The 144,179-nt window shown below is 38.0% G+C and overlaps 1 protein-coding gene across 1 annotated transcript; it reads right to left on the reverse strand.

The window, feature by feature from the left end:
* Positions 1-9,894: 9,894 nt before the first annotated feature.
* LOC149848923 (portal protein) lies at positions 9,895-102,860 on the reverse strand. The gene is made up of 25 exons (XM_090005831.1): positions 102,550-102,860; positions 101,950-102,461; positions 101,506-101,572; positions 62,834-62,966; positions 62,177-62,734; positions 61,566-61,843; positions 61,390-61,470; positions 26,657-26,791; positions 26,456-26,577; positions 25,611-25,784; positions 25,055-25,160; positions 24,798-24,903; positions 24,602-24,712; positions 13,930-14,093; positions 13,714-13,831; positions 12,676-12,903; positions 12,226-12,416; positions 11,946-12,113; positions 11,748-11,853; positions 11,173-11,310; positions 10,922-11,080; positions 10,630-10,836; positions 10,336-10,530; positions 10,189-10,260; positions 9,895-10,053 (listed from the first exon to the last, which is right to left on the reverse strand). Exons 1-25 carry the CDS (start codon positions 102,858-102,860, stop codon positions 9,895-9,897), a joined length of 4,599 nt encoding a protein of 1,532 aa, XP_089861957.1.
* Positions 102,861-144,179: the final 41,319 nt, after the last annotated feature.

A 144,179-nucleotide genomic window follows, 5' to 3' on the forward strand; every position in this document is an offset into this window, starting at 1 on the left:
TCGTGCTTGGTATGACAGACTCAAAACCTTTTTATTAAAAACTGGTTTTTCTGTAGGCAAAGCAGACTCGACATTATTTGTGAAAATAGTGTATAATCATACCCTAATTGTTCAAATATATGTAGACGATATCATCTTTGAATCTACTAAGAGCACTCTCTGTGAAGAATTTTCTAAGTCCATGCAGAAGGAATTCGAAATGAGTATGATGGGAGAACTCAACTACTTTCTTGGACTGCATATTAAGCAAACCAATGATGGAGTTTTCATCAATCAATCTAAGTATGCTCGTGAACTTCTGAAGAGGTTCAACATGAACTCAACTGCTTCAAAAACCACTCCTATGAGCACTACTACTGTTTTGGACAAATATGAAGATGGTAAGTCTGTGGATACAAAGGTATACCGAGGTATGATAGGATCACTACTATATTTAACTGCTAGCCGTCCAGATATTATGTTCAGTGTTTGCTTGTGTGCTAGATTTCAGTCAAATCCAAAAGAATCACATCTTAAAGCTGTAAAAAGAATAATGAGATATTTAAAAGACACAGTTGATTTTGGATTATTCTATTCAAAATCCTCTACATTTGATTTAATCTCATACAGCGATGCTGACTTTGCTGGAAGTAAATCTGACAGAAAAAGCACAAGTGGAACATGTCATATGCTAGGGCACTCACTTGTATCATGGTTCAGTAAGAAACAAAATTGTGTATCCTTATCAACTACTGAAGCCGAATACATTGCTGCTAGCCTAGCATGTACACAAGTTATCTGGATGAAACAAACCTTTAAAGATTTTGGTTTAAATTTTGAAAATACAACTATTTTCTGTGATAATACTAGTGCTATAAACTTATCTAAGAATCCTATTTTACACTCACGAACTAAGCACATTCAAATAAGACACTACTTCTTAAGAGAACAAGTCTTAAACAACATAATTAAACTCGAATTCATACCCACCAATCAACAGTTAGCAGACATATTCACTAAACCATTGAAACATGAAGACTTTACACGAATTAGAAGAGAACTAAGAATATGCAAACTAAGTGACTTATAAATTAATCACACTTATTATAATACTTCTTATAAGTTTTGTTAAAATCTTATTTTAAAAGCTTTTTTCTTCTTATCGATTTTTGTTAGTCAAACTAGGTTTCCATATTCACGTATACTCTAAACTCTCATAAGACACAATCTTTATGTCTTTCAACTTGTCATCTTTCAAGTACACATCCATAATGACTCCTTGTCCTATCTCCTTTTACTCATATCCATAAGAACTAATTATATTAAAAGCTATCATGACATTGTTCACATCACTCATCTCATAACTCCTTTATTATTTTTGTCCTTTTGTGAAAACTTCTCTTACGATAAGTTGATTCACCTTCAACATGATAACATATTATTTTATGAGAAATCTTGCTTTTCAAATTTTAGTCAAAATCGAATGATTATTTTTTTTGGTTCTTTTTACCTTCGTTTAAAGATCTAGTTGCTATGTTTTTACGTATAATTTTTACTATAGCATTTGCTATATCATATATTACGTACACTCTATTTCTATCATGTCTTCCTTTTTCTCCTATCGAGACACTTCACTAAAATATTAATGCCTTTCATGAAAAATTCAATTGATTATCCTCTCGTACCACCTTTTAAGTTTCACGTAAATTTTTTACTATATCATCTTTTATATCATAGCCTAAGAACAATCTATTATCATCTCTTCATGCTTTACATCTTTTACGAAAAAGTGTTGTAAAATTCTCTTTTCAAAAACTTGTACTCCACTCATAAGTACGATTTGTATCACCTTTTTTATCTCTCTCTCTACATTATACGAAGTTCCTTTTCATCCGTGACCATGACTCTCTCATATATTTTATATCTATCTCCAATCGAGATTCATTAAAACCTTGTCCTTCACTCCACTTTATGTCATACATCTCCTATCCAACTTCAAGTGATTGGTGTCCTTTATGACCACTCTCATTTTTTCACATATCCGTATCACCCTCCTTTATATCTATTCACACTCCTTTCACGTATATCAAAATATACACTTCTTAAATAAGAAATTATTGCATTTCCTCATACTCTCATGTTTGTCTTATTCCAAACTCCCTCTTCACGATTTTGGAATGCTTTTACATAAAGTAAACTCTTGAAAAAGTTGTTTGTTCTTATTAGGCCATTATTCACTCTCTATCCTTCATGATCTTCACGAAAATCTTTAAAAACTCTTGAATCATTCTTTCTCTTACGTTTAATATGACACTCCATACTCAATTCATGACTCTTCTCACTATCCAACAAGATTGCCCATAGTAAATTTGTTACATATATAGAAAAATTATTTCGAAACTATGTCCTTGTTAATATCTATACTAATATAATACACTTTCTTCCAAAATTGATTTGATTTGTCATTCACAAGTCTCTTATTTTACAACTCACGCATTTCCTCTTTCCACTAAAATCTAAAAATCCTTCACTTCCAATGTCATTCATTTCTTATCACCATTATTTTTCTTCTTCTATTTATTAGATTGATTCATATCTCATTCCCACGATTTTCTCTATTCTCTTACTCCTTCCAAGTCTTTTTCTCTTGCTCGTTCTTTCTAAGCTCTTGCCATGGCTTCCTCCTCCAACACTGCAATCACTGCCGCCGACCTAAGGTATCCCGATCTATTTCACTTCTACAACTCCCTTTGCTCTTGACCAATTCATGAAGGTAAATTGGTTAACTACGACGACTTCGTATTATTTGACCTAGAAAGATCTTTCCCCGAACTTAAACACTTACTAGGATCTTCATCCCAAGCTGCTTACTATCCCGAACTCCTCCGACTCTTCTACACAAATTTTTCCTCTCATCATGAACAAACTACCATCACCACCAAAGTACGCGGACGCCTGATGTTCTTTCATGCTTCCTCATTAGGCAAAATTCTTAACCTTCCTTCCACCGACATAAATCTAGACAACATAGTACCACTCGAACGGTCGGTACTTCGAAAAATTCTTCTCTGCACCAACTGCTCACAACTTCCCTGGCACATGAGGAATCTCCAACCTCATGCTCAACTGTTTGCCCAGATTCTTCTCCACAATATCTATTCCAAGCCTCCACGCAAGGGATTAGTACCAAGAAAAATCTCTATCCTTCTCTACGCAATTTTTTCTTCTACTTCGATAAACTGGTCCAACATTCTTTTCGACCTTTTTATTCGTTATAAAAAATTCCAGCCTCTTCTTTTCGGGTGTTTTATAACTTCCATTTTAAAATACTTCAAAGTACCCCTTCAAAACGAAGTTATCCTCTACCCCTCTCAGGTCCTCGATGCTACTTCCTTCAATCTCAGGTCCCTGCACCTGCCCGGCTCTGATGAAAATGCTCCAACATCCAACAACTTATCTTTTAGACTGTACTAGCTATACTTTATTCGGTCTGTAATAACTTTTAATTAATTCTGGTCTGTAATAACTTTACATTATTTTTTGGTCTGTAATAACTCTCTTACTCTGATCCCTTCCTTTTAGTCCATGACAAAGGGGGAGAAATCCTGTCTCCATTATTGGATAAAAATACTCGTATTTAACATTTTTTCAATATCATTATGATAAGTATTATTTCTATGCATAATGTCTTTTTGACACAGGAACATATTTTGTCATCATCAAAAAGGGGGAGAATGTTGAGAAACTCTGTTTTGATGTCACATAATATGATACACTGTCTTATTTGATTTCATATGATATGATAATATGTCTTCTTGAAAATGTTATATAATGACTATATATGTTTTTGCCATATATCTAACGAGTATTTGATGCAAGGATATCTCACTCAAAAATGATGGAGACCTCCTGTTCAAGTACAACTATGATGCAATCATACTCCTTGAAGAAAAAACTTGTTGAGCCATGCACTCCTAAAGACCATCTAAAGAGATCGGCTTCCTCAAGTTGAAGATTTTTTCTTCTTTAGAGTCATATGTAACAGAACCTTCAGAAACATGCATATTGCATATTACATACTCACTCATAAAAGCTATTTCATAAAAGTATACGATAGTTTCAAAAAGCTCCTTTTTTAAAATAAATAATTGTACCTTATATCATATACAAGACAACTTGAAAAGTAATGATTTTAAATATAGGAAAAAGACAAAACATGAAATCGGCTACACAAAGAAAACAAATATAATATGTTTAAGGTGAAAAGACTCTAGTTGCCTTCTTTAAATAAATGATTTCAAATATAGGAAAAAGACAAAACATGAAATCGGCTACACAAAGAAAACAAATATAATATGTTTAAGGTGAAAAGACTCTAGTTGCCTTCTTTAAAGAAATGATTTCAAATATAGGAAAAAGACAAAACATGAAATCGGCTACACAAAGAAAACAAATATAATATTGGTTTTGAAAAGACTCTAGTTACCTTTTATAAACTCATAAAATGTCGACTTACTTAAAGTCATCATTCTCTTTGTATAACATTAAATACCTCCTGTAAGAAATCCTTGTTAAATATCCTTCTCAAGAATGTCGACTTACTTGTAGTCTTCATTCTCTCTGTAGACTTTGAAAAACACAATATAAAGAAAACACTTGACATGACTATGTACAAATAAATATCTCAAAGCACTCATTGTACTTACACTCATTTAAAGTAAAGAAGTACTTATGTACCTCAAATCATTAATTAGAATAAAGACAAAATTACATAATAGCCTACAATCCAACGTTCAATGTACTATTGTAAGAAATAGACTTTTTACATAAAATATGTATTACCTAAAATATTACAATGACTAGTGTACCTTATATTTTACTTTTATGGAAAGAAGACTTTCTCGAATTTCTCTAAAGATGTTTTTTGAAATGACATGACATTTCACATCTCAAAAAGGCTACGATTTCAAAAAGCCAACGACTATTTTTTTAAGCTATAAAAACACACTCATATGAACTATTCAAAACAGAAGGGAATGGAATAGACAAGTGAGCTTACAACGAGAAAAATACCTATTCGATATTTGAAAGAGAGCCTAGAAAAAGAAAGAGAAAAGAAAGAGAAAAAGTCAAAAATAACTTTTTGACAAAGAGTATCTTCTGAGTGACAAACAAAACATTATGAGAATCCTTCATTCGTGCATTCATATCATCCTGAAGGTTCTATAGGAAGTATTGTAACTTTCTGTTATTCACTGTATTCCTTATTTATTGAAAGAAGTAGACCTCTGAGAAAGAGGGTGTTGCCCTTCTCTGTTGAGAGAAGAAGACCTCTGTGTAAGAGGGTGTTGTCCTTCTCTGTTGAGAGAAGAAGACCTATGTGGAAGAGGGTGTGCCCCTTCTCTGTTGAGAGAAGAAAACCTCTGAGGAAGAGGGTGTTGTACTATTTATCCGGTGACTCGGATGTTAAAGTGGAAAGCTCAAGTGGTTTGCTTGGGGACTGGATGTAGGTCAGGGTTTTGACTGAACCAATATAAATCCTGTGTTTATTGTGTTGTGCCTTATTGCTTTATTTTTTATTATATCAACTTGCATCGTATTTCACTATTCACCCCCCCTCTAGTAGAATTTCATATATATATATATATATATTATGTATAATATGAATATAATTTATAAAAAAATCATAAATACATATATATACAAGTAGAAAGATGCATGACGAGTATATATATAAAATATGAAATATTAAGTGTAATATATAAAAAATATATTTGTAAGTATAATATATACAATATATATTCTCTGTATAAATAACATAGAATGTTTTTTTACATAAGTTTCGGCAAAATCATATTGATTCAGTGGTGCAAGCTTAATTTATGGGCATATAGTTTTCTTTTTGGAAAAATGGAAAGCAAATAGAGATGGCGGTGGGGCGGGGGACAAGGTCTCCACCCCCGCCCTGCCTCAAGATTAGAACCTCCATCCCCGGCGGGGATGGATTTTAACCTCCACCCCGGCCTTGATCCCCGTTTCATGTCCTCTATCCCCGATTCAAACGGGGATGGGGCGGGGCGGGGATATTGTGGGGAAAAGTGATGGGGACGGGACGGGATGGGGCGGGAAAAAGTGTATGTCCATCCCTACCGCCATCCCCGAACCTGGATGGATTTTAACCTTCGTCCTCGCCTCCATCCCTGTTTCATACCCTTCATCCCCCGCCCAAACGCAGTGAGGCGGGGCCCCGCTTTCCCCGGGTCCACTGCCATCCCTAAAAACAAATGAAGGGGTTGTCCACATGCTTGAAGAAAAGCAATTGAACTAGCTAATATTATGTATATGGAAGCTGATTTTTTAAAGTTTTTTCAATCTTGTGTCTAATATGGTAATTTCTTATTTCTTCTGGCCCAAGACAATCAACGTGGTCGGTTACCGGCTAGCGTTTTTCTGGTGGGCCATCCTAGCCACTTGACCTGTTTAAATAATTTAAGTGGGGGAGTTTGAGTCATTTTCAAATAAACCCACCAATGGAGAAGAGCCTTTTGGTTTCAGCCAATCGTTGTGCAACTTCGAAATTGACCAGAGATCAGGAACTCCAACGTTCCTGTTGCTAGTCTAAAAACTTCATGAACTTTGTCACGTTTTACCTGACTCCCGAATGGACACTAGACTTACCCATCTTTGGCTAAGGAACTTGACCCAAGGGCTTTCAATGGGTCGAACTCTGACCCCTTTGAATTAGAATGCACCTTTCTCAGCACAGATAACACGCATTGGGTTTGGTTTTGGATTCAGGTTTTAGTTGGGTCCAGATTAAACCCGGCACATATCTTATTTATGTTCGGGTACGAGTCAACTCCAATAATATTAGGATCGATTTTTCTATTCCCATGTTTAAAAATTCTACACTCAGGTTGGACCAGATATTCATCACGGATCCGATCCCTTGACAGCCTTAGGCCGACTTTGACTGCCATCTGACCCATCACCAAAGCCGAGCAACTTGAGAGTCCATCCATTAGTTTGCAAAGAGATCTCTACAGAGACAAAGCCTCTATTAACACAAGCACTTCCATTAACTCCTTTGCTATTGCAACTTGCAATGAAGTTGGTGGGATCTAGTTCACGAATTACAAAGTTTCTGCTGTTTTGTAGCAGACATTGTAGCTCGTGAATAGTTGGAATGTTTTAGTTCATGAACTTGGCCATGTTTTCAATGATGTCCAAACTTAACCAATAACATTTTCATGTGATTAGCTAAAAAAATTAAACCTTTATTTATGGCCGTGTAGGTCCATAGTTATGACACACGTCCACGCATGTTGACAGGCATGTTTGAAAATCATTCAAAGGATTTATCATAAAAAGAAAAGAGAAAATTGCTCAATGAAAAAAAAAACTATTTATTGCTGGAACAATGGATAGCTGATCCATGGAGTGTGTACAGTGTGATGCAAACTTTTCAAAGTAATATAAGGAGAAATTTTTTCCCTCAAAAAAACCCAAGAAGAACATGGGAGAGAAATATACGTATTGGTGCTTAGATGCACCCCCATATGCTAGAAAAATTAGGATAAGGTGGGATATTGCTCCCGCACACAATTCATTTCCCTAACTTATGTCACTTATTATGGATTTGTGGGTGCACGCAAAACTCTGTTTAAAATGTGTTCCTTTCTTTAAAACTTTGAAAACAAAAAAAGAAAAGAACTAAAATTCGATCTTTTTTCAAAAAATTAGCAAAAAATGTTTTCTTTTGTGAGGAGTTTAGAACACGAAAATTTATATTTAAACAAAATACTTTTCAAGAAAACTCAATTATGTGTCCAATTGGATTGGATCTGAGATTCATTTCATAGTAATTTTTGAATCTGAATCTCATAGTTCTTGTACCACAATTTATTTTTCATGGAAACATCTCATCTATATGTCCATTTTTTTACTCTGTTTTATAAAATTAAAACCAAATTAAACTCATATATATTGTCTGCTGATTTTTTGCAACTCATTTTTTTATACAGTTTTTTCAGTTATTTTTTATGTGACCTTTCAAATAATGGGGTTGCTGGAATATGTTAATTGGAAATATGTGAACTAGAATGTGACCTAGGCATTTTGACACATTTTTTTGCAAATCCTACTTTGCAGATGTGTTCGGCATGGTCTATTTGTTAGGAATCAAATGTTGGATTGTGTCTTTTCAACGAAAAAAACATGAATTTGGATGCTTGAATATTTATGAAATTTTTGAGTCATTGATTTTCAAGCCTTAAAAAGTCTTGCTTATGAATTATAATCAGATTATCCAATAGCCTGTTCTTATAAAACCAAACAATTAGATTACATGCATACGGAGAAATTTAACAAAAAAAAAAACTCATAAAAAACTCAGTTCACACTCTAATTCAAATATTTATAGTTAACATATTCTAGTGGCCCTCAAATAATGTATTCAGTTTTAATGATTTTTTGGTGTTTCATGTATTGCTAACTATGCGCCCATCTAGTGACACAAACAAGTCAAGCTTCAACCATACAATGTTCTAACTTTTTATGGCAATTATGGTTTTTGATCAAAATTCAATTTGTATTGCATAATAAAAACCATGTCTTGATTTTGTTTGAGATTCATTGTTATTGGATTCATTGAAAATGGGTAAATTCTATCGGTTTTTATATGAAAATTTAACCTGGATTGAATTTGTGTTTTGAAGAAAACTGGATTCTTATATATGCTGTATGTATCTAATAATATTATGATTGGGATTTAGTCTAAAATTGTGTTAATTATTTCTATACAATCATCGTTGAGGCAGCGAAAGTGTTGGATATTGTAGATGCCGTTCATATAAAACTTGGATGGCTCTTCAAAAATTTGTGGGACCCATCTAAGAAACAACGTATCCATCTACGGTATTCAGGCTGCTGTTCATCAAATGGATGAACGGCATCCAAGGCATGATCTGATGCGCTCCCATTTAGATATGGAGACAAGTAAAAAAGAGAAGAAATTACATATATGATTTCCAGCTAGATAGATATACGTTACAGACTTGGTTGGAATAAAAGGATGACGGGCCACAAGTAGAAAGATCGACGAAAAGAGTAACTCCACTTTAGACTTGGAGTAGATTATGAACAGGACGAAGGATCTGACGTTTTTTCAGTTATAGAAAGGACGGAACTAAGTAACAAGACCTTATTGCTCATTCTTGTGTGGCAAACGCTTGCTGTTGTTGTTGATGTTGATTGCAATGATTGAAGTTGAACATCATTTACAATTTTAAAATATAATGAAATCCCTTTGAAAAAAAACACCACCATCATCATTATCTTGCCTTGTACCACCTACAGGGAGTCAACTTCATGATCTCGTTTAGTTGTTATTCATCCCTTAAATGATTGCTTTGTAACTATTATAACTGAATATATTTATTCATTTCTATGGCACACTAACGCATTGTTTGGTGATTGTCATTCTAATGTAGTTGCAGGGTCTCATGCAAAGCATCATGGGTGGTGTTTTATGACTACAAAAATGCTAAAAAACAATTAAGAAAGAACTTTCTTCTGTTAATGCAAATGCTAAAAGATAGCTGAATTTACACATGAAAAAGATCACAAAAGAATATATCAAAATCTCATTACAGGGAAGTATAGCATGCCGAATTATTCAAGTACATCCATAGCTTTTGGCACATTGATCTCTATGTTGACACTGTTTTATCCAAAAGAATATAAGTATTTATCCATATACAATAACTTTACAACCAAAAGTTGTGGTGGACAGCTTAGGAAGATGAAGCGCTTCACTAAGGTGCTCTTCTCAGGTCCATAACTCAGAAGATCCAGGAACAACAGAAACAAAGAATAGTTGGAGTGGAGTGGAATAGACAAGAACATGGAAGCCTATTAAAAGTAGTAGTAGTTTGATTGATCTGTTGTATTTTGTGTATCTCTGCAAAGAATTGACCTTGATTCAATCACAGAACGCGGAGGATCAAGGTCCTTTTCTTGAAGAGCATTTCCTTGTAGCCTTTGCATCTGAGAAGCAAATGTATCATCCAAAATCTGCAACAAAGTAACATAGTCAGATTCATCAAAGTTTGTTAACAATTCCCTACGAAGGTTTCTCATCATGATGAGAAAGAAAAAGTTAATAAAATTAAATTCACTATCTGCAATTATAGATATCAAGATACTCACTGCTAAAGCATGGTAGCACCCCTTGTACCAGATTCTGTTTTCTTTCTTACTCTCAAGAAAGCTCAAAACACCCTAAACAAGAATATGTCATAAGTCAGAGAAAGTTGGTACACCACAGTTTGTTATCAAACAATTGAAATACATTACCTGCCCCATTCTGTCCCAGAAACCACGACAGATGGCAACAAAAATACGACTTGAAAATACGTCATGCAAATTAGAGATCATCTCTGCAAGCTGGTGGCTTAGGTCTTGCATTCTTTCATGAATCTCAGCTTCTCCCTCAGTTTCTTTTGCTTCTTCAAGAATTCTTTTAAGGCGGGTGCTTCGATTAGCCTCTGTCTGCATTGAAAAAATTATCAAACCAATCTTGTAGTATAAGAACTCGTCAGATTATTTATCTTAGAGAAACAGTAGTATTTCATAATGAAACAAGCATACATTTTTTACTAGCTTATCCACGGTTGCTTGCAAATAGTTCTTGTACTTTGTTCTCAGCATCACAGTGACTCCATTAAGCTGCTCCCCAACACCAGCCCTTTTCTCTCCAACACCAGGGAGGCAAGATGCCCATGATTTTAGAATGCTCTCAACCTTGCAGTGTAGAATGTCAAGAATCCGCTTGACAGTGTTTAGGAAAGTTCCCAGCTGCCATTTGAGATATGTTCACATATCATTAACAAATAAAATTTGTAACTACATGTTGCCACCATCAATCAGTAAGAATACTCACCTGATTAGGAACTATGTAAAGGGATACAGATTGACGCCTTGTGAACTTCTGCACATGCATACCAAGCTTTTTCTGAATGCTATCTTTCAAAGGCATCAATATTTCGCTGTACTGTTTCTCCAATGCTTTTATAGTTGCTCTTTCCACATCAGCAATAGCCTGGGAAGACCAAATTTGAGCTTATCATAATTTTAGTATCAGTTATTTAGTGCCCATCTTTTTATGAGAACATTTCAATGAAAAAAGCTTACAGTTTCCAGAAACAGGGAGTACTGAGGCCATCTATTGATCACTACTTTATATTCAATCAAAGTTTCCTTGATAAGTTCATACATATCCTCAACAAATGGTGAAGTTGAATTCTGTGTTGTTATCCCACACAGTTGTGCCTGCAGGATTAACATAAAACAGTTCAAACTCCAAAATTCTGACTGGGATAGCCTACCAAAAATTAAAGCTCCAAGATACAACACCAGCTACTGAAAATTAAAGCTTCAAAGTACAACACCACTCGAGAGTTCTTCTCATGCTAAGAACAAAAGACTTGGTTATTTAACTCAGTATGTAGCCCAAAGTAGTAAGTTATCCTTTGTCGGGACAGCCAAATCAGACCAATTTCATTGATGTTATAGGTTGAATAAAGTCTGGCCTGACTAACTTTGGTCACCAACTCTTACTCTCCCTGAGATGTTAAAATTTTCCCTACTTGAAATAACACTCTAAGCAATTTCTCAGAGATAGCAAATTGACAAGGGGGCCTGTGCAAGTTGATCCAACATGTTGGATGCTCGTTATGGTTCATAACTTCATATATCATGGCTAATACCTTATCTCCTTTGCAATAATCAACCAGGTAATCTTGCTTATCTTGAATCCATTGTACAATGTAATGATGGAACAGATTTTTGGAATCTACACCTCCGTTTATAGGGCTGGAATGCACATGAAAAAGAGTGAGTACTTGCATTAAATCTTTCAATAACATGCACTAGCAGTACTTTTACTACTTATATGACATTTGTACCTAATATTCCAAGAGAAGAGGTTTCCTTCAAAATCAGCAGCTGCAAGTAGAAGTTCTATTACATGAGCTGAGGGGCCAGATGGTGGCAAGGCCATAAGAAAGCCTTTCAATCTATTGCATAACTCGGTGCTGTAAACTGCAGCTGCTATATTTGGCAGGTCGATTGAACTGTTGGAAAGAAAAGCAAAATATGAGTATAGAAGTTGTGAATTATCCTGTATTTCCAACATGCAAGAATGTTAATAATTAATGATGAAAAGACAATGAAGTGATTTAGTACCTTGGAAAGACATGCTGATTATGAATCTTTATATCTGTCTGAATCTCATTGCTTATCTTACTACACAAGGTCTTCATTTTGTGATATGCTGTTGAAATTGTCTGAGTGTCTGTCAGAAACCCATCAGAGTTGGTGGACACATATTCATCTGTATCTAACATATGCCTCTTACATCTCTTTCTAGCAGCTGTCTGTATAATAAATATCTCAAAAAGTTCAGAAATCTGACCTTATACTGTTCTGTAACACATGCAAGAAAAAGAAAAACACCAAGTGCATGAAATGAAGAGCATAGTGCGATAAATTTTTTGGCTTAAACAATTGGTCTACTTGTGTGTGTGTGTGTGTGTGTGTGTGATCTGACAAACTTAATTTTGAAAAGAATGTAGTCCAAAGGTTTTATGTCTAAGAAAGTGGAGCTTATCCACATAGCTGTTCATTACGAATTACCTGCAAATAAGTTCTTAGCATGGTTTGTGCTTCTAAAGAAAGTATGTCATGAAGAAGCGTATAGATCTGTACAGCTGGGACTAAAGCAGGTGCAGCAGAGTCTGAAGATGGACCAAGCAGATCAGTGGCCAAACCAGTAGGAGACAAGTCGTCCAATGACTTGTAGTTCTCAAAAACATTTGTTATCAGCCGGCCAACTTGAGCTTCACAGTCAAACAAGATCCTTTTCTACAAAAAAGTAACAAGAAAACTTGATTACTTGAAGTTATGCAAAACTCGGGCCATTCTAAATGAGACATATTAGTGTCATACAGGTGTCTGATGAATATCATATATAAGTTCAATTTTAAAACACCTTGGTGTTGGTGTCCAGAACCAGAAAATTGGCATATTGAGAATCCAATCAGATCCATAGAAGATTGTCAAACACTAACCAATATCTCAATTGTAGAAATTTTATCAGTTCAAAAATATTTTCCTGTACAATCTTATGTTGTACTTTGAAAATGCAAGAAAATTTAAACATTAGAACTCACTAAGATATTTAGAAAATTGTCAAACACTGTTCACAATTGAAATTATAGAAAGATTATCCATCAGTTAAAAAATATTTTCCTGTAATCCTAATTGCACTTTGAAAATGCTAGGTTTTGATATGAAGTTGCAGGCATGAAATGAAAAAAAAAAACAGACAGACAACTTGCTATTATGATCACAATGGTGGGAAGAAGGCACATGCCTTAGGACTAGGCAAAATAGAACCTCAGGTTTCAATATTTTCTTGTAATTATTTTCTTCTTTTTGGAAACGCTAGCTTATTGAATCCCTGAGCTTATTCTCAATGTGCAAATATAATGTTTGTAAATGAAAAGTTCAGTCTTCATCATTTATAGACAAAAATTGGTGCAGGGTCTCTAAAAATTCATTGATTTTTTAGATTAACAAGGCTCTTAGATATAAAGAAAATAATATTCAAACATGTGCAGCTGCATCTCAAGCAAGATAAACTTTCTTTAAGATTAAAATGGGCGTTACTACCTCTTGTCTATTGAGATTGTTCTCATTTCTAGCTTTTATCACTGGTACAAGCAATTCGTATACAAGATCTAAACAATCTTCTGTAGGTGTGGCAACATCCATGACATATGAAAGGTACCTGTTGATAATTGAACAAATTAAGACTCAACACCAGTATTCCAATTGGTGAAAGCAAGAAATAAAATTCAAATATCATAGTACTTGATCCAAGAGTACCTTAGCTTAGTATATGAATTTGAAACTCCATAATATTCTGCAAATTCAGTTAATAGCCATTTCCACGGTCCATATAGCCTCAGGTTCCGAGAGTAGAAGTGTTGAGTTCTCATGGAAGCTTCAAGTGCTAAATCATAAGCAAGTGTTTCCGCAACAGGCCCACACTAGAGTTGGTTTAAAGTCGGAAATATAAAAAGAAAAACTTTCAGAATCTTATACAAAGGCAAGCAAGGCAACATGCTCATGAAACCGTGTCAATGAATATCATAATACAATTAGTATATGATATAAATCTGTGCACACTAACTAAGAACTTACAAATAAATCAATAGTCTTGGCTGTTAACAGAAGTTTCTTTTGGAATAAGTCTGTAAACATGCAACAGTATTGACCATCGTTACAACCCAAGGCTAAACCAGGCCAACAAGCATAGCCGGCTAACCTAGTTTGGGTGAATCGTCTAAGGTGGCTAGCATAAATGGGATCTAAGGGACTTGGGTTGGTATTATGTAAATTATAAGGGGTAAATGGGTAATTGAAAGGGATAAGTTGGTGTGGGAGGTTAGCTAGGCTAAGGTGGCATGGGTGGTTTAGATATGAGTATAAATACTCAATCTCTCCCTCTCTTTGTATCATTCTTTGGCTTGTATTTTCATTGGTCTCTTAATGAGAATTGAGTCTCTAAGCCACGTTGGCTAGAGAATTGGCTTCAACCACGTTTGGTTAGAGATTTCCTTCCTCTCACCCCCTAACCAACCTCTCCCTTATCCCTCTCTCTCCCAAAGTTGCCACCCTATTCTCTCTCTTTCCCTTGTTTCTGTTAAAATGTATCATTCAACCTATGTAATCTTATATATATATTATATATATAAAGGATAATACATATTTATATATGGTATATATGCATATGTATTATCCTAATTATATATATAAAATATATATTTTCTATTTATAGGCATAGGGGTAGTTTAGTCATATCACAGTTTTACGCATATTCCATTTGGAATATGTTTGTAATTTTTACTTTTATTTTTCTTTTTTCTTTTTCTCTTTTTTGGTGGTTTGCGCCACCTAGGGAGGCTCCCCAAAGAGCCGTTGGGGGCTCCCAACGACTCCTTTGGGAGCCCCCTAAGTGGCTCCTCTCTTGTATTATAAATAGGGGTTTTCCCCTTGTAATTCCCCCACTCCTTGGAGGAGCTTATGCTTCATTGTATAGGGTTTTTACCCTCTTCTTCCTATTTCTTCAATAATATTCAACTTATGACTTTAAGTCATATTTATCCCTTTTATGGGTTTATGTATTAGCACTTGATGTGCTTGTGTTGTTCCCTTAAGTGGGTATATTCGCACTTAATGTGCATGTGTATGGGTTCATTATCGAACCTAAAATATTCAAAGTCACTTTCTAACATGGTATCAGAGCAAGGTTGAGATCGAGTTGCTCTTTGGTGCATCGGGAAGCATGGTATTCAAAAAAGTTTTAAAGAAAAATGGTGAAGTATTCATTTCTCTCTCTTTTCTAAAAGTTATTCGATATGCATTCTATTTCTTTAAGTATTGTATGAAGAATTTAATATGTTCTTTTTTTATGTGTACTCTTTGTCATTATGTCTTTTTATAAAAATTTGAGTTACTTGATACTCTATTGAATCTTTTCATATACATACTTTTTCGTATGTTTTTCTTTGAAAAATTTTAAAATGATAACTTGTTTGGCGAAAAATTAGATATATGATTGCTCAAAACTTAATGGGTCGGTAAAGATTTATGACCATTGGAGCCTTGAATTTATATTTTAAACCTATTTTTGTTTATAAGAATACCTTTTATATATGGTAAGTCTTTAAAGAAAGGTATGTTAAGATTGAAATGTTTGTGAGATGTAGTTTTTCGAAAAATGCTTGGCATATATGAAAAATTCCTTAATAAGTTTTGATTCACTTACCTAATGTGTCCTTTTTATATGAGCAACATTTAATTAAGAAAGTTTTTTTTATATATATAATTCCGGTTGAATTAAGTCATGTTTTTTGATAAAACTTAAGAGCTTCTGAATTTTTCCTCAATAAATGTTTAATTTTATAGATTTATGCCATAGTACAATCTTACTTTATCATAAGGTTTTTTAACAAATCTATTATTCTTCTTTGTTGGGATTTCTCTCAATTTAGTGGAGTTTCCCCCTTCGTTGGGAATTTTGTGTGTTTTGAGCTCTCTTTAAGGAGCCTTTTGGTCCTTATAATCTTCTTGTGAGTATATGCTCTTTTATGAAGATTTCATGGTTATTGTGAGAAGATAGTTTGTGAGTATCTTTTTCCTTGCATAATATCCTTCAAAGATTCATTAATACTTGTAACCCTTTGTGGATCTTTTGAGATTGGTTGTGAGCATCATTTTTTAAGTTACAATAGTGGATTTCATAAGATTTTCAAACTTCACCATCTTTATGAATGCCTATATTGGCCTAAGTTTGTTATTTGCTCATTCAAGATTATTGTCATTTAAAAATCTTGCATTGCATAAAAGTGCATCTATTATCATTTGGAATGCATTTAATTGCACTTTATATCTATCATAGTTGAGGCTTGTTTTTGACTTTTTTATTATTCCAAATCGGTTCTTACTCATGATGTTGCTTAATATTTCATAATTGTGTTAGTTGCATAATAAGTCTTTTTTGTATAAATGACTTCTTTTGAAGATTAAGCATAATTCATGTTTATGCAAAATTGTTGTTATAAAACATATTATTGTGATTGATTATATTGGACCTTTGATTCAATTTTTAATCGATCCTCTTTTCTTTGAAAAATAATTCCTAAAGTGTTTATTGCCTTTTTGTGGCATTTATATTTGTCCATCACATGTTTCTTTAATGCATCATTGTTTTGGCCTTATTTTTATATTAGAGATGTTTGTTGAGGTGAGTTAAGGGCACCTTGTGTTATGTCATTTTAGATTGTCCAAATTGCCATATTATAGATGGTGGTTGAGGTGAGTTATGGGCACCTTGGGACTCTAGAATGATTTGGTATATGATCTCTACTTGTTATGTCATTTTAGATTGTCCACTTACCATATTATAGATGGTGGTTGAGGTGAGTTATGGGCACCTTGGGACTCTAGAATGATTTGGTATATGAGTGTGTCACTAGTTTGATGTTGGTCATTGATCTTATGGATGCTCTTATTTATATATAAATGTGATGGATATATGATGTTTGAAACCTTAAAATGTTTTAAGGTATATTAAAATCAAGGTTTTAGGGATTATTGCCCAACCTTTTATTGTTTATGAAAATTATGAGTGCATTTGCACATTTGTGATTTCGTGTTTTTGTGCACAAGTGTTTCATATGTTCTTGGTGTGCGTATGTTCACACATTTATTTTCAAGAATATTGTTCTATCGGTTGTTGTATCTTGTTGAAGATACTTTACATAGTTTATTCCAAAATGTTATTTTTATGGGTATTCTTTTTGAAGAATATTGTTCTATTGATTCAAGGTTTGATTTATATATATGTTTGTCATTACAAGTTTTATTACCTCAAAAGTCTTCTCATTTTATAACTCTTATCTAAGTGTCATCATATGTAGACAAGAATTTTATTACACCTTTGTGTGTTGATAGCCTTTTATTGGCTTTTATTCTTTTGTTCTTGTCGTTGATGCACTCATTTCAAATATTATTATATGTAGACAAGAGATATTTTTACACACCTTAGTGTGTGTCATTTGGCCTTTAATGGCATTATAATATTCTTGATCTAGTAGCTTATACACTTGATTTACGGGTTTCGGAAGACTAATGAGGTAGTTTCTTGTAGTCTATGTCACATGGGTGCGGGTGCGGGTGCGGGGATTCGGCACTTCCAAAAAACCCGGGTGCGGGGGTGCGGCAGGGGCAAAAATGTAATATATATATATATATATATAAAGGGGGTCACTGTTTCCCCCTAGGTTTTTCTGCTGACAGCTGCTGTCAGCAGACTTTTTTTTTTTTAAAAAAAATCGTTGTTTCCCCCCAGGTTTTTCTGCTGACAGCTGCTGTCAGCAGCTGACAGCTGCTGTCAGCAGATTTTTTTTAAAAACAAAATTCGCAGCTCTGACAGACAGCAGTTGTCAGCCCTGACAGACAGCAGCTGTCAGCCTTGACAGACAGCTGCTGTCAGCAATTTTTTTTTAAAAAAAAAATTCGCAGCCCATTTCATAGGGCAATTTTTTTAAAAAAAAAAAAGACCTAAATGATCCTGGGTGCGGTCAATGCACCCAGGATCGGGTTGACCGCACCCGGTGCCGCACCCACACCCGCGTCGAGTCGCGTCGACGCGGGTGCGGCACCCTACTAGCTGAATCCCTGTGACATAGCTTGTAGTGGATGAACTACTATTGAAAATTGCAAAATTTCATTCATAACTTGTGTTTTTAGATACAAGTGAATCATATCTATGATATGCTTTTAAATCAAATTGATATTTTAGTATTTAATCTATATATGAAGTGCTTACAGTTTTTCGGCATCTTTTGTATTTGATATGCAAAATGAGTCTTTTGTCTCAAATGATATTCATTTTTGAATCTTGGGTGGATGCTTTAATATATTTAGTCAAATCATGCTTCTTATATATGACATTTGTTTGACATAGATCTTCTCCCTAAAGATGTGAAAAACTCTATTGTTGATTTATGTGTGTTAAAGCCCCTTGAAGTTCATATTCATCATGCTTTTGAACATTTGCATCCGTGTTCATTTTGACTAAAGTATGTTTGGAGCATATTCATTAATGATTTTCTTTAAGTGTTAATTCATTTCATGATAGTACATGCATATGCTCATTATGACCTTTTAGGCCCTCATTCAATAAAGCATATATAGCTTATGCCTCTTCATAGGCTTATTGTGGTGTCCCTTAGTGGACCATTTTGTTATTCTCCATTATGGGGTTATGTTTGTCTAATGTTGGACCTTATGAATGCATTATGCATTCTTGCAATTCATTTCCGCATAATTTGCTTCCGCTCACTCTTTAACATGATGTATGATTTTGAAACTTTGGTTTTCTAAATTTACTTTTCATGCTAAATTTACTTTTCATTTCCGCATAATTTGCTTCATATTTCTATGCATAAGTTATATTTTTGCACCATTGTTTTGCGGATGTGTCATCCGATATGGTTTCAATTAAGCTTGTTAGAAATGTTCCAATTGAGTAAAGTGCAAAGATATGTTTTACTTGTTTCTTTGTTGTTGTTCCACAGGATCTTGAAGATAAGAGAAAAAGAAGTACCTTGGATAGATCATGGAAGGTGCTCATCGTTAAAGACGTTGGAGGAAGACATTTGCAATGGCATTCGTACGGAAGGCACTTGAAGCCTTGAGAGTCTTCCTCCTGCTTTCTTCAATCTTTTCGTTCCCCCACGCAAAGTTTGAGGGGGGGTGTTAAAATGTATCATTCAACCTATGTAATCTTATATATATTTTATATATATAAAGGATAATACATATTCATATATGGTATATATGCATATGTATTATCCTAATTATATATATATATATATATATATAAAATATATATTTTCTATTTATAGGCATAGGGGTAGTTTAGTCATTTCACAGTTTTACGCATATTCCATTTGGAATATGTTTGTAATTTTTACTTTTATTTTTCTTTTTTCTTTTTCTCTTTTTTAGTGGTTTGCGCCACCTAGGGAGGCTCCCCAAAGAGTCGTTGGGGAGCCCCCAACGGTCACAAATGTGACCGTTGGGGGCTCCCAACGACTCCTTTGGGAGCCCCCTAAGTGGCTCCTCTCTTGTATTATAAATAGGGGTTTTCCCCTTGTAATTCCCCCACTCCTTGGAGGAGCTTATGCTCCACTGTATAGGGTTTTTACCCTCTTCTTCCTATTTCTTCAATAATATTCAACTTATGACTTTAAGTCATATTTATCCCTTTTATGGGTTTATGTATTAGCACTTGATGTGCTTGTGTTGTTCCCTTAAGTGGGTATATTCGCACTTAATGTGCATGTGTATGGGTTCATTATCGAACCTAAAATATTTAAAGTCACTTTCTAACAGTTTCTTCCCTACTAGCCGACCCACCTTCCCTTCACCACTCCGCATTTCCCTTGTGCTTCCACCATTGTGGGACTTGGGTTGGTATTATGTAAATTATAAGGGGTAAATGGGTAATTGAAAGGGATAAGTTGGTGTGGGAGGTTAGCTAGGCTGAGGTGGCATGGGTGGTTTAGATATGAGTATAAATACTCAATCTCTCTCTCTCTTTGTATCATTCTTTGGCTTGTATTTTCATTGGTCTCTTAATGAGAATTGAGTCTCTAAGCCATGTTGGCTAGAGAATTGGCTTCAACCATGTTTGGTTACAACCCCCTAACCAACCCCTCTCCCTTATCCCTCTCTCTCCCAAAGTTGCCACCCTATTCTCTCTCTTTCCCTTGTTTCTTCCCTACTAGCCGACCCACCTTCCCTTCACCACTCCGCATTTCCCTTGTGCTTCCACCATTGTTGGACCTTCAAGGAGGGTCATAACAAATTGGTATCAGAGCTCTTGATCCCCAAAGGTTGTGGTTCATCTCAAACCATTTCAAGAAGGTGTTAAGAGCGCCATTCAGCTAGAGAGCTCAAACTGGTTCAAGATTGGACATCTCTCTCTATTCCAAGAATTGTGTGAAGAAGGAGGTGTTGTATCATATTCAATGAAGATCAAAGCATCAAGGGATGAAAATTGGTGAGTTGAAGCCTAAACTCACATTTGGTAGAAGTTTACCAATTTGTTGAGCTATTTTGTGAACACAATTGAGCTCCAAGTTAATGTTTTGGTTTTGTTCACTCGAGATCAGTGTTTTGGTTGGTGTTTCTGCTTAGTTCCTGCTATTTTTTGTGGTGTTTCTTGGAGTAAGGAGGAGTGTTGGTGGTCAAATTTTGGTGTTGGAATCTTGTTTGGAGGAATAAGACCAAGTGCTTGAACTTGTGAGCGAGCCTATTGAGTCCAGGCCAAACCAAACCAAAGCCAGAAATTTAGCCAGCTTCAAAAATTCATATATCCCAAACCCAGTGGAATCTACCCCTAAATTTTTTATTGTGCATTCCTACATGTGTCTACTTCATACCCACAATTTCAAAACAAATTGTTACCTACTCACGGAGATAAAAAAAAATTGTGGTGAACCTTGTTTTTCCAAGCCCATGACCAACTGAACCAGATCCATTCTGACTTGTTTCACTTGAGAGACATCAAAACCAGACCTAAACCAAACCAATTAACCCCAAATTTTGACTAAAGACCCACAAGATACCATAATTGAAGACCAACCCAAAGCCTTGACCTAAACTTAGCCAAAATCGAACCCATATCATCCCTACAAAAACCGGACCTGAACTTAGTTGATAGTCCAAGACTGAACATAGCCTACACTACCAATCATGACTACAAGAGCACAAGAGTTTGCAGAAGGAGTGAGATCTGACCTTAGAATTGAGCTCCAGCAAGGATTGAAGAGTCTTGAAGAAAAATGAGGAGAAATTTGCAGAAATGATTCAACTATTGCAAAGTCTCAAAGGTTCACAAGGCCATGAATCTCAAGGAAACCAAGGCCACTCACCACAAGGTCCAAGTATGCATAACAACCAAGAAGGCAGCTCATCATCCCTTAGAACTCCCTCCACTAGTTTGATCACTACAAGGCAATCAAAATTAGTCTTTCCAAAGTTTAATGGAAAGGATCCTACAAGTTGGATATTCAAAGTGGAACAATATTTCAAAATTGTGAACTTTCGAGGAAGAGAAGGTCCACTTGGCCACTATTCACTTGAAAGATGAAGCCATCAGGTGGTACTCATGGTGTGAGACTCAAGTTGGGACTCTAATCTGGGAATCATTTGCAAAAGCCATTTTATTGAGGTTTGAACCATTAGCCTTCATCAATCACAATGAAGGTCCACTTGGCCACTATTCGCTTTAAGATGAAGCCATCAGGTGGTACTCATGGTATGAGACTCAAGTTGGGACTCTAATTTGGGAATCATTTGCAAAAGCCATTTTATTGAGGTTTGAACTTTGAACCATTAGCCTTCATCAATCATAATGTCACCTTGTCACAAATCAAACAAGTTGGAAGCATCATGGACTACCAAGCAGAGTTTGAGAAGATTAGCAACCTTGTGACGGGCTGGTCACAAGCACTTATGGGCACCTCCATTGCTGGTCTTAAGGCTGATATTATGATTGAAGTGCACACCTCACCAACAAGCACGATGCAATATACATCGAACAATGTGTTGGACAGAGCCAACAGTATGCAACCACGATATATACTGTCCTTTTCTTTCCACTCTACATTCGCACTGACCGCAGCAGGATCAGGGTCAGTATCAGAAACCGAAGGGCAATCGAGTTCCAGAACAGATAACAGCCCTATCGTAGTGAACCAGATTTTCATGCGTTGCTGCCAACGCTTGAAATTCTGACCGGCAATTTTTTCCGACATACCGAACATGTCCACTTTTGGTATAAAAGCAGAAGAAGTCGACATGCCTAGAATCTTCTCTAAGACTATTGGATCGTTTTTTTCAGATCACACAGTTTCACAATCAATATCATGATATAAATCAAGAAATAAATCAACATGGAAATCATGATTAACAGTCGATCAAAACAGGAACAGGGAGCAAACATGTCGGTTTCCGCATCATACCAAAATCCAGACAAAAGCAAATCACGAAACAGTTACATAGAACACAATAAAAGCAACAGGAAGATGTTTAGATTCTGTACTAGGCTAAGGCATAAGAAAGTACTCCCCTTAGAGAAGATTCCCCCCCACATACAGTGTAAACAGGATCCGAAATCATTCCCCCAGGATACAATAGCCTTAGCGATCTGGATCGGTGCACGCCGATGGTAGATCGCCCTTCAAAAACAACCTAAGGAACTACAACTGCAGACCTCCCAGTTTTAGCAAAGCAAGAGAGAGAGAGGATAAAGTGTATATCCCTTCCTTTGAAACCTCTCTAACCACGTTTTTATAGACGTGGAAGAGATCTGTTCGAAAGGACGTGACTCTTAAAGAGTTGCCCATTTCGAATAGACATGACTCCTTGCAAAGAGTTACCAGATCTGAACAGGTGTGACTCTACAAAGGGTCACCAGTTCTGAACGGGTGTGACTCTGCCAAGGGTCACCAGTTCCAAAAGGCATGACTCTTTTCCTTTATTTAATTCAAGAAAAAACAGAAAATCGGGGCAAAAAGATATATTGGTCTTGATCAGAGTTACCAGTCGAGGAAGCAGGAGCGGGAAGCGATACAGGAAGCGGGAGCGGGAAGCGAGGCACTTTCAAAAATTTAGGAAGCGGGAAAGCGTGGGACCACTTAGAATAAAATTTTGAACCATCTCGAAAGCGACCTAGGAAGCGAACCAGAAGCGAGGGGGAAGCAAAAAAAATGAAAAAAATGGGGAAGCGAGAGGGAAACGTGGGGGAAGCGTGTTTCCCATAAAAGGGAAGCGCGCTTCCCATAAAAGGGAAGCATGCTTCCCCAAAAAGGGGGATGCTTCCCCTCAAGCTTCGGAAGCGCGACGTTTCGCGCTTCAGGGAAGCGTGCTTCACCCTTTACTTAGACACTTCCGATAACTATGGTCTTGATTGGATATGGCCCTAAAGGGCCAATTACCCAAACCCAGCCCGGCACGGCGGGCGGGCGCACGCGCGTGTGTGTGTGTGGTAGTCATCCCAACCCCTTGTTCTTTGGAACAAGTGTAAGAGTTTTCATGTAGGTTATAAAGCCTACAACAAACTCAAACCTCTTCAATATGGGACTATTCCACATCATCAAGTCCAACCTTTTTACAAAAGGAAAACAACCCACGTTTTCATATTTGAATTCTCTCATCTCCCCTTCTTACACCCAACACAAGCCTTGAGGACCATTTTGAAGAAAGGGAGAATTGTTACAACCCAAGGCCAAACCGGGCCAACAAGCATAGCCGTGAATCAGCTAAGGTGGCTAGCATAGATGGGTTCTATGGGACTTGGGCTGGGATTATGTGAATTGTAAGGGGTAAATGGGTAATTGAAAGGGCTGAGTTGGGGTGGAAGGTTAGCTAGGCTGAGGTGGCATGGGTGATTTAGCTATGGGTTTATAAATAAATACCCAAACTCTCTTTCTTTGTATCATTCTTTGGCTTGTATTTCCATTGGTCTCTTAATGAGAATTGGGTCTCCAAGCCACATTGGCTAGAGAATTGGCTCCAACCACTTTTGGTTAGAGATTCCCTTCCTCTCAACTCCCTGCCAACCCCCTAACCAAACTCTCCCTTATGCCTCTCTCTCCCAAAGTCGTCCCCCTATTCTCTCCCTTTCCCTTGTTTCTTCCCTACTAGCGCCGACCCACCTTCCCTTCACCTCTCCTTCATTTCTCTTGTGCTTCCACCATTGCTGGACCTTCAAGGAGGGTCATAACACCCATCATTTGATCTAGAAAGGAAAAAGTCACATATGCACACATACAAGCACACTCATGAACACATGTATAAGCACAAGCATGAAAAAAGAAAAGAAAAATCCCTCATAAACGCTAACATGTTCAAGCGAATGACAATGGAGATGAAAAAATAGCATTTAAGCTTGGAACAAAAAAGAAACTATGGGTACCTTCACCGTGCTTATCTCGCCAGAGGTGTTAGTACAACTAATAGCAAGTTGAATCTTCCCTATGCATTCAGAATCATCATGGAAAATTGGCCACCATCGAACTCTATCATTCTGTTTAATTTTCAAGAATGCAAGTATTAGTTACAATAAAAGCACAAAAATCTAAAAACCAGTAAAATAAAAGAAATATGCTTACAATGTTATCATTCAGAGAAGAAACTTGAATTACAGATCGACCCTGAGTGCCACCTTTTGAATCATGAACCTCCACCAAAAGAGCATCAGTCTGGCTCTCTGGAAAACTGATTAGAAAGTATAGCATGTTAGATACCGTGGAATGGAGCATAGCTTAATGCATTAGTAACTGGAGCTAATGATAATCTTTTGACACAAAATAAACACGTTATATGGTGACAGCTGAAAAACATTGGACAAAGGTGGATCGATCCTTACAGTACATAAGATTCTCCAGATCCTGGCTGCACACGAATGACTGACCCATGCTCCAATTGTGTTTCATCTGATGCACTTCTCAATTGGAGTGTGCATGAAAAAGTGTCTGCAAGACATTGAACAACAAGACGCTCCATCTTAGCAGTCAGCATTAATGTCACCAACTGTGACTGCTTGATCAATTCATTGACAATAGTAACAAGATATTTCAAGAAGATGAAACAACTAGCATTGGTGATTCATTCAGAATTTCAGACTAGAGTCCTGGACTTTCCTGTGGCTTAGGTGTCAGGCAAACCCATTGAAAGTTGCTTTTGTTTACTAAGCAGGCTTCTGCCACATCAGTAAGACATGGAGATGGACACAGGCTACTAGATTCCAAAGTCCATTTCCTATTTACCTGAACTATGATAATGTCATTTTAGTATTGATTAGACACTCAAAGTGAAACGTTATTTCACATACATGTGAATTTCAATTCCCAAATCATGGAACTCTATTTCAATTAGTACTTTGCAAGTATTGCGGAATAATAGAAGGGTCTCAGTAGTATTACCGTGTGGTATGCCAGCAAATGACACTGTCTTTAGTGAATTCATGCTTGATTTTAGCTGTGCTGAAACATGTCGAACATACTGTGCACCTGCTTGCATGTAGGCTAAGCCCCATTGGGAATTTATGGCCCGAAGTCTCTGCCGTGGGTAACATGGTATAATACGGAGCTTTTTCACTGCATCCATTTTATTTAAGTAAATGACGTTTCAGTGTGTAAGCATGTTTCCTCATTGAATAAACAACTAGCAAATGCATCCACTTGGTTGAAGCAAATAACATTTCAGTTTGTAAACATGTTTTCTCATTGAATAAACAACTAGCAAGATTCTCAGCTAGCACATGATATACCTCAATGAATGAAATGGGAAAAGAAAAAACTCTAAAATCTTCCTTCAAGGAAGATCCCCGAAACTAGCTTAGCACTAGTCATTTTTCTCCATTCGAAGCTAATGCTCTTATTGGAGAAATCCTGATGGCTTGATTGTACAAAATTCAGCCATCTGCTGCACATCAAGAATCATAGGTGCTTATTGAATGCAATCTTTTCAGTTTTCACCCACAGGCAAAGTAACCATTGGCATGTCAAGAAGAATCAAGGAATCGTCTGATGTTGATTAAATATTGTGAGGCATGCAAGGACTGAAATTGACTAAATTTTGTAGTGATTGGAATATTTATAAGCAACTAACAATGAGACCCCAAAGGCATTGAATAGCTACATTGAAGCAAGATATGCCATATTTCAAAACTGTGATTCTTCAAAAAATTAAAAAACCATAAAATTGAACGAGTACACAATATATTTAACTAAATGTTAGTGATGAAACACGAAGAAAGTGTACATACCATCCACTTTCAGTTTTGCAACAATTTTTTTTGCCTTCACTGCGCAAGTTTCTTCCACGTTAACATCAGTTCTTCCCTCCCTCAGAAGTTCATTTTGAGGTTGGAGTAGCAATTTTTGCAACCTGTCCATAAATTATATATATGGAGAAGCTTTTTCATTTTACAACATAAAGTATGCGAAAAAGTTCAATAGAGACATACCCAAAGGCATTTCGTAGAGCAATACACTCATCTCGAAGAAACTCAGGTGCCTCCATACAGCCTCTTGCCCATGCTTGCAGACACAAGCGTGTGCAAGCCTCGTAAGCTATAAGAGTTTGCCAAGCACTCTGACCGCTATAAAAGGAACAAATAAAGAGAAATAGAACATGAGCAGTAACAAGTCAAGGAATCAAATGACATTATAGATCACACCACTAATAACATAGACAAAGGAAATCCGGTAAATATTCTAGTGCAAGAATGTGCAGATGCTCCAAGATGGTTCTTTAGATCATCATGTTTTGAAGACAACTATTCTCGATATCAGTAAAATGGATGTGAATTTGAAACTTTAATGCTCCAATCCAGCATGACTTGCTATTTTTTATAGTATTATCCATCCAATAGTTTAAAAAATCATTCACAAAGCATCAAAGTTACTTTATTCATCAACCATTCCATAATGGTTTTGAAAATCTTATACCTTGAAAGAATTGTAAGAAATTGTAAAGCTCAATTTTCTCTCACTGTACACCGAGAGATTGAGCACTTGTATTTATAGATCAAAACGATAATACAGAAAAACTGGAAACCAAGAAAACGATAATGCATACAGTACACAATATGTGGGTTACCGTTTTACGATAATCATTTTCATAAAACAGTTGCAATAAGAGGAGTCCAAATTTTAGTTTTCGATAATCAGAGAACTTTGGACAGTTGAAGACTCTTGAGTTGGAACCGGACTCTCTGAGTCTAGACTTGTAAAATCCAAGGCAAAAAAAAAGTTAGTTGGAGCCGGTCGGATCCGGACCTGACCCGGATCACCCTCCTTCTCTCGCGCTTATTTAAAACAGTGAGGAGGGGAGGGGTTTCGCATTCGAAAGCCCTTTACCTCTTGCTCTCTCGTTCCTCTCTCAGTCCCCCGACCCTCTCTTTTCTATTCGTCGGAGGCCACCCCGGTGACCCTCGCCACCGCCTCCTTCCCGTTTCCTCCCTACATCTCTCCTGCTGTCGGGATCGGCGTAGGCGACTCCCTAGGTACACGCCGTCTCCTCTTCACCTTCTTTTTCTCCCCCCTTTTTCCTCTGGGTATGCCAGAGAGCCGACAGAAGGCTGATGGACCCCTGCCGTGCTTTCCCCCTCCCTCTCGGTGCTTCCTTCGTGCCGGGGAGGGGTCGAGCCCCCTCCCTGGGTCCTCTTTTTTGCAGGGAAGGGGGCGAGCCCTTCCCTGCGCTCCCTATGAAGGCAAGGGAGGGGTTGAGCCCCTCCCTGCCCCTTTTGACGGCAGGGGAGGGGTTGAGCCCCCTCCCTGCACCCTCCAGCGACAAGGAAGGGGCCGAGCCCCCTCCTTGTACCCCCTGTATGCAAGGGAGGAGTCGAGCCCCTTCCCTGTGTACCCTTTGGCAGGGATAGGGCCAAGCCCCACCTTGTGCCCTCGTTTAGCAGGGGAGGGGTCGAGCCTCTTCCTTGCACCCTCAGTTTGGCGGGGGAGGGGCCAAACCCCCTCCTTGCGGCTTCTTCTTCTAGTAGGCAGGGGCGTCGCCCCTGCCTCCACTAATTTTGGCAGGCAAGGGTGAACCCCCCCTGCCTCCCCCTTTGTGAGGCCCTTCCCTGTGTACCCTTTGGCAGGGATAGGGCCAAGCCCCACCTTGTGCCCTCGTTTAGCAGGGGAGGGGTCGAGCCTCTTCCTTGCACCCTCAGTTTGGCGGGGGAGGGGCCGAACCCCCTCCTTGCGGCTTCTTCTTCTAGTAGGCAGGGGCGTCGCCCCTGCCTCCACTAATTTTGGCAGGCAAGGGTGAACCCCCCCTGCCTCCCCCTTTGTGAGGCCCCTGCCTCTTTGCTCCTCTGACAGGCAGGGCGAAGCCCCCCCCCCCCCCTGCCTCCCTTATTGTTTTTGTTAGGTGGGGACTTTACCCCTGCCTCTCTTCCACCTTGTTAGGTAGGGGCACAACCCTTGCCTACCCTCGCTTTTGGAAGACAGGGGCGCATCTCCTGCCTTTGTCCGATCTCTCGGAAGGCAGGGGCGCAACCCCTGTCTCTGTATGAACCATCGTCAGGCAGCGGTGCAGTCCCCTGCCTCCCTATTTTTTTCGTTGACGGCAGGTCAGCAGGGGCTCGCAGCCCCTACTTCTTGCACTTACAGTAGGTCCGTAGCAGCACACTGCCCCTGCTTCTTTCATGACAGAATAGCAGCAGTGCCTCTGTCCTCCCTACTTTTCTTTTTGAGATAGCATATTGAGGTCTCACTTTTGCAGCTCGCACAATGGATCCAACTCACGCCCCGCTGCCTGAGCCGTCAATCACATACACTCGCCGATGACTGCAAGCTCGCAACTCCCCAAGGTAGGGAAAGATTGCATGGAGGACTTGAACAATTGAATTTATATGAGTACACATTTAGCTCAAGGATGCGGTTTCGCGATCCTTATCCTTTACTTTCTGTCATGTATTTTCTTTGCCGCCATGCATTGTGCCTAGGCTTTGCTTATGCATTTCTGCTTTCATTTTGTACTTTGTCGTTGCACTTTGCGCACAGGCTTTGCGTTTGCACTCCTGCTTTCAGTCTTTCCTTTGCCGCTGCGCATTGCACCTAGGCTTTGCTTACGCATTTTTGCTTTCAGTCTTTACTTTGCTATCGTGCTTTGCGCACAGGCTTTGCGTTTGCACTTCTGCTTTCAGTCTTTACTTTGTCATCGCGTTGCGCACATGCTTTGCGTTTGCATTCCTACTTTCAGTCTTTACTTTGTCATCGCGCTTTGCGCACAAGCTTTGTGTTTGCACTCCCGCTTTCAATCTTTCCTTTGTCGTCACGCATTGCACCTAGGCTTTGCTTACACACTCTTGATTTCAGTCTTTACTTTGTCGTCGCGCTTTGCGCTCAAGCTCGTGCTTTTGCAAATATGTCATTATCGCCTTGCCATTGCACATGACGCTCATGATTTCACTCATCGCATGCACTATTAGATGCATCCTCGTGGAGTATGCACATGCATTTACCACTCTGTCTCTTACGATAAGAGATGAGTCAGGGGCTTAAACAATACATCCTCGACTAAGGAGAGGGATCCCTAGCAAGAATCCCGGCTTTTCGAGTGAGCAGTCCTGCAAAGTAGACTTGAGGATTTTTGGGAGTTGCCCGAAAACATCAAAGACTATCAAAATCTATGTATTTGTAAAGGGGGTGCTTGTCTATTTCAGTTCGTGCATCCGACACATCTCGGGTAACCCCGAATTGGGGCTCAAACGAACTTCTTGGCAGGGGTTTTATTGAGAAACTCGTATCCCATTTATCAAGGCTTGTATCGAGCCATACGAGGCATGCAGATACTTCGATAACAAATGAAAGATTCTAGAAAATCGCATGCCATATGTTGGCACAAGTTGTCGACTATTTCGAAAGATAAAGAATGTCAAAAGTAAAGTTTGAGAAACATTACAACTTTGTGAAACACTTCTGTTGAGGCTCCTGTTAAGGAACTATATCCCTTTCATCATAGAATACTTGTAGACGTGCATTGCTCGTTAGTACTACGATGATCGAATGAGACGGTCATGTGACCTCGAACAGTGCTAAATGCACAATGCTGTGATCACATAAAATGGTGATGGATCGCCTTATCAGGTAAGATGCTCGAATGGTTGAAAGACCAGAGTATGTAGAATGGGTCGTCGGTTAAGCAATGCCTGATGCACCCATTCGCCTTTTGTTTCGGTCAAGGGAGATGATGGATCGGTATAAAAACTCCAATGGACAGGTTGTTAACAGCCACCCGACGGGCAAAGATCCGGCCTCCCCAGTCATTGGAGTTAGGAGAAGGGACTACCAGACATTATCTTAGAATCCCATGGACTTCTGCAGAAGTTGGATGCACCCGTTGCCAAGTATCTGCCTTTGAGGGATCCTCTCTCGGCCAAAAGTCGTCCCCTTAGGAGCAGACTTAATTTGCTATTCGGGTTATTGAAAATATATAGAATAACAGATGCCTGAACTAGTCTCAATTGTTTCTACGATTCGCGTCTACGCCTACCCGCAGGCCAGTTAATATCAAAACATAAGTCTATTCACACTAGTTGATGGGTCATAAGACTTGATAATTGCTTGGTAGTTCACAGCTTATGATTGAATGAATCATTATGCTGTTTTTGACAATTACACTGCTTATCTGCTTTAACTGGTTATTTGCTTTAACTGTTTATCTGCTTTAACTGCTTAGCATGCTGAATCAAATGTACTTAATTCAGCTTTCTGTCATCTCACTTGTGCACCTACCAGTTTTTCGCGAAACTGACCTATTTTATGGGTAGAGGTGATGAATAGGTTTTGAGACAAACGATGGCGCGATTGCAAGATGATCTCAGGATCCCGCTGTTTCTCTTAGCAACTCACGTTCTGGACTTTTGGGTTTTTGGCAAGGGTTTCCTCAGAAAATCCTAATTTTGTACTACTTGAAGTTATTTCTAATACAAATGGCTTATTAAAATGTTTGCAAGTTATATGGGTTGGAAATGTGGATTTTTACGCTAGCGCCCTCAAGGTTGTCAACTTGCCTTTCTTATTCCAAGAAAAAAAAAAACGTTTTCGTTGAGTTGTTAAAAACTCTGAAAAGAAAAGAGAAATTTCTAGTCTTTTGACCCTTTTGAAAAGGTTTATAAGTTTGAAATTTTGGGGCGTTACAAGACTCTTTCGAATTATCGTGTCGGCACTCTTTAGGTCTACCGTGTTTGCGTGATCTTTATCATCCCCCTGCAAGCTCAACGTGGGTCAACAACGTTGAGCTTGTCTCAAAGAAAAGCAAACCACGAGAATGAAAGAGGTTTAGTCAAGCTATCGGCCAGCTGGTCAGAGGAGTCGATGAACTGAACTTGAAGATGTCCCTTTTGCACATTATCTCAGACAAAGTGAAAATCAAATTCAACATGTTTTGTGTAGGCATGGAAAACTGGATTTGCAGCAAGATATAAGGCTCCAAGGTTGTCACACCATAGAATGGGTGGAGAAGTGGGCCCACAACCTAGTTCATGGAGGAGAGAATTGAGCCAAAAAAGATCCGATGCAACACATGCGAGAGACTTGTATTAAACTTCAGTGCTGGATCGAGACCAAGAGACTAAGTTAGACCCCAGAAACATGGCAAAACCACTCGTAGACTTGCGATCATCAGGACTACCAGCCCAATCAGCATTGGAGAAGGCACTAAGCTGACGAGAAGAGGACCGTGAGAGGAACAAGCCATGATGAATAGTCGCTTTGATATAGTGTATAATACGTTTAACAACAAACTAGTGGGCAACCGTGGAGTGGTGCATGGGCTGACAAACTTTATTGTCCATAAAAGAAATATAAGTCCGCGTAATGGTGAGGTAGTGAAGACCGCCCACAATGCTGCGATATAAGGTGAAATCGTGGAACAATGGTGAATCATCCTTAGATAGCCGAGCAGTGGCACTCAGAGGAGTAGAGATTGACTTTGCATAAACCATAGCGGCACGATAAAGTAAATTAAGTGCATAAGCACACTAAGAGAGAAGAAGCCCTGATGAACCATAAAGAACTTCAATGCCAAGAAAATAATCGAGACGACCTGGATCTTTAATAGAAAATGCAAGACTAAGTTGTTGAATGTGTTGCTGGATAGCAACAGTAGAGCTGCCAGTGATTATAATATCATCAAAATAAACCAATATATACAGAACCAATCCACTATCTTGAAGGATAAACAACGAGGCATCAGAGATAGAGATGTGAAACGTGCAAGACTGAAGATAAGAGCTGAGTCTTTGGTACCAGGCACGTTGTGTCGTATCTTGAGACGATACAGGGCTCGATCTAGCTTGCATACATAACGACGAAAAGCATGGTCTTGCAAACCAGGAGGTTGTGTCATATAGACCTCTTCAGAAAGAAGACTGTTTAAAAAAGCAGTATTAAAGTCCAACTGATGTATAGGCCAACCTGATGAAACTGCAAGAGCAAGAACAACACGATTGGTAGTGGGCTTCACAACGGGACTGAATGTCTCAAAAAAGTCAACACCTTCCTCTTGATGAAAGCCCTTAGCAATGAGACATGCCTTGTAACGAGCCACAGAACCATCGACATGTTATTTGATGCAAAAAAACCATTTGGAGCCAACAATATTATAATGAGGACGGGGAGGAACAAGGTGCCAAGTGTGGTTAAGGCGAAAGGCGTGATCGAGCCTATTTGAATATTAGTAGGTTTGGGGGTAAGAAGCAAGTAAGGGATAAAGGGTAGCGAGTAGTGGTCAAGGCACGAGGTTTAAGAGAGTTGGTCATAGAACAGGTGATCATGAGGTGAGTGTGAACAGGTGGACGAGTGACAAGGGATTGAGAGCGAGGAGAGGAAAATGGGGGGGCAGATGAAGGAGGAAGGGAAGAGCCAAGGGGGACGGTCAGTGGTGAGGGGTGGTCAGTGGTGAGGGGTGGGAGAAGAGAGTCGGGAGGTGGTAGAATAATAGGACGAGGAAAAACCCATGCGGGAGGGGTTGTAATATTAAAAAAAAAAAAAATTGGTTTGGGCCGGATTCGGATCCGACCCGGGCCACCGCCCCTCGATGTCATTAAAAGACAGCGAGGCAGGCGGGAGGAGGGTCACGAAACCCCCCTTACTGCCACTGGCCCTCTGTCTCTCCGTTTCTCTCTCTCGCTCGTCCACGGTCACCGACGCCGGCGACCCCCGACAGCCGCCGCCACCGACATCGGCGACCCCCCCCTTTCCTTCCAGCGAGCTCCTTTTCGGCGAGCTTCCTCCGAAAACCCCCTGGTACGCCATCGCTTCCTCTTTTCCCTCTCCGTCTCTTCTCTCTCTCCCTCACTTCTCTGTGTGGCCATAGGAGGGGTCAAACCCCCTCCCTGTGCCCCCTTTTAGCAGGGGAGGGGCACAACACCCCTCCCTGCTCTCCGTTTCGGCAGGGAAGGGGCCGAGCCCCTCCTCCTTGCCCCTTTTTTTTGTTTGCCAACAGGGGCCATCGGCCCCTGCCTTTTGTTTGTGCTAGCAGGGGCCGATGGCCCCTGCCTTTTTGTTTATCAGCAGGGGCCATCGGCCCCTGCCTTTTTATTTTGCCAGCAGGGGCCATCGGCCCCTGCCTTTTGTTTGTGCTAGCAGGGGCCGATGGCCCCTGCCTTTTTGTTTGCCAGCAGGGGCCATCAGCCCCTGCCTTTTGTTGTGCTAGCAGGGGCCGGTGGCCCTTGCCTTTTTGTTTGTCAGCAAGGGCCATCGGCCCCTGCCTTTTTATTTTGCCAGCAGGGGCCATCGACCCTTGCCTTTTTGTTGTGCCAGCAGGGGCCATCGGCCCCTGCCTTTTTATTATGCCAGCAAGGGCCGATGGCCCTTGCCTTTTTGGTTATGCCAGCAGGGGCCGATGGCCCCTGCCTTTTTGTTTGCTAGCAGGGGCCGATGGCCCCCTGCCCTTTGTGCGCGAGCCTATACCCTTGGCCGACAGGCCCGGGGAATCTTTGGAAGCGACATCATGATGGGGACAGATCATTACAATTGTTGGTCTCCAACGAGGAATTCCTAGTAGCGTGAGTCATCTGTTCGCATTTGACTACACCCCTCTTTCGGCTGCAAGGGTCATTTGACCCTGCCCCATCCTCTTTTCAAGTCAATTGGGACGGTTTGCCCCAGGCCTATGTATCGGAGAAGTTGAGTCTTTGCCTTGCTTTTGCTTTTGTCTGAGTTTGCTTGTTAATATCGCATATTTGCAGCTACGACGGATTCCACTCGCGCTCCGCAACCCGAGCCGTTAATCGTGTACGTCCGCAGACGTCAGCAAGCTCCTAACCCTCCAAGGTAGGGGAAGATTGCACGAAAGACTTGAAAAATTGAATTAAGTTCAATTAAACTAAAAGCGACCATTGAATGAATATATATATATATATATATATATATAAATATATATATATTTATACGAGTATCCACTTCACTCAAGGATGCGGTTTCGCAATCCTTGCCCTTTACCTTGCCCTCGCGCTCTGCGCCTAGGCTCTTGCTTTTGCATATGTGTTGGTATTGCCTTGCTATTGCAGATGACGTGCAGGTTCTTGCTCTTTGCGGATGCCTTAAGGGCATCCTCGTGGAGGATGCAAGGAGCATTTACCACTCTCCCTCTTGCGACAAGAGTTTAGTCGGGAACAAGCGAACTTCGTAGCGGGTGTTCTGTTGAGAAACCCGTATCCCGTCTATCGAGGCTGGTATCGAGTCATGCGAGACATGTAGATATCCCGATAGCGGATGTGATTCGAGATAATCACATGCATAATGTTGGCAAAAGGTACTGTTGTTTCAAAAGATAAAGTAAAGTAGATAAACTTTACATCTTTGTGAAACACTCCTGTTGAGGCTTGTATTGATGAGCTATACCCCCTTCATCCTAGAGTACTTGTAGTCGTGCACGATACGTCTAGTACCGCGATGATCGGATGAGACGGTCGTGCAACCTCGAACAGTGCTAAAGGCACAATGCTGTAATCACATAAATGGCCTCACATTCGCCTTCACAGGCAAGATGCTCGAGTGGGTTGAAGATCGCAGCATAGGATGGGTCGTTAGTTAAGCAACCCCTAACGCACCCATTCGCTTCTGGTTATTCTGTCAAGGGAGAGGACAGAGCGGTACAAAAACTCCAATGGACAGGTTGTTAACAACCACCCTACGGGCAATGATCCGGCTTCCCCAGTCATTGGAGTTAGGGGAAAGGGGCTATAATAGTTAGCTCAACACTTCTGCAGAAGTTGGATGCATCCGTTGCACTGCTTTTCAGCCTCTGGGGAATCCTCTCTCGGCTAAAGCCGTCCCCTTTGGAGCGGACTCAACTAGCTATTCGGGTTATTGAAAATACATAGAATAATAGACGCCCGAACTAGTCTCAGTTGTTTCTATGTTTTGCCTGCGCGTACCCGCAGGCCAGTAATATCGAAACATAAAGTCTGTTCACATTGGTTGCTGGGCCGTGAGACTCGCCTGCATTACCGACTCGCTTGCACTACTGATTCACTTGCACTACTGATTCGCTGCACTACTGCTTCGCTTGCACCACTGACTCGCTTGCACTACTGATTCGCTGCACTACTGCTTCGCTTGCACCACTGACTCGCTCGCACTACTGATTCGCTGCACTACTGATTCGCTGCACTACTGCTTCGCTTGCACCACTGACTCGCTCGCACTACTGATTCGTTGCACTACTGCTTCGCTTGCACTACTGATTCACTTGCACTACTGCTTCGCTTGCACTACTGATTCACTTGCACTACTTATTCGCTTGCACTACTTGTTCGATTGCACTACTTACGCGTTTGCACTAGTTATCTGCATGCATTGCTTACCTGTTTAACTGTATATCTGCTTTAAACTGCGTAACCTACTGAATTAAATTACATAATTCAGTTCCTTGTAGTCTCTCTTGTGCACCTACTAGTTTTCGCGAAACTAACCCATTCTATGGGTACAGGTGATGATTAGGTACACCACAGGCGATGGCGCGATGGCAAGATGGCTCCAAGACGTTCTTCTTCCTGCTCTTAGCTCGCGTCCTGTTGTTTGGGGTTTTGTAACGGATTTTCCTAGGGATATCCGAATTTTGTACTATTTGGAGAACTTCTTAAATGAAAGTGAAATTTCCAAGTGTTTGCAAGTAACATGTGTTGTGCGTTTTGGTTCTTTTAGCTAACGCGCTCAAAGTTGTCAGCTTGCCTTTTCGAAATTAATAAAAGTATTGTCTTCCGCTGATTTCGTAAACCATCTCTGAGATGAAGAAATTCCTTTTTAGTCTCTTGTCTGTTTTTTTTTTTCGAAAGGTTTGCAAGCTTGAAATTTTGGGGCGTTACAACTTGGTATCAGAGTTAAGGGAAGTAAGGATTCTTGACCATTGAGCATCCGCATCGCGCTGTGAGTATACTTTTCCTCTTGCTTAGTAGGTGCACAATGCATTGTTAAGTTAAGTGGCTTGACACGTTTTGCTTATGTACCAGCATTGCTGGGGTTACGTAAACTACTCATGTTAAACATGAATAGTACTTATGTCTTTGCTTGTTTCGAGCTTCCTAAAGTTTCTAATTATTGGTATTCCTTGTTTACTCCAAGGATGGCAAGAAACTCGAACGAACGGTCTGCTGACGAATGGTCAGATCAGCGGGGATTCGTGATGGATTCCCTAGGTTCCCTGGCAGCGGCTATGCGAGACCAGATTCGTTCCCAAAGGGAACCAGCGCCCGTTCCTGAGCCGATCCCGCATACCGCAGTGACATATGAGAAATTTCTGAAGCTTGACCCCCCGACCTTCGACGGCAAGCCCGACACAGATATGACAGATAACTGGGTGAAGGAGGTAGAACGAGTGTTCGAGGTCTTGTCAGTACCCGATGACAAGAAGACACTTTTCGGGACCTTCAGGCTGAAGGGGAATGCCCGCAGTTGGTGGGACATGGCGCGGGGTGTGCAGTTTTCGAGAATTTCGCCCATTCCTTGGGAAGCCTTCAGAAAGGCTTTCTTGGAGAACTACTTCCCGCCTCACGCAAGGGAGAAGAAGAAGGTGGAGTTCTTGGAGCTCTGCCAGGGCAATTCGAGTTTGACGAATTACATCGCCAAATTTCAGAGTTTGGAACCCTACTGCCCTAACCTGTTCGCGGATGATCGCGAGCGAGCAAGAAAGTTTGTTCGGGGGCTAAAGGAGGGACTCATGCATCGGGTCCTAACGAGCATGCCCTCGACCTTCTCTGCGGCAGTTGCTGCCGCCACCGTTCTGAGTGAAGCATGGGAGCGCACTAAGAGTGCTCAGGGTAGGAGGCCACCCGCTACGGGTGGTGAGCTGAAGACACCTTCCGGCGACCCAGGCAAACAACCGTTCCTTCCTATAAAGAGCGAAGGAGGAAGAAAACGATATCCTCCTTAGAAGCGTCAACGGCCACAGGGCAACCCTCCATCCAGGCAACAGGCTGGCAGCGTATGCCCCAGATGCCAACGATCTCACTTTGGGCAGGCGTGCCTGCTCGACATAGGCGGATGCCTGTATTGTGGCAAGATGGGCCACTACGAACGTGATTGTCGCAAAAAGGCGGCTGACGATTCCAGACAGACCAGCGGAGCACCTTTGCTCCCTCGGCCACCACTGCCGCAACAGCAGTATCAGTCACCACCACCTCAGACGAGCGGTCAAAGGAGGGCGCCGGGACGCGTCTACTCAGCCAAGGTTGAGCAGTTGACCAAGGGCGACCTAGTGCAAGGTACCCTTTTTGTCGCTAAGCAAGCGGCTTTTGTGCTTTTTGATTATGGCGCCACACACTCTTTTATTTCGGTAAATTTTGCCGAGTGTTTGCACATACCTGTAAAACCCTTACATAATACTCTTGAAGTGTATAACCCGATTGGGAAAAACACCATTTGTGCGGCCTGTGAGAAATCAGATGTGGGAGTCACCTTACTATCGTAGCAAGAGATAGAGAGAGAGGTAAGAGGGAAGAGAGAAAAAAATGTTGGGCGTAATGTCTTCTCCCCTTTCCATTGATATTTATATGTTGTACGAGTGGTACAATACAGTACAATAGTACAATACAGTACAGTATGCTGTACAATACAGTACAATAGTACAATACAGTACAGTATGTTGTACAATACAATACAATACAGTACAGTAGTACAATACAGTACAGTATGCTGTACAATACAGTACAATACAGTACAGTAGTACAATACAGTACAGTATGCTGTACAAGTGGTACAATACAGTACAGAAATATATTCATTTACATATACATATTTAACAGCCTCCCTCAAGTTGAGGATGATCTTCAATCATGCTCAACTTGCCCTTAAGTAACCAAAATTGATGACTAACCAATCCTTTGGTGAAGATGTCTGCTACTTGGTCTTCTGATCTGACATACGAAGCCTCAATTTCTTCTGTTTCAATCTTTTGTCTAACAAAATGCTGATCAATCTCAATGTGCTTCGTGCGACAATGATGAATAGGGTTAAAAGAAATATTAATGGCACTTTGATTATCACATAAAAGCAGAGAGGAAGAGATAGGTTCATTCAACTCTTGAAGAAGATGCCGTACCCAAGTGACATCAGCTGTCCCTGCTGCCATTGCCCTGTACTCTGCCTCAGTGCTGGATTTAGCAATGGCCTTTTGTTTCTTACTACTCCAAGTGACAATATTTGGGCCAATAAAAACACAATATCCTGAAACCGACCTACGCTCATCAGGGTCCCCACCCCAATCTGCATCACAATATGTAAGTAAACGGTGTCCTGTAGTGAAGCTTTCATCTTTGTGATAGAGCAATCCATCTCCAATAGTCCCTTTCAGATATCTGAGAATACGCTTAATACATTCCATATGACAATCAGTGGGAGCATGCATAAACTGAGATGCTTGATTTACAGCATAAGCAATGTCAGGTCTTGTAAATGTAAGATATTGCAACATACCAACAATGCGGCGATATAAAGTGGAATCATGATATAATTGGCCTTCTTTTGCACTAAACTTATGATTTAAGACAGATGGGGTGCTGAGAGGTTTACAATTAATCATACCAGTGGTGTGAAGAATGTCAAGAGTATACTTGTGTTGACTTAGAGTGAGTCGATCATCTTGTCTATCGACTTCAACTCCCAAGAAGTATCGCAATGGGCCTAAGTCCTTCATCTTGAATTTGGCCATGAGTAAAGACTTGACCAAGGCAATATGTGCATCATCACTCCCAGTGATAATGATGTCATCAACATATATAAGAACCCAAGTAGTAACATGATCATTCTTATACATAAATAAAGAATGATCAAGTATACTCTTAGAAAAGCCATGCTGCTGAATTTCCATGGAGAAACTCTCAAACCAAGACCGAGATGCCTGTTTTAAACCATAAAGAGACCTTCTCAATTTACAAACCCATGTAGCCGCATCATGTTCACTATATCCAGGAGGTTGCTCCATATACACCTCTTCCTTCAAGTCCCCATGTCGGAACGCATTCTTGACAGCCAACTGGCTAAGAGACCAACCATGCTGAAGTGCCAAAGTGAGGATCACACGAATGGTGCCAATTTTGACAACAGGGCTAAAAGTTTCCTCATAATCTTGCCCATATTGTTGTGTGAATCCGCGTGCAACAAGGCGAGCTTTATATCTTTCAATGCTACCATCTGGTTTACGCTTGATCTTGTAAACCCATTTGGAACCAACAATATTTCTATCAACAGGTCGAGGAACAATATCCCATGTATGACATTCATGAAGTGCTGCCATTTCTTCGTTCATAGCTTCAACCCAAGCTCGAGAATGGGCTGCCTGATGGAAAGTAGACGGCTCTTTCTCTTTGGCCACATTGGTTAGAAACAACTGAAAGTCAAGAGAAAAATTGTTGTAACTAACCCAACGATGGATAGGATGCCTTTCACGTGTGGATCGTCGAAGAGGGGGAGCCTCGTGAGATGGAGTTGAAGGGGCTCCTCGACGGGCATAAACCAAACCTGAAAACCGTGAAGGTGCATCCTGGATGATGGAGTTGTCTGCTTCAAACTGAATTGGTTCATCAACAACAGGATCTCTGATAGAGTCATATAGCAAAGTATCACAAAGCCATGGGTCATAAGTAGTTTGCTCATATACCTGAGAAGTATCACAAGTGCTGAAATGGTCATCATCAAAACCAACATTTCTAGACACCTTAATCTTACCCAAAATAGGATCATAACATCTATATCCTTTATACCCATCGGCATATCCCAGAAATCTGCACTGAACTGCTCTGTCCTGAAACTTGTTACGTAAAGAATGATCCACATGGACATAACAAATGCATCCGAAAGCATGCAAATCATCATAAGAAGGGTGAGAACCGTGAAGCAAATAATAAGGAGACTGATCTCCTAATAATTCCATAGGCAACCTGTTAATGATATGCACTGCAGTGTGAAAGGCCTCAGTCCAAAGAGAGAAAGAAATATCAATATTGTGCATCATACTTAACGCGGTTTCAACAATATGCCGATGCTTACGTTCTGCTACTCCATTCTGTTGTGGAGTGTAAGGACAAGAGGAGTTACGTGTGATGCCATGGTCCTTTAAATATTCACTAAAATCATGAGATATGTATTCTCCACCACCATCACACTGGAAATAAGTGATATTTGAATTGAAAAGGTTCTGAACAAGAGCATGGAATTGTTTGAAAAGTTTGAACACTTCAGATTTAGATTTCATAAAGTAAATCCAAGTGTAACGAGTGAAAGAGTCAAGAAATAACACATAATAACGAGAGCCAGATAGAGATGAAACAGGAGTTGGGCCCCAAACATCAGAGTGAATAATTTCAAATGGCTTGGAAGCTCTTTTATTGATACTTTGAAAGGGAAGTACATGACTCTTGCAGACATTACAACTAGGACACTTATGATCTAATTTGACTTTGGGAATAAAACCCTGAGAAGACAATTTGTCAAGGAACCCTTGACTACAATGACCTAACCGACGATGCCAAGAAACTGGCTTATTACATTGCATAACAGAAGAAGACTGACTCAAATAAGCAGGAAAAGATGGAGACACGGTAGATGACGTCTTCAAAGTCCCGGGGGCTGCTTCGAAGACGTACATGTTTCCGCGTCGTTCACCCTTAGCGAGCATCTTCTTGGTTCGAAGGTCCTTAAGACAAACAGAAGACGGAGTAAATTCCATGGATGAATTTGTTTCATCAACCAATTTAGAAACAGATAAAATGTTTTTCTCAATGGCAGGAGTGAGTAAGACATTTTTCAATGGTAGTGTAGATTGTGACAAAGAGAGAGATGCATTTCCAGTATGAGAAATAGGGTGGTGGGAACCATCTCCCGTGACAATAGTGCCAGTGCCAATATAAGGAACCATGTTGGAAAGTTTACCTGCATCAGAAGTAACATGTGCGGCTGCTCCAGAATCAATATACCAAACTCCATCATCATTCTGACGCAAATTCATGTTGTTAAATGCAGTCATCAGAATTTGTTGCACATCATGTGGCAACCCTGCACTCTGTCCCTGATCAGTACCCTGATGTGCTCGAAAATTTCCCTGCGGCTGCCCCTGAAACTGTCTAACATTCATCTGTCCAGCTCTTGGTCCTGGCCTCCCTGCCTTGTTGCGATTCTGTGGGTTGTGCCAACAATCTGCTTTCACATGGCCACGCTTGTTGCAATGGAAGCAAGTAGGGACACGGGTACCTCTAGTGGCAGGTGGAGCAGTAGGAGTAGGAAGGAGTCCTCCACGGCCCATATGAGCAGCAGGTGGACGAAATGAGGTAGACCCAGATGTAAACATGACAGGATGAGGATCATCAATAAGATGATCTTGAGTCAAACTAACTTCATACTATAGGAGTTTGGCCTGTAAATCCTCAAAGCATGGAAGTGTAGAGGCAACCTGTAATGCAGTGCAAAACATACGATATTGGGGCCCAAGGCTTCCCAATACCTGCTGAACAACATCTCTGTCAGAAACAGGATATCCAATAGCGGCCAACTGATCAATGATAATTTTGATATCCCCTAGAAATTCAGTAATGGTCTTAGTTCCCTTTCGCATAGATTGGAACTGCCATTTCAGTTGAAGTGCACGTGATTCAGAAACCTGTGAATAAGAGTGAGCAAGATGTCTCCATAGTTCTGCAGCAGTAAAATGGTCAGAGATAGTTTGTAATATACGATCAGATAACGTGGCAGTCAAATAGGCAACCACAGATTGGTCCTTCTGAAACCAAACATCATACGCAGGATTTGGAATAGCAATGCAACTCACCTTCCCATCATTACCAGTTACCTCTTGCGTAATAGTCATAGGTGGGGCGGGTGATCCCCCATCCAGATGCCCGGAAAGACCATGACTTCGGATAAACGGCAGAATTTGGCGTTTCCAAAGTAGTTATCATGAGTTAATTTGTGAGAAACAAGTTGAGAAAGAAATCCGGGGCTGATTTTAGAATCCATAAGGAAGAAGATCAAAGATGAATCAAACAGCACGACAGAAATTCGTAGGTTGTACGGACGGAACCGTACGGACAGGAATTTTTGAGTTTTGGAAATCACGATTTTTTAGTTAATCGTGCAGAATGTACGATTTATCAACTATATTGCAAGAAATAGATAAGAAATCACAAGAAGTTTGAGAAAAGAGGCACTTTTGAGAAATGAGGGTTCCCAAATTTGGGGAAAACAGAAATTAGGGTTGATAAAATTGGGGATAACAGAATATGTAAGAAGGAAAAGATGCACGATATGAGGAAATGAAGAAACGACGTCTAAATATAGTGATTCAACGGAGAAACAACAGAGAAAAGATGAAAAAAAAAACACTTTCCTTGAGAACGCCCAAAAACGCACGTCAAGGTCCTTAGGGGCCTTCCAGATGATCGTGATTACCACGCCCTTGGCTCTGATACCATGTGAGAAATCAGATGTGGGAGTCACCTTACTATCGTAGCAAGAGATAGAGAGAGAGGTAAGAGGGAAGAGAGAAAAAAAATGTCGGGCGGCAATGATGTCTTCTCCCCTTTCCATTGATATTTATATGTTGTACGAGTGGTACAATACAGTACAATAGTACAATACAGTACAATACAGTACAGTATGCTGTACAATACAGTACAGTAGTACAATACAGTACAGTATGCTGTACAATACAGTACAATACAGTACAGTAGTACAATACAGTACAGTATGTTGTACAATACAGTACAATACAGTACAGTAGTACAATACAGTACAGTATGCTGTACAAGTGGTACAATACAGTACAGAAATATATTCATTTACATATACATATTTAACACGGCCTACGTATTAGAGTTGGACGTAGTCTTAGCAGATCAGCATTTATCGGCTTGTGCTATCCTGCTAGTGATGACAGAATTTGACGTCATCCTAGGCATGGATTGGCTGCACAAGTACCATGCCAAGATTTTCTGCCGAGATAGCAGGATTGTTTTATCTCCACCAGGAATGCCCAAGTTGGAATTCAAGATCGTGAAACCCGTTCGGGCGAGCAAGTTGATTTCGTCGTTAAAGGCACAAAGCTATCTGAGGAAGGGATGCACTGCCTTTTTGGTCAGTGTCATCCAGTCCGGGCCGACGCGAGTCCCGATGGGAGACTTGGAGATTGTTCGAGATTTTCCAGACGTCTTCCTGGAGGAACTGCCAGGCCTTCCTCCACCTCGCGAGGTGCAGTTCAGCATCGAGTTGCTGCCGGGTACTGCGCCAATTTCTAAGGCTCCATATCGGATGGCGCCAGCCGAGCTCGCAGAGCTCAAGAAGCAGTTGCAGGAGTTGATGGATCAGGGATTCATTCGTCCCAGTGTCTCGCCCTGGGGAGCTCCCGTCTTGTTCGTGAAAAAGAAGGACGGATCATTGCGGTTGTGCATCGATTATCAGATGCTTAACCAGGCGACAATAAAGAATAAGTACCCGTTGCCACGCATCGAGGATCTGTTCGATCAGTTGCAGAGGGCCAGGATCTTCTCAAAGATCGACCTTAGATCTGGGTACCATCAACTCAGAATTAAGGGAGATGATATCTCCAAGACGGCCTTCCAGACCAGGTATGGGCATTACGAATTTACGGTCATGCCCTTTGGACTCACTAACGCTCCTGCAGCATTTATGGATCTCATGAATAGGGTGTTCAAGCCCTTTTTGGACACCTTCGTGATCGTGTTCATCGACGACATCTTGGTGTATTCAGATAGCTGGGAGCAACATCGTGAGCACTTGAGAGTTATTGTCGAAACCTTGCGAAAGGAGCGGTTGTTCGCTAAGTACTCTAAGTGCGAGTTTTGGCTCGAGGAGATCATGTTTTTGGGACATGTCATCTCCAAGGAAGGTGTGTCCGTGGATCCAGCGAAAGTTGAGGCTGTACTCAGTTGGCAGCAGCCGAGGAATGTTCGTGACATTCGGAGTTTTCTTGGATTAGCTGGGTATTACCGAAGATTTATCCAGGACTTTTCTAAGATCTCTCTACCCTTGACGCAACTCCTGAAGAAAGAAGCTAAGTTCGTGTGGAACGACATGTGTGAGAGCAGTTTTCAGATGTTGAAGGAACGTCTTACGACTGCTCCTATTTTGGCCTTCCCTTCGGGTCAAGGCGGCTTCGTGATTTACACAGACGCTTCCGGGACAGGTTTGGGTTGCGTCTTAATGCAGAACGATAGAGTGATCGCCTATGCATCGCGCCAACTTAAAATACATGAGAAGAATTACCCGACTCATGATTTGGAGTTAGCAGCGGTGGTCTTCGCATTGAAGATATGGCGGCACTATTTGTATGGGGAGCGGTTCGAGGCTTTTATAGATCATAAGAGCCTAAAATATTTGTTCTCGCAGAAGGAGTTGAATATGAGGCAGCGACGTTGGCTGGAATTCCTCAAGGATTACGACTTTACCTTGTCCTACCACCCAGGAAAAGCGAACGTTGTGGCCGACGCTCTGAGCCGCAAGTCTCCCAGCGTTTCCGTAAACTTGTTATTTGCGGGGTGGAAGTTGATCGAGGATCTGATATCGTGGGAACCGTTTGCGGTCACTCCAGTTTTGATCAGTCTTACCAGCATGGTAGCTCAGCCTGAGCTATTGTCAAAGATCTTTGTCAGTCAGAAGATCGATGCGCAGTACGAAAAGCTGAAGGCTCTAGCGCAGCGGGCCGATACCCCCTTCTGACTGAGTGAGGAAGGAGGTGTATGGCGTAAGGATCGTCTCTGGGTGCCAGAAGATCCTATCTTGAGAGATGAGATTCTCGCTGAGGCTCACAAGTCCAAGTACACGATTCACCCGGGCGGCACAAAGATGTTCAAAGATTTGCAGCGCAGATATTGGTGGAATGGAATGAAGCGGGACGTAGCAGAGTACGTTTCGAGGTGCTTGACTTGCCAACAGGTTAAGATCGAGCACCAGCGACCAGGCGGAGTGATGCAACAAATGGAGATTCCATAATGGAAGTGGGAGGACATCACGATGGACTTCATCGTCGGTTTGCCGAGGACGCGGAGGAAACACGATGCGATTTGGGTGATCGTGGATCGACTCACTAAATCGGTGCATTTCCTCCCTATACGGCTCAGTCAGTCACTAGACAGCTTGGCAGACCTCTATGTCAGGGAGATTGTGAGATTGCACGGTGTTCCTGTGTCAATCATCTCCGATCGTGACCCGAGGTTCACCTCCAGGTTTTGGGGGTTGCTGCAGTTGGCCTTGGGCACAAAGCTAAAATTTAGCACTGCCTTCTACCCTCAGACTGATGGACAATCTGAACGCACGATTCAGACTTTGGAGGACATGCTGCGAGCGTGCATGTTAGACTGGAAGGGAGAATGGGACTCTCATACCGGGTTGGCAGAATTCGCGTACAATAATAGTTATCATGCCAGTATCGGTATGGCCCCTTACGAAGCCTTGTACGGGAAGCCTTGTCGATCACCTGTTTATTGGGATGAGGTGGGTGAACGGATGCTAGATTCACCTATAGTGCTACAACACTATACTCAGCAAGTGCAAATGATCAGGGAACGTCTGCGTACCGCGCAAAGTCGGCAGAAGTGTTACGCCGATCATCGACGTAGAGAGCTCGTGTTCTCAACAGGTGATATGGTTTTTGTTAAGGTATCTCCTACCAAGAGCGTCTTCCGGTTTGGGAAAAAGGGAAAGCTGAGTCCGCGATTCGTCGGACCTTTTGAGATACTGGATCGGATCGGCGAGATGGCTTACCGCGTTGCGCTGCCTCCTCAGTACGCTCAGATCCACGTCTTTCACGTATCCATGCTGAGAAGATATGTTCACGACCCATCGCACATCATTCATTATGATGATGTGGATATCCAAAAGGACTTGACGTTCGAGGAAAGACCAGAGGCAATCGTTGATCGTAGAGACCAAGTGCTCAGATCGAAGACGATTTCTCTTGTAAAAGTACGTTGGCAACACCATGGAATTAGTGAATGTACATGGGAGCTTGAGTCGGATATCAAGGATAAATACCCTGACTTGTATTTTGACCAATTTATGCAATAGAAATTTCGCGGACGAAATTATTTTAAGGAGGGTAGGATGTAATACAACAACAACAACTACGCCTTCATCCCAAAACAATTGGGGTCAGCGATATGAACCAAAAAAGAAATTCATTTTGGGTCTTCCACATGAATCCTTTTCCTCCAATCATTTCTATCCAACGCCATGTCCTCGGTGAGGTTCAAAGCATTCATATCCTTTCCTATCATCTCCATCCAAGTCTTCCTAGGCCTACCCCGACCTCTTTTAACTAATATATTTTCCCATTTCTCCAACCTTCTAACTGGAGCATCATTAGGCCTTCGCCGAATATGTCCAAACCACCGTAAACGATTCTCTCGCATCTTATTTTCAATGGGTGCAACACCTACCTTCTTACGTATCTCTTCGTTCCGAATCTTATCTTTTATTGTATTTTCACACATCCATCTAAGCATCCGCATCTCAGCTACACTCATTTTTTGAATATGATGTCTCTTGGCAGCCCAACATTCCGTACCATATAGTAAAGCGGGTCTAATAGTCGTCCTATAAAACTTTCCCTTCAACCGCAATGGCATTCTACGATCGCACAGCACTCCAGTAGCACTTTTCCATTTCATCCACCCAACCTTTATCCTATGATTTACATCTCCATCAATTTCTCCATACTTTTGAATGATGGATCCCAAATATTTGAAATAATCATTCACCGGTATATCTTGCTCACCAAGCTTCACTACACTCCCATCACTACTTCGTTGCTTACTAAACCGACATTCCATATATTCAGTCTTACTCTTACTCAACTTAAAACCTCTAGCTTCCAATGTCTGTCTCCATAATTCTAACTTAGCATTAACCCCAGCTCTAGACTCATCAATCAAAACAATATCATCAGCAAACAACATACACCACGGTACATTTTCTTGAATTGATCTCGTAAGCTCATCCATCACTATAGCAAATAGGAAAGGGCTTAAAGCAGATCCTTGATGTAACCCAACCGTTATCGGGAAATTGGTTGTCACCCCTCCACAAGTGCGGACATTGGTTACTACTCCTTCATACATATCTTTAATTATACTAATGTACTTGAGAGAAACACCTTTCTTCATCATTGTCCACCAGAGAACGTCCCTAGGTACTCTATCGTATGCCTTCTCTAAATCAATAAAAACCATATGCAAATCTTTGTTCCTCTCTCTATATCTTTCAATAAGTTGTCTAAGAAGATGTATAGCTTCCATAGTTGATCTTCCAGGCATAAAACCAAATTGATTCTCCGATATCATGACAACCTTCCTCAACCTAGACTCAATCACCCTCTCCCAAAGTTTCATAGTATGACTCATGAGTTTTATACCACGATAGTTTGTGCAATCTTGTATATCACCCTTATTCTTATATAAAGGCACCAAAGTACTCTTCCTCCACTCATTAGGCATCTTATTTGTTCGCCAAATCAAGTTAAAAAGATTTGTCAACCATTCTAAACCTTTCTCTCCCAAGCATTTCCAAGCCTCGATAGGTATACCATCTGGGCCAACTGCCCTTCTTGATTTCATTTTCTTCAAAGCCTCTGCAATTTCTTTCTTTTGAATCTTGCGCATGAAGTCACGATTTATCTCATGAAAAGGAATGGAGAAGTCTCCAAGATCTTGAGCATGACTATCATTAAATAGCTTATCAAAATAATCTTTCCATCTCTCCTTAATCTCCTCATCTTTGACTAAAACCCTTTGCGTTTCATCTTTGATACATCTAACCATACCCAAATCCTTCGATTTCCTATCTCTCATCTTTGCAAGCCTATAAATATTCTTCTCGCCTTCTTTGGTATCCAACTTGTCATAAACCTCCTTATATACCTTAGCCCTCGCGTTTCGAACAACTTTTTTAGCTTCCTTCTTTGCTATCATATACTTCTCCAAATTCTCATTATCACGACTCTTACTTAGATTTCTATAACACTCTCTTTTAACCTTAATAGCTAATTTGACATCCTCGTTCCACCATGATGTATCCTTACCTAGTGGTGCACCGCCTTTAGACTCACCCAATACCTCCTTAGCTACTTTTCTCATACCACCCGCTATCTTATTCCACATTGATTCTGAATCCTCCTCGAGACACCAATCAACTTCCTTAACTACCTGCTCTACAAACATTCCTTGTTTAGCTCCTTTCAGTGCCCACCACTTAATTCTAGGATCTATCCTATGTCTATCCCTTTTGTGGCATTGTCTAATTCTAAGATCTAAAATTAAGACTCTATGTTGTGTAGCTACACTTTCTCCTGGTATAACCTTACAATCGATGCAACAACCCCTATCTCTCTTTCTAAGTAGGAAAAAATCTATCTGACTCGTATTAACCCCACTTTTAAATGTTACTAGGTGAGACTCCCTCTTCCTAAACCAAGTGTTTGCTAAGATCATATCATAGGACAAACAAAAATCTAAAATCCTTTCTCCACTTTCATTTCTTTCTCCTATACCATAGCCTCCATGGATATTCTCAAATCCATCCCTACTAATGCCTACATGTCCATTAAGGTCACCGCCGATGAAAAGCTTTTCTCCATAAGATGTCTCTTGTACTACTCCATCTAAATCTTCCCAAAATTGATGCTTAATGGAATCATGTAAACCTACTTGAGGTGCATAAACACTAATAATATTAATAATATCCGTACCTAATACTAATTTAATAAGTAAAATTCTATCACCCTTCCTACAGACCTCAACTACATTATCTATAAACTGACGACTCATAACAATCCCTACTCCATTCCTATTCCTATTTATTCCTGTATACCAAATCTTATATCCCCAAGGTTCTATCACCTTAGCTTTCTCACCTACCCATTTGGTCTCTTGAAGACATAAAATATCAATCTTTCTCCTACACATAACATCTACTAACTCTACCAACTTACCAGTTAAAGACCCTATGTTCCAAGTGGCTAACCTAATTTTATGGTCTTGGACTAACTTCTTTACCCCCACCCGTCCAACAAAGTGAGGGAACCCTTGCCTATTTGACACCACACCCGGGCGCCGGTGTGACGCGTCGCTTCTGGGCGACGACCTAGCAACCCTTGCACATTTATCACTGCCTCCGGGCCTAGAGAGTACAGCGCGTCGCTCAGTAGGGAACGCCCCAACGAAATTCTCATATTGGTTCATTTTCATAGGATATGACAAAGTTTTTATGCTGGCTGTCACAGGCCTACCGCAACCCTCCTCCTTTATCCGGGCTTGGGACCGGCAGTGTATAACTACACAGGCGGAGTTAGGGTAGGATGTAATATAAAAAAAAAAAAATTTGGTTTGGGTCGGATCCGACCCGGGCCACTGCCCCTCGCTGTCATTAAAAGACAGCGAGGCAGGCGGGAGGAGGGTCATGAAACCCCCCTCACCGCCACTCGCCCTCTGTCTCTCCGTTTCTCTCTCTCGCTCGTCCACGGTCACCGACGCCGGCGACCCCCGACAGCCGCCGCCACCGACAGCCGCCGCCACCGACATTGGCGACCCTCCCCTTTCCTTCCGGCGAGCTCCTTTTCGGCGAGCTTCCTCCGAAAACCCCCTGGTACGCCATCGCTTCCTCTTTCTCCCTCTTTTCCCTCTTCGTCTCTTCTCTCTCTCACCCTCACTTCTCTGTGTGGCCACGGGAGGGGTCAAACCCCCTCCCTGTGCCCCCTTTTAGCAGGGGAGGGGCACGACACCCCTCCCTGCTCTCCGTTTCGGCAGGGAAGGGGCCGAGCCCCTCCTCCTTGCCCCTTTTTTTTGTTTGCCAGTAGGGGCCATCGGCCCCTGCCTTTTGTTTGTGCTAGCAGGGGCCGATGGCCCCTGCCTTTTTGTTTATCAGCAGGGGCCATCGGCCCCTGCCTTTTTATTTTGTCAGCAGGGGCCATCGGCCCCTGCCTTTTGTTTGTGCTAGCAGGGGCCGATGGCCCCTGCCTTTTTGTTTGCCAGCAGGGGCCATCAGCCCCTGCCTTTTGTTGTGCTAGCAGGGGCCGGTGGCCCCTGTTAAATATGTATATGTAAATGAATATATTTCTGTACTGTATTGTACCACTTGTACAACATACTGTACTGTATTGTACTACTGTACTGTATTGTACAACATACTGTACTGTATTGTACTATTGTACTGTATTGTACCACTCGTACAACATATAAATATCAATGGAAAGGGGAGAAGACATCATTGCCGCCCAACATTTTTTTTCTCTCTTCCCTCTTACCTCTCTCTCTATCTCTTGCTACGATAGTAAGGTGACTCCCACATCTGATTTCTCACATGGTATCAGAGCCAAGGGCGTGGTAATCACGATCATCTGGAAGGCCCCTAAGGACCTTGACGTGCGTTTTTGGGCGTTCTCAAGGAAAGTGTTTTTTTTTTCATCTTTTCTCTGTTGTTTCTCCGTTGAATCACTATATTTCGACGTCGTTTCTTCATTTCCTCATATCGTGCATCTTTTCCTTCTTACATATTCTGTTATCCCCAATTTTATCAACCCTAATTTCTGTTTTCCCCAAATTTGGGAACCCTCATTTCTCAAAAGTGCCTCTTTTCTCAAACTTCTTGTGATTTCTTATCTATTTCTTGCAATATAGTTGATAAATCGTACATTCTGCACGATTAACTAAAAAATCGTGATTTCCAAAACTCAAAAATTCCTGTCCGTACGGTTCCGTCCGTACAACCTACGAATTTCTGTCGTGCTGTTTGATTCATCTTTGATCTTCTTCCTTATGGATTCTAAAATCAGCCCCGGATTTCTTTCTCAACTTGTTTCTCACAAATTAACTCATGATAACTACTTTGGAAACGCCAAATTCTGCCGTTTATCCGAAGTCGTGGTCTTTCCGGGCATCTGGATGGGGGATCACCCGCCCCACCTATGACTATTACGCAAGAGGTAACTGGTAATGATGGGAAGGTGAGTTGCATTGCTATTCCAAATCCTGCGTATGATGTTTGGTTTCAGAAGGACCAATCTGTGGTTGCCTATTTGACTGCCACGTTATCTGATCGTATATTACAAACTATCTCTGACCATTTTACTGCTGCAGAACTATGGAGACATCTTGCTCACTCTTATTCACAGGTTTCTGAATCACGTGCACTTCAACTGAAATGGCAGTTCCAATCTATGCGAAAGGGAACTAAGACCATTACTGAATTTCTAGGGGATATCAAAATTATCATTGATCAGTTGGCCGCTATTGGATATCCTGTTTCTGACAGAGATGTTGTTCAGCAGGTATTGGGAAGCCTTGGGCCCCAATATCGTATGTTTTGCACTGCATTACAGGTTGCCTCTACACTTCCATGCTTTGAGGATTTACAGGCCAAACTCCTATAGTATGAAGTTAGTTTGACTCAAGATCATCTTATTGATGATCCTCATCCTGTCATGTTTACATCTGGGTCTACCTCATTTCGTCCACCTGCTGCTCATATGGGCCGTGGAGGACTCCTTCCTACTCCTACTGCTCCACCTGCCACTAGAGGTACCCGTGTCCCTACTTGCTTCCATTGCAACAAGCGTGGCCATGTGAAAGCAGATTGTTGGCACAACCCACAGAATCGCAACAAGGCAGGGAGGCCAGGACCAAGAGCTGGACAGATGAATGTTAGACAGTTTCAGGGGCAGCCGCAGGGAAATTTTCGAGCACATCAGGGTACTGATCAGGGACAGAGTGCAGGGTTGCCACATGATGTGCAACAAATTCTGATGACTGCATTTAACAACATGAATTTGCGTCAGAATGATGATGGAGTTTGGTATATTGATTCTGGAGCAGCCGCACATGTTACTTCTGATGCAGGTAAACTTTCCAACATGGTTCCTTATATTGGCACTGGCACTATTGTCACGGGAGATGGTTCCCACCACCCTATTTCTCATACTGGAAATGCATCTCTCTCTTTGTCACAATCTACACTACCATTGAAAAATGTCTTACTCACTCCTGCCATTGAGAAAAACATTTTATCTGTTTCTAAATTGGTTGATGAAACAAATTCATCCATGGAATTTACTCCGTCTTCTGTTTGTCTTAAGGACCTTCGAACCAAGAAGATGCTCGCTAAGGGTGAACGACGCGGAAACATGTACGTCTTCGAAGCAGCCCCCGGGACTTTGAAGACGTCATCTACCGTGTCTCCATCTTTTCCTGCTTATTTGAGTCAGTCTTCTTCTGTTATGCAATGTAATAAGCCAGTTTCTTGGCATCGTCGGTTAGGTCATTGTAGTCAAGGGTTCCTTGACAAATTGTCTTCTCAGGGTTTTATTCCCAAAGTCAAATTAGATCACAAGTGTCCTAGTTGTAATGTCTGCAAGAGTCATGTACTTCCCTTTCAAAGTATCAATAAAAGAGCTTCCAAGCCATTTGAAATTATTCACTCTGATGTTTGGGGCCCAGCTCCTGTTTCATCTCTATCTGGCTCTCGTTATTATGTGTTATTTCTTGACTCTTTCACTCGTTACACTTGGATTTACTTTATGAAATCTAAATCTGAAGTGTTCAAACTTTTCAAACAATTCCATGCTCTTGTTCAGAACCTTTTCAATTCAAATATCACTTATTTCCAGTGTGATGGTGGTGGAGAATACATATCTCATGATTTTAGTGAATATTTAAAGGACCATGGCATCACACGTAACTCCTCTTGTCCTTACACTCCACAACAGAATGGAGTAGCAGAACGTAAGCATCGGCATATTGTTGAAACCGCGTTAAGTATGATGCACAATATTGATATTTCTTTCTCTCTTTGGACTGAGGCCTTTCACACTGCAGTGCATATCATTAACAGGTTGCCTATGGAATTATTAGGAGATCAGTCTCCTTATTATTTGCTTCACGGTTCTCACCCTTCTTATGATGATTTGCATGCTTTCGGATGCATTTGTTATGTCCATGTGGATCATTCTTTACGTAACAAGTTTCAAGACAGAGCAGTTCAGTGCAGATTTCTGGGATATGCCGATGGGTATAAAGGATATAGATGTTATGATCCTATTTTGGGTAAGATTAAGGTGTCTAGAAATGTTGTTTTTGATGATGATCATTTCAGCACTTGTGATACTTCTCAGGTATATGAGCAAACTACTTATGACCCATGGCTTTGTGATACTTTGCTATATGACTCTATCAGAGATCCTGTTGTTGATGAACCAATTCAGTTTGAAGCAGACAACTCCATCATCCAGGATGCACCTTCACGGTTTTCAGGTTTGGTTTATGCCCATCGAGGAGCCCCTTCAACTCCATCTCACGAGGCTCCCCCTCTTCGACGATCCACACGTGAAAGGCATCCTATCCATCGTTGGGTTAGTTACAACAATTTTTCTCTTGACTTTCAGTTGTTTCTAACCAATGTGGCCAAAGAGAAAGAGCCGTCTACTTTCCATCAGGCAACCCATTCTCGAGCTTGGGTTGAAGCTATGAACGAAGAAATGGCAGCACTTCATGAATGTCATACATGGGATATTGTTCCTCGACCTGTTGATAGAAATATTGTTGGTTCCAAATGGGTTTACAAGATCAAGCGTAAACCAGATGGTAGCATTGAAAGATATAAAGCTCGCCTTGTTGCACGCGGATTCACACAACAATATGGGCAAGATTATGAGGAAACTTTTAGCCCTGTTGTCAAAATTGGCACCATTCGTGTGATCCTCACTTTGGCACTTCAGCATGGTTGGTCTCTTAGCCAGTTGGCTGTCAAGAATGCGTTCCGACATGGGGACTTGAAGGAAGAGGTGTATATGGAGCAACCTCCTGGATATAGTGAACATGATGCGGCTACATGGGTTTGTAAATTGAGAAGGTCTCTTTATGGTTTAAAACAGGCATCTCGGTCTTGGTTTGAGAGTTTCTCCATGGAAATTCAGCAGCATGGCTTTTCTAAGAGTATACTTGATCATTCTTTATTTATGTATAAGAATGATCATGTTACTACTTGGGTTCTTATATATGTTGATGACATCATTATCACTGGGAGTGATGATGCACATATTGCCTTGGTCAAGTCTTTACTCATGGCCAAATTCAAGATGAAGGACTTAGGCCCATTGCGATACTTCTTGGGAGTTGAAGTCGATAGACAAGATGATCGACTCACTCTAAGTCAACACAAGTATACTCTTGACATTCTTCACACCACTGGTATGATTAATTGTAAACCTCTCAGCACCCCATCTGTCTTAAATCATAAGTTTAGTGCAAAAGAAGGCCAATTATATCATGATTCCACTTTATATCGCCGCATTGTTGGTATGTTGCAATATCTTACATTTACAAGACCTGACATTGCTTATGTTGTAAATCAAGCATCTCAGTTTATGCATGCTCCCACTGATTGTCATATGGAATGTATTAAGCGTATTCTCAGATATCTGAAAGGGACTATTGGAGATGGATTGCTCTATCATAAAGATGAAAGCTTCACTACAGGACACCGTTTACTTACATATTGTGATGCAGATTGGGGTGGGGACCCTGATGAGCGTAGGTCGGTTTCAGGATATTGTGTTTTTATTGGCCCAAATATTGTCACTTGGAGTAGTAAGAAACAAAAGGCCATTGCTAAATCCAGCACTGAGGCAGAGTACAGGGCAATGGCAGCAGGGACAGCTGATGTCACTTGGGTACGGCATCTTCTTCAAGAGTTGAATGAACCTATCTCTTCCTCTCTGCTTTTATGTGATAATCAAAGTGCCATTAATATTTCTTTTAACCCTATTCATCATTGTCGCACGAAGCACATTGAGATTGATCAGCATTTTGTTAGACAAAAGATTGAAACAGAAGAAATTGAGGCTTCGTATGTCAGATCAGAAGACCAAGTAGCAGACATCTTCACCAAAGGATTGGTTAGTCATCAATTTTGGTTACTTAAGGGCAAGTTGAGCATGATTGAAGATCATCCTCAACTTGAGGGAGTCTATTAAATATGTATATGTAAATGAATATATTTCTGTACTGTATTGTACCACTTGTACAGATACTGTACTGTATTGTACTACTGTACTGTATTGTATTGTACAACAGACTGTACTGTATTGTACTATTGTACTGTATTGTATTGTATTGTACAGCATATTGTATTGTATTGTACTATTGTACTGTATTGTAACACTCGTACAACATATAAATATCAATGGAAAGGGGAGAAGACATCATTGCCGCCCAACATTTTTTTTCTCTCTTCCCTCTTACCTCTCTCTCTATCTCTTGCTACGATAGTAAGGTGACTCCCACATCTGATTTCTCACAGCCCCTGCCTTTTTATTATGCCAGCAGGGGCCGATGGCCCTTGCCTTTTTGGTTATGCCAGCAGGGGCCGATGGCCCCTGCCTTTTTGTTTGCTAGCAGGGGCCGATGGCCCCCTGCCCTTTGTGCGCGAGCCTATACCCTTGGCCGACAGGCCCGGGGAATCTTTGGAAGCTACATCGTGATGGGGACAGATCATTACAATTGTTGGTCTCCAACGAGGAATTCCTAGTAGCGTGAGTCATCTGTTCGCATTTGACTACACCCCTCTTTCGGCTGCAAGGGTCATTTGACCTTGCCCCATCTTCTTTTCGAGTCAATTGGGACGGTTTGCCCCAGCCCTATGTATCGGAGAAGTTGAGTCTTTGCCTTGCTTTTGCTTTTGTCTGAGTTTGCTTGTTAATATCGTATATTTGCAGCTACGACGGATCCCACTCGCGCTCCGCGACCAGAGCCGTTAATCGTGTACGTCCGCAGACGTCAGCAAGCTCCTAACCCTCCAAGGTAGGGGAAGATTGCACGAAAGACTTGAAAAATTGAATTAAGTTCAATTAAACTAAAAGCGACCATTGAATGAATATGTATATATATATATATATATATATATATATTTATACGAGTATCCACTTCACTCAAGGATGCGGTTTCGCAATCCTTGCACTTTACCTTGCCCTCGCGCTCTGCGCCTAGGCTCTTGCTTTTGCATATGTGTTGGTATTGCCTTGCTATTGCAGATGACGTGCAGGTTCTTGCTCTTTGCGGATGCCTTAAGGGCATCCTCGTGGAGGATGCAAGGAGCATTTACCACTCTCCCTCTTGCGACAAGAGTTTAGTCGGGAGCGAGCGAACTTCGTAGCGGGTGTTCTGTTGAGAAACCCGTATCCCGTCTATAGAGGCTGGTATCGAGTCATGCGAGACATATAGATATCCCGATAGCGGATGTGATTCGAGATAATCACATGCATAATGTTGGCAAAAGGTACTGCTGTTTCAAAAGATAAAGTAAAGTAGATAAACTTTACATCTTTGTGAAACACTCCTGTTGAGGCTTGTATTGATGAGCTATACCCCCTTCATCCTAGAGTACTTGTAGTCGTGCACGATACGTCTAGTACCGCGATGATCGGATGAGACGGTCGTGCGACCTCGAACAGTGCTAAAGGCACAATGCTGTAATCACATAAATGGCCTCACATTCGCCTTCACAGGCAAGATGCTCGAGTGGGTTGAAGATCGCAGCATAGGATGGGTCGTTAGTTAAGCAACCCCTAACGCACCCATTCGCTTCTGGTTATTCTGTCAAGGGAGAGGACAGAGCGGTACAAAAACTCCAATGGACAGGTTGTTAACAACCACCCTATGGGCAATGATCCGGCTTCCCCAGTCATTGGAGTTAGGGGAAAGGGGCTATAATAGTTAGCTCAACACTTCTGCAGAAGTTGGATGCATCCGTGGCACTGCTTTTCAGCCTCTGGGGAATCCTCTCTCGGCTAAAGTCGTCCCCTTTGGAGCGGACTCAACTAGCTATTCGGGTTATTGAAAATACATAGAATAATAGACGCCTGAACTAGTCTCAGTTGTTTCTATGTTTTGCCTGCGCGTACCCGCAGGCTAGTAATATCGAAACATAAAGTCTGTTCACATTGGTTGCTGGGCCGTGAGACTCGCCTGCATTACCGACTCGCTTGCACTACTGATTCACTTGCACTACTGATTCGCTGCACTACTGACTCGCTTGCACTACTGCTTCGCTTGCACCACTGACTCGCTTGCACTACTGATTCGCTGCACTACTGCTTCGCTTGCACCACTGACTCGCTCGCAGTACTGATTCACTTGCACTACTGCTTCGCTTGCACTACTGATTCACTTGCACTACTTATTCGCTTGCACTACTTGTTCGATTGCACTACTTACGCGTTTGCACTAGTTATCTGCATGCATTGCTTACCTGTTTAACTGTATATCTGCTTTAAACTGCGTAACCTACTGAATTAAATTACATAATTCAGTTCCTTGTAGTCTCTCTTGTGCACCTACTAGTTTTTCGCGAAACTAACCCATTCTATGGATACAAGTGATGATTAGGTATATCACAGGCGATGGCGCGATGACAAGATGGCTCCAAGACGTTCTTCTTCCTACTCTTAGCTCGCGTCCTATTGTTTGGGGTTTTGTAACGGATTTTCCTTGGGATATCCGAATTTTGTACTATTTGGAGAACTTCTTAAATGAAAGTGGCTTTTCCAAGTGTTTGCAAGTAGCATGTGTTGTGCGTTTTGGTTCTTTTAGCTAACGCGCTCAAAGTTGTCAGCTTGCCGTTTCGAAATTAATAAAAGTATAGTCTTCCGCTGATTTCGTAAACCATCTCTGAGATGAAGAAATTCCTTTTTAGTCTCTTGTCTGTTTTTTTTTTTGAAAGGTTTGCAAGCTTGAAATTTTGGGGAGTTACAGGGGTGGAGGAAGAAGAACAAGAAGAGGAAGAGGGGAGTCCAAAGACGAATTCATCAAAGTAAACATGATGAGAAATATAAAGACAGGGTTGGGAAGGGTCGAAACAAAGATAGTGTTTATGACGAGAGGCATAGCCAAGGAAAATACAGGAGATAGTCTTAGGCTAGAATTTGGTGGTACGGTAGGGTGTTAACAGAGGATAACAATGGGCTCCAAAGACACGAAGATGACTATAGTCGGGGGATTTATGAAAAAGAAATTCATACGGGCTCTTGCGATTAAGGATAAGAGTTGGGATACAGTTAATAATATAGACTGTAGCGCGAAAAGCATCGACCCAAAAGGATTTAGACATGGAGGAAGTGTGTAATAGGCTCAGGATGGTTTCAACGATAGGCCGATGTTTGCTATCAACAAGACCATTCTGTTCCAGGGTATGAGGGCACAAAAAATAATAAAGAATACCATTGTTTCGCAAAAAGTTTTCAAAATCACAACTGGTGAACTCTCCTCCATTATTAGATTAAAAAGTATGAATAGCGAGTTGAAGTTGCTTTTTAGTAATATGCTTAAAAGTCTTAAAGCACTCAAAAACTTGAGACTTAGTTTGTAATGAAAAAAGTCATGTAAATCGAGAAAAAACATCTACTATAAGAAAATAAAAACGAAATCCTTCTCGTGAAGATACTGGAGCTGGCCCCCAAGACATCAGCGTGTAGAAGTTCCAGAGGAGATGATATAGAAGAGCAAGATTTACCAAAAGGAAGCTTGTGAGCTTTGCCAATAAGACAACTCTCACACTCTTTTATTTCGTCGTGCTTATTAACAGAAATAGAGTTTTTAGAATTTAAGTAAGAAACAATCTTTCATTTGCATGACCGAGGAGTTGGTGCCATATATCAAAGGATGCCGCTTTACCCGCATATGCTGCCATCAACCTTGATTAGATAAAGTCCCACACTAGATTTTGGTCCCCTGAGGCGAATCTTGCCTGTCTGTCGGTCTATTACCAATCATGATTTGTTGATCCCGTTGATATTGTGATTTTTAGGAGAACTGGTGATCATCCATGGTGAGATGATTTGTAGCACCAGTGTAAGGATACCAAAAATCATCATTATTTTGCTGGAGAGATAGCCAAAAAAGCTTAAGGGATATCCAAACACGTTTTGGACACATGTCCACATTTTCCATAATATTGACAAGTAACCACTCCTCAGCCACCCTGCGTTTGGGATGCAATATTGTTGTTGGACATGTTTGGAGATGAGTTTCTCCCTTGTCCTATGCCATGACCTCGATAGAAATTGTGGCCTCGTCCTCTGCCCTTGAACGTAGTAAATGCAATTTGTTGTTGTTCTTGAGTTTCAAGAGGCTTGGCATGAGTGAGAAGCACAAAACGTTCTTGATTGAGGAGCAAATCATACAGATCTATGAAGGTATACATGGCCGAATTGGTGGTAATGGAAGTTATAAAACTTTCATATTCAAGAGGAAGTCCGTTTAGGGTTATTTGTACTAGTTTTTCGTCATCTACATATGACATGCAACAACAAGAGAGTTGGCTAAAAATTTGATACGGTCTAGATAGGACAACATGTCCATATTCTTTTTTTTTTATAAAAGTGAGGTCTTTCTTCAGAAGCATGAGTCTCAAAGGAGATTGACACCCATATGCCTTTTTCAGAAGAAGCCAAGCTTCACGGGCCGTTTTTGTTCTTATGATTTGCCTGAGAACAATTTCAAAAATAGTTGCTTTAATCCAACTGAGGACCAACTGGTCAGAACGAATCCAAATAGGATAATTTGGATTTTTGATCTTACCTCCATCTTCGACAATAAAGGGATCTAGTTGGGGACAAGATCCGTTAATAAACTTGAGGAGATCCTGGCTGATCATAACGGATTCAAGTTGTGATCTCCACAACAGGCAATTGTCTGGATTTAATTTTATCGAGACTAGGCTGGCGATGGCATTCCATTGGGTCATGGAGGACGAGAAGGACGATGAAGCGGCCATTGATAACTCGTTGGAGGTGGATGGCTCTAATACCATGAAAGAATTGCAAGAAATTGTAAAACTCGATTTTCTATCAATGTACACCAAGAGATTGAGCACTTGTATTTATAGATCAAAACGATAATATAGAAAAACAGGAAACCAAGAAAACGATAATGCATACAATACACAATATGTGAGTTACCGTTTTCTGATAATTATCATAAAACGTTTGCACTAAGAGGAGTCCAGATTATCGTTTTCGATAATCAGAGAACTCTAGACAGTTCAAGACTCTTGAGTTGGAACTGGACTCTCTGTTAGGAAAATCGTGAGCAAGAAACAACCAAAAGGAAACAAAGAACAAGAACGATCAAACAAAACACAGGAATAACACACAAATTTACGTGGAAAAACCTCTCCTCAAATCCGAGAGAGTAAAAAACCACGGCCGCCCAGAGAGAAATCTTATTACTCTTTTTCGACTTTTACAAGAGGGAGAAAGAAAAGAGAGAATATATACAAAGCAAGGGCTACAACCCTAACCCTAACCAAACCGGGGCTGATCCATAAGAAACCGGGTCTCAAACATAAGCCACCCCCCCAAAAAAAGTTCTTCTGGGGCGCCCCCTCTCCCCCCCCCCCCCGACCCCCATGCCGGGGGGAGCCCCCGGACCCCCCTTCCTGCAAGGGCAAAAACTATGAATCAGTCTCCACAACTCATCACTCTCAACTCTGGACAGTTCAAGACTCGAGTTGGAACCGGACTCTCTGAGTCTAGACGCTTCCTAATTATCGTGTCGGCACTCTTTAGGTCTATGGTGTTTGCGTGATCTTTATCATACCTTTTATATATGAAAATCAAACATGATTGTGAGATGTGTTCGAAGGTTAAAAGTAGGAGCACATAGACCTGTAACAAAATTAAAATTAGGAGTGTAAGATTTACCTTGTGTTGTAGATTGGTGGACGATCAACTGAAATTGTCTGTCTAAATGAAGTCTGCATTTCAGCTTCAGCAGAAGCCATCCTGTTGCAGAAATCGCCAGATTATCACAAAGTACAAATAAAATGAATGGTAAAAATAGCAACCATGTGTCTTTGCATCAAAGCCCTATAAGTTACCTTGGGCGTGACTCGTCAATTTGACCTGGATGTGTAGCATTATCAACGCATCCATCTTTACTGGAATCAAAATAAACTTTTCTTTCTTTTTGTGCCTGAATACTTAACCTTAATGGCTCTGTTTGCAGATGATCATGCACTTGTTTTTCTACGCTATCGGACGGCTGCATATTCTCATTTGCTTCATATGTATTGGTTCCAGTTTCAATCATGGGCGGAGCACTGGGAGTTCCAATCTCTGGCGATCTTTCCAGATTTGATTCTTCTGCAAGATGGCCCTGAGGTTGAAAAAAAAAATAATTATACAAGGGTCTACGAAGACTACCATGCACTGCTGAACGGTAGTTTGAATGTGGCAGCACATTTGGAGAAGGCTGCACATGCAATCAGATAATTAGGACAATTTTTACTTAAAATAAGAATCCAAGAGGCCCTTTCCGGGCTTTGTTTGTTTGATCAAAAGGAGGAAGATTACTGCAATTCGTTAATCAAAGGACAAGTCGAGAAGTGTTCTTATCATAGAATTTTAATACTAAATTCATAAATTTAAAGGATAGATTTAGGAAAATCAAATAAAATAAAAACCGGGAGAAGCCAAGAGATTTTCTTACAGTAGCATCACATGTGTTTTTGGATTCTCGACTCTGGCATTCCTCGCTATCAGAAATCGATCTTCGTTCTCGAAATCTTGCTATGCCCGAATCCCCATCGATGAATCTTTGAGCTTTCTCTGCACATTCAATGAAGTTAGTGTCGGCTAAAATTAATTCAGTATTCATTATACGACGTCTGAAACCTCTTCCACGGGAGAGCTCGTCCATACCCAAATTGACACCAAAAGAATCATCGTCCTCGTGGCTCGTGGTGACCTCATTCTCCCGCAACTCAGAGTCGCTAGATCCCAAGCCTCCCTCGTCAAAAGGGTCAGAGTAGTCCAGTTCTGCGTCATCAGGCGCCGAAGCCACGCTCTCGTCATCGTCTTCAAAACCAAGTGCTGTATCACAGTGCTTCCCAAGAAGACCGGAATGAAACTTCAAGGGTGGCAGAATTGGTGAGGACAATAGAAATTCCCTCTTCTTGTTCAGCAGAAAGGATGGGTCAGTGTGCGAACCCAAACTGAATCTCTCACTAAAGATAGTATTTTCCGCCTTCTCGTTTGCGTTCAATCCCTAAGAAGAACACCCACCAAAATAATTACACAAAAAAAGAAGAAGAAATGAGTCATGGTGTCAAGAAAACTTATGAAAGTCTAGGTTTTTTCTGCTTACCTGATTGATCCAGTCGAGAGCTTTCTCGTCAAGGCCTTCAGTGAACATCATTCTGGAGTTTTGGGTAAGAACCTCGTGAGTGATCCTGCCCAACCTCGTGATCCAGGTGGTTGTTCCTCTCGCTGGGCCGATTCTGATAGGAAGTGAAAACGAGAAAGCGTCAAAAAGGAAGTGAGTTCTCTGTTATTGAGTAACGGCTATATTCGGAGAGAGGGCTTTTTGCATTTGAAAATTATTTTAATGACGAAAATACCCTTAACCCATACCAGCTATGCAACCTTGTTTTTTTTTTAAACAGAAATAAATCTCTGCCCTTTTACTCTTTCTTGGTCCTTAATTTTGTAGTACAATGTTACTTTTCAATTGGTTAAGGAATGATTTTCATGCCTTTGAGTCGAGGCCAGATTAGGATGTAAACATCACTGAATTCTACATATGTAAATATTAGATCTGAAACCAGAAGACCAGACTACCCTCACATGATTCTGCTTGTGTTTGGCTTGTAAAAAGCTCATTCAAACTCGTAAAATAGGCCAAGGCAAGCTGAATGCGAACCTATGTCACAGGGACTCTTCAACTAGGTGCCGCACTCGCATTGCACCTGCACTCGATGCGGTCAACTTGATTTTGGGTGTAGTCAGCATAGGATCATTTATGTCTAACTTGTGAATTTTATCTCTCTCTCTCTCTCTCTATATATATATATATATATATAATTTTTTATATTTTTGCCGCACCCCACAGCCAAGTTTTTTTAAAGTGCCGCACCCCCCACCCGCACCCATGTGACATAGATGCCAACAAATAAGTAATTTGGCTCAACTTAGCTTGTATAGCTATTTTTTAGAGAGAAGAAAATAGGTATACAACATACCAATTGGGATTTGAACGTGCAACGACCCAACACAAGGTGACGTGCACTAACTGCTACTGACAGACATGGGGAGACCCATTTGGTAACTAGTAATAAATATATATTATATATATATATAAATATATATTTTACAGGATATGTTTGAAGTGTTTATTTTGCAAGTAATAAGCTAAGAGTTCAAAAGGTGTTGCTTACAACTTTGAAATAACGCAGTTATTTTGTCAAAGGACCAGTTTGAACTTCAATCGATAGGTTTAATGTAAAATTCTGTTATTTTTAATTTTAAAAATACAATTTATTTGTAAATGAGCCAACTTGAGCTCGGCTCTACTTGCCACGGAAAAATGAATCAAGCTTGAGCACCCTTAGTTCGGATCATTAGCTCGTTTACCAGCCCTAAAGCAGACATGCCTTCTACATGTAATGCTGAGATTCACATTGGGATTGGAATTCATACCTAAAAGTCTAAACTATACCCAAGTCCTGTTATCAATCCGACCTTACCTTCATTCAACAATTACACATATGGGGATTCGTCTGGATTCAAAAGTCTCTCTCTTTCTCTCTCTCTCTCTCTGTGTGTGTGTACTTGAATTCTAAATCGTATTTGTGAGGTGTGGACAGAAAATGCTTTTTACCAGACCCAGATCTAATACTCTAATTATTGGACACACTTCGTATTCAGACCTATTCTCACATGTGAACCTAAAAACAAATCGGCCCTGTGTAAGTGATCGTATCCAACAGGCTTTGCCAAATTCAAAGTAATCAATTGGTCCAATGTCCAAACCAAACACGACCACCCTTTTAGGTGCATTTGCTTTTCACGGAAGAGGGTTCCGCAGCAGCACATGTCGCGGCACCTTCTTCCACAGCAGCACCTTCTTCCGCAGAAAATGAATCGGACCCCCTCCCCCCACTGGAAACGAATCTGTCGAAAGGGGAGTCCAGCGTGTAAAATGGGGGCTGCTTTCCGTAAGCTCCCACGTTTGTGTTGGATTGTGGGGCCTGTGGAAATGGCACAGGAGCCCATGCATTTCTGCGGGAAACTCTCTTTTTCCGTGACATGCAAATGGGCCCCTAAAGGTTCCTATGCTTAGACAAGCCTAGCAATGTGAGCTAGGCCCCAACCAATTTAGTCAAGTAACACGAACTTGGCTTGGCCAATTTGTCAGGGGGATTATTTTGAAACACTCATGGTCAACTTGGGTATTGTGCCATTGGTCGAAACGGTATGTCAAGGGTGTTCTAATTGGGACGGACCCAGCTGGATCTAGAGCAATTCCAAGGCAGGACAAGATCTAGGCCTGAGTTCATAAGGTATAAGATAGAGGCCTGGCTAATCGGGTAAAAAACATCAAAATTCAAACGTTTAGTATATTCTGGTTCTTAATCAGATCTGCCTTTATAAAACTTCTAAGCCTGACCTCGGTCCATCTGCTACCCAGAAAGCTGACCCAGACACTAACACAATCAGATTAGATGGGTGTTGAGCCTGGTCGAGACAAGACCTCACCCATTGGCTTCCCTGGTAGAAAGTACGTAGGGTCGGCAAAGGACTAGAAAAATGTTACCATGAGAAGTAACGGTGTAAACTGGTTGGATTCGGGCTGGATCTTGCTAGACCCAAATCTGAATTCAAAATGTAAACAGTAAATCTGAATATGGATCTGAATTTGAATCAGATCCCATGAGGTAAGGTTGAATCCATACCCAAAATACATATATGGTAATATTGGATTCAGAAAAAAAAACAGAATAAAAACATTATTTACATGTAAAAAAATGCATTCTGATCAGATTTTGTTTCGGAACAACTCCAGATCCAAATTAAAATGCTGATCCGAATCTGACCCAAATCTGAAAATAATCCAATTGAACAGATCTGAATCCGATCTGAATGCATATTCGGATTTCAGTTAAAGGATTCATATCCAGAAAAAATATGTTATCTGACTATATCCGATCCGTTTGCAGCCACTTAATTTGGCCCATGGATTTAGGCTATAATAATGGAGCTGCATCATGATCGTGTAGCAATTTTTGAAGCAGCCAAACCTCTGCCGTGCTTAATGTCAAGCATGTGGTGGAACTTGTTTCTCATATTTTAATTCCCTAACGGTCCATTTCGTATAACTGGACAGCACTATGTATGTTGGCCCCACTCCACCGAACCAAATGGTGGGGGCTACAAGCAGAATATGTGAGATACCGTCAAAATATTTAATTGTCGGTGGGTCAAAGGTTCGGCCAGTATTTGTCCTTGCCCTACCCAGGTTTAAGTAGGAACGGACACTTGAATTGTATTGTTTTGGCAAAAAAATATACTTTTTTTTTAAGAAATTAAAGTTCATTACCTTGCAGCTCGTTGCTTTTTCAACTTTTTCAAAATCCCAATATACAAAATAGAAAACATGGTCCAAGAGCCACTTTCTATTAAGCCAAACATGTAGATCATATTTGGAGGGTTATTTTTGAAGAAAAAATCATTAGAAAACATGATCTAAGTGCCATTTTTTTTTTGAGCGAAAGAAAAACACTTGATTACCATGTTAAAACTCGAAACAATACATTTAAGTCATAAAGAAGCATAACTTAATTGAATAAAAAAGAAGCGGACAACTAATAAACAAAGGTCTTAGCCAATCAAAATCCCTGACCTTACCCATTGACAACTTATAATCGAACACTCATCATTTGAAATATGATGGGTTTCATCATGCATTCAATCCTAACCATCCAATCAATGGCTAGATGGTTTTGCTGGATGGTTAGGATTGAATGCCCATACTATTTTAAAAGATGAGATCCGTTTCCCTTATAAACAAAACCCTCATTTGTGCATATTGCATTATGTTGAGATCCTGTTCATTGACAATAATCAAGCGGGCTCGAGGTAAGGGCCAGTACCCCATATGCTGTATTTTCTAAAAGGAACAATACCCGGGTTTTGGTTAAGAAGAGATAGCAGGATGCAACAAATAAGCAACTGGTGTGGTAAAGAGTCATCCCTTCATATACTATCCTGAAAGATAGACAGAGCACCGACCATGGCAGACTACCACGCCGAGGCAGGAGCACAATTAGAAAGCGTCCGAGATGCCACATCTTCAGTCAATCTATACTGGGACCTGATAAATTGTGACCATAAGCCAGCCCCTCCTGAGCTGAAAAGTGCCCAAAGCCACCTGCATAACAGTGTTGTTTTAATGGATAATAAATTCCATATTCTGCCGCCTCCCTACTCTATTGGTTGGGCAACAACCTCCCATGATATGAGATGTTATCTTCCTCTTATCACTCATCCTAGACCATAAAAAACATATAAGTACTTTTAAGATCTTTGTCACCACCTTTTTAGGTATTCGGTGGTGAGCATGTTTGATTACCATGTTCCTCATGGGAAGGGAGAGGTACCGTGATTTCCATGGTTGGTGTCGAGAATTGATGTGCTCGATAACCGAAGCAGATGCCCCCCCCCCCATGCATTGTTTGCTACAGTGCATGTTCGGGGTCCGAATGAGCCTGTGTGTGTCGGCATTACTTAGCATCAAAGTCCGGTTGTAACGCCCCCAAATATTTAACTCAATTTTTTTTGGAATAAATTTTTTTTCTAAAACCACAATAGAAATGTCTTATTTATCTCTCAGTTAAATAATTTGGGAGGGTTACAAGTGATATCACAAACTTAATAACAATAGGCGAATTAAAATCTTGCCTTAAAATTTTACAAGTCATAAATGACAAATTTAATGAATTTATTGCAGCCAGAGTTCCTCAGGACATCCAAAGAAGATATGGTCGCATGGCCCGTCCGCACGACGACTACAATAACCCATTTTTATCTGTTTCCTAAAAATATTAATTCAGAAGGGGTCAAACTACCCTGTCTGAGTAAGAAGCAAAAGATCTATATGAATGCGCTTAGTGCCATGTGTACAAGTATATGTGCAACACATGGATATAAGAAATGTCAAATATTTAAACAAGTTCTGAATGTACAGTGTAATAAATTCTAGCATTTTATGATTTACTACATAAAAGAAAGACATCAATGAATGCTACATCATATGAATGAATCATATTTAGGTTATCACATTTGAATGTAAAGGAAACCATTGCTAAGCCATGCATCACATGAGTGAATCACAATCATACTATAACAAATGCAACATCAAGCATTGTGTGTATACTTGAAGACTTTCAAAAGTGTACTAACTTTACGTTTCTCTTATTAATTACCCTATGGGTATACATAGGCATTCGATATCGTAGCGGATCGAGACCACACGACGGTTTATTATGTCATTTTTCATTTTATACCCCATGTGACTAGCCGTACGGAGGTCCAAAGGGGACGGTCTGTGACCGAGAGAATACTCCCCAATGGCTAGAACTAGAATTAGGATGCATCCTGATAACTTCTGCAGAAGACTTGGATCTACCACCTAGGCCGCATTGATAGTCGTGCCCCTTAACTCCGTGGAATGGGGATCGGGTGAGACGCCTAGCTCTCACAAAAAACAAGAATGTCCACGAAGCTTGTACCACCTACCCACTTCAAGGTAGACCATGGGTCCGGTAACATACACCGTCTTTCAGGTGTACCCAGAGCCCTGAGAAACCAGTAGCATATACCGTTATCAGGTATACTCAGTATCTCTGAAAACCGGTAACATATACTGTCTTTCAGGTATACCCAAAATCCCACATTTAGGTTATGTGTGCATATTTTTCATTCTCGTTTATTTTTATGTGCACGTCATTGCACCACAGGAGATTTTCAAAATCCCAACCCATACTCGGGGTGATTTCAGTGTATGCACATTACCTATCAAATGCTTAATAGGCAACAACCATAATTTTCTCAGAATTCTGGCTCAACTCTGAGCAGAGTACTTATATATATATATATATATTGCATTTTCAAGTTTTATTTCTAAGCTCGAGTGTACGTTTTATACCCCACTGACCATGCACTCATAAGGCATGTCTCAAGTACAACTTTTCATAAGTGCTCGTACGACACTACAATGGTCCCGCAAGAACGCAAATGCGGTTTTGAGCTTTCACATCATCATGACATGAAAAATGTCATAATATTTGCATGCAATCATGATTCAATTATATGCAATTCACTTAGCATTATAAGTGCCCATATGTCACCACAAGGATTTGACATGCTCAGTTTCAATATTGTACCACTATACCACTGCAGTTTTCCTTAATTGAGCAGTTATAACAAACATTTGCGTTTAACAACAGGCCACGTACAAAACCATATGCAATGTGAATACATCATTGCTATCTCATTCATTTGCCATATTCATCAATACATAACATTCTTTCCTTAAGTAGATAATAAAACCATTAGGTTGTTTAAACATGTGCACTGCAGTGAGGTGTGCCATAGCCAATGTATATCTACCTTTGTGAGTTTCAGTCCTACTGTGAGTATGTGCATCATAGTGAACTTTCAATGTAATACATATATCATTTAAAGGTAAAGTATCATGCAAAATTGTCCTTTTTTTATAATCGACAAACTCATAAATGAGAGAAACATTCATTTCATGGAACGAATGGTGCAAAAATTGCAACTTTTGCAAAAGTGTGTTTGCATACACTATAATGGTCACAACAACTTGAATTTTTCCATTTTTTTCTTTAGATTGTCGAATAAAATGAGGTTATGTATAAAATTGAGGTTTTGCGGATTCGAGCATTTAACATTTAAAAATCGTGCCAACCCTTGTCTCTAAAAAGGTTTTAATATATATATATATATATATATATATATATATATATATATATATATATTGTTGTATACTCTTGAGACTATAGTCAAGACGCGATGAGTCATTGGCATGCTACAATGCGCTGCAACCACAACTGTGCATAGGCAAATTTTTGGAAGCCTTGCAATTGCATCTGTGAAGACTACACCAAGCAACGGGTGGAGTCAATGTGACCCTTCTGATGGTGCACAATAGAATGTGAAATATTATGCTGTGCACAGTGGCTTTCAACTACCATAGTGCGCGACCAACAAGTTGGGTTGCGACAAATCAGTGACGACCTTGTGCCCATTGTAGCCATGAAATTTGACTACCAATGGAATTGTGCACCTTGCTGGTCTCCTTGGTATAGGGCAAGCAGGGCTTTCGGCTGACGCCTACCAGTTAGTACGGCTGAGGTTTTAACCTACAATGTTTCTTACCACACGGTGACATACCTGGCAGCTAATTACAGAAAATTCTATAAGCTTTTCACCATGGTAGAATGATGATGACATAGACTCTTAACAATTTTGAAATTCACGTTACCAACATATTGGATATTTGTTGAAATTTGGATTTAGCTTCATTTGGTTATATCTCCTAAGGTTTTGTTGGCATAGATATCTTGTTTCTTGGATATGCAAAGATTAAAACTTTGGTGGATATCTTCATGCATGCATAGCTACAGGTGCAAAAAGGGAATTAAGGAAAATGAATTAAGGCCTATGTTGCACCATATGGCGCCGGCGTTCTTTTCCTTTTTAGTTGATGTCATCAATACCCTACATGGCACTACCATTCTTTTTACAAAGGAATCCTGCACATAATTTGACGAGAGTTGACTAGTCTTAACATAATATCAAATGGGAAAAATATAACCGGCTGAACGTTATGGTGAGATTGTAAGTGAATCCATAACACCTGGGATGCATAAGCATAAATTTAACTTGATATCCGATTTTCCAGGGACCACTTGATGCTGAGTCATAAAAAAATATAAGGTTCCTTAGTCATCATAAATTCAAACAACCGACACTTGTGGTCAAGACCTTGAATTATTTACAGGGAGCAAGACTTATTGCAGATCTACTAATTAGCATAAATAGCATTGACAATGTATCAACTCCAAGAAAACATATATGCTGAAACAAATTTAAATCATACCATTTTGATTTCTTAAGAAATTAACGATTTTATAGGGTTAACAAATCATATGTGTAGTCCTGAATACTGCAACTACTGGCCATGACCCTTCTCATGATTCTAGCCATATCACGCTTTATCGTACCTACCATGCTATTCTTGCTCAAACTTGAACGGGGCATTTGTATCGACCTCTTACATAAACCATTCCAGATTTTTGGAATATCGTGATCCCCGATCCCCCTAGATCTACACATTCATCTTAGTGTATGGATCTACCTATACTTATTTAAAATCTATATATAATGGGTTGATAAATTCAAGTACACCCATACGCACGGTTTAAAACAAGCTCTCATCAGCCATGATTAAGACCCACAACTGAAGATATATGCCATTATATATATATATATATATATATATATATATATATATATATATATATATATATATATATATATATATATATATATATATATATATATATATATATATTCGAATGGGGTGCTGCAGCATACGTGTACTACATGGCACAAAACCCATGCACAAAGATACAATACCCCTTACCTCTTTGGTGTTTCACGACGGCACTATTTCTTCTTCGTCGGAGCGACACACACTTCGACAATGGAGTCCACACGTCCAACAAAGATGGCCCACACAACTAGCAATGGGTTCGACCCTCACGGTGGGAGAGGAGGAACAAGGTGAAACGTTGAGAGAGAGAGAGAGAGAGAGAGAGAGAGAGAGAGAGAGAGAGAGAGAGAGAGAGAGAGAGAGAGAGAGACGTCCAAAGTGGGCTGTAGCCTCCCACTTGGATCCCTATTTTAACTCCCCCCTCCTTAAGGGAGTTTCAAATTTTAAGTTCATAAAAACCACTCTCAACCCACGTTTTTGGTGGATGCATTTTCCTTTCCAAATTCGCCCCCCTTTCTCCTTTGGCAAGATTTTCTCTAACCTCCCCATTTAGTTGCATTATGGGTACCCCTCTTCCATGTCACATGGGATCCCCCTTACTTTTTGGAAAAGGGGAAAAAGTAGCCAAAATTGTAGGCTTGACCCAACTCCTACGTTTTTACCATTCTTATATTTTTTTGTCACTTAAGTAAAATCATCACCTTTCTATGAAAAAAGACAATTTGTGCACAAGGGGTTTTGAATCAAGGTCTTCCACCAAAGGGGCAATGAACCTCACCACTTGTGCTATCTCTGTTTTCGTTGCAAAGTGTAGGAATTAAATTGTATTTAACCCTTTCTGTTTTGTTCTGAATTTTATGAAAAAAAATAATATTTTTCATTTCTACGTGGGCACACCATGGGTTTTGAACTTGGGTTGTGGCTCCCTACAACCATGAGTCCAACCACAACACTACTTGTTGTTTACTTTTGCAATGAAAATTTCCTTTATGTCTTATTGATTCATTTTCCTCCGTTGGTCGATCTCGTTCGTTACATACATGGAGTTTTCTCCCATTTGCTCCAACCTTGCACTCTCTCATCTTAAATGTGCTTCGGATCTCACGGTATCATTCCAGAACCATCGAGTTCCTACATTTGCCTTGCAAATCGGGTCGGATCATCGAATCCCGCTAAAGTCCGGATCCAAATACCCTTTCTAGTATTCATTTCCAGGTTCACTCTAAATAACCCATGAGCATCGAAATCGTATTAAATATTACAAAAATCCTATTATGTCATGCAAATGGTCATTTTTATTTATTAAAAGTTCCTTCAAATTCTTAGGTTTTACATCCTTCCCCCCCTAAAAATAGAATTTTGTCCTCGAAATTTGTTACAAGGACTAAACAACTGAATTAAAGTATCTTTATCACTATACAAGGGACTGTAGCATGTGTGTTATTCCAATGAAAACTTCAAACAAATTCAAATTTGATCCTTGGGTCTCGTTTTTGAGTATTTAGAATCTTATAAGACCCACTTCTGAATCCATAGTAGTGTAGCCTTTATTTTATAGGAAGTGATATATGCCCTAATTATACCAATTGACTCATATATGATTTAGGGTTTAAGCCATATCTTATATCGATTCGTCAGATCCTATATTCTTGGTAGGATTAATCTAAAGTTTGGTGTTGGTTTCAGGATTCAATTTCGAATCAGTGAATTCTACCTCCTACAAACCTTAGTTATCCATGCATACGAAAAAAAAATATTCCCATTAATCAAATCTAGGTGCTAAGATTTATAGTCATTCAATGGGGATTCCAATCCAAAACATTCAGCTTTATTTCCAAAGAACGTAAATAGTAAACTTCTCCAAGTATTTATTTATTCTAGTTGCTACATAAAATTCCTCATCATTTATTCAGACTTGGCGTTGGGGTTGCTGTTGTCACTACTAGTGAAACTAACCTTCTTTGGTTGCCAAAACTCTGTCAGAGTGTTTCCTTCTTAAGCCTCCAATGCATTCAAACATATTTCATCAGGGTAGCTTGTAGATTGCTTGAAGTACTCATTCTCAGTACTCATGCTCCTGGGTTTTGGCATAACATCTTCCACCTCCGTTGTTATGTTACCTGGAAGGAGTTCGTCCCATACGTGTGTATCGTGGGAATCCACAGAGTTTGAGGCCTTAATGGTGAAGTCATTTACCATGATTTGCTTCCTCGAATCAGCCTTCTTTTGACGACACTCACGGATAAAGTGACCCATCTTGTTGCAGTAAAAACAAACACTCGTGTCCCGAAGCCATACTTGTTCCTTATGACGATACTTTGGGCAAAAATTTGCTACATGTCCCGATTGTCTGCATTTAAAACACTTGCCCGTATAGATAGGGCAAATTTCGAGATGATGATTCTTATTGCATCATCGACACATTCGTTGGGTGCGTGAGTGTAGCGCTTTCTTTTGTTGTTGGCGGTTCTGGTAGCCTTTCTGGCATCTTTTCTTCTGTCCAACCAGTACGAAACTTTTCTCCTTGGACAACTTTTTATACTTTCTCCTTTGACCGCCACATATTTTTGTGTGGTTATTTCCCTGCAACAATTGTTTCAGTTCGTTCCCTAAGACTTGTATCGTTGATGTTTGTCATGTTACCACCCTAGTCAAGTTGTTCAATGAGTCCAAAAGATAGTCACACCTAGCTTCTCAAGCCATTTAGTTGAGCAAACATTCTATTATAAGTTTCTCGATCTAACTTGATCACAAGGTAAATTTAATAGTGTTCCTGGCAATATATCTAGGTTTTTGATATTCATGCAACCAAACAATTTGTTCAAGCAATAAAAGCAATTTAATTCAAATTCTATATACTTACAAAGCTCTTGCAGGGTCACTGGAAGGCCGTGAACCATATATTCTTGTCCTGCTTTGATACCATATCTGTAACGCCCCAAATATTTAACTCAAAAAAATTTGGAATAATTTTTTTTCTAAAACCACAGCGGAAATGTTTTATTTATCTCTCAGTCAAATAATTTGGGCGGGTTACAAGTGATATCACAAACTTAATAACAATAGACGAATTAAAATCTTGCCTTGAAAATTTACAAGTCATAAATGACAAATTTAATGAATTTATTGCAGCCAGAGTTCCTCAGGACATCCAAAGAAGATATGGTCGCATGGCCCGTCCGCACGACGACTACAATAACCCATTTTTATCTGTTTCCTAAAAATATTAATTCAGAAGGGGTCAAACTACCCTGTCTGAGTAAGAAGCAAAAGATCTATATGAATGCGCTTAGTGCCATGTGTACAAGTATATGTGCAACACATGGATATAAGAAATGTCAAATATTTAAACAAGTTCTGAATGTACAGTGTAATAAATTCTAGCATTTTATGATTTACTACATAAAAGAAAGACATCAATGAATGCTACATCATATGAATGAATCATATTTAGGTTATCACATTTGAATGTAAAGGAAACCATTGCTAAGCCATGCATCACATGAGTGAATCACAATCATACTATAACAAATGCAACATCAAGCATTGTGTGTATACTTGAAGACTTTCAAAAGTGTACTAACTTTACGTTTCTCTTGTTAATTACCCTATGGGTATACATAGGCATTCGATATCGTAGCGGATCGAGACCACACGACGGTTTATTATGTCATTTTTCATTTTATACCCCATGTGACTAGCCGTACGGAGGTCCAAAGGGGACGGTCTGTGACCGAGAGAATACTCCCCAATGGCTAGAACTAGAATTAGGATGCATCCTGATAACTTCTGCAGAAGACTTGGATCTACCACCTAGGCCGCATTGATAGTCGTGCCCCTTAACTCCGTGGAATGGGGATCGGGTGAGACGCCTAGCTCTCACAAAAAACAAGAATGTCCACGAAGCTTGTACCACCTACCCACTTCAAGGTAGACCATGGGTCCGGTAACATACACCGTCTTTCAGGTGTACCCAGAGCTCTGGGAAACCAGTAACATATACCGTTATCAGGTATACCCAGTATCCCCAAAAACCGGTAACATATACCGTCTTTCAGGTATGCCTAGAATCCCACATTTAGGTTATGTGTGCACATTTTTCATTCTCGTTTATTTTTATGTGCAAGTCATTACACCATAGGGGATTTCCAAAATCCCAACCCACACTCAGGGTGATTTCAGTGTATGCACATTACCTATCAAATGCCCAATAGGCAACAACCATAATTTTCTCAGAATTCTGACTCAACTCTGAGCGGAGTACTTATATTTTATTTTTTGCATTTTCAAGTTTTATTTCTGAGATCGAGTTTATGTTTCGTATCCCACTGACCATGCACTCATAAGGCATGTCTCAAGTACAACTTTTCATAGGTGCTCGTATGACACTACAATGGTCCCGCAAGACCGCAAGCTCAGTTTTGAGCTTTCACATGATCACGGCATGAAAAATGTCATAATATTTGCATGCAATCATGATTCAATTATATGCAATTCACTTAGCATCAAAAGTGCCCATATGACACCACAAGGACTTGACATGCTTAGTTTCAATATTGTACTACCATGCCACTGCAGTTTTCCTTAATTGAGCAGTTATAACAAACATCTGCATTTTACAACAGGCCACGTACAAAACCATATGCAATGTGAATACATAATTGCTATCTCATTCATTTTCCATATACATTAATACGTAACATTCTTTCCTTAAGTAGGTAATAAAACCATTAGGTTGTTTAAACATGTGCATTGCAGTGAGGTGTGCCATAGTCAATCTATATCTACCTTTGTGAGTTTCAGTCCTACTGTGAGTATGTGCATCGTAGTGAACTTTCAATATAATACATATATCATTTAAAGGTAAAGTATCATGCAAAATTGCGCTTTTTCAATAATCAAAAAACTCATAAATGAGAGAAACATTCATTTCATGGAACGAATAGTGCAAAAATTGCAACTTTTGCAAAAGTGTGTTTGCATACACTATAATGGTCACAACAACCTGAATTTTTCCATTTTTTTCTTTAGATTGTCGAATAAAATAAGGTTATGTATAAAATTAAGGTTTTGCGGATTCGAGCATTTAACATTTAAAAAGCATGCCAACCCTTGTCTCTAAACAAGTTTTAATATATATATATATATATATATATATATATTGTTGTATACTCTTGAGACTATAGTCTGGACGCGATGAGTCATTGGCATGCTACAATGCGCTGCAACCACAACTGTGCATAGGCAGATTTTTGGAAGCCTTGCAATTGCATCTGTGAAGACTACACCAAGCAACGGGTGGAGTCAATGTGACCCTTCCGATGATGCACAATAGAATGCGAAATATTATGTTGTGCACAGTGGCTTTCAGCCACCATAGTGCGCGGCCAACAAGTTGGGTTGCAACAAATCAGTGACGACCTTGCGGCCATTGTAGCCATGAAATTTGACTACCAATGGAATTGTGCACCTTGCTGGTCACATTGGTATAGGGCAAGTAGAGCTTTAGGCTGACGCCTACCAGTTAGTATGACTGGGGTTTTAACCTACAATGTGTCCCACCACACAGTGACATACTTGGCAGCTAATTACAGAAAATTCTACAAGCTTTTCACCATGGTAGAATGATGATGACATAAATTCTTAACAGTTTTGAAATTCACGTTACCAGCATATTGGATATTTGTTGAAAGTTGGATTTAGCTTCATTTGGTTATATCTCCTAAGGTTTTGTTAGCATAGATATCTTGTTTCTTGGATATGCAAAGATTAAAACTTTGGTGGGTATCTTCATGCATGCATGGCTACAGCTGCAAAAAGGGAATTCAGGAAAATGAATTAAGGCCTATGTTGCACCATATGGCTCTGGCGTTCTTTTCCTTTTTAGTTGATGTCATCAATACCTTACATGGCACTACCATTCTTTTTACAAAGGAATCCTGCACATAATCTGACGAGAGTTGACTAGTCTTAACATAATATCAAATGGGAAAAATATAACCGGCTGAACATTATGGTGAGATTGTAAGTGAATCCATAACACCTGGGATGCATAAATATAACTTTAACTTGATATCCAATTTTCCAGGGACCACTTGACGCTGAGTCATAAAAAATATATGGTTCGTTAGTCATCATAAATTCAAACAACCGACACTTGTTGTCAAGGCCTTGAATTATTTACAGGGAGCAAGACTTATTGCAGATCTACTAATTAGCATAAATAGCATTGACAATGTATCAACTCCAAGAAAACATATATGCTGAAACAAATTTAAATCATACCATTTTGATTTCTTAAGAAATTAATGATTTTATAGGGTTAAAAAATCACATGTGCAGTCAAGAATGCTGCAACTTCTGGCCATAACCCTTCTCATGATTCTGGCCATATCATGCTTTATCGTACCTGCCATGCTATTCTTGCGCAAACTTGAACGGGGCATTTGTATCGACCTCTTACATAAACCATTCCAGATTTTTGGAATATCGTGATCGCCGATCCTCCTAGTTCTACACATTCATCTTAATATATGGATCTACCTATACTTATTTAAAATCTATATATAATGGGTTGATTAATTCAAGTACACCCATCCACACGATTTAAAACAAGGTCTCATAAGCCATGATTAAGACCCACAACTGAAGATATATGCCATTATATATATATATATATATATATATATATATATATATATATATATATATATATATATATATATATATATATTCGAATGGGGTGCTGCAGCATACGTGTACTACATGGCACAAAACCCATGCACAAAGATACAATACCCCTTACCTCTTTGGTGTTTCACGACGGCACGACTGCACTATTTCTTCTTCGTTGGAGTGACACACACTTCGACAATGGAGTCCACACGTCCAACAAAGATGGCCCACACGACTAGCAATGGGTTTGACCCTCACGGTGGGAGAGGAGGAACAAGGTGAAACGTTGAGAGAGAGAGAGAGAGAGAGAGAGAGAGAGAGAGAGAGAGAGAGAGAGAGAGAGAGAGAGAGAGACGTCCAAAGTGGGCTGTAGCCTCCCACTTGGATCCCTATTTTAACTCCCCCTCCTTAGGGGAGTTTGAAATTTTAAGTTATTAAAAACCACTCTCAACCCACATTTTTGGTGGGTGCATTTTTCTTTCCCAATTCGCCCCCTTTCTCCTTTGGCAAGATTTTCTCTAACCTCCCCATTTAGTTGCTTTATGGGTACCCCTCTTCCATGTCACATGGGATCCCCCTTACTTTTTGGAAAAAGGGAAAAAGTAGCCAAAATTGTAGGGTTGACCCAACTCCCACATTTTTACCATTCCTATATTTTTTTTGTCACTTAAGTAAAATCATCACTTTTCTATGCAAAAAGACAATTTATGCACAGGGTTTTTTGAACTAGGGTCTTTCACCAAAGGGGCAACAAACCACACCACTTGTGTTATCTCTGTTTTCGTTGCAAGGTGTAGGAATTAAATTGTATTTAACCCTTTCTGCTCTGTTCGAGATTTTATTGAAAAAAACTATGTTTTTCATTTCTACGTGGGCACTCTATGGGTTTTGAACTTGGGTTGTGGCTCCCTACAACCATGCGTCCTACCACAACATCACTTGTTTACTTTTGAAAATAAAATTCCCTTTATGTTTTTTTGATTCGTTTTCCTCCGTTGGTGGATCTCGTTCGTTATATACGTGGATTTTTCTCCCGTTTTCTCCAACCTTGCACTCTCTCATCTTAAATATGCTTCGGATCTCACACTATCAATTCAGAACCATTGAGTTCCTACATTTGCCTTGCAAATCGGGTCGGATCATCAGATCCCGCTAATGTCCAGATCCAAATACCCTTTCTAATATTCATTTTTGGGTTCACTCTAAATAACCTATGAGCATCAAAATCACATTAAATATTACAAAAATCCTATTATGTCACGCAAATGCTCATTTTTATTTATTAAAAGTTTCTTAAAATTTTTGGGTTTTACACTAGTGCGGTTGCAAAGTCTTAAGTACCCTTTTCTGCCATTCCCACCAAGAAACGATGGTTCCAGAAAAGGACAAAAATGTCCTCCATCTAGAAAAGTAAAACGACGGTTCGAGATCCTCCATCTAGAAAAGTGAAAATGTCGGTTCTAGAATGATGTTAACTTTTCAAAGTCTAAATGTTTCATTTTCACCCTAAGCAGTAAACTTTTTCACCATCTGCTGTAACAGGATCTCTCTTTGACAACACACCTTTTGCCATCGTTTTTTGCCCCTGGACCCTCCTTTGTCATTATATGCTTCCATCGGAGCACCCTTTGCCATCGTCTGCTACAGTCAGAGCAACCTTTGCCCTTTTCTAGTCATCTGCTTTCATCAGAACATCCTTTGTCATCGTCTATGCAGTGGCAACATCGTTGCCACCATCAGCTGCGTCTACCTTCTGATTCTGGGTGTTTCTCCTCCACTGTCGGATTACCAAAAATCATATCATTTTGGTGAGTTTCATGTAAGGTTTCGTTATGCAAACAAATCGATTTATAAATCTGAATGCTAAATCTTACAACTGGTTTTACTATTCATGCTAAATAACACCTATTTTTATACTGAAACAAATCGATTTGTACCTATTCACCTTCTGGACATAAAAAAAATAGTTAGCATGATTTGTTCTTATGAAGCAGCAACGATTTATACATTTGAAGCAGTAACGATTTAATGAAATTACCATGATTTATAATTAAGTTTGATAATTCGTACAACAATGTTTACGTATGAAGCCCAAATGTTACAATGATATGTACTTATAAAGGTTGTAATTTCGACAACGATTTAATGAAATTACCATGATTTGTACTTAAGTTTGATAAATCGTACATCAATGTTTACACATGAAGCCCAAACGTTACAACGATATGTAATTATGAAGGTTGTGATTGCTACAATGATTTGTAAGTTTGAAGCAACAGGGATTTATACATTTAAAGCAATAACGATGTGTATTTATGAAGTTACCTCGATTTGTACTTAAGTTTGCTAAATCTTACAACAATGTTTACTTATGAAGCCAAATATTACGATGATTTGTTATGTTGCTGATTGTTTAATGAATGAGATAATTTGTAATATTATATACTTTAGGAGGCGGTTGTAACATATAATGATGCGGTTAAATTTATGTGTTGTGCAAGTTATCAATGTCTAAAGCTCGTCAGACAAGAAATCTCATGCCTTTCGATTTCATGAGACTTAATGAAATGATCCGCCATTCCCATCTATATGAGAGTTATGAATGATACCAAACTATAATGAAGATTGAGAATGATAAAGAAAGAGACACATCGTTGTAATTGTATTATGTGGAGCAATATCCATCAGATATTGAGACTAAAGATCAAAGAAAGCACGAGGAAGAATGATCACTGAAGAAGAAGAAGAAGAATGATGACAAAGAGAAGGAAAAGCAAAGTAAGAAGGAGGAGGAGAATGAAAAGAAAAAGCAAATGAAAAATGAGGAGGAGAGGGAGAGGGAAAGGCAAAGAAAGCAAAGTAAGAAGGAGGAGGAGAATGAAAAGAAAAAGCAAATGAAAAATGAGGAGGAGAGGGATAGGGAAAGGCAAAGAAAGAAGAAGGAGGAGGAGGAGGAGAGGGAAAGGCAAAGGAAGAAGGAGAAGGAGAGGGAAAGGCAAAGGCAGAGGAAGAAGGAGGAGGAGAATGAAAGGCAAAGGCAAATGAAGAAGGAGGAGGAGAGGGAGAGGGAAAGGCAAAGAAAGAATAAGGAGGAGGAGGAGGAGGAGGAGGAGGAAGAGGAAGAGGAAGATGAAGATGAAGAGAAGAAAAGGCAATTGAAGAAGAAGGAGGAAGAGAATGAAAGACAAATGATGAAAATGAAAGAGGAAAGACAAAGGAAGAAGCATCAGGATGAGGAAGAGAAGGAAAGGTGAATGAAGGAGGACGAAAAAGAGAAGGAAAGGCAAATGAAGGAGAAGGAGGACAAGGAAGAGAAGGAAAGGCAAAGAAAGGAGAAGGAGGATGATATGGAAAGAGAAAGGAAGAAGTAGGAGGAGGAAGAGAAGGAAAGGGAAAAGAAAAAGCAGAGGGAGGAATAAAAAGAAATGGAAAAGAAAAATCAGGAGAAGGAAGAGAAAGAAAGAGAAAGGAAGAAGTAGAAGGATGAAGAGAAGGAAAGGGAAAGAAAAAAGCAGGAGGATGAAGAGAAGGAAATGTAAAGGAAGGAAGTAATTAAAAAGCAGAGTAGGGAGTCAAAGGAGCAAAGGAAGGAAGAAAAAAGTCAGAGGATGAAGAGAGGGGATGAAGAGGAGAAAAGTGTGACCAAGGTACATAAATCGATCATGTCTGTCATAATTTACTGTAAGAATATTCTTAAAAATTACGATTAATGTGATAGCGATTACTGTGATAGTGATTACTATGTATACCAATTACTATGATAGTGATTACTGTTATAGGTATGATTATGTATAGCAATTACTATGAACAATTTACTATGATAGCGATTACTATGAGTGATTTACTGTGATAGCGATTACTGTGAGCGATTTACTGTTATAGGTATGATTATGTACAATGATTACTATGATAGCGATTACTATATATAGCGAGTGTGTAACGATTATTATTTATAACGATTACTGTGTATAATGACGTCTAGAAGTACAAGTGAGACTAATTTTGATTTGATACGAATAATATGTTATTTTGTGTTGCATGGAGGTCACAAGAGAAGTAGAGAACTAGGTGAAAAGCTGAGAGGGCAGTCTCAGTGGCCTGTAGTTCTGTCATGGTATAGACATATGAGTGAATATCAGAAGGATCGATTGCGAAATATGCACTTTGGCGGCCTTCTGGACCAGTATTCTTTTGAAACGTGGTCGAACACCATGACCCACTTGGCAAATAAGTGGAATAATAAGACGAACACATTTCAGTTTGATTCTTTTGAGATCACCATGACCCTAGAAGATGTGGCACAGATTACGGGCCTCAAGTGCCATGGAAGTGTTATCCTATTACGAGATTCAAACTATACCGCATGGGACAAATGCATGACCCTTCTAGGAATGTCTATGGAAAACTGGAGGCAAAGTATTTCTTATGGAAGCAATTCCACATCGATGAAAGTTTATTCTTTCCGTAATAAATAAGAAGGCCGGTCCGCTACATGTGCATCTGAAAGATCGAACCAAGAGTTGCACAACTTTCTTCTTTATTTTTTTGGACTTACTTTATTTTCTGATTTGTCTGGTTTGAGAATAAGTTACCTGTAGTTGCAATTCTTGAAAGACTTAGATAAAGTCGACAACTATGCATGGGGTGCTGCTATGCTTGCACACTTGTACAATCAACTTTACCGTGCGAGTAATGATATCAAAACCATCGTAGGATTTTGGCCATTTGTCCAGGTAATTGTTTATTACATATTTTGTAGTTGTAGACTAAGATAGTTGAAAGTTATAATCTTACTAATATATATGGTTTTGTAGGCCTGGTTGTGGGAGCATATTGTCGCCTTTCGTCCTCAGTGTGGCCCTGCGATTTGTGATTTTTTAAAGAACGGCCAATGGACTAGAATAAATGTAAAGCAAGATAATGCTAAGTTTATTTTAGATGGTCTGCAATTAAATGAGATAAATGGTTTAAAATTGTTTACAATTATTTCAGCATTTATCATTCATTAGTATAAATTGTTGAAATGTTTAGCATTCTTAAGTAATCATCGCTGCAAGATTTTTACTTTGTTAGTACAAATTGTTCTAATGTTTAACATTCTTAAGTAATGTTTGTTGCAGGATTTTATATTCCTTAGTACAAATCATTATCGCTTTAGCATTTAACTTTTATTAGTGTAAATGATTATAATCATTAGCATTCTTAAGTAATGATCATTGCAGAATTTTGTATTCTTTAGTACAAATCGTCATCGCTTTAGCATTTAACTTTTATTAGTGTAAATTGTTGTAATTGTTAGCATTCTTAAGTAATGATCGTTGCAGGATTTTGTATTCCTTGGTACAAATTGTTATCACATGTAAATCATTGTAATCGTTATCTTTCTTAAGTAATGATTGTTGCATGATTATTTCTTCGTTAGTACAAACCATTGTCTTTTTAGGTTTTAGTATTTAGCATTCGTTATTGTAAATCGTTGTAATATGTAGCATTCATTAGTGTAAATCATTTTAATACAAAGCTCTCATTAGTAACAGTTGTAATATATTTAACACTCGTTATTATAAATCATTTTAATATTTAGCATTCATTAGCATGAATAATTGTCTATACCAAAACCATAATCTCCAATGTACAGGTTATGTGGAGACCGTATGGAGATTGGGAGGACGAGGACCAAGAGGTTATTGTTGAGGCTGCGAGACTATCTGCTGACAATATTTGACTGTTTAGCAATTATAAAGCCGAGTTGCAACATGGTAGTCAAGTTCTCCTACAAGTTGGCTTGGGACAGTCTACCCAAAGCAGCCTGTGGGAGTGAGAAGGAAGATGAAAAGTGGTGGGGCTAAGAACGTGAATTGACACGATCGCTTTAGGAAACAATTGGATAGCTGGAACAAAAGAGGTATTCGTGCTATAACATATGATTATAAAGAACGACAATATGACCCCAACTATTTCAAAAAATATTAGGAACCCATGCATCAAAATCTGGAGATTGAGAATAAGGAACATGGAAATGTTAGGAACCCATGCATCCCTCTTGTCCCCCATCATGTCATCTCCCAGCATAGAAAACATGCACATCATGTCCCTCCGGCTACAACAATGATTCCCTCAGTTGCAGTACACGATGAGGAGCGAACACAACTCACAAAAAAGAAGGCAGACTCTGCCACAAGGTTTGAGATGCTGGAGAGAAAGAATAAGGAGTTAGGGAAGCAGGTGAGGAATTTGGGAAGACAAATGCGGCCACTGATAGAACTGATTACTAGTGATTTTAATAAGATCACGGGAACTAAGAGGCCACCGAGAAAAGAGAGTCCACCAAGAAAAAGAAAGAGACAATTTGTATGTCAAAGTCCATCTGAGTCGTCAAGTGTCATTGAATAAACATTATATGATTTTTTATCCTGATATTTATTTATTGTAATTATATAATTATTCATTATAATTCTATAATTCTTTTTTGTAAAGTCATATTCTATAAATGTATAATTCTTTTTTTAATAACAGTAACACACAAGTGCCATTGAACAAATTGTTGTAATGTTTCACCTTCATAAAAAACATTTAAAGAAGCGTTTAGCATTGTGTACTGCGCAAATTATGAATTGCTTTTACGAGCTGTCTTCATATTGTGATTTATACAAACATTGACAAAAGGATGAAACGATTTGTATGTATAAATACTACGTACTATCATGATTTGCTACATCTAGATCTGTACAACCATGCCACCAAAACCCATCAAATAATCGAACCAAATTCGTTTGAATATCCTATTGTGATTTGCCTTTACGAGCTTTGTCTAAGCGAATGATACTTTTCATCGCGATTTACACAATGACATTCATATATGGCAAAAAAAAAACTAAACAAATCAACACGATATTTAGACTTAGTAAAGAACAAATCGAGTTAACTTTAAAGATACATACGTCATTGTGTAAATCGCTCTGGGATAATATCTGGCATAACGATTCAGATACATTATATGTACAGTGATTTGTCTTATCGCAATTTACACTGACTGATAAAAGGCAAATAAATAAAAAATTACTTAGAACCATAATTCTTTAAGTATCATAATATAATAATGTTTTTCCTCTAGGGATTTGCTTTTACGAGCTATGTCAATGTGAACGATATGTCCATCGCGATTTACACAATGACTGATTCATAAAAGGTGAAAAAGAAAAACAATAAAAAAATTGACACGATGTTTAGACTTAGTAAACTATAAATCGAGTTAACTTCAACGATACATTACAACCACATTCATTTATAAAATATATGAGTATTTAGTTACAATACATGACCATCATCATCAAAGAAGATAAATATCATCATCAACATTATCCCCACATCCAAATAGTTATGTGCTTCGAGTGCAATACAGGTGCACATAAAATCCAGCTTGCTTTTAGGCAGAACCGAAGTATATCGAAGGTATGAATTGCAATAAGCAGAGAAGATGCATCCCGTATGACTAGTACCTTCAGTTTACTGAGTGGCCTTCACTAGTTATAATACATCATGGAAAGCTATTTATGGGAGGACGTTTATGTCAAACGCATATTTATCTTTTAGAGACTCCCATTTTTACAGAAGAGATCATAAAAACAACCATATTGTTAATCATCGAGTTCATTTCCTACTGCAAAATGATTCTATGTGTAGCTGCGGGTACATCCTCTCCAAGAAAATGAGCTCAAAATATATAGGTGAGGATACTCCCACTGCACCATTTTATCATAAAGTATATCGAAGATTAAAAAGATATTTTTCCAACTGCGAAGTATGGTTTGTGAACAATAGAGGGACCGACAGTAGGAATAGATCAAATAGATGGACATCAACATCACCCCCTATCTATCATGCAGAATATCTGTGCTTGCTCTGGTATGACGACAACGATTGAAGATGATTATGGTCATTATATTCTGCTTAAGCTTCAATATACTTCATGACAAATACATTGCAACCGTATATGTCATGAAGATTATACAGATCTTTCCTCATGGCATAAAATAACTGCGTCATTAACATCAAACCTCATCTATCAAGCACAGGTAGAAGCAACACAGAAGAACAAAGAAGAACAAAGAAGAAAGAAAAATACAAGGAAGAAGAAAAGAAGAAGGTGAAGATGAAGGCGAAGGAGAAAAAAGAAGAAGAAGAAGCTGCACTACCACAGAAAAGAGGAAGAGAGGTTAAATATATTAGGGTTTTAGACCTGGACAATAGGTTGGGTCAGGTAGGGTTTTACATAGAATAGGGTTTTACACAGATCTATATTAGGGTTTTACATAGAATAGGGTTTTACCCACGTGTACACAAATCGACATGACGTTTAGACTTAGTAAAGTACAAATCGATCTACAACTTGATATAAATATTTCAGTAAAAATTGTAAATTGCTATCAGTGTTTTATAGAAGGTGTTCTATCACGATCTATACAACAACAAACATAAAGCAAAAACAATTTGTCTTATCACGAGTTGCGTTTACGAGCTTTGTCTATGTGAATGATGTCTTATCGCAATTTACATAATGCTATATTAGTAAGAACCCGTTATTATAAATCGTCATCTCACGTTTAACACTCATAAATAAAAATCACGATTTACACAATAATGCTATATTAGTAAGAATCAGAATTAAGGTTTGTTGTCCTATCGTGATTTGCTTTTACGAGCATTTTCTACGTGAATGATATGTCGTATCGCGATTTACACAATGACTGATTCATAAACAAGTTGACACGATGATTAGACTTAGTAAACTATAAATCGAGGTAACTTCATAAATACAAATCGACATAACTTCATAAATAGAAATCGACATCATTCACAAAGACAAACTAAGAGATATCATTGTCGCGGTAACTTCATAACTACAAATCAACATGATTTAGGTTTTAGGATTTAGGTTTAGGGTTTTAGGGGTTTAGGGGTTTAGGGTTTAGGGTTAGAGGTTTAGGGTTTAGGTTTTAGGATTTAGGTTTAGCATTTTAAGATTTAGGTTTTAGGGTTTAGGGTTTAGGGTTTAGGATTTAGGGTTTTAGGGTTTAGGGTTTAGGGTTTAGGGTTTAGGGTTTAGGATTTAGGGTTTAAGGTTTAGGTTTAGGGTTTTAGGAGTTTAGGGTTTAGGGTTTAGGGTTTAGGGTTTAGGGTTTAGGGTTTAGGGTTTAGGGTTTAGGTTTAGGGTTTTAGGGGTTTTGGGTTTAGGTTTTAGGTTTTAGGGTTTCGGTTTTAGGGTTTAGGTTTTAGGATTTAGGTTTAGGGTTTTAGGGGTTTAGGGTTTAGGTTTTAGGATTTAGGTTTAGGGTTTTAGGATTTAGGGTTTAGGGTTTAGGAAGTTACCGCGACAACGATATGTCTTTGTTAGTCTTTGTGAACGAAATTGATTTGTATTTATAAAGTTATCTCGATTTGTATCATTGAATTATTCTCGATTTGTACTTTACTAAGTCTATACATCATGTGGCTTTGTTTATTGTTTTTCTTTTCGGCCATTTATTAATCAGTTATTTCAGCCATTGGTCACGATGTATTGTGACTAGATGCTAATATTTTTGGTAAATGAATGTTGTTGTAAATAACATCGATTTGTATTTAAGAAGCTACTACGATAACGATATATCTTTGTTTATCTTTGTGAATGATATCGATATATAATATCGCGATTGGCGAGCTTTTTATTTTAGGTTTTTGGTTTTGGAATTGGGGTTTAGGGTTTAGGGTTGACGAGCTATGTCTATGTGAACGATATATCCTATCAGGATTTACACAATGAATGATTAATAAAAGGCGGAAAAGTAAAACAATAAAAAAACTAAGATGATGTTTAGAATAGATAAAATAAAATTTGAGGTTACTTCTTAAATACAAATCGATTTACAACTTGATATCGATTTAAGTCACAATTGCAAATCGATTTCACTGCAATGATTTATCCCATCGCGATTTGCTTTGACGAGCTTTATCTATGTTAATAATTTTTCTATCGCGATTTACACAATGATTGCTAAAAGACGAAAAAAGGATGAAAAAACAAATTGATTGGATACGTGCTATCACGATTTGATTGATACATCCTATCACATTGACTACTTTTGTAAAAGGCAGATGAAATGACATTTTTTAATTTAATTAATGCGCAATGCAATTTATTTACTCGCACTTTTTGAAAACTGACAGATATTTGATAAATCACTTTTACGTATTGGTCATGAAGTATATCAAAGATTGAACAAATATTTTTCCAACTGTGAAGTATGGTTTGCGAACAATGGAAGGTCCGATAGTAGGAATAGATCAAATAGATGGACATCAGCATCACCACTATCATGAAAAATATTTATGCTTGCTTCAGTATGGCAGCAATGATTGAAGATGATTATGGTCGTTATACTCTATGTAAGCTTCAATATACTTCATGACAAATACGCCACAATCATATGTGTCATGAATATATCAATATATACACAGAAGATAACCACCATAATCATCATCAAAGATTACAAAAATATTTCCTCATGGCGTGAAACAACTACGTTATCATCATCAAACCCCATCTATCAAGCACAGATAGAAGAAATGCAGAAGAACAAAGAATAAAGAAAAATACAAGGAAGAAGAAGAAAGAGAAGAAGAAGAAGACGAAGGTGGAGGAGAAAAAAGAAGAAGAAGAAGAAGTTGCACTGTCGTAGAAAAGAAAGAGGAAGAGAGGTTAAATAGATTAGGGTTTTAGACCTGAATAACGGGTCAGGTTGGGTCGGGTAGGGTTTTATATATAGATATATATTAGGGTTTTATATTTTGCAGGGTTTTATACACGTGTATACAAATCCACACGATGTTTAGACTTAGTAAAGTACAAATTGATTTAAGTAACAGTTGCAAAATGTTATGAGTAAATCACGATATTACATATCAATATCGTTCACATAGACAAACACAATAATTACCTACTGGTGATGAGTAAATCGTTATGAGACAAACACAGTTGCAAAACGTTGTGGAATCTCTTTCAAAAATGAAAAAGAAGAGGGAATGAAGAAGAGGATTAGAGGAGATCAGGAAGGGTGCGGGGGTAAAGACGGATAAAGAAGAGAGATTCGTGAAATGGTGCAGTGAAACATGATTTCGTGAAGGAGAAGAAGATGTAATACGGAGGTGAAGAAGCGATCAGAGAGGAAGATCTGATGAGGTGAAGACGGATCTGCTGTCGGAATCCCTTCAGAACCGAAATGAAGAAGAAAAAGGGATTTGAGAAGAGAAGAGCAATGGAGAGGTGAATAGCGGATGGATGAATCGGGGGCTTGCGGTTGCTTATGTAGAAAAGGGAGGAAGGATCGAGAATGGAGAGCAGCAGTTAGGGATGGACGGGTGGAAGGCTCGACCGAAGGATGGAAGGTTGATGATCGGCGGAGATGGGTCGCACACATGGGAGGTAAATGGCGGATGAAGCCCTCCCTGCGGTTCTCCTTGGCAATGGAGGAGGCTGTTTAGGCATTTTGTGATTTTGACCCTTTCAATTTTCAAAAAATTAAAAAACAATGTCCTTTTCACAAATTTTTGTTTAAAAGGTGGTTGTTAACACAAACGAGTTTCAAGAAGAGGCTTAAGAGCCATTGTTTTTTGTATTTTCTTTGCATTTTGATTTTTTTGCTCTTTTCTTTATATTTCTATATATATATATTTTGTGTTTTTGAAATAAAACTATAGAACTAAGGGACAATAAGAGATTTAAAACTATTTTTTTGTATTTTTAAGAAATATCTAAAAAAGGGGTTTTCTGAGAATTCGGGTTTGATTTCTTCAGAAAATGGGCTTAGATCCGGGTTTTGAGGAAATATTTGAGTTTTTAACTTCAAATTGAGAATTACAGAGCAACGGATCCAAACAGACACCGAATGGACTGGCTGAGCCTTTTAGAAATTATTTTTGGTATCTTTGTAATTTTGGTTTAAAACTTGGATAACGAGGCTCAGATTTGGAAATTTGGGGTGTTTACAGCGTCTTACAAATATATTCAATTTTCCAAACGTCGAAAAGCCAACATCCATATGCAATAAAAAAACAATGCCTTAATGGCACTCACGGTGACATATGTTCTTCAATAATAGCATGATGACATAGAAATGTACTCACGATGCCTTAATGGCACTTGTTGGAATGTTTGTTTGTTATTGTTTTTTTCCATACTGCCTAACGAAAATGAAGAAGAAGAGAAGACTGTAAAAAGAGATGGCCAACAAATCCCCCTATGATGCCCACCAATGATCAAACCAGTCGATCAATTTATAGTTATCTTCACGAGGTCGGAACGAGCCTGGGAATGTTTTGTAACACAAGGCAGGAACGAGAAGGCGGCAATGTGTTGTAACACAAGCTAAAAACTAAGGTGGGAACCTGGACTCACGGGAATGTACAAAGCTATTTATGGGAGGACATTTTCATCAAACAGTTATCTATCTTATGAGAGGACATTTCTGTCAAGCACATATCTATCTTTTTTATATGTTATTTATCTTTTTTATGTGTTATTTTATTATAAAATCATCATGGGTAACATTTCCATATGAATTATCATGGGTCCCAATATATTCCTTTGTACACACCCGAACACACAAATTTGTGTTTGAGGGAGAACACACAACCCCCTCTCATGATGCTTGAAAAAGTATAAGTAATTCCTCCCAAAACTCTGTCTTCATTGCTATTGTGATAGGCCCATAGACCACTACAATGGATATTAGATTTGTATTCAAGGCCTCCTCTATACGCACAGAGGTAGCTGAATTGCATGGGGGTAACCTACAAGAATTTTCCACTACAAGGATGATGGTTATCAATGGTGATTTTTCTCGCCGCTATTGCTCTATTTCTCGTTGTTATTGGCATATAATGAAAAGAATTATCACTGATAAGTCATCATAAAGAAATGATCTTTGTTAACCAATAACGATGACATTTATAGGTCACTGTTAAAGGTGACCTAACATTAGCGAGATTACACATTGAAACTCAAAACACTAATAGCGGTGAGGTAGCCTATAACGGCAAAATGTCTGGCTTGCCGTTATAGGCTATCAATAGGTTATAACATTCTTCTCTCAACATTATATTCTATAACAACAAGCATTAACTCGTCATTGTAGGCTATAACAGGGAGAATTAACTCATCGTTATAGGATGCCTATAACAATGAGACAAGAATGTCGTCGCTATAGGCTATAAACCTGCAAATTTAAAACTAAAAATTAGTTTATTTATTTTTTACACTTTAAATACATATACTTCGAATATGCTTCAAATATACACTTTAACAAAAACTTCAAATATACTAAAATTAGCAACTGAAACATAAATTCAACAAAAACTTCAAACATTCAACTCAAAACCACTATATCATCTCCAAACCTGCAACAACTACACTTTAAATACAAACCCCTTACACTCCCTACTTCCTCTCCAAGCTTGAAACAAATATATACACTTTTATAATTCATATAAATTAAAATTAAAATTTAATTATAGCAAAAAGTTTAGAAATCAAAACTTAGGGAATAAGAAACTTACCCTCGTTTGTAGAACACACTCGCTGTCGGTTCCTGCCCATCTATTTCAGTCTGTAAATAACAAATTAAGAATCTATTAGATCAAACATATTTAGCACTATACTATATGAAAAAAATTAAGCTTAGGGAATATGAAACCTACCCTCGTTTGATACATCTGGAGGTACGAAAATGATCTACTAATATTTTGAACCATTTGTTTTGCTCTATTCATCGATTTTTTTTCACACTTCAGAGTCGACTCACTTAGGAGGATATTATTCTATAGTGTTGCGCCATAAAGTCAACCTTTATCTTCCATAAAATTATGCATCAAAATATTTATCAACCATTCTCTGAATTATCTTGATGTAACAACATGAGATCTTTGTCGATAGTGTGTGTGTGTGTGTGGGGGTGGGGGTGGGGGGGGGGGGGGGAGGTGTAATGAATCAATTCCTCCACAATCGGCTTCCTCATACGCATCGCTATCCTATTCTTCATTCTGTTCATCTGAAGATGGAAGAATCTTGTATAAAGTTTTTGGCATTATCTTCTGCGCTATATGCATTTCGTTATTTGTGGGTTCTTTAATATAAAAATACATGCATAGCTTGAGAGGCTAAAATAAAGAGAACCTCCTGCTATGCTCGGTGAGACATGTTGAGACACAAAGTATTCATTCTCATGTATGTGCCTATTATTAAATAAATCACATCCAAACATATACACCCAATGTCATCCTATATATTTAAATTTGATAATATCCTTTAAAATACCATAAATGTCTACATCAGGCTCCCTAAAATTGCATTCACACGTAACCATTACTCCACTATTCTGAGAACTATGATAATGACCTCGAGACTGTGTATGAAACATAATTCCATTCACATCACAAGTTTGATAAGACTCTGATTCACACTCATATCCTCTTACGAGACTTCATATTTTTGGAGAAGCATCCTTGTGATTCTATAGAAGCCAACTTGCGAATTCGTGGACATGTCGTGTTGTAGCTTCCTGAATATTATTGCACAAGTTGTGGATTATCTATTGGTGTTCCCTTAGATGCAACTTACATTCAATGCAGTTGTCTAGTACATACTGATGAGCTCTCACACATTTTGAATATGAAAGTACGACTGGTAAACTGCCTCTGGCTTTCACGTGAATGCCATGTAAGAATACAAAGAAATAGGGTGTCCTTACTATGCTAGGCTTATCATCATGCCGATCTTGATGGTTAAATCTAGTATCAATGCAACTAAGATATATTGAGCAAAATATCATATATTCAGTTGAAATATATGCCTAAGCAATAAACGCTTTTGATCATGTTTTGTTCTTCACAGTTTGCTTTAATCGATTCACCAAGGAATCTCTTGATCACATACATCGAATGATATTGTACTGGTCCAGCAAGTTTGACCTCACGTGATAGATGAGTGGCTAGGTGCACCATGATGGTAAAAAATGCAGGTAAAAATATATTCTCCAAAGCACATAAGATTGCTGAAATAGTTTTCTTAATCTTCGTTAAAGCATCTTTTCTAAACATCCTTGCATAAAACAGTCTGAACATATCGCTCAAATGAATTAAAGCATGCTGATTGTCTTTTTCAGATATCCACAAACTGCAATATAAAGTAAGCGTTATAAGAAGATGTAACTATCATGGCTTTTCATTCTAAAAAATTTAGCATCATTTATGTTTATGCATCGCCTAATGTTAGATGCATAGCCATATGAAAACTTCACATCCTTCAACTAATAAAAAAACTCCTTATGCATACTCAAAAATATGTATTGTGCATATGGTTTTTTCAGTATTGCACTACTTTTGTCTAAGTGTAGGTGATGACGTTTCTTTCTAAGTCTTAAAATTTTTGGTGCATTCTTTTTGTCAATTGTTTTTTCTTTACATCGAGTAGTATATATAAGATATTGTCACATATGTTCTTCTCAACATGCATTACATCTAAGTTGTGTCTTAGTTTCAATGATGAGTAATATGGTAGTCAAAAATATATATATATATTTTTAATTAAGATATCATTGGTTGTCAGCATGCTCTTTTTTTTCTATCAACCCATACTTTTCTGAAATCAACAATAATGTTTCTTAACTATACTGGCCATCTAAGCTCCACTTTATCATCAAATTCCTTCTTTTGATGATGCCATGGGTGATTTCTTGGTAAGAATCAACAGTGTATATCTTGCAACATGTCTTCTTACCAAACTTCAAGCTATCTGAAACTGTATCAACATTGCAAACTGGACATACAAGCTTTTCCTTCGTAGACCACCCTGATAAATTGGTATATGCTAGAAAATTATTGATAGTCTAAATTACTGTCGCTCGCATCTGAAATATCTCTTTAGTTGATGCATCGTATGTGCTAATGCCTTCATCCCATAACCCTTGTAAATCTTTAATTAACGACTACATATAAATATCTATTTCATTTTCAGGTGCCTTTGGTACAAGGATGAGTTAAAAAGCTGCATAAAGGGATCTTTCATACACATCCATGGAGGCAGATTATACAACAATAATACTATGAACCACATGTTGTATGACAAACTCATATTTTTAATGGATTGAAACCATCTCTTACCAAGCAAAGATGAACATTGTGAAGTTTCATCATGAATGCTATATGTTCTCTATCAAACTCCTTCTACACTGCAGAATCTGATGGATAAATTAGTATGTTTTGATCACTTGCACATCGGGTCTTGTGCCACCTCATATTTGATGTTGTTTTCGTTGTCATGAACAAGCGCTACAACCTCAGCTTTATGAAAAAATATTGCAACATATTTTGAGAAACTTTCATTCCTTTTCTTTTGTGTGGTTTTCATCTTAAAGCATTGCACTTTGGGCATGTTACGTTCTTCTCATGCTCTTCCCAAAAAAATATGCAGTCATTCACACATGTATCTATCTTCATGTAATCAAAGCTGGTGCAATTCATAAATTTATTCACCTTGTAGTAAGAGTTTGACAATTTTTTTCACTCAGTCAACACCTCCTTCAATAAATCAGTAAGCATGTTGAACGATCTGTTACTCTAATTATTCATTGTTTTGATATGTAACAACTTGAGAATGAAAGCTAATTTTGTTAACTTTGTATAATCTGAATATAGATCACTCTGGGCATCACCCACTAAGTCTTGAAGGGGCCTATGTTTGCCATCTCTAGCTGGATCTAATGTTGTCCCTATAATAACATCATTCAATATTTCTTCGACCCGATCATGAACCTCTATCATATTCTTGCTCTCATCATGATGTATATGCACTGCATCTACATGGGTTTCGGCCACACTCACATGGGACTAAATATATTTCATGGTAGAACCATGTGCAATTAAGTATAGTTTTATTAATGATAGAACTTTATATTTTTTATTCTTGCAGTCTGGATATGGGCATCACGTTCTACCAGCAGAATCAACATGAGCATGTGACACTTCAAGGAATCGATCAATTTTAAATGTATAAGGTTCAAAACTTCTATTATAAATGTTTATCCATGATTGGTCCATATTCATAGACGATGACCCCATTATATTCAACAAGAAGATCTTTTATCAGTGGCAAAAAAAACAATAATCAACTTAGGCATTTAATCTATTAAAAAAATCAATAAACTAAATCAATAACTTAAATCCTAAAAGCCATCAATATTCTAACAAAATCAAGCATTCATTATTCATGGATTCATGCCAAGTGATAATTGAAAACAAAAAATAGACAAACCCTAAAACCATAACTAAACAGTTGTGCCATTTATAAAAATACAATTCAAAGCTTATAATCAATGTTTTGTATGTGTTTCACCAGCCTCACAATACCATCATATGGTTCCAGTCACATAGATGAGTTCATGACATAGGCCATTATATTCTAAGTACACTGAATGAACATATAAATGCAACTTGATTATTGAATGTCATCAATCTGGCACAACCTAAGTAGCATTAGAGGCACAAACAATTGCTATTATGCACATTGACAATTTTATAGTTTATTTGGTGTCAATTCATCACCTCATAGGAAGCTACTTTGACCCTTCCAGTTGATTGGTAAGAAAGCAGGTAAATATACAAACCCATTAATTTTACACTCTGCACAAAGAAAGAGGCGACATGGAGAACGGGACAAAGGCAGTCTTGCTTAAGACATTTTGTCTGGGACAATTCATATGGTCTTGTCTTCTAAATTGTGGTAAATGACCTCAAAAGCCAAATTTAAAATGAATGAAAGAAGTGTGTGATTCAATGCTTCCAAACTCCAAAGCATCTTTGTGGGTTTGAGAAGCTTTGGCGAGTGTCCACTCATCCCTTAAGTCATCCCTATCTTCATACCTCTCTTTGGGATTTCATTGATGCAAGTTGTTTTGATCAAATTGGACTACATAGATGTGATCTACATCGTTCATCTAGTAAAGATCAACACTTGAATCACCAAAATCCAACTTGTTTGCATGAATTTTTGGCAATTCAAAAATCAATGGCTGAGAAAGAACAAGATTTTGTGATTTAAAAAATAAACATTTTCCATAAAAAGACAATCCAAGTGTAGATTCTTATTAAATCAACCATGCTTAATCTAGTTCAGTTTTGATCAAAACAACTTGCATCAATAAGACTAGATGAGTATGGGTATGAAGATGGTATGGGTATGAAGATTTGATGGTATGTCTTTCTCTATGATGCTTTACTGGCAATGTACTTGAAAAAGAATAGAGTTAGTACTGTAAATGCGGAAACAAACAAGATGTGTATGATAGTTTATTATCAATAATCTTTTCCAATGAAATTATAATCAATAATTTACTCTTATAAAACACACACTTGGTTTACCATTTAATGCAAGAGTTGATAATTTTTTCTTGCAAGTTAATGGGTTATATGTACTTCTGTTCCATTCTTTCTCGATGTTCTCATGGTTGTAGACCAGAAGTTAGAAGATTCTACTCCTGTAATAAATTGGTAATATAAATATAGTTGATCTTTTTATTAGGTATTTTTTTCCACTTATACACCCTTTTAATTTGTTGATGGCATCATCTTTAATGCACTGCAGTTGTCACATAAAGGTATATGTTCTTGGAAATTGACAAGATCTACAAAATGAATGACATACCTAGGGCTTGGAGTCAATAATTATTTCTTCTGTGTCCCCCATTTAACTAAGGAACTTGAATTTCTGGATCCACTGGATCCATTTATATTTCTGAAGTTGTCTATGCTTTTGGTTTGTTCCATTTGGAGGGAGATTCAAATGTTCGTTGTTATATATATATATATATATATATATATATATATATATATATATATATATATAATTGCAGTATAATGTTCTTGACTCCTCTAAATATATATATATATATATATATACGTATATATATATATGTACATTTTTTAACCAATGCGGGATAGGCCATATGCCTTTCTCATTCAAATATAAGTAAAGCATCTTGTGTAAGATCTTTTTTGATAGTCATTCACACTCACATTTTAAATCTCCTTTTGTGCAAATTTTATCCAGCAGGGACATGAGAAAAGCTTGAAATTAGAAATTTTTGATGTTTTCAATTCCAACATTGTAATAATCTAAATATTAATGAAAATTCTACATTTCCAGTCTTAGATAAAATGAATGAGCATTGTAAATATTATAAATTGTTTGTTTTCATGCTTTTTGCCTTTATTTTCTAAATTCTCACAAAATGGTTACACGAATGACACGTGCACCATTTCGTAAGAGGTAATTAATCCTAAGTTGATGATTTACATCAATAGCCATAGTCAAGATGTAAACAAAACTTAGGATTTTTATCTTTTATAAAATAACATCGGGTCCACACTGGACCCTTTTCAAAATTCATCATATTTTCTTTAAATATTTTTCTCTTTTATCAGAGTTTAGTTTAAAATTAAATCATTATATGTATCAATGGCCATAGTCAGGATATATTGAGGGTTAATTTCATTTTAAACTCTATAAATGCACCAAAATATGTTTTATTCTTCACCTTAATTTAAATATAGACTATTATATAATACATTCAATGACCATAGTGAAGGATGTATTATATTTTCAATCTTATTTCAAATTCATGTAAAGAATGAAATATGGTTTTAAAAAACAATCTCAAAATTCTTTAAATTCATTCATCATTTAGGATAGAATTGCATCATATTTTCAAAATCTTTTTTAAAAATTCAAGTGATTTTGAACCTCTTTTTCAAATTTCTATTTCAAATTCCAATTCTATCTCAAATTTCAAAGTCCAATTTGACTTTGAAATTCCAAAATCATTTTTCAAAACTTCAAATTTCCAACTCATTTCAAAATTCAAATTCAATTCAAATTCCATTTTTCAAAGTTCAATTTAACTTTGAAACTTCTGAGTTATCTTCTGATTTCACTTTCGAAATCAAGTTCATCTTCAAAAATCAAAATCAAAGTTTGAGATTGATTTTTGAATCTCAAAACTTTACTCTTCTTAAGTTTTAAATTCAACTCCATCTTCAATAGTCCCATTTGGATTTTCAGAATCCAAATCCAAAGTTAAAACCTAATCCAAACTTGGATCTAGATTTCCAAGTACAAAACTCCACTTTTTGGATCTCAGACTTTAGATCCAAAACTCCATTTAGGATCCATAATCCAATTCTACCTTGGATCTTAGACTTCAGATCCAAATTCCATCTTAGATTCCAAATTTTGGATCAAAATCCATTCTAGGATCCAGAACCCAATTCCATCATTGGATCTCAGACTTCAGATCCAAAATCCATTCTAGGATCCAGAACCCAATTCCATCATTGGATCTCAGACTTCAGATCCAAATTCCATTTAGGATCCAGAATCCAATTCCATATTGGATCTCAGACTTCAGATCCGAACTCCATTCCAAAAACTCAGATCCAATTCCCATTTAGGATTCAAAACCCATAATTCAATTTTTGAATCTCAACTCTATTTAGAACCCAAACTTTGGATTCAAAATTCATCTTGAACTTCAGATTTCAAATCAATTCCAATTTTTTAAATCCAACTCCATTTCATTCTAGATTTCAAAAACCAAGTTTATCTTGATTCCTAAAAATCCCAAAAGCCAATTCCATTTCTCAATCTTATTTGGATCTCTTAGAACTCATTTTGATTTCAAAATTCAAAAGTTAGAATTCAATTCCATTTCATTTCTATTCTGGTTCAAAGTCCATTTATGACTTTGAAATTTCCTTTCTTCTCCTTTATCTCAAACTTCAAAATCATCTCTTTCAAAATCCAGATTTACTCTTTTCAAAGCTCTGATTATTCTAAAGCTTAGAGCTTTAAATCTTAAAGTTCTAAATCACTTCTTCACTCTATTCATCAGAAGCACTTGGAGATTTCCAAAACCATTTTTTTTTGAAAAGAGCATACATCCTTGCATTTGCACAAGCATGATTTTTTGTGCATTTAGACTTAGGATAAATTCTTAGATAATATTTTAGCAAAGCAAAAGGTATAAATTTGATCCTTGGTTTGGTTACCTCTGGTAAAGGCGCCAGGAACGGTCGAACCTCGTACCGACGAGCGAATTCCGTCTCTCCATTTTCTCGTAAATGTTCAAAGCGGAGGCAAGTTAAATTTCTAAATATTTTCAAATTAAGGTCAAGTGAGACCCCGCAAAAGAGTTCCTCTTCTTCCCTTTCACTTCTTTTCTCTTCTCTCTTTCCTTTCTGTTTTTTATTTTTCTCCTTTCAAAAAGGAGGAAATAGAGGTTAGAAAAGGAAAAAGAGAAGGAAGAGAGAGAAACCCCAAGAGAGGAAAATTTTTGCGATAATCACAGTGAACAACACCTGAATTAACTTGGAGAGCGCCCGATCCATGAACAAAAATAATGTCATACCCATATAGCCACCTGTAGTTTGGCTGCAAGAATATAGGTTAGAGAAATAGTTGGTGACAGCATGGAGTACCTGATCGCCCGAGAAGGAGACACCATTGATAGACATAGAATGAATCACATATCTTGGATGCCTATGAGATGCTAAAGAATGAAAGAACCTTGTATTCCCGTCACTCGCTTTATGCCAAGTCACCCTTGACCGCTGCTTCCAGTGAATCCCATCCTTTAAACGCCAAGATTGCAATAGAAGAGTCAACTCGACCGATCTAGCATTTAGGCTTTCAATATCTGATGCATTCATAGAGGTCATAGCCAAGATAAACTGATTGATAGATGACAGCTTGTGCTCCCAATCCCCCATATTTTGGATTTTGCTTATTTTATTGAAGATAAGCCAAGATTTGATGTCGCAAGATAAGCGAAAAAAGCTTAACCATGCATCATGTAGCCGTCCGGTCCACATAGCAAGGTCTACTCCAAGATTGTTGGACTAACGGCTCGAAACCCACCTCCTTTAGCGACCATTGCTCAAATCTGAAGGATTTGTTGCTGGTGAAGCCTTGGCCTCATCAGATAACAATCTGACTATGGTCCAAGACGGATGGTGGAAGAAGGCAACATGAAATGTCATTAATAGAACTCAGCAGATCTGACGAAACAAACACCCTGTCTAGCGAACAGAAGCACGATCTAGATCACCGATTGGTCCAAGAGAAAGCTTCATCTACATGGGGAACGAGGTACAACCGGTTCATCTGAATAAAGTTTGGAAGCCCCTCATTGAAGCCGAGTAGGAAACCAGAATGCTTGAGTCGATAGGAGACAAAAAGCAGTTGTAATCTTCCATGATAATATGTTGGTCTCCGAATGAAGTAATGACCCTATTCAAATCCGACCAGAACTCCTCTCGGCGACTTTAGTGGTGAGGACCGTACACCATTGTGACCATAGCTGGTGCCATTTTTGGCGGTAGGGGAAGAGCGATGGATATGGAAAATGCTCCTTCGTCCACCCATTATAAGGCTAGAGAATGCTTCCCGAGGATGAGGAAGCCTCCTGCATATTGAATCGCAGGCTTGAAGAAGAAATCTACCCCGACGAAGCTCGAGATGTCCGCCATCTTTATTTCACAAAGTGCAATTAGATTGGGTTTTTCTTGACGAATCCAACTCACCAAGAAAAGACGCTTGGAGGGGCAATTCAATCACTAAATATTCCAACACAAAATTTTTATAACTGGAAGTCCAAAAATCCCCGAGGAGTGCGGATCCTCACAGACCATCTAGGAGAGGCCCCAGACTCGCCGGATGGAGATAGCGAAGGTCGACAACGTCTCCTTATTGGGAGACCACCCCACCCAGTTTGAGATAACCTCCCGACCGAAGGAGATTGGGGGCTGACGTTAGTGATACACCAATCATCCACGACCAAGGTCGGTAAATGATCTTCAATCGCGACCAAGCACTCACGCATAACAGAATCGACACTGAGTAACTGGGGTTGGGGGAGCGCTAGTTCGAGACACCGAGTGGCTTCATCCACGAACAGACCCATAATTGATGAAAGATTACCACTCATAGAGGGCAAACCCACAAGCGACAGATAGACCGAGTTTGAGGAGCCCCCCCTGGCCATCAAAGTCGCCCTCCTAGATGAAAGAGGTGTTGTCCAATGCAGACAGAGCCCTGCAATACACGACTAACAGAAGAGTACTTACGAAACTGTTTGAGACAAGGCGAATCGGACATACGATGCTATTGTCTGTGATAGACAAAACTAAGGCTGAAAGACCATCAACTAGCTTGCAGAAAAAATGTTGCCGGATAGAGACTCCAAAAATAGGTGACATATTGGCCGATGCAAGAAATGAAGCCTCCAATAGACGAGACCTCTTTCGTGGGAAAGGCCCAATCTCAGACCCCCCCAAAGATCATAGCAAATGAAATTGAAGATGCTGCAACTATAGAGAGGCCAAGAGAATCCTTTGGAGCCATGGCGACCCCTGACGGACCCGAAGCCCATCAACCTCGGTGTAGGGACCAACCAAATGGATCCGCATCATCAAAACCCTAGACTCAGACCACCAGGATTCCCACGACGACAAGCATCTTTCTGACCGAGGCAAAGATGTTGCGTCACACCCGCCAATCCACCTGATATCCCGCCCGACTTCTCAGGTAGAGTGGAGACTGAGAGAGAGGTTACCTAGAAATGCGCTTCCAAAGCCGCCACACGCAGCGCTCCCGATAACCAAAGAGGAAAAAGGCGGTCCCTTAGAAAGAAAAGTACCTTCGGACGATGAGCTCAGAAAGGATGAGTCTGCAGATGATGATAGTGATGATCTCACACTCCGAGGCTGCAAAAATCCCCATGCCAACACAAAGGCATAGACACCTCCAAGCTTCTGAGGTAGCCCATACGTGAATGCCCCCATAGGATAGCATAATGACGTCTGCGGACAAAGAAAACCCCCACTCGCCCATGTGGACTCCGCAACGTCAGTAAAGGGCCCCACCCTAGCCACTAGGTGTCGTACGACTTGATAACCGATTGGACAACGCGACCACCAAAACAATGAGAGGTGAGAACTTGTCATAGGAATCGAGGAAAGGCCGTCTGCCTTACCTCTTGCCTTAACATCTCCTCAGAAATTGAAAAAGGTGAAAGAAGAGAAAAAATACCTCCATCGAATAGAAAAAGATGAATTAATCGCAGGCACTTCAGCGCATGCACCCTTCACCCCCGAGCTCCACCGAATAGAGGAAGACAAAATAATCGCAGGTACCCCAAAGCACGCCGCCTGCACTCCCGAGCTACAAATATCACCAGAAGAAAAGCCCTCATAGACGACAACAACATAATAGATAGGTGGACCCGGCAAAGCGGAGCAGGAACCAACCCGACCCATTAGTGATAGCGAACCACCAGGATGGTCGCGACAGAGATGGTTGAGACCAAAACGCTTCCCTGAGAACGACATCGGCACGATCGACGACAGAAGTGTCGACACCCAAAAAGAGCCGATCTTGATCCCCATAAACGACGATGAAGGATCTTCCAATTTGTCGATCTGGACCCAAGGAACGAACAATGTTTTGCGAGGGAGATGCATAACTTGCGAAGAGGCCCGTCTGAAGGAGAGGCTACCGCTCATGAGCGCCTGGAAACTAGGTGCTGCCTTGACCTGAACAACAAGGCGCAATGGAGGCAGGCCCGACGCCTGCGAAAGTTGAGAGATAGGCAACCTGCGCACCACCAATCACCCAACATTGCCTGGGGAAGACCAGAATGAGAAAGCTTTTTGGTAAAAGTCCGCTGCCAGACTGCTTTCACCTCCTGTCAGCCCCAATCGCCAACCGAACTAGGAGGCCTACGGAAGAAAAAATGAGCCCGTAGCGTGGCGCTAACAGAGCAAGCCTAAAGGGATTCCACCCTGACTGCCCGCAGGAATTGCCCAACGTCATGAGGTAGCAGCGATCCGACAACGAGACAGCAGGCAAAGACCTCCGACAGGGAGAAGAACACACGAAAAGATAGGCAGAAAGGGAGGGCAACAAAGGCACCCTGTCGACGTAGAGCAAAAGCGAGCCCCAGTCGTTCAAAGCCTCTTGGATAGAAGATAGAGCAAACTGGTTGACACGCATGGTTGGTGGCGCATAAGCCCCAGATGAAGAGGGATGAGGGAGGCATGGGTCACAACCAAAGACAGAGAGATAGAGAAGGAGAGAGAGAGAGAGGGATCTCTGATGGTGTGGCGGCGGTGCTTGATGTCTCAGAGGAGGCACCTCCGAAGGCATGGTGGTGCTTGACATGGTTGGGATCCAGGGGACATCGTGGTGTTGCTTATTGTCTCAAGCTCGGGAAGGAGAGGAAAGGCGTGCGAGAGAGAAGAGAGAGAGAGTCACTGTTACCGGAGCAGTAGAAGTCGGCGGAGTAGCTGGCGTAATACCTGTGCTGAAGACGTCTGCAAATTGTAAGTCTGCCTCCCACCTCAGAGCTGGAATGCGCTGGCCAACCCCAAACAAGAACTTACCAAAGACCATCTCGAGAGGGATAGGCAAGGCGAGAGAGAGAGAGATAGGCGGCAGAAGGCCATCCGGTGTTGGGGCAGTTGGCTGTTCGAAAGGGCAAAGGAGAAACAGGAGGTTGTCTGATGAGGCAGGGGAGGTAGAAGGTTGTCTGGTGAGGCGACAGGAGGTGGAGGGAGAAAAATGGAAGGTTGTTCAAACTAGCAAAGGGAGGGAAACCAAAGGCCGTTCAGCAGCCAACAGAAGGTCGTCCAGCAAGATGGCGAGCGGAGGCCAGAGATGGGCAAGTGGTGGGAGAGGAGAGGAGAAAAAGAGGAAGGGAAAGAAGGACAAATATGGGTAGGTTAGGGTTACACATGAACCGTTCAAAGCAGTACATCAAGATGGTGGGTGGTGGCCAGAGATGGGCGAGAGGGAGAAGAGAGGGGAAAAGATGGGTAGGTTAGGGTTACACATCGAGAGAGAGCGGGTGGTGGCCAGAGAGAGAGAGAGAGAGGTACTAATAAGGGCAGTGCATGTTTTCTAATAACCAAGCTCTTTAATTTGGGAAAGGTGTATGTGTAGAATGGTCATTCTAATGAATAAACTGACATGCGTGTCATTTGTTTAACCCAAGCAAAAGCATTGTGAACTTCCAAACTTTTAGTATGCACAAGAATTACACCAAAAACATTGGTGTTTATTTGAAAATTTCCCTAATAAATATATGTTAACATAAAGTCTTTGGCTGAATCATGGAACTGTTATAAAGAAACTAATAATGGGTATCATTTTGTTTAATCAATAAAAAAATAAAGCATCTTTGATGAATTATGAACAGTTTTTGTATGTATTTGTATATGAAATAAAGGGAGGAAGAAGAACAAAAGAACACACAGTATAATGGGTTCAGTTCTAGAGCAGAACCTACGTCCACGATGAAAGATCCTCACACGCTCAACTATGAGGTTTGCTTGACTTCATTGATCTTATACTCAAGATTACAAGCCTTATCGTTTTCCTTCATTGTATCTTCCTTTTGTATACTTTGTTAAAATTAGGATCCATGTTAACATAATTACATGAATTCAGCTGCTAAGAGTGATCCTTATCTTCAATAGAGGTAAACTTTCCTTCTTTTCATATGACTATTCACATTCAGCTGGAGGTGGGACCCGATAACTGTTACATATTATCCTTTACATGCGAGAGGGTGGTGTATGTTCTCCCTTGAAGATGCACTGAATCCCACATCTCGTGTTCGGGGGTCCGAATGAGTGTCACGTATGTAAGCACATGGGGGCTTGTATTCCCGTGTATGTCGGCATCACTTAGCATCGGAGTTTGGTGCGGTTGCAAAGACTTAAGTACCCTTTCTTGCTATTCTTGCCATGAAACAACAGTTCGAGAAAATGACAAAAATGTCCTCCATTCAAAAAAAGGGAAACAAGGGTAAAAAGGACAAAAATGTCCTCCATCCAGAAAGTCGAGGATGATGTTGACTTTTCAAAGTCTAAACAGTGAAACGAACCTGAAACGCTCTCTCTTTCTTTTCTGTTTGAACTTTTCGTCATCATCTTCTTCTTCTTTCTTCTTCGTGAAACACTGTAAAACCCTCTCTCTCTCTCTAGAGAATAAATTAAGGGAGGCAAAGTGTCGGCGATCCGATGGTGATTGTCATCCTCTTTCTGCTAGCAGTGGCCGGAATGTTGCCCTCGTCCAGCAGGCAACCAACTGCGGCGGCCCCTCTGCCGCCTTCAAGGGACACCTACAACAAAATCTTCCTCCAGTACACCTATAATGGAGTCTTTCAAAGTATAATCCATCTACCCCTACGCCGGCAATACTTTTGATCAGGGCTATGCCTTCCAGGCTACCCTGATGCTGCTCAACATGGCCATTCACACCCTCAGGTCTTGGCAGGCATTCATCAGGTTCTGGCACCGCGAGGTTCTCATCTCAACCTCCGGCGCCGTGCTCTTCAACATGACCCACCTCTTCGACAAATCAATGGCAAATTGCTATGCAATTTTTGTAAATCGCTATATCAAGAAGTGATTTACGAAAATCGTGTAGCGAAAATAAATAGCAAATCACTATGCGATTTTTGTAAATCACAAAATTGAGTAGCAATTTATGAAAATCGTGTAGCAAAAAAATAGAAAATCACTAAATCGAATAGCGATTTATGAAAATCGCGTAGCAAAAAAAATAGAAAATCGCTAAATCGAGTAGCGATTTACGAAAATCGCGTTGCAAAAAAAAAATAGAAAATCACTAAACCGAGTAGCAATTTAGGAAAATCACGTAGCAAAAAAAAATAGAAAATTACGGAAAAGGGTGTTACGAAAACCTCGAGCAAGAAACAACCGAAGGAAACATATAAGCGACACGATCAAACAAAACACTTTATTGCTCTTTTTCGACAATTACAAGAGGAAAATAAAAGAAATAATTTTTACACCCCCCCCCCCCAAAAAAAAAATTTGTTTTGGGGGTGCTGCCCCCCAAACCCCCCCCGCCAGGGGCACCCCCCCTAGACCTCCGTTCGCTGACCGCGCAGCGGGACCCACGTCGGGGGGAGCCCCTGGACCCCCCTCCAGTAAGGGCAAAAACTCTAAATCAGGATCCACAAGTCATCAAGTTGAACCATGCTACAATATAGGATCGTCTGCTGGATGTGCATAAAGGCAATGTGCAGGTCAGTCGGTGCTTGATGGAGTAGTGTAGGATCGTCTGCTAGATATGCACAGAGGCAAAAAGAGAAGTGAAAGAGTAAGAGAGGGTTGATGTTTATGGTCTTCTTCAGGGGAGATTCCTTTCTCGAATAATCCTGAAGTGTAGGGACTGGGTCTTAAAGAACCATCTTCAGGGTACTTAAGTCTTTGCAACCGCTCATTTTTTAGAATCGTCATTTTTATGGCACCAATAGAGGAAAGGGTACTTAAGTCTTTGCAATCGCACCGGGCTCCGACGCTAACTGATGCTGACAAACATGGGGATACGAAGCGCACGTGCTTACATACATGGCGCTCATTGAGACCCCCAAACACGAGATGTAGCTAACAGTCGTCTTCGGGGGGGAACATTTAACCTGCTTCATTTACATGCCCTCTCAAACTCAACTGTCGAGGTTGAACATTGAGCTCGGTTTAGTCATGATGTCAGCAACCTGGTCCTTGGAGGAGATGTAGCTAACTTCTAACCATTGTTTGAAGATCTGATCACGTGAAGATCGATCTCAATGTGTTTGCTCTTGTTATGGAACAATGGATTATGAGACAAGTAGAACTGACATTATCACACCAGCGTCTGGATAGTGGTTCGAAAGGAAGACCAAGCTCACAAAGGAGAGACCAAACACAAAGTAATTCGGTAGCAGCATTAAACAGGGCCGTGTACTTGACCTCTGTACTGGAGAGGGAGACTGTGTTAGGCTTTTTGGCACTCTTAAATGTTAAATTCGAGCTAAGATAGACTGCATAACCATCAATAGATTTCCTATCATCAACACTGGCTGCCCAATCCGCATAACAGAAACAAGAGATAAATCTGAACTGGGGCTAATGAGAAGTCCATGATTCATAAAATGTTTTAGATAACACAGTATGCATTTGACATTGTTCCATTGGTTCATGCATGAACTGATAAACTTTATTGATAGAAAATGACATAATAGGCTGCGTGCTAGTAATATATTGCAAGCCACCAACAATCTGAAGATAAAAAGTGGGTTTCTTTATGATAGGACTGTCATAAAGAAGTAAATTTTTTTTTGACAGAAGACTATCATGAAGAAGTAGCTTAAAGGAAACCAGTAAGAAATAGGTTTTTCCCCTGCTATGTTAGCTCTGAACAAAAGGTCAATAATGTACTTTTGTTGGAATAAAAGAAGGCCATTATCTGTCCACACAACTTTAATACACGAGAAAAAATCAAAGGTCCTAAATCTTTTAAGGCAAACTCCATAGCAATGTGGAAATCAGATTGAAAACCCTTTCTGAAATGTTGCCAATAACAATAATATAACCCATATAATTCATTACATAAATGATAAGGGAGTGATTTCGAAGTATAAAAAAAATGAATTATCAGTACGAGAGGACCCAATGCTTAATTTTAAAGATCCACTTGCAGCTCATTATGTTGGATCGGGGTGGAGGGGGGACAAATGTCCAAGTGTGGTTGAGGAGAAGGGCATTAACTCTTGATCCATAGCATGTCTCCATTTTAGATCCTTGTTGATCTGGGAAAATGTAGTGGGTTCACGATGGTGAGAAAGCTCTATAAGGAATAGAGATTGGGTACCAGGTAGCTGACAATATTTTGCGATTAAGGGTCCCATCTTGGGGCCAAGTAACCATGTGGTGAACCACTAAGGGGGGATGAGGAGGTGAAGGTGGATCTGGAATAGGTGAAAGGTTTGGAGATAACGGTTTTAAGTCCACCACAAGATAATTGTAAAAGTCAAACCTAATGTAATCATTATTCATGTATTGTACGAAGATGAGATAAAGGAAAAATGATCCAAAAACTGCAATGGATCTAAATTTGAAATCTAATAAGATCTAACTCAACTCGCACATGGAAACATAATAGAAAGACACAAGTGTGAATGCCAAGTTGACAAGTCAGCTTATTAGGTGTCAATCCATGAAGGCAAAACAATTAGGAGTAGACACCTCAAGTAGGACAGAGTACCCATAAGCAAAGCTACACTCAACATAAGGGGGACACATGGCATATTAATTGTCTGCACCCTAATGAGGGTTGAAGACTATAAATAGGAGAGGGATGGAGACCTTCCTCATTAATTGAGATGTCCTATCTAGGAGAAAGAGAAACAAATTTCAAGGTAAGTGTTATTTATCATTTTAAGTTAGAGTTTTATTTGATTTTAGGGATTTACTTTGAATTAAGATTACTAGTTATCATTTTGAAGTTAGTCTGAATTTTAAATTAGGTTCATTTTGTAGTAATTATTTATCATTTTTGAAGTTTGAGTTGGAATTAAGACATGTAAATAGAAATTTATCCTGAAATAAGGACTTAACGTCCCTAACAAAAGTAAGTTGTTAATTACCTTTTTATTTAAATTTACATTTTGGAGTGAGTTAATGTTTACCACTTCAAAATTGGGATTATGTTTACATTTGGAGTAAGTATGAGCTACTATTTATGATTGGAGAAATTTACAATTGTTAATTGCAATTAGCGACAAATTTGTTTTATTAGTCATGCTCTTTCATAATTAGAGAAGTTCCTACCATTATAGATTATTATTGAAAATTATATTGATAAAAATCTTTTCATACTTCTTAAATTTTTTATTTATTGAAATTAATTGTGAAACTATTCTTTTTGGTATGCTTGCACCACCTATGGTTCCAAAAATGATTATTTTAAAGGATTATGATTTCAAAAATTTTATTGTTCATACCTATGGTTTCAAAAATATTTTTTTAAAGGACCGTTTATGCCTATGGTTTTAAAAAAAGATACATGATATTTTCAAAAGGCTACTTACACCTTACACCTATGATTTCATAAATGCATATTCGTTTGAATTGTTCATTTAAAAGGACTTAGAATTTATTTATTGAAAGTACACATGATTTTTCATGGAAAAAAATAAATTTTGTAGTATTAAAGTATTTATGAATTTAAGAATGTCCAATCACTTTTGTATCATATATGTATCGATCCATCGGCTGGTTAAGTATTCCCTCAACATATTTTTCAAAGAAGACCACTGGTATTGGGTGTTAATAGTGTATTGGATTAGAGACTTTCTATTAGAATTCTACAAACCTGGTGGATTGGTCCCGACTAGCTGAATCCTTGGTCTAGTTAATGGGATTAAGTGTTACCTTGACTACATGTTCTAAAATGTTACATGTGAACCCCTCCCAGTTGGTAAGTGTTGCTCAATGAGATTGACATTAAGTGTTTAGCTTATCAATAGTAATGAAGGGACCTTGTTTGACCCTACAAACTCTGATGGGTAGCAATTTGGACAAGGTTTTAAGACAATAAAGTGTTTAAAAGTACTATTTACATTGATAGTTATTTTTAAAGTATTGTTCAAAATAAACTAAGAATTTTACCTTATTTCGATATTTAAATGAGTTTTCTAAAAAAGAATGCGACTTGAAAAGTGAATTGCAAAGTAACAAAATTTTGAATAAGTTCTTTCGAAGATCCTTAAAAGGTTTAAAATTTCAAAAGAAACTATATTACAAAGCAATGCTTTTTAAATGATTATTTTAAAAAATAAACCTAAACGATGATATTTATCATTGACAATATATAATTTATGGTGGCCAATAACATAAACAATGATATTTATCATCGTTCCAGTCATCAACTTTTTATGGTTGTTTATATTACCATTTTCAATGAAATTTATATATCATCATTTTTATAAAAATAAATTCGATGATAAGATATAGTCGATATAAAATGGTCAGCTCTAGAATGTCATCGGTAATAGTAATTAAAGACCATGATAATTATCATCCGTTATACTAGTTAAAATCACTGATAAATATCATTGTTTATATTATTTAAAGTTGACGATAAATATCATCGATTATACTAGTTAAAACCGACAATAAATATCATCGCCTATATTATTTAAAACCGATGATAAATATCGCCGGTTATATATTAAAAGTCAATGATAATTATCATCGTATTTATATTAACAAATCATATATGTCTACACAGATGACAACAAATATCGTCGGCTATATTAGTTAAAACCGATGATAAATATCGTTGCCTATATTATTTTAAGTCAACAATGAATATCATCGATTAAAAATTAAAGTCGATGATAATTATCGTCATATATATATTTAAAATCATATATGTTCAACTAGCTAATGATAAATATTGTCAGTTATATTAAGAAAACCATCGATAAATATTGTCTGCAAAAGTCTCTTTTTAAAAAAAATTATATCATTAGATAAGAAAACCACAAATTGGAGACCCAATTAAGCAAATTTATATCATATAAATGGCATAAATCTCTCTCTCTTTCTCTAACAATACTGTAATATGAATATTGAAAGAAGTCCTAGCCCAATAGTTGAGAGAATGAATGAGTTTAAAAAGGTAGAATAAATAGTTCTATGATTCTAGATATCACGGAACCTTTAGTGCATTTTTGATCAATATTATGCAAACTATCATAAATAGATGACAAGAAGAATATACAATAATGTCACTTACAATATTGGAAAGAGATGCAGCATTCCACAAAGCATAAACTCGTGAAAGAGAAGAAGATCTTTTAGGTATTTGACTAAAAAAGTGCACTCCTGTTGGGAATGAAGATAGCAATGAAAGTGGAAGGATGAGCAAGACAGGAAAGAAGGTGCCAAAAGATCCTTCTTATACATCGTAATAAAATGATCCAAAAGTCTTTCTATGAAACCATGTATCTAGATTGCATCCGTGTGATGAAATTTTAGAAAAAAAAAACTATAAAAATCTTGATGCATACCAACAAATTGACGATAATAATTATCATCATTATTATATTACAAATAATCAACATATTGATGGTGATAATTATCGTTGTTAATAGATTATAAATAATCAACATATTGGTGATGATAATTATCGTTATCATTATGTTCATTTGTAATCTATTGATGATGATATTTATCATCATCAATATGTCAATTATTTGTAATCTATTGATGATGATAAGTATCATTGCTAATAGATTCAAATAATTATCATATTTATGATTATAATTATCATCATTAATATATTACAAATGATCAACATATTGACTATTTTGATTATTTGTAATCTATTGACAACATATTGACGATGATAATTATCATCGTCAATAGATTACATACTCAACATATTGACGACGATAATTATTGTCGTCAATATGTTGATCATTTGTAATCTATTGATAGCATATTGATGAAATAAATTACAAATAATTAGCATATTGACGATGATAATTATAAGCATTAATGTGTCAATTATTTGTAATCTATTAATGACAATAATTATCATCGCTAATAGATTCAAATAATTAGCATATTGATGACGATAGTTATCGTTGTCAATAGATTATAAATAATCAACATATTAACGATGATAATTATCATCGCCAGTATGCTGATTACTTGTAATCTATTAACGATGATAATTACATCGTTAATATATTCAAATGATCAACATAATGATGACGATGATTATCGTTATCAATAGATTATAAATAATCACCATATTGATGATGATAATTATCATCATCAAGAGATTATAAATAATCAATATATTGATGATGATAATTATCATCATTAATATGATAATTATTAAACAAGAATTAAATAAAATAAGAATAGTATAATTATCATCTTCTATATTACAAAAAGTATAAAAGATAATTGGTGATGATTACTTATCATTGTATTTAAAAGACAACAATAATATCATCGGCGATATCTAGTCTAAACCATCTTTCGACAATATCTTTTGCGTTGTATTTAAAAGAAGGTTTATTCCTATTATTGATGGGATAGAAGCATCGACTATAGCTATTTTTGGGACCGTGTTGCGTGTTCTCCCTTGAAGACGCACTGTTTGCTACAGTGCATGTTCGGGGGTCCAAATGAGCGCCACGTATATAAGAACATGAAGCTTGTATTCCCATGTGTGTAAGCATCACTTAGCATTGAAGTCCGGTGTGGTTGCAAAGACTTAAGTACCCTTTCCTGCTATTCTCACCATGAAACAACGATTCGAAAAAAGGACAGAAATATCCTTCATTCAAAAAAAAGGAAACAATGATTAAAGAAAAGGACAAAAATGTCCTCCATCCAGAAAGTCGAGGGTGATGTTTACTCTTCAAAGTCCAAACGTTCTGTTTTTTCCCTAAGCAGTAAACTTTTGCACCATCTGCTGTAACATGAGCTCCCTTTGACGACAGACCCTTTACCGTCGTCTGTTGCCGATGGAGCAACCTTTGCCATCGTCTTGAGTCCAGGTTCCCGCCTTGGTTTTTAGCTTGTGTTACAACACAATGTCGCCTTCTCGTTCCTGCCTTGTGTTACAAAATATTCTCGGGTTCACGATCGACTGATTCGATCATTGGTGGGCGTCATAGGGGCATTTGTCGACCATCTTTTTTTACAATCTTCTTTTCTTTTTCGTTGTCGTTAGGCAGTACGAAAGAAAGCAATGACGCATAAATATTCCAACAAGTGCCATTAAGGCGTCGTGAGTACCTTTCCATGTCATTATGCTATTATTGAAGAATGTATGTCATCGTGAGTGCCATTAAAGCGTTGTTTTGTTATTGCAGATGGATCTTGTCTTTTCGACGGTTGGAAAATGAAAGATATTTGTAACACGCTGGGACCTATTGACAAGAATGCTTGTTTACAGATGCGAGGAAGGGCCTCCACCTCATCCGATATCGTCCATTCACTCAGTATATACAATGTATCACAAATCACAATTATAGTAATATACTACCGATTTGTGAGATATTGTTTTATTTGTTAATATCGATTTGCAAGCTATTATGCTGAATCATTGCGTAAATCATTCACTTAGACAAAGTTCATTGTCTAAAAGATAGACATCATTGCGTAAATCATGATGGTATAACAATTTATACAATGATGTCTATGTCGGCCACAACTAGATGAAAATTGCACTATGCATGAGTACAAATCGTGGTAAAAGTGCACAGTCAATGTTTCTGCAAATCGTTTCAACCATTTAGCAATGTTTGTGCAAATCGTTTGAGCCTTATATAAACGCTTGTTCGATTTTAATTTACAATGGTCGATCATTACAATGATTTTTTTTGTGACATTTGTGTGCTACACTGATTAAAATAGATTTACATACTTATAGAATGTCACGTTACAGAAAATAGCTCATTTCCATTGTACATAACGCTAATCGCTTTTACGATTTTTATTTACGAAGGGTGAACATAACAACGGTTTGCCTTTACTATAAATAACAATCCAACTTATTGGCGTGTTTAGTAAAATTAAAATTTTATTTATTTCAACCTAGAAAAATTTACATAATTTGTATACACAGTCTTACAAAATTTGTATACAAAATTTGGTTGTACAATCTATAAAATCTGTTAGAAGTTGATGTACATCATATTACTCCTGGAGGGGTCACGTCATTCGTTGCCTTCTAGGTATTGTTGCCGGCTGAGTTTTTTTCTCTTCTACAATTAGAAACTCCGTTAATTTTTCGCATAGTTCTGTGCGGAATCCAGGTATATTATCCTACAACAAAAATGTAATGTGACACCAATATATAAATTGAGCCCCAAATAATAGGGGATAATAAAAAGCATATATCATCGAAATCAGGTTCTCATCCATTGTATATTGCTTCAATATACTTCATTACAAATACGCCACAATCGATGCCATTATTTTGTAAAGGAGCATCGTGTGTTGAGTGAAACCTCCACTCATCAATGTTGACACCCAAAACGTCTTTGACGAATTCCACTTGTGGTTAATGCAGAAGCAAGTAAATTCTTGGTCACCCAACATTATAGGATACCCTTATAGATGGAAACTTACAAAATGCAAAATGTCACGATGTACATCAGTGTGAAAGTCCAATGAGTTATAGCACCATATTCATTTTTTCTGTAATTCCATCACATATAAGACCCAATGTTGAGCACTTTGCCAGAGTATAGGAATCAATATCTGCAAATCGATAAAATATCCTATAAATCAATAGTACAAATCATGTTAGGACTGTTATGCGTAAACCTTGGACAAGAACTTTCTTCACTTACCTTTTCACTTGACCAAAAGTCTTTGCAGTGATCATTGTTACCTCAGTATGGTAGTAGTTCATCTTGAAATCCAATGGAGTATGGCAATCGGCAGACAAAACTCTGTTGAATGAAATAGTGATAATAGTAAGGTTAAAACACGAAGCAACAAGAGTAAATCAAAAAAGAAAATAAACATATAAGAGAACCGATATACCATGAAATAAGGGGTGACAATGCGTATAGTATTAGTTGTTGTGTTGCTTTGAATATACATGACAAAATCGGATATAGTATGTTTGCAACAAATATGCACGAGTTAACATACATACCCATGGCATACGTAATATATAACTAATAGTGGTTTTATACGTACAAAATTACTGATAGTGTTTCCTTCTGCAAATTCATTTTGCAGTCGTTTGATATTATCTTAGAGCTGTTTGCTGAGTTTTTGGGCACTGCTTTTTATGGATGTTTCACTGACATTAGCAAAATATTCAAGAAATGATATAGAAATTCATTTCTACAGTACACAATACAAATCAAATATACACCATAAAAGAGACAAATTTTAAAGAAACTCGACACGAAGTTTAGACAATATACGCCTGATTCGCCATCGCTAGTCATGTAGTTGTCGTCTTCTCATTCCTCGACATTGATACCCCCTTTGCGATGAAGCAGGTTATATGTTCGATTCATGAACACGTCGTTTATAAAGGAAACATTGGTTTGTCTCTTCCTTGTTCATGAAGCAAAGAGAAGCAAAACCGTCCTAAACTTGTGCGACATGTCATTCATATATAAAGAAAATGTCATTTTACATACCGCTAGTTTTCAAAAAATACCGCCAGTTTTAAAAAAGCACGAGCAAATAAATTGCATTGTGCATTAATTAAATTAAAAAATGTCATTTCATCTACCTTTTACAAAACTAGTCAAAGCGATAGGACGTATCAATCAAATCGCGATAGCACGTATCATTACAATGAAATCGATTTGCAACTAAGTCTCAATTTGTAGTTTACTAAGTCTAAACATCGTGTGAATTTATTTATTGTTTTTCCTGACATATCGTTCATATTGACAAAGCACGTAACAACAAATCGTGATAGGACAAATCGTTCACATTATCAATAAACATCATGTCGATTTGTTTTTTCATCCTCTTTTTCATCTTTTAGTAGTCATTGTGTAAATCACGATAAGAAAATTATTAACATAGACAAAGCTCGTCAAAGCAAATCACGATAGGATAAATCGTTGTAGTGAAATTGATTTGTAATTGTGACTTAAATCAGTATCAAGTTGTAAATCAATTTGTATTTAAGAAGTAACCTCGATTTTTACTTTATCTATTCTAAACATTGTCTCGATTTTTTTATTATTTTAGTTTTCTGTCTTTTATTAATCAGTTATTATGTAAATCGTGATAGGATATATCGTTCACATAGACAAAGCTCGTCAACCCTAAACCCTAAACCCCAATCCCTAAACGAAAAACCCAAAATACAAAGCTCGTTAATCGTGAAATTATATATCAATATCGTTCACAAAGACAAACAAAGATATATCATTGTTGTGGTAGCTTCTTAAATAAAAAACGACGATATTTACAACCACATTCATTTACCAAAAATATTAGTATCTAGTTACAATATATCATGACCAATGGTCAAAATGACTGATTAATAAATGATTGAAAAGAAAATAATAAACAAAGCCACACGATATATACACTTAGTAAAGTACAAATCGAGAAGAATTCTACGATACAAATTGAGGTAACTTTATAAATACAAATTGATTTCGTTCACAAAGACTAACAAAGACATATCATTGTCGCGATAACTTCCTAAACCCTAAACCCTAAAACATAAAACCCAAAACCCTAAGCCTAAATCCTAAACCCCTAAACCCTAAACCCTAAACCCTAAACTCTAAACCCTAAACCCTAAACCCCTAAACCCTAAATCTTAAACCCTAAACTCTAAACCCTAAATCCTAAAACCTAAACCTAAACCCTAAAATGCTAAACCTAAATCCTAAACCCTAAACCCTAAATCCTAAATCCTAAACCCTAAACCCTAAACCCTAAACCCCAATCCCTAAAACATAAAACCCCAAACCCTAAACCTAAATCTTAAACCCCTAAAACCTTAAATCCTAAACCCCTAAACCTAAACCCTAAACCCTAAACCCTAAATCCTAAACACTACAACCTAAATCATAAACCCTAAACCCTAAACCCTAAATCCTAAATGCTAAACCTTACACCCTAAACCCTAAACCCCTAAACCCTAAACCCTAAACCTATAAAACCCTAAACCCTAAACCCTAAACCCTAAACCCTAAACCCTAAACCTTAAACCCCAATCCCTAAAACATAAAACCCAAAAACCTAAACCCTAAACCCTAAACCTTAAACCCCTAAAACCCAAAACCTAAATCCTATACCTAAACCTAAAACCTAAAACCTAAAACATAAATCACGTCGATTTGTAGTTATGAAGTTATCATAACAATGATATGCCTTTGTTTGTCTTTGTGAATGATGTTGATTTGTATTCATGAAGTTACGTCGATTTATATTTATGAAATTACCTCGATTTATAGTTTACTAAGTCTAAACATCGTATCGATTTGTTTATGAATCAGTCATTGTGTAAATCATGATATGACATACTGTTCACATAAAAAATGATCATAAAAGCAAATCATGATAGAATAACAAACCCTAATCCCGATTCTTACTAATATAGCATTATTGTGTAAATCACAATTTATATTTATGAGTGCTAAACATGAGATAACGATTTATAATAACGAGTTCTTACTAATATAGCATTGTATAAATCACGACAAGACATCATTCACATAGACAAAGCTTGTAAACACAAATCGTGATAGGAAAAATTGTTTCCGCTTTATGTCTATTGCTATACAGTTTGTGATTTGCATCTTTTACTGAAATATTGATATCAAGTTGTAAATCAATTTATACTTTACTAAGTTTAAACGTCGTGTCAATTTGTGTACACATGGGTAAAACCCTATTCTATGTAAAACCATAATATAGATCTGTGTAAAACCCTATTCTATATAAAACCCTACCCAACCGGACCCGTTGTCTAGATCTAAAACCCTAATCTATTTAACCTCTTTTCTGCGGTAGCGCAACTTCTTTTTCTTCTTTTTTCTCCTCCGCCTTTGTCTTCTTCTTCTCTGTCATCTTATTTTTTCTTGTATTTTTCTTTCTTCTTTGTTCTATTTTGTTCCTTATACCTGTGCTTGATAGATGGGGTTTGATGCTGATGATGCAGTTGTTTCACCCCATGAGGAAAGATCTGTATAATCTTTATGACACATACGACTGTGGTGTATTTGTCGTGAAGTATATCGAAGCTTACGCAGAATATAACGACCATAATCATCTTTAATCATTGCGCCATACCGGAGCAAGCATAGATATTCTGCATGATAGACAGGGGGTGATCTCCATCTATTTGATCAATTCCTACTGTCGGTCCCTCCATTGTTCGCAAACCATACCTTATAGTTAGAAAAATATTTGCTTAATCTTTGATATACTTCATGACAAAATGGTGCAGTGCAGTGGGAGTATCCTTAGATGCATATAGAATCATTTTGAGCTTATTTTCTTAGAGAGGATGTACTCTCAGCTGCACATAGAATCATTTTGCAGCAGGAAATAAACTTGATGATGAACGATATGGTTGTTTTTATGATCTCTTCTGTAAAAATGGGAGTCTCTAAAAGATAGATATGTGTTTGACGAAAATGTCCTCCCATAAATAGTTTTTCATGATGTATTGTAACTAGTGAAGGTCACTCAGTAAACTGAAGGTGCTAGTCGTGCAGGATGCATCTTCTTTGCCTATTGCAATCCATACCTTCAATATACTTCAGTTCTGCCTGAAAGCAAGCTGAATTTCATGCGCACCTAGATTGCACTCGAAGCACATAACTATTTGGGTGTGGGGATGATATTTGTTTTCTTTGATGATAATGGTCATGTATTGTAACTAAATACTCATATATTTTGTAAATGAATGTGGTTGTAATGCATCATTGAAGTTCACTCGATTTATAGTTTACTAAGTCTAAACATCGTGTTGATTTGCTTATTGTTTTTCCTTTCCGCCTTTTATGAATCAGTCATTGTGTAAATCATGGCAGGATATGTTTTTCACATATACAAAGCTCATAAAATTAATTCGCGAGAAGACAATCGGTGTCAAGCAAATAGGTATAGCAAATATCATTACAGTGAAGTCGATTTGCTACTATTTCAGGATTTGTAGTTTACTAAGTCTAAACATTGTGTTGATTTGTTTATTGTTTTTTTTTTCTACCTTTTATGAATCAGTCATTGTGTAAATTGCGATGGACATATTGTTCACATAGACATAGCTCGTAAAAGCAAATTGTTAGAGAAAAAATATTATTATATTATGATACTTTAAGAATTATGCTTCTAAGTAGATTTGTATTTATTCGCCTTTTATCAGTCAATATAAATCGCGATAACACAAATTATTGTACATATAATGTATCTGAATCGTTATACCAGATATTTTTCGAGAGCGATTTACACAATGACGTATGTATCTTTGAAGTTAATTCGATTTGTTCTTTACTTAGTCTAAACATCGTGTCGACCTTCTCACTTCCATAGGCTGCTTTGGAGTAGACTGTCCTAAGCCAGCTTGTAGGAGAACTCGCTTACCATGTTGCAACTTGGCTTCATAATTGCTAAACAGCCAAATATCGCAGGTAGACAGTTTCGCAGCCTGAACAACAATCTCTTGGTTCTCGTCCTTCCCATCTCCATACAGTCTCCACACAACCTCTACATTGGAGATTGTGGTTTAGGTATATATATAATTATTCATGCTAATGAATGCCAAATATTAAAATGATTTATAATAACGAGTGCTAAATATATTACGACTATTACTAATGAGAGCTTTGTATTAAAATGATTTACACTAATGAATATTACATATTACAATGATTTACAATAATGAATGCTAAATTCTAAAAAGATAACGCTTTGTACTAACAAAGAAATAATGCTGCAACAATCATTACTTAAGAAAGCTAACGATTACAATGATTCACACGCGATAATGATTTGTAGTAAGGAATACAGAATCCTGCAATGATCATTACTTAAGAATGCTAACGATTATAACGATTTACACTAATAAAACTTAAATGCTAAAGTGATAATGATTTATACTAAGGAATACAAAATTCTGTAATGATCATTACTTAAGAATGTTAAACATTAGAATGATTTATATTGACAAAGTGAAAATTTTGCAACGATGATTACTTACGACTGCTAAACATTTCAACGATTTATACTAATGAATGATAAATACTGAAATGATTGTAAACGATTTTAAACCATTTACCTTATTTAATTGCAGAACATTTAAAATGAACTTAGCAGTATCTTGCTTTATAGTTATTCTAGCTCACCGACCGATCTTTGGAAAACCATAAATTGCAGAGCCATACTGAGTACTTAAGGCGACAATATGCTCTCACAAGTAGGCCTACAAAATCATGTATATTAGTAAGACTATAACCTTCAACTATCTTAGTCTACAACTATAAAATATGTAATAAACAATTACTTGGACAAATGCTAAAACCCTGTGACAGTTTTTGTACCATTACTCGCATGATAAAGTTTATTGTACAAGTGTGCAAGCATAACATCACCCCATGCATAGTTTTCGACTTTATCTATGTCTTCCAAGAATTTCAATCACAGGTAACTTATTCTCGAACCAGACAAATCAGAAAATAAAGTAAGTCCAAAAAAATAAAGAAGGAAGCCACACAACTCTTGGTCAACTGTGATCATCGCAAAATTTTTCCTCTCATAATATTCTTTCTCTTCCTTCTCTTTTCCTTTCTAACCTCTATTTCCTCCTTTTTGAGGGGAGAAAAATAAAAGACAGAAAGAGAGAAGAGAAAGGAAGAGAAAAGAAGAGAGAGAGAAATTCTTTTGCGGGGTCTCACTTAACCTTAATTTTGAAAGTATTTAAGAAAATAACTCGCCTCCGTATTGAAATATTTGCGGGAAAACTGGGAGACGGGATCCGCTCGTCGGTACGAGGTTCGACCGTTCCTGGCGCCTTTACCAGGGGTAATCGAACCAAGAGTCGAATTCATGCCTTTTGCTTTGCTAAGAAATTATCTAAAAAATTTATTCTAAGTCTAAATGCACAAAGAATCATGCTTGTGCAAATGCAAGGATGTATGCTCTTTTGAAAATGATTTTGAAAATTTCCCAAGTGTTTCTGAGATGAATGCTGATAGAGTGAAGAAATGGTTTTTAATTTTAGAACTTTAAAATTTAAAGTTCTAAGTTTTTGGAATAATTAGAGCTTGGGAAAATAAATCTGGATCTTAAGAGAAATGATTGGAAGATGAGTGAAAAGGAAATGAAGCTTCAAAATAAAAAATGGACTTTGAATTTAAACATGGATTTAAGAGAAGTAAATGAATATTTGAAGTGGAATTGAATTTCAAATTTGAAATCAGGATGGACTTGAGAAATCCAAATGGTATTTAAAAGTGGAAACAAATTTAGAAAGTTCAGGTGAGATCTGAAATTGGACTTGAAATCCAGAATTGGGAATGGAATTGGATTCCAGATCCTAAAATGGATTTAGGATCTGAAATCTGAGATCCAAAAATAGAGTTGAACTCTGGACCCTAAGATGGATTTTGGATCTGAAATGAGATTGGATTTTGGATCCTAGAATGGATTTTGGATCTAAAGTCTGAGATCCAAGGTGAAATTGGATTCTGGATCCTAGAATGGATTTGGATCTGAAGTCAGAGATCCAAAGTAGAATTGGGTTCTGGATTATAGAATGAATTTGGATCTGAAGTCTGAGATCCAAAGTAGAATGGGGTTCTGGATCCTAGAATAGATTTGGATCTGAAGTCTGAGATCCAAAGTATAATTGGATTCTAGATCCTAGAATGGGTTTGGAACTGAAGTCTGAGATCCAAAGTAGAATTGGATTCTAGATCCTAAAATGGATTTGGATCTAAAGTCTGAGATCCAAGATGAAATTGGGTTCTGGATCCTAAAATGGATTTGGATCTGAAGTTTGAGATCCAAAGTAGAATTGGATTCTGGAAGCCCAAATGGGGCTTTTGAAGATGGATCTGGGTTTTGTAAACCCTGATTGAATTAAAATTTAAGAAGAACCAAGTTTTTTGAGATTCACAATCAATCTCAAACTGTGATTGAAGATAAGAAGCTAAACTTGATTCCGATTTTGAGGATGAATCAGAAACTTCAAAGTTAAATTGAACTTTGGAATTTTGAATTTCGAATTGAATTGAAATTTTGAATATAAAATGATTTTGAAATTCCAAAGTCAAATTGGACTTTGAAATTGAGATGGAATTGGAATTTGAAATAGAAACTTGAAGAAAGATATTCAAAATCACTTGGGTTTTGGAAAAAGAATTTTGAAAATATGATACAATTCTATCCTAAATGATGAATGAGTTTTGAACAATTTTGAAATAGGACTTTGAAGAGCTATTCCATTCTTTAAATGAATTAAGAATGAGGTTGAAGATATAATATATCCCTGACTATGGTCATTGAATATATTGTATAATAACCACATTTAAATTCAAGTGAACAATAAAATACATTTTTGGTGCTTTTATAGAATTTAAAATAAAATTAACTCTCAATATACCCTGACTATGGCCATTGGTATATATGTTGAAATTAATTTTAAATTAAATTCTGATAAAAGAGGAAAATATTTAGAGAAAATATGATGATTTTGGAAAAGGAATCCAGTGTGGATCCAGTGTTATTTTATAAAAGATAAAAATACTAAGTCTTGTTTACATTCCGACTATGGCCGTTGATGTAAATCCTCAACTTAGGATTAATTTACCTCTTACGAAATGGTGCATGTGCCATTCATGTTTCACCATTATGAGAATTTAAGAAATAAAGAAAAAATGCATGAAAACAAGCAATTCATGATGTTTACAATGCTCATTCATTCTATCTAAAACAGGAATGCAAATTCTCATTAAGGTCTACCTATTACAATGCACAAAATTGAATTTACAACTCCCAATAATGATATCTCCTACATATTTCCTGCAAGACACTTAGAGTTAGTATGAAAGCAAAAGAAAATTGCACATTTCAAACATGCCAAATATGAGATACTCATATGCCACGGTTTAAGATGTGAGAAATGATATATATGTACATGCATATTTATATATATATATGTATATATATAGGGATATGTATACACATGTAGGTATAGGTGTATATATATATTTATGCATATATATGCAACATGGGTGGTTGTGTTGGCCCCTAATATTAACACGAAATTCGCTATTAAGATACACAGGGTGTATGTATGGTGAAGTGGTATGATGGTAATAATATGCAATGAGAAGGGTAGGTGTTAATGGAGACATTACAGGGGGTTGTGCACTAGTGTAGCTGCAGCATGGGAATGAATTTGACTCAAGTTGCTGCAAACAACACTGTAGCAGTGGGTAACAAGTTGAAAGATATTGACAGCAAGGTGCAGGTATATGGTGATATTGGGATGGTGCTGCTAAGAAGGAAATGAAATGAGCACTAACAAATGAACAGTGTCATTTGCTGTGTGAAAGCCTATATACTAAGTGATTAAGGCGCAACATACTTACTAAGTGTACCGTGAGGAACAAGATATATGTTTAGGTGATGGGTGTATGGAGGCAGCGGATGGAAAACACTGAGTCAGTGCTGAAAATCAATTGGCCAATCCCCACATCCAGATTGCACCTTATATTGTTGTTGTTACATCTGTGTCATGCTTGTGGATGTCCCTTATTGGAACCAAACTGCATTCTTGGAATGTAATGACATTGTAGCTGACCTGTTGTGCATTGTCTGAGAATTCTGTAATGTGTGAGCAATATTAGACAAAACACTACTCACAATTCCAGAAAAACTGGCCCCTATGATTTCTCAATTGGCCCCTTGATTAATTTAGCCCTGTACAATATATCGCTGAGTATGCCCAGACTGTAATGACCTGTTTTGGAATTGCAAAGGTGCCAGTGAAAATCGGGGTTGATGATGATCATAAGCAGACAACACTATGAGTAGAATGCTGGTGATGGTGTTCAAATAAATGTGAAGGATTATGATATGGAGGTGTGGGAGATGGTTTACAGGGGTAGACGAAGGTATGCAACTATAGGCATAGATGCACAAGTTTTTTCCTGCTCAAAAAAATCTTTTCAAATTAGTATCATTAAGTCAAATTTTAGACAAAATTCTATATCTCTCAAGATATTATGAAACTATGATGCTGAGAAAGAGAAAGAAGGGAAAAAAAATACTAAAGTAAAGATCAGAGCCTGCTGATATACAGATGCAAACAATGAACAAATAATGAACTATAAATGGTCATCAGCAATGCTAGGATAGCATGTTATGAAAACTGAGGCCAGTAAAGAACAAGCAACATAGGAAAAGAAAAGATTGCACAATTGCGAAAAATGAAAATCAATTTTGACAGGAATAAGATGCGAAACTGGATAGACTAATGGAAATGAGGTAAGAGAATGAAATGTCATGCTGTGAACGTGAGTTTTCATGAGGATAGCATGTTATGAAAACTGCTATAAAAATATAATGCTGTAAAATAAAGTGTTCTGGAAAAATGAAAGGTTGTGAGCATCAGATGTGAATGGATCCCATAGCAGACACAGATGGGGATGGGAAACACCCATTTATCTTGCGTATTGCTCCATGGCTCGCAACAATAAAGACACCCAGGACCTAGAGACAATAAATCTTGTTAATATCTTGAGAATTAGTTTTGCTTAGGCAACTAATCCCTTCATTTCCCTGCAGTTAACTCAGCTGCTCCAGAAACATCTGCATCAATTTTGGATGCTCTTCCAGGAGTTAGCATAATTTCTTTTGACTTCTTAATAAGGAGTGAATCGTTTCAGGGGAAAAGAATTGAGACTAAAATGACGATCTAGATTCTTGTTGAATCTGTGGTATATCGTCAATTTGAGTGGGCAGATATTGCTCCTGGTTGTGTTCAAACGATTGCTGAAGCTCCTACAGGGGGGGAATGGAGGGGGTTTTGAGAGCTATCTCTCATCATCAATGTGACAGATCAAGTGTGATTGAATCTGAGCACCAACAAGTAAGTTGTTCATCTACTATTATGACTAATGAAATATATACAATGTGAGCATATCAAACTCTTAGAGGTTTTGGCTAATATACAGACGATGTACATCAAATGAAATTTGACAAGTGTTGTGAAGATGATACGCAAAATTTTCTATTGAATATGGGAGGAAATAAAAACCATATACGATGCTAAATTACTTGACAGTAATGCTAACGGTTCTATGACTACAAGCCATAATACTCAAGAGTGCAAACGTTGATCAAAACCTAAGGAAAAGCAAAACAATATATATATATATATATATATATATATATATATATATATATATATATATATATATATATAAATGGATGAGCAATCAGAATATGTGTTGAAATTCTGCTGGTCCATGAATTAACAGAGCCATAGCGAGTCTAGATATGGTTCTAACCGCTTAACCTCCATTAGGAGGTGAATCGATCAAATCATATCAAACCCATCTCTGCTGGATTATACACAATAGATCTCATTCTGCTGCTTCAGTCTTGTGAGAACAAATTAGATTAAACAATCTTTAAAACAGAGTGTTATTGATGCAAGAAAATAGGATCAGAGAAATCATCAATCAGATGAGATAACTATTGGAAACGTAAATAAGCAAATCAGCAAGAATAAACAACGAATCATATAAAGAAAAGAGGTAATAGTCGAAGCAAAGGGGAACCAACGCTTTGTTGCATAATGCAGGTTGATACTGCTACAAGCAGATCACCGCTGCACATCCTGCACTAAGGGAGCAAAGACCTAAAGTCGATGCCATAATGAAAGAATTTAGGAAAGAGGAAAATGCTTGAAATGTAGGGAAATAAAGGGGTATAATGTATAAGGCGATGGTTACAGAGGACTCATGCTATCTGTGAGCAACGAGTGTGTGATTCCAGATGGTGACAAAGGCAAAGTGATAATCAAAATGCCAAACACATGAGTGACATTCAATGAAATGGTAAAACGGTGTTGACGCCCAATGGATGACATCTGATGGGTCGGTATGGGATGATACATAGAATGGGAAACGTATGAATATACAAGCATACACCCAATGACGAGCAAAAGATATCGTGAACGATGTGGATGTGAATTGGACATCACAATAGATACAAGAAATCAAGAACGAAAGGGGATCAAAATGCAAGCATTATTATCAGACTGGAATCGAAAATTAGATGCAAAACAGAAATAAATAATAAAAAAAAAGAAATAAAACAGGATACAAATTCGTGTTGCAATACACTGGGTGATAATAAAAAAAAAAGAGATTTAAAAGAAAAAAAATGTCGGAACACAAGCGTTCCTGATGATGTTGCATCTAGGTAAATCGATTTGCTATAAGCAAATCGATGCTTACCAAAGATGCTTTTAAGAAAGTAGGAACAGGAAGATTCAGAGAAAAACAAAAAGAAAAGAAAAGAGAAAAGAGAGAAAAAAAAAAGAAAACCAGAAGGTAGAGGTACTCACCGTAAGTCTGAGGAAATGAGGGGGGATCAAGATGCTCCGAAGGAGATAGGATTGTGTGTTGCAACGGATGATCAGATCTGCGACTGAAGATTCAAGGATTGACTGGACTCCAGAGGGTTTTGCTGTAATCTCCGTTTTCTTCCGTTGATTATGCCAAAAATGGAAGAAAATAGTGTAAAGGAAAAAGGGAAAGGGGAAGGTTGGTTCACGATTTTTTAGAGAAGCGATGCAGTTGCTGGATGGATTTAAGAAGCTCAAAGACCTCTTCTTAAATGGGAAGTAGAGGGTTCGAGAGGAAGTCCGTTGCGGATGGAAGGTGAAGAACAGTGATGGCTGTTGAAGATCGACAGTGGTGAGGGCCCTCCTGTAATGGAGGCTTCCGGAGGCAAAATATGCGGGAGAAGGGCAAGCCTGTGACAATTTGCGATTTTCTCTTTTTCAAAAGGGAGGTCCATTTAAAAGAATTTTTTTTTGTAAAATAGTTCAAAATTGAGGTTTTCAGCAAAAAGTTTTTTAAAACCTTGAGAATCATTTGTTTTTCTTGTACTTTTTCCATTTTTTTTGGGGTTTTATGTTATTTTTCCATTTTTTTGCATTTTTAGAATAAAAGTCTAAGACTTTACGAGAAAACAAAGATTAGACACTAATTTTTTGTATTTTTGTAAAATATTTACACAAGGGGAGTTTTTCTGAGAACTCAAGGCTATTTTGGAGAAATTTCTTCAGAAAATGAGTTTACATCTAGATTTTTAGAAAATATTCGAGGTTTAAAACCTCGAATTGAGAAATACAAGGTTGTGGATCCAACAGGATACCAGATGGGCAGTCTGAGATTTTCAAACTTTATTTTTGATATTTTAAAATTTTTAATTTGAAACTTTGGACAACGAGGCTCAGATTTAGGTTTTTGACACCGGATTCGGATCCAGAATTGAATCAATGTGAATTTTAACCCAGAAAATTTGAAGAATGACTGAATTTTAGTTTTGATTTGAAAGTGCACTAGGATCGAGGCAACGAGCACTAGACGAGGGGGGGGGGGGTGAATAGTGCTTTTAAAAATTTCTGCGGAATATTGAATGATTTTGCAAATCTCAAAGCAAACACACAAAGAACACAAGATTTTATCCTGGTTCGGTCAAACCCGACCTACATCCAGTCCCCAAGCAAGACCCGCTTGAGATTTTCCACTATCAACCTTGTAAACTACAAGATCACACAGACCATAACCGGTCCCACTTTCAGTAACAATCCTACTGAAAGCAAACAACTCCTTTACACCAAGGAGTCCTTCTTTTTACACAAAAGAAATAACAACTTACAATACAACCTATGAGCCTTCCTTTTGAATGCAAATGAGATGCAATTGGCTTTTGAGGTTGTTGAAACACTCTACTCACGAATTCACTATCTCTCAAAGTGATTTGAGTGAAAAACTGAAGTGAAAATATCACGTGAGTGAGAAAACAAATACTTGAATGAATAGGAGTGAAAAGCAAGAAGTAATTCAATATAATTCTATTGAATTTGATGTTTTTGAGTGTAGAATGCACTCATATTTATAGTTAAAAGATTCCATACGTTGAGAGTATGAAAGGGTGTCAAAACTGTCCATTTTGAACGATCAAAATGTTTGAAAAATGAAAAGACACGCCTTTTTTGAAGTTTCAGGAAAACGGCAAAATTAGTCGACTGAAACATTAGTTAGTCGAGCCGTTTGAAAATCTGAACTTTTGAAACTTAGTCGACTTGAGAAAAGTTAGTCGACTGATAATATCATCAGTAGACTGAAAAACCTTTTAGTCGACTGCTGCTAAAAACTTCTAAAAAACAAACATTCTGTTCAGTCGACTGATAAAAAACATTAGTCGACTGCTGCTAAATTTTTTCAGAAAACACATGTTCTGTTCAGTCGACTGATAAAACCATTAGTCGACTGCTGCTAATTTTCCAGAAAACAGACATTCTGTCTAGTCGGCTGATAAAATCTTCGGTCGACTAATTTGACAAAAATGACTTTTTAGAAAATATGGCGCGAAAGGATTAGTCGACTGATAAGTCTATTGGTCGACTAATAAACATGAAAATTTAAGAAAAGAGTTTTCTAAAAAGATTTTCAAAAGAGTTTCTTTTAGAAAAGTTTTTCTAAAGACTTTTAAGGTGAAATGCAACCTAAATATGCACTGTAAGTAAGGCTCTTACAAGAATCTAAGACTTTTAATGAATTAAACATTTGCACACTAGTCTTCAAGGATTCTTCACCGAATTCTTCAATTTCTTCATAGCCTTAGCTGAAATGCAGTTGATTTTACTTGCTCATCATCAAAACCTTGTACTTGAAGTATCATGTATGACTTCATTGTCGTAACAATCTCCCCCTTTTTGATGATGACAAACTTAATCAAAGATGAAGCATTTAGATGCATAGATGGAGATTTTACTCCCCCTATCAATATGCTGCAAAACATTAAAAGTTAGCACATTTAAAGCACATATATCACATATTGATTGGTTTGCATTTCCATTCATCATTTCTTCATGCATTTAGAAATACATTCATTCAAAGCTTTCTTTTTCTCTTAATTTTGCATTTCTCATGCAAGATCTCCTGTAATGTAATTGCTATCATCTTTTTCTCAAGATCTCCCTGCAATTTCAAAGTAATGCTATCTTTATCTTTTTCTCCCCCTTTGTCAGAATAAAAAAGAGTAAGGGCAAAAATATCATAAGCAAAATAGACTTTTAACTCGTATCTCTATTTTAAAACACAGCAAGAGAGTTCCGGCGTGTTTTGAAGATGCGCCAGTCACTGCAAGAGGATTCCGGCGTTTCAAGATCACGACCAGAAGATTCCGGCATCTCCCTGTTACGGTAAGAAAATCTCGGCGATGATGGAGTCGAACGACACTCCGAGGGTTTTTCGGAAGAGAGAGAGGCTAGAGAGAAAGAGGGGTTTAAGGGTTTCGTTTTTAAGAAAAAAAATGAAAAGGTACGAAGTGAAACGATGCCTCTTTTTTAAAAAAAAATGAGTTTTAAAACAAATCCAAGGGGTGTCGGGTCCCTTCACTTAAATTTTTTTTTTAAAAAATTTAGTCGACTAAAACTTTATCGGTCGACTAAAAAGTGCGACTTATTCTAAAAATATCATCAGTCGACTAGAAATATATCGGTCGACTAATATGGTGCGATATATTCCAAAATATAAAACACCAGTTGACTAAAATTTTATCGGTCGACTAATATAGTGCGATTTTGAGATTTTGTTCAAAAATCAGCATTTTTATAAATCCAAAAATGAGCAAATACCTAGTTCTCTCCTAATTCTCATAAAATCTTCATTTTAAGAGGTTTAGTGAAGATATCGGCATGTTGTTCTTTAGTGGAAATAAAATTTAACGAAATATCTCCTTTTAACACATGATCTCTTAAAAAATGATGTCTAACTTCAATATGCTTAGTTCTTGAGTGCTGAATAGGATTTTTCGAAAGATTTATAGCACTAGTGTTATCACAATAAATAGTTGTTGTGGAGTAATTCAAACCAAAATCTTTTAAGGTCTGTTTCATCCAAAGTACTTGTGAACATGCTAAACTAGCCGCTATATATTCAGCTTCAGTTGTTGAGAGTGATACTGAATTTTGCTTTTTACTAAACCAAGAGACTAAGGAATTTCCCAAGAAATGACAAGTTCCACTAGTACTCTTGCGATCAGATTTACTTCCTACAAAATCTGCATCACTATATGAAACTAAATCAAAGGAAGATGATTTTGGGTAAAACAAACCGAAATCTGAAGTATCTTTCAAATAACGAAGAATTTGTTTTACTGCAGTTAAATGAGATTCCTTTGGATAAGCTTGAAATCTTGCACACATACAAACACTAAACATAATATCAGGTCGACTAGCAGTTAAGTATAATAGAGATCCGATCATACCTCTGTAGAGCTTAGTATCTACACTTTTACCATTTTCATCTTTATCAAGAGAAGTAGTTGTACTCATAGGATTCCTTCTTGATTTCGATGAGTCCATCCCAAATCTCTTGAGAAGTTCTTTTGTATACTTAGCCTGATTGATGAAGATTCCTTTTTCAGTTTGCTTTATTTGAAGTCCAAGGAAGTAGTTTAATTCGCCCATCAAGCTCATTTCAAACTCTTCCTGCATAGCCTTAGCAAATTCTTTACAAAGAGAATCATTAGTAGAACCAAATATTATGTCATCAACATAAATTTGCACAATAAGAATATCTGAATTAAAATGTTTAATAAATAAAGTGGAGTCTACCCGACCAATGGAAAAACCAGATTGTTCTAGAAAATTTCGTAGTCTTTCATACCACGCTCTTGGTGCTTGTTTGAGTCCATACAGAGCTCTTTTCAATTTGTAGACCTTTTTTTGATATTTCTCATTTTCAAAGCCTGGAGGTTGCTCTACATAAACTTTTTCATTGATGTGTCCATTTAAGAATGCACTCTTAACATCAATTTGATATAACTTGAAGTTCATGTAACTAGCAAAAGCAAGCATCATACGAATTGACTCTAATCGAGCCACTGGTGCATAGGTTTCATCAAAATCTATGCCTTCTTCTTGATTACAGCCTTGTGCCACTAGCCTTGCTTTGTTACGAATGACTTTACCATTTTCATCCAGCTTATTTCGGAAGACCCATCTTGTTCCAATTACTGGATGATCCTTTGGTCTATCAACTAGATCCCAAACATCATTCCTAGTAAATTGGTTAAGTTCTTCAGACATGGCTAAAAGCCAAAATTCATCATCACATGCCTCATTGATATTCTTTGGTTCTAATTTAGATATGAAAGAAACATTTGCAATATATTTTTCTAACTGCCTTCTAGTTTGGACACCACTCTTTATTTCACGAATAACTTGTTCATGTGGATGATTAGGAACTTCTTTCCAAACCGGTTGAAGAGGAATATTTTCTTGAGAAGTACTCTCTATCAAGGGTTCTTCTTGAAGTATTGTTTCTTCTTCTTCGCTCAGAGGAATAACCTGCTCACAATTCTCATCAAATGCAACATGTAAAGATTCTTCAATACAAGATGTTCTTTTATTGAAAATACGATATGCTTTACTTCTAGAAGAATATCCAAGAAATATTGATTCATCTGATTTTGAATCAAACTTATCAAGATTATCTTTGGTATTTAACAAGAAACATTTACTACCAAAATTTTTGAAATATGAGATCTTTGGTATACGATCATAATACAATTCAAAACATGTTTTATGTAAAATTGGTCGAATAAGAACACGATTTAAGACATAACATGCTGTATTAATTGCTTCAGCCCAAAAATATTTTGGTAAATTTTTATCTTGAAGCATGGTTCTAGCACATTCTTGCAAAGTTTTATTCTTTCTTTCAACAACTCCATTTTGTGGAGCCGCTCTAGGAAAAGCAAAGTTGTGAGAGATACCATGTAAATCACAAAACTTTAGAAAAGATTCATTTTAAAATTCACCACCATGATCACTACGAATTTTAATAATGGATGTAGATTTTTCATTTGTAATTCTTCTACAAAGTTTAGAAAATTCTGAAAAAGCATCATTTTTGGTTTTTAGAAAAATCACCCATGTAAACCGAGAATAATCATCTACTATAACAAAAGCATACTTGCTACCATTCAAACTTTGAATTCTAGATGGTCCAAATAGATCTAAATGTAAAAGTTCAAGAGGACGTTTTGTTGAAACTATATCTTTAGCTTTAAAAGAACTCTTGATTTGTTTACCCCTTTGACAAGCATCACATAAGTGATCCTTTTTATATGGTATTCTAGGTAGGCCTCTTACAAGATCATTCTTGGATAATTTTGAAATAATTTTAAAGTTAACATGTCCAAGTCTCTTGTGCCATAACCATTGAATTTCATTTAAAACAATAAGACATTTTTCATTAAAAGAGGGTAATTCATCTAGATATAGTTCATACACATTGTTTCTTCTTTTACCTTTAAAAATGATCTTTTTAGATTGAAAATCAGAAATTAAGCATAAATCATTTTCAAAAGAAACATGAAAACCTTTATCACATAATTGACTAATAGATATTAAATTATGCTTTAAACCATCCACTAAAAGAACATTTTCTATCAAGGGAAATTTTGGATTACCAATATTACCAATACCTATCACTTTTCCCTTGTTATTGTCACCAAAGGTGACGGTTCCTCCATCCTTATTTTGGAGGGTGGAAAATAACTCCGGCCTTCCAGTCATATGTTTGGAACAACCGCTGTCCAATATCCATTTGCTCCTTATGTTGTGTACCTACAACAAAATCAGAAAACAGAGCATTTGACCCCTTTCTATTTTTGGGTCCATGAGAGTTAGTCTTAGGAACCCATATCCATTTGGATTTTGGTTTCCTTTGATAATAAATATTCTTTCTATAAAAGAATTTAGAATAAACATTTCTAGAATAATCATTTCTAGATGCATTTCTATTAGAACTAGAAAGTTTAGTTTTATGAACAAAAGGTTGAGAATAATGTCTTTGATTTTTCACCACATAGTTTGGTCTATTTTGAGTATCAAAGAAGCTATATCCCAATCCGGTTTTATTAACCGAGCATCTTTGAGAACCAAGAAGTTTTTCTAGATTCTCTTGACTATTTGTGAATTTGGTCACTATAGAAAGAAGATCATTTGACTTTTCTTTAAGACTAAATATTTCCTTTTGTAAGAGATTGGTTCTAACTCCAATTTCTTTTATCTCAAGTGCTTGGCAAGAATTTTCCTTCTTGAGATCTTCTATTTCTTGAAGTAACACTTTATTTTGAGAGTCAAGAGTTAAATTTCCAGTTTTTAACTCTTTATTTTTAGAACTAAGACTCTTAAATTTAGCATATAAATCATTAAATGCTTCAAATAACTCATCATAGTCAAATTGACTTACCGAATCTTCTTGTGCTACAAAACACATGTTGGCGACTTCTTCATTTGATTCTTCATCGGAAGAGGAGTCACTATCATCCCAACAGACTTGAAATGCCTTTTTCTTCTTGAATTGGTCCTTGGGCTTGAATTTGAGAAGAGGACAATCTTTCTTGATATGTCCTGCCTTTTTGCAGTTAAAGCACTTTACTTCATTGGGAATGAAAGAATCTGCTTTCTTTGCCTTTCTTTGAAATCTTCCCTTTTTGATGAATCTTCTGAATTGCCTTGTGATGAGGGCAATATCTTCATCTTCATCTTCTTTAGAATTTTCTGAGTCAGAAGTAGCCTTAAAAGCAAGAGATTTCTTTTTAGGCTCTTCTTCTTGTTTGTCTTGAAGTTGGACCTCATATGCCATTAGGTTACCAACTAAGTCTTCAAGAGTGAGAGTATTGAGATCATTTGCTTCTTCAATAGCAGTGGTTTTTCTCTCCCATTCAGGAGTTAAACACCTTAGAATCTTTCTGACTAAATCCACTTGTGAATATTCTTTTCCAAGGGATTTCAAAGTGTTAGTTATATCGGTCATTCTAGTTACCATGTCCGATATAGATTCATTTTGCTTCATTTTGAACAATTCAAATTTATGAACTAAAGAAGCAATTTTAGATTCTTTTACCTTTGACGTACCTTCGTGTGTTACGAGAAGAGTATGCCAGATTTCATTAGCTGTAGAGCATTGAGAGATGCGATTGAACTCTACATTGTCAACGCCACAATATAAGGCATTCATTGCCTTGGCATTAAGTGAAGCAGTCTTCTTTTCATCATCGGTCCATCGACTGAAATCAATTGATGGAGTTTGGTACTTTTCTGAAACAACTCTCCAGATATCGAGATCCATGGATTGCAGGAATATTGTCATTCTTACTTTCCAGTATCCATAGTTTGTTCCGTCGAAGAGAGGAGGACGAACAAAGGAGCTTCCTTCTTTGTGCTGAGATGTTGTAGTTTCCATGCTAGATGATGGTCAAATCAAAGTAATAGCAAACCTTGCTCTGATACCAAATGAAAGTGCATTGGGATCGAGGCAATGAGCACTAGAGGGGGGGTGAATAGTGCTTTTAAAAATTTCTGCGGAATATTGAATGATTTTGCAAATCTCAAAGCAAACACACAAAGAACACAAGATTTTATCCTGGTTCGGTCAAACCCGACCTACATTCAGTCTCCAAGCAAGACCCGCTTGAGATTTTCCACTATCAACCTTGTAAACTACAAGATCACACAGACCATAACCGGTCCCACTTTCAGTAACAATCCTACTGAAAGCAAACAACTCCTTTACACCAAGGAGTCCTTCTTTTTACACAAAAGAAATAACAACTTACAATACAACCTATGAGCCTTCCTTTTGAATGCAAATGAGATGCAATTGGCTTTTGAGGTTGTTGAAACACTCTACTCACGAATTCACTATCTCTCAAAGTGATTTGAGTGAAAATATCACGTGAGTGAGAAAACAAATACTTGAATGAATAGGAGTGAAAAGCAAGAAGTAATTCAATATAATTCTATTGAATTTGATGTTTTTGAGTGTAGAATGCACTCATATTTATAGTTAAAAGATTCCATACGTTGAGAGTATGAAAGGGTGTCAAAACTGTCCATTTTGAATGATCAAAATGTTTGAAAAATGAAAAGACACGCCTTTTTTGAAGTTTCAGGAAAACGGCAAAATTAGTCGACTGAAACATCAGTTAGTCGACTAATAGTTAGTTATTAGTAGACTGACAGTTATCGTCGGTCGACTGATCTGTTAATCGAGCCATTTGAAAATCTGAACTTTTGAAACTTAGTCGACTTGAGAAAAGTTAGTCGATTGATAATATCATCAATAGATTGAAAAACCTTTTAGTCGACTGCTGCTAAAAACTTCTAAAAAACAAACATTCTGTTCAGTCGACTGATAAAAAACATTAGTCGACTGATGCTAAATTTTTTCAGAAAACACATGTTCTGTTCAGTCGACTGATAAAACCATTAGTCGACTGCTGCTAATTTTCCAGAAAACAGACATTCTGTCCAGTCGACTGATAAAATCTTCGGTCGACTAATTTGACAAGAATGACTTTTTAGAAAATATGGCGCGAAAGGATTAGTCGACTAATAAACATGAAAATTTAAGAAAAGAGTTTTCTAAAAAGAGTTTCAAAAGAGTTTCTTTTAGAAAAGTTTTTCTAAAGACTTTTAAGGTGAAATACAACCTAAATATGCACTGTAAGTAAGGCGCTTACAAGAATCTAAGACTTTTAATGAATTAAACATTTGCACACTAGTCTTTAAGGATTCTTCACCGAATTCTTCAATTTCTTCACAACCTTAGCTGAAATGCAGTTGATTTTACTTGCTCATCATCAAAACCTTGTACTTGAAGTATCATGTATGGCTTCATTGTCGTAACATGATTTTCTCAGAAAACGGGGTCAGGGGCAAAAATGACATTTTTACAAAACTTTGGAAATTTTGGGGTGTTCACATCAGCTGTTTTAGATGCACATGTAGCGGACCAGCCTTTTCATTTATTACAGAAAGAATAAACTTTCATCGATGTAGAATTGCTTCCACTAGAAATACATTGCCTCCAGTCCTCCATCGACATTCCTAGAAGGGCCATGCACTTGTCTCTTGTGGTATAGTTTGAATCCTATAATAGGATAGCACTTCCATGGTACTGAAGGCCTGTAATCTGTGCCACATCTTCTAGGGTCATGGTGATCTCAAAAGAATCAAACTAGAATGCATTCGCCTTATTATTCCACTTATTTACCAGGTGAGTCATAGTGTTCCAGCATGTTTCAAAAGAATGCTGGTCCAAAAGGCCGTCAAAGTGCATATTTCGCAATCGATCCTTCTGATATTCACACAGTTGTCTATACCACAACAGAACTACAAGCCACTGACACTGCTCTCTGAGCTTTTCACCTAGTTATCTACTCTCTTGTGACCTCCCTGTAACACAAAATAACATATTATTCGTATCAAGTCAAAATTAGTCCTACTTGTACTTCTACACGTCGTTATACACAATAATCATACCTATAACAGTAAATCATTCACAGTGAATCATTCATAGTAATTGCTATCATAGTAAATCATTTATAGTAATCGTTATCACAGTAATCACTATACATAATCATACTTAAATCATTCACAATAATCACTATATATTGTAATAACTCTCACAGTAAATCATGACAGACATGATCGATTTACGTACCTTGGTCACACTTTCCTCCTCTTCATCCCCTCCCTCCATCCTTTGACTTTCTTCTTCCTTCCTTCGCTCTTTCGTCTCCCTACTCTGCTTTTCAATTACTTTCTTCCTTTCCATTTCCTTCTCTTTATCCTCCCGCTCTTTCCTTTTTCCTTTCTTTCTCTTCATCCTCCTGCTTCTTCATTTCTCTTTCCTTCTCTTCTACCTCTTGGTTTTTCTTTTTCCTTTCTTTCTCTTCCTCCTTCTGCTTTTTCCTTTCTCTTTCCTTCTCTGCCTCCTCTTGCTTCTTTCTTTCTCTTTCCTTATCTCCTTTGTACTCCTTCTCCTTCCTTTGCCTTTCCTTCTCTTCCTTGTCCTCCTTCTTCCTTTCCCTTTTCTTCTCTTTCTCGTCCTTCTTCTTCTTCTCCTTCCTTCACTTTTCCTTCTCTTTCTCATCCTGATGCTTCCTTCCTTTGCCTTTTCTTCTTCTTCAATTGCTTTTCCTTCACTTTCTCCTCCTCCTTATTCTTTCTTTGTCTTTCCTTCTACTCCTCCTCCTTCTTCCTTTGTTTTTCATTCTCTTCATCATCCTTCTTCTTCTTTAGTGATTGTTCTTCCTCATGCTTCCTTTGATCTTCAGCCTCAATATCTGATGGATATTGATCCACATAATATAATTTCAATGCTTTGTCCCTTTCTTTATCATTCTAAATCTTCATTATAGTTTGGTACCCTTCATAACGCTCATATAGATGGGAATGATGGATCATTTCATTAAGTCACATGAAATCAAACGACAAGAGATTTCTTGTCTGATGACCTTTAGACATTGCTAACCTACACAACACATAAATTTAACCGCATCATTATATGTTATAACTGCCTCCCCAAGTATATAATATTATAAATTATCCCATTCGTTAAACAATCACCAACATTACAAATCATCGCAATATTTAGCTTCATGAGTAAACATCGTTGTAAGATTTAGCAAACTTAAGTACAAATTGAGGTAACTTCATAAATACACATCGCTACTGCTTTAAATATATAAATCGTTGTTGCTTCAAACTTACAAATCGTTGTAGCAGTCATAACCTTCATAAGTAAGTATATATCATTGTAACGTTTGAGCTTCATGCATAAATATTGATGTACAATTTATCAAACTTAAGTACAAATTATGGTAATTTCATTAAATCATTACTGCTTCAAACATATAAATCATTGTAGAAATCACAACCTTTATAAGTATATATCGTTATAACGTTTGGGCTTCATACATAAACATTGTTGTATGATTTATCAAATTTAAGTACAAATCGTGGTAATATCATTAAATCGTTACTGCTTCAAACATATAAATTGTTGCTGCCTCATAAGAACAAATCATGCTAACTATTTTTCGATTCCCAGAAGGTGGATAGGTACAAATCGATTTGTTTCAGTATAAAAATAGGTGTTATTTAGCATGAATAGTAAAACCTGTTGTAAGATTTAGCATTCAGATTTACAAATAGATTTGTTTGCATAATAAAACCTTACACGAAACTCACTGAAATGATACAAGTTTTGGTAATCCAACAGTAGAGGAGAAACACCCATAACCAGAATGTAGATGCAGTCGATGGTGGCAACGATATTGCCACTGTGTAGACGACGACAAAGGATGTTTTGACGACAGCAGACAACAACAAAGGATGCTCCGGCAGCAGCAGACAACGACAAAGGGTGCTTCGATGGAAGCATACGATAGCAAATGAGGGTTTGTGGGCAGCAGACGACTGTAAAGGGTGAGTCGTCAAAGGGAGATTCTATTATAGTAGATGGTGCAAAAGTTTACTGCTTAGGGCGAAAACGAAATGTTTGGACTTTGAAGAGTTAACATCATTCTAGAACAGACGTTTTCACTTTTCTAGATGGAGGATCTCGAACCGCCGTTTCACTTTTCTAGATGGAGGACATTTTTGTCCTTTTCTTGAACCGTCGTTTCTTGGCAGGAATAGCAGAAAAGGGTACTTAAGTCTTTGCAATCTCACCGGACTCCGATGCTAAGTGATGCCGACACACACAGGGATTATACGAGCCCCATGAACTTATATACGTGGTGCTCATTCGTACCCCCAAACATGCACTGTAGCAAACAATGCGTCTTTGGGGGGGGGATATAACCTGCTTATGCTGTTTTTACTATGACATTATTATCATCAAGATTAATTTATTATTGACAACGATAATAATTTATTGTTGCCATTTTTATGGTTGGTAATGATGTTGTTTTCTTGTAGTGCTTTATGCACTCAACACTGTCATCAAACTAGAATTTGAGCTTGTATTAGAATTCAGAAATAAAAGTTTAGTTTTAGCAAAAAAAGTTGAGCAAATGCTCTATATTTGTTCATTTTCTCTTACTTTTATGAAGTTTGGTTGAGTCTATTTAATACCAAATATATCAAAATGAATGGCTCACAGTGTCATCCCCTGAGACCACTAATTAATGGCTTGTCTTGAGGCCGTTACAAGATTAATACCCGAGTTAGCGGATTGTTGGTGGAGAACGGAGGCCGAGTCGACATAGGTTAAGATGGTGAAGTAGGAGCTGACAGAGTTGTGTTTTAAATGGGAACGGTTTGGGTGAGAATAGTAGCCAACATGGGTATAATAAGTGCATTGAGGGCTTAGGTGACTTGCACCAATTGAAATGGGAACTTTCCTTCATAAAAAATATGTCGCGACACTGATGCGATCAGAATTCATATTCAAGTAAACATACCCCTTATGCTGAGAACTTAAATGAGTGATGACCTAGCCAATGGTGCCAAGTATCAACCGATGCACGTTCTCCCATGAAAGCTTGCTTGCTCTCTTGATCAAGATACAATTGATAAAGACCTCCTTTAGTTGCCCTTGGATTAGACCTCTCCTTGTCTTGTATTCCTTGACTAACATTTGTCACCACCAAATTCCAAAATCACATTGTTACTATAACAAGATTTTTAGCAATTTCAGGAACATGAATGAATGTCATTCATTGAAAACGAATTCAACTTAGATGAACCAACATTAGATATGACAGAACCTGTGTCATTACCAATTCTGACAGAATCGTTTCCTTGATATTCGGGAGCAGGTTATATGTGCACCCCCCAAATACGCACTGTAGCTACAGTGCATGTTCGGGGTCCCAACTGAGCGCCGCGTGGTGCTCACTCGAGTGTACGGGTGTCTTACATCGTTGTACACCAGCCTGCGGGCTATATAGTGGTGTACGACACCCCCTACACCCGACTGAGTGCCACATGGTGCTCATTCGAGACCCAAAAACGCACTGTAGCTATAGTGCATGTTCGAGGGAGAACACACAACACCTTCTCTTGATATTCCGAGTGGAGAGACAGGTCGTTCACGTCAGCTGTGACTTTGTGTAAACTGAACAATAGGGCTAGAGGTTTCCTGCCTACTTCAACTTCAGCTTCATGCATGAGCGACATGACAAGTAACTCGTCTACAATGACAGGTTCTCTCCTGCTTAGATTGATCCTTATCTTGGTTAGATGTAAACTTTCCTTCTTTCATAGGACTGTCCACATTCAAAGTCTTTCTTTGAATATGAGCAACACTACTGGAGGTGGGGCCCGACAACTTCGAGATATTATCCTTTACAATTTTAATTATAAAAAATGGGGTATCTTCTTGCAAACAACCATTTTTTCTCAAATTCTTGTGGGCAGTGGGGGACTCCACGATGTAAAATGTATATAAAATATGTTAATATTTAAGAAGCCTACATGAACAAAACTGTGTTGAAAACATATTCATGTTCGACTTGCCAAAGGCCCATTTTACAAGTTTGAACGAGCTCTTTGTGAGCCAAATACAAGCCAATCCATGAGACACTCATTATATTTCCTAGCCATGCCTAGAGGCATATGACTCTAAAATCAGTTCTATGTAGACATCCCAATTTTGACTCATTCGGGTCATGAGTAAATTCGATCTTGGATAAGATTTTTTAAATAGAGTACTTCGGGTCCAAAATAGGGTTGGATTGATGTGGAACGTGATTTTGACCTACAAGATGACATTTTGTCATTCTCACCAAAACAATCAACATTTCTAGGATGTATTACCTTTCAAATAACCCAAATTTCACACAAATTTGAGACTAGAGGGGATTGATGGCCAAAATAGTCAATCTAAGACAGATCTTGATTTGCAGTTGAGCCCCACTTTGAGCACATTTTTTACCTAAAAATTACATTTTTGGGTCTTGAGACTAAAATAAAAATTTGAGAAAAATGTGTTATCTTTCAAACAAAAGAAATTTTATATGAAAATGAGTTATATTTTGGAAGGTATGCTAAAAACAAGGAAAGTTGTACTGAAATTACCTTGTTTAGCTTGAAACCATTCAAGTAGGAAATCACCCTGCCAACCTTTCATAATCCTAGATTCACATGACTAAGGCCTTATAAGTTTACTTCCTTTCCCTCCAAGACTTCCCAAAATGAAGCTTTGATCCTTAAGAAATTATCCCAACCAATCATGGCATGCCCCCTCACTTTATTAGCCAATAAGATCTCAACTACTTACAATAGTTGGATATGGATAGTTGAATAGGAGTTTAGTGATTAATAAACTCATACGTTAGAAGATATATTCCTTTTAGTTTTGGATGTGATGATATTTAATAGAAGGTTAGCGAAATCAATCACTACAAGAAAAATGCGTATTAGAGACAGACGCTATCCGTCGCTAAATATGTTAGTGATGGCTTTAGTGACGACTTTAGCGACGAATAACGTCCGTCGCATAACCCTATTCGCTAAACTGCGACATAATTTATCTGTCGTCAATCCATCGCTAAGTAGCAACAGATTGGCGAAGGATCATGCCCGTTGTTAATCCGATGCTAAATAGAGATAGATTTGGTTATGCGACGGAATTTAATTTGTCGCTACTATTTAGCGAGGGATACATATCCGTCGCTAATGTCCATTGCCAATTTGGCGACGAACATTAGCGACAACTTTGATTTCATCGCAAACTGACGACTGCTTCAAATTGGTGGCGGAGTAGCGATGGACAATATCCATCGCTAATTTAAAAAAATATATATATTTTTTTTAAATTGTTTAAAACTCGAGAAAAATTTCTCGTTATACAAATCATATAACCTGCTTATAAAAAACAAAATACACATAAAAAATACATATGCAGGTAAAACAAATGTAACACAAGTTCTAAGTTAGGCAAACTTTAACAACCAAATACAGTCCTTGCCAAGTTATAATTAGTTACAAGTATGTCAAAGAAATTAAACAAATGAATCTAATCCTCATCAAGATTCTGGGCATCATCCTCTTCATTTTGTCGATCTGCGTCTCCCTCCATGCCTCTATCAGCTCCTCTATGCTGATCATCTCCAGCATCCTACAAGAAAAAAAAATGCTAGTATTTATAAACAAAATATAATGAAATAAATTATATGCAATGCACCTAATCTAATGCAACAAAGTAAATGGCTGAATAACACGGAGAATAGCAATAAACTGAAGGATATTAACAAAATTCAAATATGTGTTCTAAGACTGAAAAAAAATGTATAGTGACTCAATCATGCAGATATGTGTTTTAAGTTTGTCAAAGAATTTCACAGTGATTCACGCATGCATATATAGTTTATAAGGCTGTCAAATAAATGTGTTATATATCAGAATCATGCATATATGTGTTGCAAGCCAGTCGACAAACTTCCATAGTGATGAAATCATGCTTATATGTGTTCTAAGGCAGTCAAAAAACTTTATATGTGATTCAATCATGCCTATCATGTTCTAAAGCAGTAAAAAAAAATATAGTTATTCAATCATGCATATATGTGCTATAAGGCATTAAAAAACTTTCATACATGCTAATATCAATCTCATATGTGTTATAAGGCATTAAAAAACTTTTATATGTGCTAATATCAGGCTCATATGTGTTCTAAGGTTGTCATAGTGATGAAAGCATGCTTGTATGTATTCTAGGGTTGTCAAAAACTTTTATAGTGATTAAACCATGCATATATGTGTTATAAGGGACTAAGAAAATTTTATAGTGATGAATTAATGCATATCTGTGTTGTAAGGTTGTAAAAAAACTTTCATAGTGATTCAATTATGTGTATATGTGTTATAAGGGTGTCAACAAAATTGTATAGTTAATCAATCATGCATATATGTGTTATAAGATGTAAAAAAAAATCATAGTGAGACAATCATGCATATATGTATTCAATCATACATATACTAGCTTGAAATCTAACAACATGAAACAAATGACATGAATCATTATACCTGACGGGCAACAGAGCTCATGTTGAATGCAAACGAAGTTCCCCTATCTTGAAAAAAATTGCACAACTCATTACGGACAATGATGGGAATGACTTCATTTAAAAAGTACTGCATTTTATCCTCAAGACGCTGGCAGACACCATCCCAAGACATAGCAGGATCAATCAAACGTTGGGAGTTGATGTTGGCGGGATAACTCTGAGAGTCATGGCTGCAATAGCCAATGACTATTGTGGTGTTCATGTTACTTCCAAACCCAAACACACGACCCTTTTTGGGTTCACCAGTTGCAATCACCCATGCTGCAGGATCAAAAGGCGAATGCTGAGTGGAGTCATCGCCATATCGTTGTACCATTTGTTGCTCGTATGACAACTACAAAGTAATGATTAGAATATGAATTAATAATTTAGAATTACAATGTTTATGATAATGTAATTAAAAGTAACTTGTATATTATAATATTTATTAATACATACTGATGTCGCTCTCGCCTTCTCTGATACAAAATCTTCCATACTCTTACGTTTATGTGTTTCAATAAACACATCCTTGTAAGGCACAATGTCTCCTTTTTCTGCTTCCTGCAATGTTAAATGATAAAAAAATTGATTAACAAGTATGCTGAAATACTTACAAATTTGACTATATATATTGATGAGTTACCATTCTTTTCTGATGGCTCCCAAAAGTCATAGATCCACCTATGTGTAAATGGGCATCAGACATCTTCGCTCGGTTTTGTGCAGCTTTTGCTGAACGGTTTTGAAATTTATTGTTCGCCCACTTGTCGCACATGTCCTTCCAATAATCTCTCCTGATAGTAGAAAGCCCATGGCCCTTCCACTGCAGTGGATCATCTATCCCACTAGCTGTTTTTTTTCCTGCAGTTTTTATATTGTGCAGCATGTCGGCAAATCGATTGGCAACCACCTTCTGCCACACTACCCTCGTGTCTTTCTCCTCGTTTGCAGCTGCGAAGCGATGGGAAGCCTACAAATACTTTCAGAAAGTTAGCACACATAAATATGAAACACTTCTTGTTATGATAAATGATTGCATACCATGAATGAGGACATTAATTTATCCAACACCTCTCTCGGGTACTCTTTCCATTGCGCTACCGATCCTAGAAGATAATATAGTAATGACTTCGTAATTTCTCGTATTACTTCTTGTTGTTCAAACCTTGCACTGCACATGAATTGATACACATTGACGATTGACTGTCGATATACACTTTTTATAAGTTAAGTATTGGACAAGTGACAATGAAATACTTAGAGTCGACCATCGATATACACTATTTAAATTACTCATTGTGTGTCACACTGAGAAGACCCTGCATCCGACGTAGGTGAGTCATGTGTAGGAGAAACAACACCTACAAAACAATGAGTTAGAAATTTACACAATGCACATTCAAACTAATCAAGTATACAATTATTTAAGTGATATACCTGTCAAATCAGCCTGTGAAGATGAAGGCTCAGATTGGTTACCACTGGGTGTTCGACAACTGTGACCTCCATGAACTATATTCTAACAAATAAAAAATATCATGTAATATATTCAAACATTGCAATACATTTTAATACATTCAAATCATTCACATCAAATATTGCAATACATTAAAACATAAGATATCTTCATGGACCTACATTAAAACATAAGATATCAAATATTGCAATACTTATCCTTAACTTGGAATACAATTGGACCAGTTACACAACTCTATATCTTCATGGATACATAATCAAATAAAAAAAAACTTCATGCAAGACGTTCAAATATTGCAATACATTCAAATAATTCTAACACGTTATAATACATTTAATTCAGTAGTTGAAACCTATCAAAGATACATAATCAAATAAAAAATAAGTTCATGCAATA

Source organism: Nuphar pumila, chromosome 1, assembly GCF_984573655.1.
Source record: "Nuphar pumila chromosome 1, dmNupPumi1.hap1.1, whole genome shotgun sequence".
Taxonomy (NCBI): Eukaryota; Viridiplantae; Streptophyta; class Magnoliopsida; order Nymphaeales; family Nymphaeaceae; genus Nuphar; species Nuphar pumila.

What these genes read in the sequence shown, in the direction of transcription:
- LOC149848923 (XM_090005831.1), bottom strand. Translation starts at nt 102,860, where the DNA reads ATGCGTGTCAACCAGTTTGCTCTATCTTCTATCCAAGAGGCTTTGAAC. An exon ending in TCTGAGCTCATCGTCCGAAG is followed by an intron (nt 62,967 to 101,505) that starts GTACTTTTCTTT and finishes ACTTCCTATCAG; the next exon opens with AATCGGCCCAGCGAGAGGAA. An exon ending in ACTCCCTGTTTCTGGAAACT is followed by an intron (nt 11,081 to 11,172) that starts GTAAGCTTTTTT and finishes TGGTCTTCCCAG; the next exon opens with GCTATTGCTGATGTGGAAAG.